The 143,068-nt window shown below is 35.9% G+C and overlaps 11 protein-coding genes, 1 long non-coding RNA gene and 2 pseudogenes across 76 annotated transcripts; 7 read left to right on the forward strand and 7 right to left on the reverse strand.

Moving 5' to 3' along the window:
* Positions 1-12,751: 12,751 nt before the first annotated feature.
* On the forward strand, positions 12,752-14,535 carry LOC147502594 (AAA-ATPase At3g28510 pseudogene; annotated as a pseudogene). Its single transcript, XR_015221745.1, has one exon. The product of XR_015221745.1 is annotated as an AAA-ATPase At3g28510 pseudogene (transcript).
* A 178-nt stretch (positions 14,536-14,713) lies between these two features.
* On the forward strand, positions 14,714-18,632 carry LOC147502595 (protein S-acyltransferase 8-like). Its single transcript, XM_086607367.1, has 5 exons — positions 14,714-15,046; positions 16,363-16,548; positions 17,141-17,443; positions 17,593-17,826; positions 17,969-18,632. Exons 1-5 carry the CDS (start codon positions 15,008-15,010, stop codon positions 18,353-18,355), a joined length of 1,149 nt encoding a protein of 382 aa, XP_086463493.1. The 5' UTR covers positions 14,714-15,007; the 3' UTR covers positions 18,356-18,632.
* A 555-nt stretch (positions 18,633-19,187) lies between these two features.
* Positions 19,188-23,684, forward strand: LOC147502596 (26S proteasome non-ATPase regulatory subunit 12 homolog A-like). The gene is given in 12 exon segments (XM_086607371.1): positions 19,188-19,345; positions 19,428-19,622; positions 19,701-19,808; positions 19,899-20,003; positions 20,132-20,188; positions 20,280-20,476; positions 21,073-21,172; positions 21,245-21,357; positions 21,481-21,634; positions 21,732-21,761; positions 21,763-21,810; positions 23,260-23,684. Coding segments are annotated over 12 exon segments (1,332 nt in total). The 5' UTR covers positions 19,188-19,342; the 3' UTR covers positions 23,482-23,684.
* A 554-nt stretch (positions 23,685-24,238) lies between these two features.
* On the reverse strand, positions 24,239-30,335 carry LOC147502597 (uncharacterized). 3 transcript variants are annotated; one of them, XR_015221752.1, is made up of 7 exons: positions 29,783-30,335; positions 28,980-29,718; positions 28,435-28,562; positions 27,183-27,306; positions 26,983-27,089; positions 24,628-24,685; positions 24,239-24,531 (listed from the first exon to the last, which is right to left on the reverse strand). XR_015221752.1 is itself a non-coding variant. In XM_086607422.1 (5 exons), exons 1-5 carry the CDS (start codon positions 28,552-28,554, stop codon positions 24,458-24,460), a joined length of 483 nt encoding a protein of 160 aa, XP_086463548.1. In that variant the 5' UTR covers positions 28,555-28,562; the 3' UTR covers positions 24,354-24,457. The 3 variants fall into 3 exon arrangements, 1 of the variants encoding a protein (XP_086463548.1); XR_015221753.1 differs by lacking the exon at positions 26,983-27,089 and having other exon boundaries at positions 24,354-24,531; XM_086607422.1 differs by lacking the exons at positions 28,980-29,718; positions 29,783-30,335 and having other exon boundaries at positions 24,354-24,531.
* Positions 30,336-30,937: 602 nt separating this feature from the next.
* On the reverse strand, positions 30,938-58,787 carry LOC147502598 (magnesium transporter MRS2-I-like). Of its 47 annotated transcripts, none has more exons than XM_086607390.1 (38): positions 58,704-58,785; positions 58,260-58,321; positions 57,904-58,179; positions 57,388-57,735; positions 56,447-56,588; positions 56,211-56,355; positions 55,878-56,091; positions 54,196-54,705; positions 53,794-54,090; positions 53,499-53,523; positions 51,927-51,971; positions 51,747-51,787; positions 50,933-51,093; positions 50,685-50,756; positions 48,956-49,005; positions 48,247-48,448; positions 47,972-48,113; positions 47,327-47,796; positions 46,749-46,857; positions 43,942-45,921; positions 43,427-43,863; positions 42,501-42,642; positions 41,928-42,391; positions 40,647-40,762; positions 40,205-40,328; positions 39,691-39,835; positions 36,933-37,104; positions 34,668-34,919; positions 34,551-34,580; positions 33,624-33,777; positions 33,259-33,380; positions 32,898-32,972; positions 32,604-32,828; positions 32,482-32,526; positions 31,707-31,751; positions 31,557-31,586; positions 31,325-31,444; positions 30,938-31,240 (listed from the first exon to the last, which is right to left on the reverse strand). In XM_086607390.1, exons 28-38 carry the CDS (start codon positions 34,908-34,910, stop codon positions 31,154-31,156), a joined length of 1,176 nt encoding a protein of 391 aa, XP_086463516.1. In that variant the 5' UTR covers positions 34,911-34,919; positions 36,933-37,104; positions 39,691-39,835; positions 40,205-40,328; positions 40,647-40,762; positions 41,928-42,391; positions 42,501-42,642; positions 43,427-43,863; positions 43,942-45,921; positions 46,749-46,857; positions 47,327-47,796; positions 47,972-48,113; positions 48,247-48,448; positions 48,956-49,005; positions 50,685-50,756; positions 50,933-51,093; positions 51,747-51,787; positions 51,927-51,971; positions 53,499-53,523; positions 53,794-54,090; positions 54,196-54,705; positions 55,878-56,091; positions 56,211-56,355; positions 56,447-56,588; positions 57,388-57,735; positions 57,904-58,179; positions 58,260-58,321; positions 58,704-58,785; the 3' UTR covers positions 30,938-31,153. The 47 variants fall into 47 exon arrangements, with proteins under 47 accessions (XP_086463516.1, XP_086463510.1, XP_086463507.1 ...); XM_086607384.1 differs by having other exon boundaries at positions 50,933-51,081; positions 52,101-53,523; XM_086607381.1 differs by having other exon boundaries at positions 52,101-53,523.
* Positions 58,788-59,097: 310 nt separating this feature from the next.
* LOC147502599 (ethylene-responsive transcription factor ABR1-like) lies at positions 59,098-61,489 on the reverse strand. The gene is made up of 2 exons (XM_086607421.1): positions 60,929-61,489; positions 59,098-59,892 (listed from the first exon to the last, which is right to left on the reverse strand). Exons 1-2 carry the CDS (start codon positions 61,296-61,298, stop codon positions 59,195-59,197), a joined length of 1,068 nt encoding a protein of 355 aa, XP_086463547.1. The 5' UTR covers positions 61,299-61,489; the 3' UTR covers positions 59,098-59,194.
* Positions 61,490-62,664: 1,175 nt separating this feature from the next.
* Positions 62,665-68,138, reverse strand: RNR1 (ribonucleotide reductase 1). 3 transcript variants are annotated; one of them, XM_086607368.1, is made up of 17 exons: positions 67,458-68,138; positions 67,314-67,375; positions 67,152-67,239; positions 66,478-66,741; positions 66,132-66,372; positions 65,849-65,925; positions 65,578-65,748; positions 65,382-65,474; positions 65,141-65,290; positions 64,948-65,034; positions 64,620-64,784; positions 64,417-64,536; positions 64,012-64,214; positions 63,750-63,899; positions 63,517-63,664; positions 63,235-63,318; positions 62,665-63,041 (listed from the first exon to the last, which is right to left on the reverse strand). In XM_086607368.1, exons 1-17 carry the CDS (start codon positions 67,683-67,685, stop codon positions 62,937-62,939), a joined length of 2,436 nt encoding a protein of 811 aa, XP_086463494.1. In that variant the 5' UTR covers positions 67,686-68,138; the 3' UTR covers positions 62,665-62,936. The 3 variants fall into 3 exon arrangements, with proteins under 3 accessions (XP_086463494.1, XP_086463496.1, XP_086463495.1); XM_086607370.1 differs by lacking the exon at positions 67,458-68,138 and having other exon boundaries at positions 66,478-66,703; positions 67,314-67,370; XM_086607369.1 differs by lacking the exon at positions 67,458-68,138 and having other exon boundaries at positions 66,478-66,721; positions 67,314-67,355.
* Positions 68,139-78,026: 9,888 nt separating this feature from the next.
* Positions 78,027-78,749, forward strand: LOC147502601 (uncharacterized). The gene is made up of 2 exons (XM_086607307.1): positions 78,027-78,606; positions 78,712-78,749. The coding sequence occupies exons 1-2, from the start codon at positions 78,027-78,029 to the stop codon at positions 78,747-78,749; spliced, it is 618 nt and encodes a 205-aa protein (XP_086463433.1).
* An 8,372-nt stretch (positions 78,750-87,121) lies between these two features.
* On the forward strand, positions 87,122-92,988 carry LOC147502602 (uncharacterized). Of its 12 annotated transcripts, none has more exons than XM_086607426.1 (7): positions 87,124-87,278; positions 90,455-90,519; positions 90,627-90,686; positions 91,791-91,830; positions 91,936-92,015; positions 92,258-92,372; positions 92,721-92,988. In XM_086607426.1, exons 3-7 carry the CDS (start codon positions 90,667-90,669, stop codon positions 92,778-92,780), a joined length of 315 nt encoding a protein of 104 aa, XP_086463552.1. In that variant the 5' UTR covers positions 87,124-87,278; positions 90,455-90,519; positions 90,627-90,666; the 3' UTR covers positions 92,781-92,988. The 12 variants fall into 12 exon arrangements, 6 of the variants coding, with proteins under 6 accessions (XP_086463552.1, XP_086463553.1, XP_086463550.1 ...); XM_086607429.1 differs by having other exon boundaries at positions 87,128-87,278; positions 91,791-91,843; XR_015221759.1 differs by lacking the exon at positions 91,791-91,830 and having other exon boundaries at positions 87,122-87,278.
* Positions 92,989-101,707: 8,719 nt separating this feature from the next.
* On the reverse strand, positions 101,708-102,280 carry LOC147502603 (protein FAR1-RELATED SEQUENCE 5 pseudogene; annotated as a pseudogene).
* An 870-nt stretch (positions 102,281-103,150) lies between these two features.
* On the reverse strand, positions 103,151-107,344 carry LOC147502604 (uncharacterized). Its single transcript, XR_015220085.1, has 3 exons — positions 107,227-107,344; positions 107,061-107,127; positions 103,151-103,206 (listed from the first exon to the last, which is right to left on the reverse strand). It is a non-coding gene; the product is annotated as an uncharacterized LOC147502604 (long non-coding RNA).
* Positions 107,345-109,986: 2,642 nt separating this feature from the next.
* LOC147502605 (uncharacterized) lies at positions 109,987-122,334 on the reverse strand. 3 transcript variants are annotated; one of them, XM_086607430.1, is made up of 16 exons: positions 121,449-122,334; positions 120,281-120,406; positions 119,813-119,872; positions 119,044-119,157; positions 118,863-118,950; positions 113,852-113,997; positions 113,608-113,709; positions 112,783-112,854; positions 112,602-112,701; positions 112,447-112,529; positions 111,540-111,617; positions 111,351-111,449; positions 111,221-111,271; positions 111,057-111,113; positions 110,911-110,952; positions 109,987-110,518 (listed from the first exon to the last, which is right to left on the reverse strand). In XM_086607430.1, the coding sequence occupies exons 1-16, from the start codon at positions 121,455-121,457 to the stop codon at positions 110,441-110,443; spliced, it is 1,305 nt and encodes a 434-aa protein (XP_086463556.1). In that variant the 5' UTR covers positions 121,458-122,334; the 3' UTR covers positions 109,987-110,440. The 3 variants fall into 3 exon arrangements, with proteins under 3 accessions (XP_086463556.1, XP_086463558.1, XP_086463557.1); XM_086607432.1 differs by having other exon boundaries at positions 120,487-122,333; XM_086607431.1 differs by lacking the exon at positions 119,813-119,872 and having other exon boundaries at positions 121,449-121,586.
* A 4,362-nt stretch (positions 122,335-126,696) lies between these two features.
* Positions 126,697-127,384, forward strand: LOC147502606 (secreted RxLR effector protein 161-like). Its single transcript, XM_086604571.1, has 2 exons — positions 126,697-126,737; positions 126,796-127,384. Exons 1-2 carry the CDS (start codon positions 126,697-126,699, stop codon positions 127,382-127,384), a joined length of 630 nt encoding a protein of 209 aa, XP_086460697.1.
* Positions 127,385-129,315: 1,931 nt separating this feature from the next.
* LOC147502607 (uncharacterized) lies at positions 129,316-137,701 on the forward strand. The gene is made up of 13 exons (XM_086607433.1): positions 129,316-130,046; positions 131,129-131,207; positions 131,311-131,367; positions 131,888-131,943; positions 132,671-132,902; positions 133,325-133,411; positions 133,555-133,629; positions 133,839-133,922; positions 134,907-134,971; positions 135,054-135,252; positions 135,483-135,571; positions 136,186-136,300; positions 137,465-137,701. The coding sequence occupies exons 1-13, from the start codon at positions 129,466-129,468 to the stop codon at positions 137,507-137,509; spliced, it is 1,764 nt and encodes a 587-aa protein (XP_086463559.1). The 5' UTR covers positions 129,316-129,465; the 3' UTR covers positions 137,510-137,701.
* The last annotated feature ends 5,367 nt before the right edge of the window (positions 137,702-143,068 follow it).

The following is a 143,068-nucleotide window of genomic DNA, read 5'->3' on the forward strand; positions in this document are numbered from 1 at the left end:
TGCAAAAATTCTAGTGTTTTGGGGGCGTGCATGCTCTGAGTATAGGCACAATAAGGGGCGTGCGCGCTCCGTGTAATAGAAGTGCTATGAAGTGAAAGTGAAAAGAAAAGTGAGAGGTGCAAAGTGAGAGGTGTGATGTTAAGTTGAGAGTGAACCCTGTATTTATAGAGGACTATTTTCTAAGTTCCACAAGTTGCCCAAATAGTTAAGGCAACATGATGGAAAAAGAACATTGCTAAATCCAAAATAGAAACAAATCAGATGCATACTCCAAAACCAAACCAATAGCTTTTTGGCTGGAAATAAAATAGCAATCATCTAATCACTACTCCTTGAGGTTGCACCAAACAACACTAGCTAATTCTAGCTACACCAATTTGGTAACATACTCACATAAACCGATCATTATCAAGCAGGCACAATATTTCGAAAAAAATATGTGGATACGAGTAGAGGGATTGCTAAATAAATAAGTCCACCCCCAAACAAGTTGGAAGGGTGGGATTCACGATACAAAACATAACATATGCCGGAATTTAAAACAACTTCAAATTTAACATAACAAATACCAAATTTAATATTAACTACTTAACTTAAACCATTCGAAAACAAAATCTATTAAAATAGGGAAAATAATCTTAACACAACAATAATACACTAAAAACTAGCCACGAGACGAGGATGGACCAGAGTCATCCGTCCTGCGCCGACGACGCTTATGCCTCAAAGATTCATCAGAAGAAGAACCCTCGTGCGGTGGCAAGCGTCGAAGAACTTCGACTTGAAATCTTCATTGCTCCTCCATAAATGCATTCATGGTTTCCCCATGCTCATTATCACGCTGGACGAGGATCTCCATGTTAGCGTGGAGATCCTTATGACTATCCGCTAGCTGCTGAAAATTGTTCTGAAGCTCGGTTTGGTTATGGGTAATGTTACCCTGCCTCATCTGAATCTCCTCATACCGAGTATGGAGAGTGCGCATGCCACAATGAAATAAAGAGGCACGGGATTCATCTGTAGTAGCCCTATCCCAAACTCCGGTATCAAAACATATATGACGTGACGTCCTCATCATCCTTATCCGATACTGTCTCCGCAGCCAAAACCTCAAGCACATTCCACTTCTTCTGAATACACTCCTTATAAATCCATGGATTCGAATGCTCCTTCAATTTAATCTTATCAGTCTTCGGAACACAACCCCATAGCATCATAATCTTGGTAATCAAAGTAGGTAAAGGGGCGGTATGCACACCAACTGATCTAATCTCACTAAGCAAAAAGTCGAGGATACAAAAATCATACCTCTTCTTCTGAAGGATCCAGAGAACGTGTAGGCAATTCGTATTGATGTCACTCACTTTTATGGAGCCAGTAATATTCCTACCAACCCACTGAGCGACATCCAACTGGTTCTTTCTCAGAGACGACTGTTGGACACAATGCGAGCCAACATTGTACTATCCTTCCAAGACGGTCTCAGTCATCAAAGCACCAATCCTACCAAACTGAGATTCCTGCAGTGTGTGAACGAGTGGCCTTTGCCCAATGCCAAGAATCTAGACAACACAGCTGTATCCAACTCCCTCCGACTACCACCCACCTTCACAAAAACTTGACGACCCTCAATCTCCTTCTTTTATAAAAACTATATACCAAATCGGTGTGATAAAAATCATTTGTTGAATACCACAACTTTTGCCACTTCCTCCTAATCATCTCATTACCGTAAAAGGGTGAGAATTGATTAAAATCAAAAACTTGTTCTGGAAGAATTTTGGGTTATGTTGGAGCCATGGAGTTTGGATTTTGAAAATTGGGGTTAATGCAAAGAGAGGTTTAGGGAAAGGATCACTCGATCGAGATTTGAGTGTGTGTTGTGTGGAGGTGAGAGCGCGACACGAGGGCGTGCGCGTTTAAGCTTTTCTGGTTTTGGTTTGTTCTTGAGTTTTGGTTTGATAGAGGCGTGGAGAAAAAAGAAGAAAACGCGTTGGGGTTTAAAGCGTAGGATTTAACTTGTTGGGCCCAAGCCCAAAACAATTATGAAATACCAATTCTGTCCTATGCCGCGTAAAATTAAAACTAAAATTCCCGATTCGTTAACGGTCCGATTTTTGCGAATGAGCTATGAAAACGATCATCAAAGAGAGTACAATCCAATGATCTATAAAAAAAACTCAAATCTAACCATGGCTGACATATAAGAAAATGGAAAACACCTCAAAGTACGTGAATGACATAAGTTATGTGATCAAAAGAAATCTAAATTCATAGATAGTGTCAACCCGAATCAAAATACGACTAAATGACATAAACAACAAAAATAGGAAGTTGAGCGATCAAGAATGGAAATACCAAACACCCCACCCCCAAACAAATTTTTGAAAATAGGGTTTAGAAAATTTGTTTAAACACGTGGGTCTTTTAAAGTCAGATTCCCAAGACTTGCTAGATTACTATTTTTATGGTTTTAATATTTTTTTTATTTTTTATGAGTAAGTTTAATATAAAGGAAAACAATAAATCAATAAAGACATAATTCACACCATAGAGAAACATGACTCAAAAACTGAGAAAACATGCAAGAGTAGAAAATGTGAATTATGTTAAACGTGGACTTAGAATCCGGTACTTACAGCCACACACTCGAAAGGGAGGGCCCGGTTACCTGAATGGTGCACTCACCAATATATAGAAATGAAAGAAAGTACACCAAACATCAAAGGTCAGTCCTCATAGACATGGTCCTGTAAAAGGACATCCTCCACATCTGGGGACATTAACTCGTGAAAATGTTTTAACCGTTGGCCATTAACTTGAAAGGTATTGTTGTCCTTGGGATTTACCAAGGTGATTGCCCCGTAAGGGGTGACTTCAGTAACCAGAAAAGAACCAGACCAACAGGTTTTTAATTTTCCAGGGAAAATATGCAAACGGGAGTTGTAAAGCAAAACCTTTTGACCAACCACAAACTCTTTACGCAAAATTTGTTTATCATGAACACGTTTCATGTTAGCTTTATAATCTTTCGCGAGATCATAAGAATCGCTACGGATTTCTTCAAGCTCATTTAATTGTAATTTGCGCTTGACACCCGCCTCATCCATATTGAAGTTAAGGCTTTTTATAGCCCACATAGCATGGTGCTCCAATTCAACGGGCAAGTGACAAGGTTTTCCAAACACAAGTCTAAAGGGAGACATACCTATAGGAGTTTTAAAAGCTGTCCGATATGCCCATAAGGCATCAGTTAGACGCTTAGACCAATCTTTTCTATCAGGATTTACAGTTGTTTCTAATATTTTTTTAATTTCCCTATTAGAGACTTCTACTTGGCCACTAGTTTGTGGATGATAAGGAGTAGCCACCTTATGGGTAACTCCATACTTCTTCACTAATGAAGCTACAACTCTATTGCAAAAATGAGTGCCGCCATCACTGAAGATGGCCTTAGGGATGCCAAAACGACAGAATATGTATTCCTTAACAAAAAAACACAACTGTCTTATGGTCATTGCTAATGCAAGACATGGCCTCTATTCATTTGGAAACATAGTCCACGGCAACAAGAATATAAATAAAACCGTGGGAAACAGGAAAAGGACCCATGAAATCAATGCCCCGGATATCAAAAATTTCTACCACCATAATGGCATTTAAAGGCATCATATTATGTTTAGTGATACGCTCAAGTTGTTGGCAGCGAACACATGTCTTGCAGTGAACTTGGGCATCTTTGAAAATGGTAGGCCAATAAAAACCACATTGCAGAATTTTAACTGCCGTTTTCATACCACTAAAATGGCCACCACACTCTTTGTCATGGTAGAAGGATAAAATCTTATTATATTCCCACAGAGGGATACAACGACGAATAATTTGATCCGCAATACTTAAAAAGGTAGGGCTCATCCCAGTAGTATAACTTAACTCTGGCAAAAAATTTCTTATGTTCATTTCTTGACCAAACATCATGAAAAATATCAAAAGCTAAATAATTCACAATGTCGACATACCATGGTGCAGAAAAAATTGAATAAAGATGCTCATCAAGAAAAGAATCAGATATGGACTCAGAATCACTATCACTGTCATTAGTTAGTCTAGATAAGTGGTTGGTGTTTCGACCCCCACCTACGTGGTAAACGTCCATTAGTAGGGGTCTCCACTTTATTCGTTTAATCAACAGGGCTAAAGCCCAATTCGCAATATCATGGATCAATGTACATGCCCATTAACTCATGTGTCTAAGGTTGAACCTTAGCCACATGGCTTGCCACTTATGTACATTAATTTATGTCTAGATTCGTTTTCTTATCAATGAGATAATTATCAATTAAGAGTTATGTTCAATTACGATTACTTGAGCTACAAGAAATCTCTACTCTACACATATATATAAATACAAAACTATTTTTCATAAAGAACTACGTTCTTGAGACTTGATCCCACTGATAATTTGGGTACGTAGGCAACCGCAAGGTACAGTCTCATCATTCCTCCGATCACCATCATTTTTCTAATTACTTTTCTACGTTCTTCGTCTTTTTCATCAACACTTGGTGTTTTGATCATATTTGGTCGAAACAGTTGGCAACTACATTTTCGACCCCTCGTTTATCCTTAATTTCTAGGGTAAACTCTTGCAGGAGAAGAATCCATCGGATCAATCTTTGTTTAGCATCCTTCTTGGTGAGAAAGTACCTAAGAGCTGCATGATTGGTGTAAACTAAGGTTTTAAAACCAACCAAATAAGGGCGGAACTTATCTAAAGCATAAACCACAGTTAAAAATTCCTTTTCAGTAGTAGTATAATTACGTTGAGCATCATTTAAAATTTTACTAGCATAATAAATAACAGTGGAATTATCATCTAGTTCCTGGCCTAACACAACACCAACAGCATAATCGCTAGCGTCGCACATAAGCTCGAAAGGTTTAGACCAATCGGGGGGCTGTATAATCGATGCATATGTTAAAGCGGTTTTTAAAGTTTAAAAAGCCTATTTGCAGTCATAATTAAAATCAAATAAGACATCTTTTAAAAGCAGATTAGTTAAAGGCCTAGCTAATTTTGAAAAATCCTTGATAAAACGCCTATAGAACCTTGCATGGCCTAAAAAAGCTCTAATGTCACGGACAGTCCGTGGTATGGGTAGAGACATTATTTTATCTAATTTGGCCTTATCTATTTCTATGTCATCACTAGATACAATATGACCTAGCATTATTCCTTTTTTAACCATAAAATGACATTTCTCCCAATTTAAAACCAGATTCTTCTCCTCACACCATGTCAACACCTTAGAGAGGTTAGACAGGTAGTCACTGAAAGAGTCTCCATAGATAAAAAAATCATCCATGAAAACTTTCATGAAGCGCTCCACCATGTCACTAAAAATATTAAGCATACACCGCTGGAAGGTACCAGGAGCATTACCCATTTAAAAAGCATGGTTTTACCTTTACGCGCAATAATGTGTAACTTCATATTAAAAGACATTGATTGATACTTCTAAGAGGTATTAGGTAATAATATGACTAACATTAATAGTATGAAAGTAATGTTTGTAAATATGTTGTTACCATATAAATAAAACGATAATGAATATTTTGGCTTTGTTTTTTTGTTAAACAATTTCGTAGTTTTAGCATAAAATAATGAGAATTTGAACAAAGCACAAATACTTAAACAATCATAAACTTTGATTATGTGTTATAAGCGATCTCATGAGATAAACTAGTAATAAGAACTAAAATGTCTAGGAGACTATGGTTTTATCATTCCTATTTGCACTAAAACTTATAACATCATGATGTGTCCAAACATTTTGCTTCTAAATACAAAAAACTTATCTCCCTCCCTCTCTCTCAAATGTGCGTGTTTTTTTATTAAGTCATATATAATTTTAAACGAATCGGTTATTATTGGATGCTTCTTATTTTGGCCTAGTGTAAGACATCATGAGAGATATTGAGTACCAAGTAAAGACATGAAATACCAAGTTTTGACAAACAACTCATCACTAGCAAAAAAATTATAATATGGATTGTTGTAAAACTCATCACTAGCAAAAAATTCATTTCATAGCCATTGGATTATTATATATTTTTTTTGGGAGCGGGGCTATATCTTTTTCTTTAAATCCCCATAAAAGAAAATGTCTAATTACTTAACAATTCAAAGTTAAAAATATATGAAATTGAACTCACAATTGGATATTCCGAGCATTTTCCTCTCGAATGACATCCTTTACGTGCGTTCCAATACGTTTGTCCTTTGCCATCGAAAACTCGATCCTTAACCCATTATTTTGAAGTTTTGTAAATCCTTAAACTCCATCCAAATTGGGGTTTTGAACGTTCTATAATCTGACGGGGCTTCAACTCTCCTATGTACCTCAATAGCAGTTGGATTTTTGCATAGGCCGACGAAATTTATTTCGCTTGGTAAGAAGTTGCCACGAGGGATTAAGAGCGTTGTCGTGGAACTGCTCTCAGAAGTTGCTGACCATGCTCTGAAAAATGCCTACAACATAAATCAAGCATTTTGGATTATTTTGCGAGTGAGATTATCACAAAGATGTAACTTTATATTGGGTAGTTATCAAAACAATGCAACTATATGTATGTTATGTGTGTGTTTTATATAACAATATTCAGCAACGCAAGTATGTAGCGTTCATCATTAGAGCCCCAAACTCATGGCCCTCCCAAACATCGATGGATATAAGGGTGCATGTGGGCATTGTGGGGGTGGTCGCACCCCCTGAGATTAGAAAAACTCTACTACAACATAACTAATTGTCTAGAAAAATTTTTCAAGCTATAAGGACTCGCACTACCAATTATTTTAGCAAACTTCAACTACCGCACCTCCAAAATTTTCACAACTATAATGAGAATATAATTAACAAAAAAAATAGTATGAAAAAAGACTAATAAAAAATATTTCAATAAACCAACTTTTTTTTTACTTCTCTTTTTGCCCTTACAAAATTATCATTTATCTTTTATTTTGAGTAAAAAACAACTAAGAGGAACAAATGTGTCTTTGAATGTTTGATGGGTTAATGAAACTAAAACAAATATTCAAAAGCACAAAGCCCAATTGGTCCGTTTTATAATTCTAATCACCCGTAACAAACCCGTAAGCTCTATCTCGTTTCTTTCACTTTCTTCTTAAACAAGTCCGACAGACCTTAACTAAAATAAAAAATAAACAAAAAAAAATAAAATAAAATAAAATAAATAATCATAAAGGTCTTGTCGCGCAATTTGTTTCACGTTTGTCCTAATTATTTGTAAAACTCGTTATCATTATTAATAAATTTTCCACTTAAAAAAAAATAATATAATTTTTTTATTTTTAATGTTAATCTTTTATAGTTTTCTCCACATGATAGTAGGATTATATAGACTTATAACATTATAGGAAGTTAACAATTTGTTGAATTGTTGTAGACTTGCGGACTAGATTATATAGATATATATAGACATATAGCAATATCAACTAATGGTTTAAGTGATTAAGTAGTTAACTTTTCCGTCCATATTAAATTCTTAGTAGTTAAAACAACTCTAGTTGTGTGAATTGAAATAAATACATAATTTTTTTTTTTTAAATTAGTGGGGTGTGCACATAATCTTGCAACCCCTGGCTTATAATCCTGACTCCGTCACTGAACCGAACCATTGATACCCTACTCTCATGAAAGTTTGATACAACACCAAAACAAACAACAAACCATTCAATGTTTGGTTTGGTGTTTTTTTTATTTAATCCTCTACTAAATATGGTTTTTACCAAATTTTCAAAAATTTAATCACTGTGTTCAATTGGTGTCACCATTAAAGGGGCTCTAGTTGCACCGAAACCAAAACTTTATTACTTTGACTGATGTCAGTGTAAAATGAGGTTACGAGGAATATAGTTTAGGAATTTATTCCCCCTGAAATTTCGACATATATTCTTATATCCCGACATTACAAGCTAAAATTGAATGGCATGACGATGATGGCGACACATAAACTGTCGAACTTTACAGAATGTAAGAATATACATAATAGTGAATTAAGCCAGGTCATGCATTCTTTCATAACTAATGAGTTAGAAATTATATTTTGATTTTGAGTTGGAAATTTTACTTTATGTAATCTGTATCACAGAGGCATAGAGCTACATAGCCGGAGAGTCAGAGACAGAACTGTTGGGGATTATACCAATACCAATCGGTTCCCCCACTACACAGATAACTTGTATGAACACAATTCAACTCCGGACAAAATCTCAATATCAACTACAACCTATACTAACATGCCCAACTCGCTAAACAACTATTAACAACAGATAATAATGTAAAGCAGTAAAAGCAAACCACAAAACAAAGATTTACCGTAGTTCGGCCAATGATGCCTACTTCCACAAGAGCCAGTTCTTTATAAAGTGGGAATGAAGATTACAATCTCTCCTTACAGTCTCTCACCTTACTAGATCACTCTTATCTCTTTACAGGGTTGTATCTCTATAAAGGTTATCTCTCAATCTTGATAGCTTTCAAGATTGGGTTTCTCTCTCTTTGTTTTTGTCTGGTTCTTAGTCTTCTAGCTTAGGTTTTCCAAAACCTTGATTTTTGGTTTTTATTTCCAAAAACCAAATTTTCGCGAAGTTATCTTGTAAGCGAACAATAGACACAGGCCCACGAACAATCGCTGGCGCGCTCGAAGCTGGCGCTGGTCGCCTTCCGATCTTGTAACTCGGGTCGCTGGTCGGCTTCACGCATTCTTCGAGCTGGTGGCCTCGACATGTCGCGATGCGAGCCGCCTCGTTTCTCTCCAGCTCTATTTTCTCTCCTCATGTGAGGGATAACTCCAACAATCTCCCCCTCCCGAACAGTGAGGGGGGCTTCCTCCATGCAATTTCCAAATCACGGGGAGGAGTGTGTCGCCATTCCGCAATAGCACAACAAACATCAAACTTACCTTCGGTAAGACTTTGGTCATCATATCCGACCCGTTCTTGTCGGTATGGATCTTCTCGACACAAATTAAATGCTTGTCCTCGAAAGTACTTCTCTAATCCAATGATACCGCGACGTGTATGTGCTTGGATCTAGAATGAAAACTTCGGATTCTTTGCTCAAGTGGATGGCGCCTCGACCGTCACATAGAACTACAAACTGTTTACGCTTTAGCCCTAGTTCGTCGAAAAACCTTTTCATCCATAGCAACTCTTTTTGCAACACTTCTGGCTGCAATATACTCGGCTTCAGTAGTGGAGAGGGCAACACACTTTTGCAACTTTGATTGCCAAAACTCCCCCCGCAAAAGTAACGGATACCCGGAGGTGGACTTCATCGAAGTCAACATCACCGCCATGTCTGTGATCAATGTAGCCTTCAAGTAAGGGCTTACTTCCACCAAAACACAAACACGATTTGGAAGTGCCTTTGAGATATCTCAATATCCACTTAACACCTTCCCAATGCTCTTTACCCGGATTTTGTAAATCGCTTACAACCCCAACGGCGAAAAGCAATATCCGGTCTTGTACACACCATGGCATACATCAAACCGCCCATCGCGGATGCATAAGGAATCTTTTCCATCCGACTCGCTCATGCTCACCCTTAGGAGACATCTCTTTGGTCATGCGAACTGGCCACCAAGCGGACAACCGATTGGCTTCGCTTTTGATCCATGTTGAATCTCTTCAACACCTTTCAATGTAGCTTTCTTGAGAAAGCCACAACTTCCCACTCTTTTCGTCATGAGTGATCCGTGATCCCAAGTATCCGCTTTGCTTGACCCAAATCCTTCATCTCAAAGGACTTACTCAAGTCTTTTTTTCTTTGGGCTTTGATATCTTGTTGATGTTTGGGCCAACTATCAACATATCATCCACATACAACAATAACACTATGAAATCCCCTATCCGAAATCTCTCGAACAAACACACAATGATCGGAAGCGGACTTCTTGTATCCTTGCTTCGCCATAAAGGAATCAAACTTTATGTACCAATCGTCTCGGTGCTTGCTTCAACCCATACAAGCTCTTTATCGGCTTTGCATACTAGGTGCTCCTTTGCTTTTGACCTCAAACCCCTCGGGCCGGGTCCATGTAGACATCTTCTTCAAGGTCTCCATGAAGAAAAGTTATCTTAACATCTAGCTTTCAACCTCTAGGTTCATACTTGCGACCATACCCAATACCACCCGGATAGAAGTCATCTTCACTACAGAGAGAAAATCTCATCAAAGTCAATTTCTTTCCTTTGATCAATCCCCTTCACAACAAGGCGAAGCTTTGTGCCTTGGGTGAGGATTTTTCTCCTCATGCTTGACTTTGTATATCCACTTATTCTTGAGAACTTTTCTCCCTGTGGGTTTCTCAACTAACTCATAAGTGTGATTCTTATGCAAAGAATCCATCTCGTCATGCATGGCCTTCAACCACTTTTCCTTGTATGTACCTTCAAGTGCCTCTTGATAGTACATAGGTTCTCCACCATCCGATAGTAAAGCACGCGACGATGTGGTGGATACCGGGTTGAAGCTTAGTCTCCCCTGTCGGCTTCAAACCTCCTTGCCCCATCTGGCCGGGTGCCTTAGAGGATGCATTTCTTCTTGCTCGGTGGTGGTTCATGCATCTCATCTGCATCTTCTATACCAATAGGTTCTATCCCATCATGAGTAATAGGATTCTCATCACGAAGCTTCAAACTCATGGTTCTCGTGATTCTCAATGCCTTTCGCGACGTTCCACAATAGGAACTTTCGGTTCTCAATCAACAAGATCATTGGTGAAAGCCTCAGAAGTTTTTCACCTTCCTCAAAGTCCGCTATGGTTTGGTCTTCTAAGAACACAACATCTCGACTTCTTTCTAAAAACAATCAAAGTTGATCACAAATCGGATTACCTTCTTGTTAATCGGATCATAGAGTTTGTAACCAAACTTTTCATCTCCATAACCCGAAAAAATGCATCTTTCCTTGGCTTTGTCATCAAGCTCTCTCTCATCCTTCGAATATGCACAAATGCCCGGTGGGACCCAAATACCCTCAAGTATCCATAATCAACATCTCTCGCCAAAACGTAAAAGGCAACTAGAAAACCATCCTTTAATTCTAGTCTTTTCTTCATTCAACAAAGACATGGTAGCCATCTCCATGGTAACAATTCCATCCCGTCGCTCCATGTAGAAACCGCTAATGTCTCCCAACTTTCGGGCCAGAGAGCCTAATAGAAACAAAGCCTCAACTTCGTCTCCCAAATTGATCTTCATCAAATGCATAATCCGATTGATGATATTCTCACTTCACTTCATTAAGATGCTCGGACATTAAAGAATCGCCTTGGTACTTAAAGCCTGCGCAAACTTCTTAACGACTAGCACTTTGTTTCCACCGACGCTTGTTTCTCATAAAAGGTCTTGAGTTTCTTCCACGGTGAAGGCGTCAGAGTCTCTTAGGACACATGGTGAAAGACATCGTCAATCCAATCCATCGCCGAATGTATCCAATCGCTTTTCAAGCAAGCTTTTCCACTCAAACCTCATCAATCTTTTCTCGGTTTTACTCTCTCATTCTCAATGGGAAGTGCCAAGTCCTCGAAAGATAGCAAGTCTTCCATCTTGGCTTTCCGGATGGTGTAGTTCTTCCTATTCGGACTCATCAAATGAAAGTGTTCGCGGAATGGTCCATCTCTACAAGTTATTTAACATCAAATCTTCTCTCGTGAATTTCATGGTCAAACACCTTCCTCGACCAAGATTCGGATAACACCCCTAGGTTATTCTAACCAAGGCTCTGATACCACTTGTTGGGGATTATACCAATACCAATCGGTTCCCCCACTACACAGATAACTTGTATGAACACAATTCAACTCTGGACAAAATCTCAATATCAACTACAACCTATACTAACATGTCCAACTCGCTAAACAACTATTAACAACAGATAATAATGTAAAGCAGTAAAAGCAAACCACAAAACAAAGATTTACCGTGGTTCGGCCAATGATGCCTACTTCCACAAGAGCCAGTTCTTTATAAAGTGGGAAGGAAGATTACAATCTCTCCTTAGAGTCTCTCACCTTACTAGATCACTCTTATCTCTTTACAGGGTTGTATCTCTGTAAAGGTTATCTCTCAATCTTGATAGCTTTCAAGATTGGGTTTCTCTCTCTTTGTTTTTGTCTGGTTCTTAGTCTTCTAGCTTAGGTTTTCCAAAACCTTGATTTTTGGTTTTTATTTCCAAAAACCAAATTTCGCGGCATCGTGAAATGAAGCCCACAATAACAATAGACTCAGGGAGCGGGGCGCTGGCTGGCTTTGGTGGTCGCGCTGGCTTTTGAAGCCGAATGGTCGTCGCTCTTTACTTTGAGTCTTCGGGTCCGCGAGCTTCACGCATCAGAACTCGAGCGCTGGTGCGCTTCTTCGAAAGCGCTGGCGCCTCGACATGTGCGCGATGTCAATTCGTCCGTTTCTCTCCAGCTCTGTTTTCTCTCCTCATGTGAGGGATAACTCCAACAAGAACTGGCAATCTGGCATGGCAATGTTATAGATAGCGTGCTTGTACGCCCGGCACTTTTGTACTATAAAGTATTCTCTGGCAAAAAAAAAATGTAACAAAAACACTCAGTCACACACAATACACATGATGAATTTAAGTGTTTTACAGTTCCACCAATGAAAACACACTGTACTTTGTCACCTTAAAGAAAACATGATATATCTCATACTCCCATCACAGCTCAGTCTCAGTTCCCCACACCAATTTGTATTTGCAAGTCCACAAAACCTTGCTTACATTCTAGTGTTGCAGTAAGAGGATCGAAGTTAACAAGAGGAGATGATGAGCATGTTGTTAGATTGGAAGTCACTCGGTTCCTTGTTTGCGACATTTATGTTCATTCGAACTCTCATTCCTGATGAAGTAATTCTAGCATTCAAGAGGTTCTTTTCCAAACTTCTTTTGGGTTTCCAAGCCAGTAACGAAACAATTACCATTGAAGAATACCTCGACGAGTACTACAAAAACGAAGTCTATGATTCTGTTCTTACTTATCTTAGCTCCAAGTGCTTATCTGCTGCTCATTCTCTCAAGCTTTTCAAGCCTCATAACTCTAAGAAACTTATTTTCTCCATGAATATCGACCAAGACTTTGACGAAATCTTCGACGGGTTCAAAGTTAATTGGTCTTATCACATTGCTAAAAAGAAGGCAAGTAACCGTGGTTTTGTTCGATCCGAAAATTCTCAATACTTTGTTCTTTCTTTCCACTCTAAATACAAGGAGAAAGTGCACTCTTTGTATCTCCCCTATGTCATTAAACAGTCTGCGATCATCAAGTTCAACAACCAAGAGAGGAAACTCTTTACTAACAACATGGGAAATTCTGACCGAACAGCTTGGTCTTCTGTCCCATTTACTCATCCCTCCACTTTTGATACTCTGGCAATTACTCCAGTTCTCAAGGAGGAAATCAAAAGGGACTTGCTGGAGTTTGCGAAACAGAAAGAGTTTTATGTTGGAGTTGGTAGGACTTGGAAAAGGGGGTATCTTCTTTATGGTCCACCCGGCACGGGGAAAACTAGCCTTATTGCTGCCATTGCGAATTTCCTTCATTTCGATATCTATGACTTGGAACTTACGTCGGTGGAGAATAATTCGCAACTTAAGAAACTTCTGCTTTCTACTTCAAGCAAGTCAGTGATTGTTATTGAAGATGTTGATTGCTCACTTGACCTTTCGGATCGAAATAAAAAGACTAGTAAGGTTGATGGTGGCAAGAAAACGCCGATTGGAAGCCAAAAGGGTAATTCAATGAGCAATGTTAGCTTATCAGGTGTGTTGAATTTTGTCGATGGACTTTGGTCTTCTTGTGGTGGTGAGAGGTTGATCATCTTTACCACAAACTACAAGGAGCATCTCGATAAAGCATTACTTCGACCAGGAAGAATGGATAAGCACATTAACCTGTCTTACATTGATATCCATGCTTTCAAGATGCTTGCCAACAATTATCTACATCTTGAAGATCATGACATTATGAAAGACGTTGAAAAAATGTTGCCTATAGCTAAAGTGACTCCAGCTGAGGTAGCTGAAATTTTTATGGGATCTTTGAATGATGTTGAGATGGCAATGAGCAATGTAGTCCAGGAGATCAAGAAGCGGAGCGAGTGATGAGGAGGATGTGCTCTGCTTGGAGCATGTAGATGGTTTTACACTTTTACTTGAGGTGTAGTCCTTGTTACTGTTCAGTAGTGTGTCCCTTGGAATGTGGCAGGGTAACTATTGAAGTGTGCTGTATCATGACAAGCAGACAGGGTATCCATTGGAGTGGTAGGAGCCTTATTTGGGAATAATTGTCTATGGTAATGGAGTGCGATATGTGGTAGGGTAAGATGTAGGCTAGCTTCTCTTTTGTTGGTCAGTTTGTTTCAGTCTATGTTCATCTTCCTGTGAAGAACTTGTATGCTTTATGTCTAACTTATTTATGAGTACTTTAGCTTGTTGTAGACTTGTAGTGTGTTTTCTTATGTAAAACTTACTATGGAAGTACGTAAGTTATGACTTACCACTGATAATTACTTCAGTAACTCTCGATCCAGCGCACTCATGACCCATTCCAGTCCATTAAAAACTGTTACTTGCGGGTGCAAATATACATTACATTAGTAGAACATAGGAAAAGAACATGGGTGCGTTAATAATAATAAATGTTAATATTCTTTGCCTATATCCCCGGAAGTTTTATAGAAAAAGAAAAACATTCTGTAAACTCTCACAATCAATAATACAAACAGTTTTCTTTCACAATCAATTCTCTCAACATAAAAAGAACAAAAAGCAAAACCCATCTCTCCTTTTCTTTTCTGCTTTCAAAATAGAATCTTCATAAAGACAGTTTCCACTTTTTAAACCAAAACATTATTTACACTCGATCTGAACAAGATGAACATTCACAAGTGTAAAGAGTAGTTGTTTATCAAATGGAAAAACGTGTTTACCAAGTATGGAAAGGAAACAATGTGAGTTTATTACTCTTTTACTTTTAACTTCTTGTTTTTTTACTACTTTATTGATTTCCTTACTTGGGCATGTTTTAATTGAGCTTAATTTAGCTACTTTGAAGTGGGGTGGTTGTGTTAATTTATACTGGTTCACATTCTTGATTGATTTAGTCACTTGAGTTTCTTGTTATTGAGCTATTATTTTGTAGTCTTTGTTTTAGATTTGTTCCTTATTTATGAGTAAAATGATGTAGTGAAGTAGCTTTAGAATGGGAAAGAGGGAAACAATTTTGAAGTATTCATAATTGAACTAGATGGTGGCATAGGTGCTGAAATGAGATTGTTGGATACTAATGTAGATATATTGATTTTTTCCAAGGAAAGAGGTTTAGGGAAGGATTTTGTCGGGGAGTCAGTTGTAGATGCATTCGGGAGTTTTGGTGGGACAACTCCCCTGGACCAAATGGCTTCCCTAAGATGAGCATTTACTAGGATGTTGTAGAATATAGGATTATGGATTCTTAAAGTTATTAGAGTCATCCTTAAAATTCAAGGATAAAGATCTAATAAGGATTATTTTCCTATCAATTTGAACAAGAGATGTTATATAAAAAGACGCAAAGTTTTATGACACGGGTAATGATATCCTCTCGGAATTCACAACATTAAGAAAGTTTTCTTTATTCTGTTGCCAGATTTCAATCGTGCCCTTATTGCTAATGATAGATTTATAAAGATGATAGGAAACATGCATTTGAGTATGCCAAGTAGATCTTGCCAAGCTTATGAGTATTTCAACTTGAACATTTCAACTTGAGCTTCCTTGATTGTCCTAGTCTGTTTTGACTTTGATGTGAATTAAGAAAAACTTTTAGTCAACATCTTTAAGATTTTTTTGATGAATGGCCTACTCTAAAGTTGGAGATAACATTCCCATTCTGTATTAGCCTTAAAATCTCTGCATTTATTCTAGTGAAAAGTGTTATTTGGCTGTTCTGGAAAAACTTCTCATCGGCTTGAAATCGCAATCTAGAGTACCATATTTGTCTTCCTCCCATCTAAGAAACTTATTAGTCATCTTCAACTTATAAATGGATACAGTGATGGAAGAAAATGTTCTCCTTGAAACTGCCTCTTTATGTCACAGCAGCCTGATACCGGGTGAATCGGCTTAGTATCACCAATAATCGCCTAATAAGTTATTACCTTTTTTTGAACTATTCCTGTAATCATTTTCTTATGTACAACCTTGTAACATACTTTCTCTTTCATTGTTATTATTATTTGTATTATTTTATTTAGTGTTGTGATTGTGAACATTCTTTCTTATGCAGAAATTCTTATTTGGTGGGAGGCTGATATTTGGACCAGATGCAAGGTCACTGCTCATTAGTATACTACTTATCCTTGTTCCTGTTGTTATCTTTTGTGCTCTCGTCGCGCGGCATCTTCGCCATGAGTTCGAAGCATATTATGCAGGAAATGCTATTTCGGTGCTTGCAGTTGCCTTGACCATCTGGGTGAGTCCACTTAATTAATGCTTGCCATATGCTTCCAAATACTCATGAGCCGGTCTTTGCTGTGTGTTTATTATAGTGTGGGTGAATACTTATTGATCACTGACCAAACATGATTGTCCTTTCATGTGGGCTTTGATTCCGAGACTTGAATTGCATATGCATAATAAACATTCATTTTACATCTATAAAAATACTAGCAGTCATATAATCAATATATCATAGATTCTCACTTTCTGCCAATTCCTACCTAACTATAGACACCAGTGAATCATTTAAATGTTATATGTTAAATTTGCATTCTTAATAGTGTTTACTTTATATCACTGTAAACTTAAATTAAAACCCGAAAAACTTAACTAGTTTTCCAAAATTTTCGTTTTGTGTCGAGTCAACTGGCTAAAAATAAGCTATCTACATATAACTTATACCTAGAGATCTGTTCTTAGTATATTTATATAACCAAATCAGCCTATAATATGGACTGAGTACTTGCCCTTTGTGGATCAGCCAGTGCATTAGTTCTCGTTAATAGTAGAATTTTGATTATTCGGTACTCGTTAACTTTAATTAATAATTTAGTTGGTCTTGGTAGGTACTGGCGCTACTTCTTGTTGCATCAGCCAGGGATCCAGGTATCATTCCACGTGCTTCACATCCACCTGAAGAGTTTTACAATGAGTCCTCAGCATCAGCTGAGGGTGGTGGACGACAGACGCCAAGCGTACCATTTTCTCGAACTAAAGAAGTCGTAGTTAATGGAACAGCTGTGAGGGTCAAGTATTGTGATACATGCATGGTGTACCGTCCTCCTCGATGCTCTCATTGCTCCATCTGTAATAACTGTGTGGAACGATTTGACCACCATTGTCCTTGGGTGGGTCAGTGCATTGGACTGGTATGTTATTTGTCATGCCGTTAGAACTTCTCTTTACTCTTTTTACTTGTGCTTTCTGCTCCTGAAAGTTCCTCTTCTGCTTCTTATACCATATCTGGAATTGCATTATGAATGTAGAACTCTATTGCTGACTATTCTTATTATTGCAGCGCAATTACCGTTACTTCTTTCTGTTTATTTCTTCTTCAACTATTCTCTGCATCTACGTATTTGCAATGTCAGCGTTATACATAAAGATCATAATGGATGATGAGCAAGGCACTGTTTGGAGAGCAATGAAAAAATCTCCTGCTTCAGTAGTAGTGATGGCCTATTGTTTTATCTGTCTTTGGTTCGTTGGTGGTCTGACTGGCTTCCATTTATACCTAATGAGCACAAACCAGGTCAGCATCTTTCTCTTGATTAAGTTTCTTTCCAACTTTGTTCTTATTTGAAAATATAACTGTTTTTGTCAATAACTCAACATATTTCGTTCTTCTTTAGTTTCAGCTTTTTTAAAAATTACTGATCATGTAATTTTTTTAGACCACATATGAGAATTTCCGTTACAGAGTCAACAGCAGGGCTAACATCTATAATCTGGGATGCTTGAACAATCTTATGGAAGTATTCTGCACGAAGATAAAGCCTTCAAGAAACAACTTCCGCGCATTTGCGCCAGAGACTTTACAAAGGCCTCCCATGGTCCTTAACCACGAACCAGAAGTAGACGACACAGGTGGAGAGAAACGTGCCAAGGTAGAAGATGATCTAGAAATTGGTGGAGATATATTAAAGATTTCTCAGCGCCATAACTTTGATAAAGTGAGTGAGGCAATGGATGTACGCAGTAGAGGCAGCAGTGAAACCCACAATGATATCTCAGATCCTAATTTTTCTTTGGGTTCACATCAGCAAGTTCGGGCTCGCTGATACAATTTAATAGTTTGTAGGAGCGATTGAGAATTATGACTGGAAAAGCATTGTTTGAAAAACTACATTTGTGTGTGTGAGTTTATTAAATTCCTTTGTATTACCCTTTATTTGGGTATAGAATTATACAGAGATATAAAATGTGAATTTATTTTGACAAAGTTGTGGAAGTGTGTAATTTTTTAGTAAAAGTATAGGAGAACACTTTACTTTTACCTGGTTGATGTTCAACAGTTTCGGTTTGTGATTATCAATGGTATTAATGTTGTATTCTTTTTTTTTACTTGGTTGTACTTTTTCCTCGACACCTTGGTTGTGTTTGGTTCAAGGAAAATTGAGAAAAAAAAAAGTGTTTTCAAGGAAATTGAAAACTTTTGAATGTTTGGTTCACAATGGAAAATGAAAAATCAGAAAACAATTCTTTAAATGTGTTCAAAAAAAAAAAAAAAAAAAAAAAAAAAAACAAAGTCTATTTAAACAAGTCTTGATCCAATACTCTCAAACTACATTTAACTACAACAAATTTTTCCATTTCCAACCAAACACACAAAATTCAAATTTTTGGAAAATCAAAAAATCTGTTTTATTTTAGAATCAGATTTCAGTGAACCAAACACAACCCTCGTATATCTGATGCACATGACTCTCCCCTTTATTTTACAAGTTTGTAAATCTCCCGTCTTAAAATGTTTATCCCACAATAAATAATGCCAAGAGAAGATTATCGGGGAAAAAAAAAAAAAAAATGCCCAGAGAATAGTTCCTTTTAGGCCAATGTGTTGGGTTGGAAAGTTGGAGCCTTTTAAGCAAAGGCAGACGATGCCACGATGAGGAGGGTCGTAGTCAGTTGGAAAACATTAATTGGGCTTACCTTCGTGGTCCACAAGAAAAGCCCACGTAACTCTTTATTAGTGTTCCTTTTTCTTGTCATCAGCAGCTAGGGTTTTATTCTTCTCTCTCAAATCTACTTTTCAAACTTTGGATTCAATGGTAAGTTCGTTCGTTATAGATCTCGATTTATTTCAAGATTTCGGCTTTCTCATTTTTTACTATTGTTTCTTTGTCTGTGCAGGAAGGAGGGGATAATTTGGATGCACAAATTGAATCTTTATTGAATGTAGAGAAACAAAGTAGACTTGCTGAGAATGTTTCTGCTACTAAGAAAGCTGTCATTGATATCATTCAGCTCTGTTACGGAGCACGTGCTTGGAAAACTCTTAATGAACAGATCCTCATATTGTCCAAACGAAGAGGCCAGCTTAAACAGGTACATTTTTTTTTTCGATTGATTTAATATAATATAAATCTCAAATCTAGTTCCATGTTGTTATTTGGTGTTAAACAGGCTGTTACTGCTATGGTCCAGCAAGCTATGCAATATATAGATGACACGCCTGATATTGAAGCTCGTGTAGAATTAATCAAAACGCTAAACAGTGTATCTGCTGGGAAGGTAAGCGTGAATTAATAAATTGCAAAGCTATTTTCTCTTGTAAGGTTACTAATGAGTTGTGTTGGGCATTTTTTGTTTCTCCTCGTGTAGATTTATGTTGAACTGGAGCGTGCACGATTGATAAAAAAACTGGCGAAGATCAAGGAATCTCAGGGCCTTATTGCTGAGGCTGCTGACTTGATGCAGGAAATTGCTGTAAGTGATTTCACGAGCAATAGGACCTTACAGTGCTTTTCTATTGGGTGTTAGTGAAAATCAGCATTTTCGTATGTTGCTTAGTTGTTGTATAATATAGTAATGACTTTCTTGCATTTGTGTTACAGGTCGAAACATTTGGAGCAATGGCAAAGACAGAAAAAATAGCGTTTATCCTTGAACAAGTATGATAATTTGATTAGGACAAGTATAATTTCAACAGATTAAGTGTTATCCTCTGTATGCACTAACTGACTTGCTGAAACTCAAAACCAGGTTCGTCTTTGTTTAGACCGCCAAGATTATGTGCGTGCTCAAATTCTCTCAAGGAAGATCAGCCCAAGAGTTTTTGACGCTGATACCTCAAAGGAAAAGAAAAAACCCAAGGAAGGCGATAACGTAGTTGAAGAGGCCCCTGCTGATATACCTTCGTTGCTAGAATTGAAGCGCATATACTATGAACTTATGATAAGGTACACAAATCTCTGTTTTTCCCAGGACCTCACTCATACCCTGACAAATACATTGTGTTTGAAAGAGCTTCTGATCTGAATCATACCTGCAGTTTTTGTCTAGTTAATCATTAATAATTTGTTTTAGGAGGAAATAATTTAATGAATATTACCAATTTGCCTGGCATATGAATGAGAATTTTTATTTACTAATATGTTGGGGTTTACAATAGCTTATACTCGTACGGTTAAATGTTCAAATAAAGAAATTTAGTAGGTGCTTTATCTGGAGAATATAGCAAAAACTCGTACATGGTTGCCCTTTGTAGATGAAGTTAAAAGATAGTGTCAATGGTTGTGTACTATACATTTATTAATCCACAAGTTGTTTGTATCCGAAGTGGAAATTTGTATCTATTAAATTACAATTTATGGGTGCATGTCAGTAGGTGTTCCTGTTCATGTAATTTGATATGCAGTTTGAGGTACATCTAAGAGTATGTATTTTGAAAAAAATGCTATATCTAAATTATTTTTTTATTTTTATTTTTTGAAATTCTTCATATCGATACGTATCTCTCTTAATATTATTTTCTCCTAATTCATACATATTGCAGGTACTACTCGCACAACAACGATTACCTTGAAATATGTCGTTGCTACAAGGCGATATATGATATTTCATCTGTGAAGGAAGATCCAACCAAATGGGTACCGGTATGGAATCTCAATAATTAACTATGTCATCAAAGTACTCATGGGCTTTTCTGATGATCCTCTGGTTTGTAGGTTCTTAGGAAGATTTGTTGGTATCTAGTGTTAGCGCCACATGATCCCATGCAATCAAGCCTTCTTAATTCTACTTTGGAAGATAAGAATCTTTCTGAAATCCCCAATTTCGGGTATGTGCTTGGTTGTTTGGATACACACTTGCATGTAGAAAATTTCTTCACTTCACTAAGTTTCTAAGATACGTTATTCATGTTTCTTCTGATGCCTGGTGGTGTTCTCGGATCCAATCTCAGGGAGTTATTGAAACAGCTAGTGACAATGGAGGTGATCCAGTGGACAGCTCTTTGGGAGACATGCCGAAATGAATTTGAAAATGAGAAGAACATGCTTGGAGGCTCCTTGGGTGACAAAGCCGCTGAAGATCTAAGGCAGAGAATTATTGAACATGTAATGATTTCTGTGCGCAAATCTGGGTTTCCTTTATTAATCTTTGTTCTTCTAAAGTTCCAGCGTGACTCACATGCATGGCTCTTTTCTTATTCAGAACATTCTGGTCGTGTCGAAGTATTACGCAGAGGCTTACTCTGCAGAGACTTGCAAAACTCTTGTGCCTTACTATCGAGGTTACCTTTTCCTCCTGTAGTTGAAACTTGATATTCTTGTTTGTAGCCTCGTTATTGATCTGCTCTCCTTTTTTCTATTGTACTTTTGGTAAATTTTGAATAGATATGTAGAAGGGTAGAACAGAGAGTTTTTCTTTTCATGGGGTTGATGAGGAGGGACTCGGGAACATTTGCATTTAGGCAGGATGTTTATATGGTTGTCTTGGTTATCTACAGCCATACTTAAACATCGAACACTTGGAAACGTTTACTACTACACGTTGATTCTAGTATGACGAAACGAACATCGTTAAAAGAAATATTGAAACAATGTGCTATGTTTAAAATACTGCTCAATACTCAATATTTTGGAAATTGGAGAATATATGACAACAGGTAAGGTGATTTTGGTGGGATATTTTTGTTACACTTGAAAATAAGATTACATTTAATAACTTTATCTATGGAAGTAAAGGTGTTGACTGCACTATTTGGCACCCTCCTTACGGTTTTATCGATTATTGTCCTAAAATGCCATGATTATGCCAATTTTGCAACTGATCGATGCAGTAAGAAGCATTTCTAAGATCTTAACTGGCCCCTAGTACCTACTGTCGCCTAGGTTTGACTCTTTAGCTAGTCCCTACACTTTTAACTGCATATAAAGTGAAAATTGTCTAATAAAATGAAAAACAAGAGAAAAGGGGATATATTCAAATGTTTTGGCTACATAATTAATTGAAGTTATGCGTCCTCATTGTAAATTGTACATGAGTTACTAGTGGTTCCTGCATTGATATTTTGTGCATCCAACTTTGTGGTGTGTGTGTTTTGAGACATGCCAAGTCATATTGCTAGGAAGTTAGCAGAGTGGTCTGTTTCTTCTGCAGTTTGTAGCAAATTCTGTTTGTATTGGAGAGTCAATCCTATCACTGGTCTTTAGTGATTACTTAAAATCTTAGGGCGAGTGAAGATTTTATTTTAAGTATTATTTTATGTAAGATAAATTGTGCGATGACTAATGATAAGAAAAGTGCTTCAGTAGTTTGAGATGTCATGTAATCCAGCTTCCCTTCTTAACTTAGCTTAGTTTGAGGTTTCATGTCCTGTTATCCAGCTTCCCTTTTTAACTTGGCTTCCTTGGTTATTTATTTATATTAAGTGCATGTTTATTTTCACCTAAATATGTGCCTACGCAGCATAACTTATTATTGTGCTATCCTGGATATATATAAGATCGTCTATAAAAGTTGGTATATTGACAAAGTTGATTATTTGAGTTCTGTGGGCTATGACGTTTATGACTGGGATTGATTGATGCTCTCAGCCTCTCAGTCTGTCTACACCAAAATTTGATGTTTATATGAGTTCTGTGAGAAATATTTATTATGAATGAATAAGATTGATTGCTGCTCTCACAGTATGTCTTCGCCAAAATTTGATGTATATTCCCGCCTTGTTAACTTTCAGGAAACTGAAAAGCACCTCTCTGACATGGTTGTCTCGAAGTCTTTGGTAGCAAAGGTTGACAGGCCTATGGGTACTGTCTGCTTCCAGACAGCAAAGGACAGCAACGAAGTTCTCAACTCATGGGCGATGAATTTGGAGAGGCTGCTTGATCTTGTCGAGAAGAGTTGCCACCAAATTCACAAAGAAACCATGATTCACAAAGCTGCCCTAAAAGTTCAGTAAAGTTTAGATGTCTGTTATGTTTCAAATAGTAAATTTGAAATCATATACCTGTTGATACATTATATGTGATTGTTGGCTCTTCTATCTTGCCTGACGATCCTGTACGAGTTTGAAAATTTATTCTCTTTTTTTGGATGAACAACGAGTTTGAGAATCGGGGTCTGGTGTTTTAATATAATAGTCTTAAGCATGTCATCACAAAATCAGCAGTCTCTCAAGTGATATGGGTATACCCAGTATCGCACCTGGGCTGTAGCCTGTAGGTCCGTAATCCGTGACTTGATTTTTTTTTTTCGTTTCTTTGTGTGTATTTTTTGTATTGGGATAATGGTGTGTGTTAGACTATGAGAAAATGAGATCTTTACTATTAGAGTACCACCTAGAAAGTAGAAGTAGATAGATGCAAGCCGAATAGGAGTGGTTTTAGATTGGACAATTCTACTCTTTTTAAAATTGGTGCATCGCCAACTTTTTATGGTAATATATCCATGCCAGAAACATCTAATGACACAACTTAATGACTTCAACAGATCTAGCATAACATTGTCAGAGTTTCTTTAACACTAATATGACTTATACTATACATTCATTTACTCGCTCATTTTTTTTGAAGTTACATTTAAGCAACTTGAGAACTAGTAGGCGACTGCAGGCTTAAGTGAGCCAGTGCTTCTAAGTGTTTTTATTTTCTCTTCCTCCTACACTACTAATATTAGTATAATAGGATAAATTAAGCAAGTGAATATGGGCAGCGTGCTTTGATTGGTCTCCAATTTATTCCTTCTACTCAGCAGTGAAATATATACATAAGTGGATATGGGCAGCGTGCTTTGATTGCGTTTAAGTAATTTGTGTCATTATGGACTAAATACTTAAAAGAAGACAATCAGTTGACATCTCTCAAAATAAGGTTTCACAAACCGATTTACATACAACATCAAGTCTATCTATTCCTATTTATTACAAACACTATAAACTAGTTCCTTGGAGGAGAAATGGTCTTAAGTAATGCTCCAATTGTGAAAATCTGAAACACCTCAACACCAACACCTAATGGAAACAAACGAAAATAAGAATTAGGTATTAAAAAAGAAAAGATAATATTGTTGTTTGTATTGAGCGCTAAAAATCAAGAATTGTTCTCACCCAACAACAAGTGGGCATAGAAGAAGATGTCAGCAGTCTTCTGCATCTCTTCAGACACCTGTTCCACAGAAAAAAAGTGTCATGGTTGTAGCAAAATAAAATGCAGGTCCTTGTCTCATTGCAGAAAATGGAAAACAAGTAAGTGTCAGTGGATTCATTCTTGAAAAGCTGATTCAATTGTCTGGTTTAAAGGTTTCTTTACTATAAAGAAACTTTAAAATGAGCTCCTCACATTGACAATGTCCTGGGGAATGTAAACAGTGTGTTTGGTTCCTATATTCTCAGAAGTCAAAAGTCACAAGGATACTGAACTGGAGTATTCTGTCTTATCTCTATCATCTGTCTTAACATTGGTACTCCACTTGGGTTGCATGGTCATGCGAAGAAAAAACTCGACAAACGTGGTTTTGAAGATACAATGACCAAATGATGTAAGAGTGAGCTCCTTGATTAGGGATGGTGACTGGAATGATCTTGTCTACAACTTGCCAGATAGTGAACTCACGGATATGATTCTCAACACACAGATCAATCCATTGTTATCCGAAGATACAGTGGTGTGGACTCCAATTTAATGTGAATATACCATAAAATCAGCCTATATGTGTTTAACGCGGACTAGGGAAAAGGTTAAGTGGTTAGGCTTTTCTGAGGTAAGCTCTCAATCCCTAACCACTACTTCATTGCACGGCAGTTGTTTAGTGCTTGTTTAGCTACACAGACAGACTCATTACAAGGAAGATACTTACTCATTCTAAATGTTGTTTGTGTGAGAGGGACAGAGAAAACTTTCAACACCTATATTTTGATTGCTCATATACAAAAGCAAGATGGACTGAAGTGAAAAAGATGTTGGGACATGCTGCAGTACAGAGTTCTTACAGGGGATGAATTAGTAACTTCAGAAGGAAAAGGTGTGTGCAGTAGTGTATGCAGTTTGGAATGACAAAAATGAAAGAAACAGCGGGAGATTTAAAAACAAAGGACACTCAGCTCAACATGTTACCAGAGACCTGATGAAGGAAGTTTCAGATACACCTAAAACAAGAAGATTGATTAAATCGTTACGCATTCAGACACAACCAAAACCTACTGTGCCATCATGTGCAGCTGAAGAAGACCTCCTAAATGGAACTATCATGATTAAGTAATCAACTCAGAAGAACAATGTGGGCAAGCACCACTGGCTTTGGGGGTTTGCTAAGAGACAGTGAAGGGAAGGTACTAGCTATCAATGTACACAGGAAATAGTATAAGATCTGTTTTGTTACAAGAATTAAATGGAATACAAGCTGGAATGCAGGCAACTAGAGATCTCAATATCAGACACGCTATCATCAACTCTGACTCTATGGGGTAACAATATCATACAGGACCAAGCCAGCAGCTCCATGGTACTTCCAGAATGTATTACAAGCTATTAAGGTACATATGCAGTCATTCTATATATAGAAGTGGAGCACATCTACAGACAGGGTAATAAAGACGCAGATTATAGGGCAAGATCATGTAATATGAATGGAAACAATATCATGTAGATTATATACAGCATAGCCTCCACTGGATGAAAAGTTAAATGTAATAGTGGAAGAGGATACTAGTGGTGTCTTGTATGCAAGGTTTTAACTTACTTTTTAATACAGGTCGGGGTCTGCCTAACCACTAAATGTTTCATATTAAATAACAAAAAAAAATATTATATTTACCTTTGTTACCTGTCTAGCACTTGTATTAGGATATCTCGTCCTGAAGTGTACTCTATCCTTCTCTTTTTTATAAAATACAACACATAGCTACTTTTTCTGATAAGGAAAAAAAAAGTACCATGATATTCTGCATTCGAATGGTTGTTAACTGACAATTGGAGGGACAAACGGAAGTTAACACATCCTAACAGGCATTTGGGGTAGTTCAATTATATAATTAGATCCTGGAGCTGACACTGTAGTACAGCCACATCTCATATGAGCAACTCACCTACGGTATGGTTGCTTAGAAAAGAATTTCTTCGTTTTTCAATGTTTAAAACAGTTGGAATCTGGACCGAGTCTTAAATCTCAATGTTATTATAACTATAGTCATAAGTCTAGTCTTACGGTCTTACCTATAGGCACAACTAAGTCGTTTAGTACCATACTTCTGTACACCATTATCATAACCAAGAAAGCATACCTAGTAAGCTAAATATTTTGTTTTAACAAAAAGTATTTAAAACTTAGAAGTTACAAGCACTAACTAGAACTGTCAATAGCCACACAACGTGCCATTTACTGGCGGGTTGTCATTAGTCAATTTGAACAAGAGGAATTTCAAAAGTCGTCATTTTAATAATCAGAATGAAATTAAGTGACTCACATGGGTCTTCATAGTAATTCTTGCAGTTGAAAAAACAGAGAAACTTCTTGCTATCTCTGAAATTGAGAGATAAAAGCTCAAAAAGCTTACATGGCGGCGCTCCAAAGCTTCCCAAAAAAGATGAAGAGAGAGTATAAAGCTATTGTAACAGAAATCCCAAATAGAAGAAAGAATTGACGATTGAAGAACATAACAACTACCTATTTTTCCAAATGCAATGCCCCCAAGCGCAAACACAAACACAAAGTACGTGAAAACCCTGTTATATGGCCCATTAGGTGCAAACAAGGACGCTCCTATGAGTCCAATGCTATGCAGAAAAGCCTGCACTTAACAATGATTTAACAACATGATCAACTTCAGTTTAAGAAAAAAGAAGAAGAGAAAGAATGGTACATAAATTAGGAGCAAAATATAAAATCAATAAGTACGGCAGGCTTACGTAAACCCACTGTTTCTGCGTGGGTAGCAGGCAAGCACAAACCTGAAGGGCATACTACAAACATTTTAAATATCTCATAAGTTATAACCTACTCACATCTTTAAACACACTCTAGGTTAGGCTTCTCCTTCCAACTGCCACCAGAAATAGCAATTACAACATCACAGAGCAGTGACACTGACAGTTGGAAAGATCCTAAAAATCAAACTGATAACGAGTCTTACACCAAAAAAAACTGTCATTAGTAAGCAGAGTTTTGTCCATTAGCATTTGTGTGTGAATCATGGCATCCTTAAATCTTACACAATCCGTTATCTGGTTTCTAGATTAAATAAGTAGAGTTGCTCCTTGAAAGCTTAGGCTATTGCTACCTACGCTAGAAATATAGTAGAAATCAAATCGATAACAAGTTTTACACCAAAAACTAGTCCAGTGGTAACCAGAGCCTTTTCCATTGGCATTTTTTAAGTGTAAACCATGGCATCCTTTAATATTATGGCATCAGTTATTAGTTATAAACCCGAAGTAAATCAGATTTCCTTTTCTAGATTAAAAAAGTGGAGTTGCTAAATGTAATTGTGGGCTCTTGCTACCTCAGCTGAGAAGCAACTTCAGAACAACCTTTATATGAAATGTTCAACTTTCCCCTTCCAAACATGTTTTTAATCACCATTTGAACTCATGGTGTTGTCTAACAGAATGCATGACTACAAGTCCTATACGAAAAAACCATATAACTTCATGTTCATATGAAAACTAAGACTATCCCATTTGAGTCTGAATCATGGCATTCTTTTTTCTACACTAAAATCATTCGACTTGCTAATAATTGTAATCATGGGCTCTTGCTACCTCAGCTTTGAAGCAAACTATAGAGCAATGCAATGTGTATCTAAAACATAAGATATAACTGTCCCATCCATAGAATATTTTCTAATTTATATATGATCAATTAAACTATGGCATTGTCTAAAATAAGATGTATATATACTAAAAAAGAAGCTACATACCTGCATTGCAAAAATGATGTGAAGGCGAACTGTCAATTTTGATATCTTGTAAGAGTCTTCTTCTTTTGTCTCAGTGGGCACTTCAACTTTGATATCTTCTAAGTGTTGTTGTTGCTTCATTTTTCCTCCTACAAAGAACAAGAACCACTCAAACTTTTTATTTATTGGTCAGTTCAACTTTTGGGCAGCTAAATAGGATTTTCGGGCAGCTACTCCACCAATCAATCAACAGTTGATCAGCAAACAGTTGACAAATTTATTCTCAACAGTCAACACTGAATGAGTGAAGCCCAAAATTACATTTGTCTTATGATTTCCATCTCCCCAGTAGTAGTATACTAGTATCCCATGGGGCGTGTAGACATAATAAATACATCCATTCGTTTAAATACGTTTCTAATTTAATTTTGAAATCTTACTTTGCTCATAAATCAACTAGTTTTAAAACGACATATGCTTCTCTTGATATTTTTAATCTTCAAATGATCTACTTTAAATTAAATATATATAATGCAAAATACGACAAATTTGGAGCATCATCTCACCAACTTTCAATAAATATTTTATGGACTAAATCTTATTCACCATGGCTACCATGGAATTGAATCTTGCTGTGTACTGTACAATGTCTCAAACTCAACTCCGAGGCATAATAGCTCCGCATGACACTCATACTTTGCTTTATGTAATGTAAGTTTAACTAGCGGGCAGCAGTAATTCATTGTAATGAAAGAAGAAAAATAGATCATCCTTCACTGACATTTCTGATTAATACGATAATCCCAGACTGAAACATGCAAATGGTAACTCAAATGAACTTATTCTTAAGACTCTCTCACCCATAAAACTAAATCGTCCTACTACATATAAAACAAATAGAAAAAATCACTTAGAAAACCTAGTCCTATTACATAAATAGATATAGGATGACCATTACACCCCCTAGAGCAGTCATGAAATAAGATGCAATTGGAAGCCTGACAGTTGAATTTGGAGTCATTGCTCCGCCCCAGTCACCAGCAGCACCCGGACCACCTGCTTCACCGCTTCCTTCCTGTGGAGAAGGAGCAATATTTGGAATGCCTACTTCAGGATGCACCATCACGCGAATAATCACTTTCTGACCAGATTCACAGTGTCCTGGTTTCCCGCTAACGAAGTAGAAGAAGCCATATCGGTCAAATTGGAATACATTGTCGAGCTTTAACAGCGGGTTGCTCAGGTTGCAGTTTCCGTAGTTGCTATGGTCTACTAACAGCACCGAGTCGTTTTCGTACTTGAAAACTGAAAACAAAAAATGAATTACAACAAGTTTATAAATAATGACGAGAGAGTGAGAGGAACTTACGAACAGTATCTCCAACATGAAACCTGTGATTCTGCGCCCATTCACTGTATATTTCAACCTCATTTGCAGCGGGTTTGCTCCAGTTAACTTGAAACTGATGAGCAGATACATAAGTGGTAGAAGTAGAGATCAGGAGAAGGGAAGAGATGAAGAAAGTAATGTAGAGCTTGGAGGTTATAAGAGAAGAAGCCATTGCTTTAATGTAGAGCGAGAGAGAGCAAAAGCTTAATAAAATGAGGGGAGGGGTGTTTGAGTTTATATAAAGAGCCAAAAGTGAAAGGGCGGGAAGGAAGTTAAGTTAGTTACACTGGTTTAGTCATGTTGAGAATGAGGAGAAAGTGGGGGGTGTGTGCCTTTAGTTACACACGATTCTCCTGTTATTTAGGCTGTAAAGGAGAGTGGCAGAGTGCGTCTAGAAACTAGACTTGATGGAGCGACACCAGATAAGAGAAACTAGACTCAAAATATGCAGGCTACAAATCTAGGCATATAAAAACATCCATGTGGCTACTTTTTTTATTGGCCTTACAGCAAAAGTTCGGATTAATGTTATATCTTAATGCTAAAATTTCTAAGGTTAAAAACAAACAAAAAAAAAGTTAGAACTATACTTAGTTTAGCTGATTTCACAGAAGTTTTATCTAAAAAAAACAAAGCCTTTTACAAGCCAGTGGGAGTGGGAGTGGAGGAGGTATGAAATTATGGGTGCTGAAAGAATTTCTTGCCCACAGTTGTTTTAATTCCAAGCTCCAAGGAAAATTGTGACAATCTCAACTTCAGTCCTCGATGAAATTCACATTATAGTTGCGAATTGGTTTAATTGGCATTACAACCACTCAGTCACTCAGTCCACGTTGCTTTAGCAAATTATAATGAGTATACCAATTTAGACACAAAAGAAAACAAAGGAACACTTAGTAAATACCTTTGCTCTAGTTCTAACTTCTGACACGCACAACAGTCGTAAAGTACATCCCCACCATTTGGCCAGTTTGGCAAGTTGAGATTAAGAACCATCAGAGCATATGAATCTGGGAGCCTTAACTTGGCCCATCTACAGTTTTCAATTTTTGATGTACTCTGCGAGGGCACAAGGCCAATGGATGACATCAAAATAGCACTGAGATTTTCTGAGTTTCCCAGTCTTTATCGAAGTTCATATAATTGGGTTTGGATTTGCATCAACATAAATGTTTGTAATCTCAGTTTTACAATTGTTAAATTCTCTTCGTTCAAACACAGGACAGTATTCTTGAAGAAGGAATGTTTCCCATAAAAATACTACATAACATATGCTATAAGCCTATAACATAATTGACGGAAAACCTTCTACTTCAACTCCTTCAGACTGACCAACTTCTTTATAATGTATCAAGAACCAATGAGACCTTTGCGACGGGCACTGAAAATGATCAGTATATATATAGCGGCACACACTATACTTGTGACAATGACCACCTGCAAAGCACACGGCAAAGATAATGCAAATGTGCCGAATATGTTTATATGATAAAATCTAGTTTTTGAAGAAAACACTCATACCCATTTAAACATGTATCCATGGTTTTCGTTCCATGGATATTTGATGCTCATGCCGAATATTCCAGCCACAAGAGAATAGATGGAGAGACAGACAGTACCAGAACTTAAGAAGAACTCCAACTGTGGTGAGGAAAAGAAGACATACATATATCACTGAGCATATAGGATTTTAATAACCAATAACAAATGGAGAAAAGCCAGGGTGAAAAAGAATGGATGAGAGAAACATTGCCTTAATTAATTGATTTCGATGATTGTCCAGCTGCAGGAAAGGAAGCATGAGAATTTAAAACACAGACAACATTTAAAGATAAATCTCAATCAAATGTGGTACACCCCCACCCCCACCCCCACCCCCTCCAACACACACACACACACTTACCAGAATATTGATGTAATCCTCAGTATCATCAATATATTCACGTAACTGAGACCAAAAATATAATTCTGAATCAATAAGCAATTGTAATAACTACAAAGTATAAAGTACTGACAAGCAAAAGTGAAAGAAGCAAGTGTTGCTTAACTAGTAAGACTTACAGAACCAGCAAGTAGGCAAACAGAAGTATATTCTAATGGTCAAATGAATCTCAAAGTTGATTACCGAAAAAAAAAATGAAACTCAAAGAACATTTGGACTAAAAGTATTAGTCGTACTCATGAAATCCTACAAAATAACCCTATATTTAAGGGTTTATGAAAGAACGTAAACACACACACACACACACACACAAACACGATCACAGTGCCATTCATAAAACAAGAAGAATTGTGCAAGAACAGATCGATGAATAGATATGCACACACTTTTTTTTTTTAAAATTTACTTTGTATATATAGTAATGATGCAACACACTACAAAGCAGATATTGAACATGAGAACTTCTTCCATCATTTATGTAAACTATTCGTATAAAGAGTTTCATTATCCAGGATAGAGAAGTGTTCACCCAGTTGTTTGGGAGTGAGGTTCCATTTCTTTTTCCCTATCGGTTCCACTAACATGTAAATGCATGAAAGAGCCACATTGCCAGCGGCAGTGATGCATCGCCACAATGCACATTCAACAAGGCTTTCATAATTAACGAAAGTAACAATAGATCGGAAGTCACAACTCAATATTAGGAATACAATTAATGCAATTCAAAAATATATACCGTGGACAATTTGTTCGATGTACTTTCGATTTGAATGTAGTATACCTGCAAAAAATTCAAAACGGGGTTTAAGTTATAGTCCTGATCGTGTTTACATAATTAGCAACTCACAGTTAAAAGACCTCAAGTAACATTTCGATCTCCTCAACATCATTCACATCTCCATGAACTGTTATTGCGCTTACTCTACTAGCTCTGCATATTTTTGATGCTACAGTAGGTGATGCAGGAAACAAGTTGAGTGGACCAGAGCCAGTCAGGGTTGATGCCCCGGCTAACTTTCTTGACAAGGAAAGTTCAAGCATGTCATCTTCATCATCAAGAAGATTTTCAAGCTCATCCCTGATCTGTTAATAGACAATGGATAAGATACATCGTAAGATCTTCATATTCTGTCCATAGCACAAGTTACATACCTTTTGAACACGAGCAATCAATCTTGTCATTGCATTCTTTAACTTGCGAATCCGGTCCAAGTTGTGGCTACTAATCTGCAATTTGATAATTAACACTAGTTAATCATTTATGATATTGTCCTAAAACAAATTTAAAGTTATTTCCAACACAGAGCGGGCATTTAAAGACACATTGGGGAGAGAGAAAGGAACTGACTAAAAAACCATAGCCAAGAGGAAGCTGCTCTTTTGGCAGCACCTTGTGTTAGCCACGTATCTTCATCACTCAAAGTGCATTTAGGTGGTAACAACCGAAAGAGTACCTTTTATCTAGAACATTATATTAAAACAAAAATAAAAAGATAAGGCAGTGTCCACCTACCTTGGACGTAAGTTCAAGTAAAGCTGGGTATGCCGCAGTTTCCAACTCAGTCGTACGTGCATCTAGAAAACTACAAACTGCTTCCAAGGCTACTTCAAGTGCTCGAAATTCAAACGGGCTGTCTAAATATAAACATTTGCATTCTCAGGAGTCAAGACATCATCAGTACCAGAGCTAACTCACAACAATAAACTAAAAAAAAGAGCAAGCATGTGTGCACCTATTGCACCAATCAAAAAGGCAAACTGTATGCAATAAAGTTATAGGTTCACAAAAAGGTTTAAGAGAAAAAACGAAGACTTTCCATCAGAAATCTGTTACGGGGCCAAAAGACAGGACTAGAAAACATTCAGAAAGGTAATTACCATCTTCTTCACCCGATTCGATATCATTTCGCCCATTTTGTTGTTCATTCATGTCTCCTCGGCCTGGGCCATTGGACTTAACAGGTGTTAATCGCCTTCGAAGTTCCTCGACAATAGGAATAACATTATCATCCAGCGGATCTCGAAGTAATACCTACCCAAAAGGTAAATGAATAGGTTGAAGAATAAGAAGACACTAGCAGAAACTGAATGCATTGGTCTTCATCTTGTCGACAATTGTCAAAAATGTAAAACTAGATAAATAAACTACTCTATACGTAAAAATAAACAGCCCAAATAAATAGACCACCTTGGTACTTGTGATTAGTTTTTTGAGCATGTGACAGTGGGATGAGATGCAAATGGTCAAGGCTACAATGGACACCACTGAAAAAAATTACATTGCAGTAGATCATTAATACTCCTTACCACATTATAGAACTCACCAATTATTTCATGTATTAAAGTAAAGAAAGCATACAGATAAATGATTAATTTTCTTGAGCTAATTATAAATGGATGATACTGCATTTTCTTTAAGCTTTTCCATGTGAAACAAATTATAAAATGGCTATTGAAAGATCGAGGATCTTATACACCACTTCACTTGGATAGTGTACAAACAAATCCCTGGTATATATGCTTCATATCCTTGCCATAAACATGAATTTGTCTATTCCTATTAAAGTATTCCATACTATGCCTTCTGAATACGTTGCTATTTAATGGTCAATTTTAAAATAATGGACAACCATTATCACCAATTTTCTCCATCTCCCTAATTAGGTTTAGATGGCCAATTTGACAATTTCAGCCTCACAATTTTTCCTCCTCAAGAAGTCTATAAGGTTTTTACTCTGAAAAGGGGGGTTAGCTCTAAATTACTTCCAAAGAAACAAGAAAAACATAATTAAAAGAGGTAGTTACCTCTTCTGCTGTGATTATTGCTTTGATATGCTGAAACACATTTGAGCAAAAACAAGATCAGAACACCTTCAACAAAACTGAATAGGATTGGAAGAAAAGAGGAGGGGGGGCACTCACTTCCAAATTGAGAACAATGGCTTTCTCTCTGCGCAGTATAGTAGAAGGATACATTAGGAGTGGATCGAGGATACGAAAATCTCTGGCATGAATCTGAACACGGTTCATGATAGCATGCTTGTCCACATCCACAATGTTTCCTTCTCCAGTAGAATCTATCAAAATCCAACTTCTGGAAATTGATACTTTTTTCATCAAGGTTGCATGACTATTTACAGGGACAATATATCCTTCTCCACTCATCTCTTCCTTCTACTATTACAAAATCACAAAAACATGACAGGAGACAAAATATATAAACGTTTGTGCTACTTGTCAATTAAGAATACATACTCCAGTATATGTCAGTTACTTTTCATAAATTAAAAAAAATAATAATAATAATAACACACAGATAAAATGTTAACTTTTTTGTTGAAAGTTGGCAAGTTAAAGCCATAGGAATTAATAAGGATAGAAATTTAATTAATGGTTCTGGGACTACTATTGGAAAGGTTGGCCATGCACTTGATATTGCAGACAAGTGTTTTTTTCTCCTGAAAATTATCTTTATTAAAATTATCAACTTTTACACAAAGGAGGGAAAGCGCCTTACAGATTGTGTTGCTAGTCCTTTCTGAAGAGCGAATACAATCTTTCTACATACATTCAGTGGAACCAACATTCATTTTATATTAGAACAAATGATTCTAGTGGTTATTTTATCAGTATTTGTGATCCTTCTATTTCATTGATCAATTTAAAAAAATAATTTCCAGAAAGCAGCAGAAAAAACGCCAACGAAATTTAACTACTTACTGTCATAATTTAATATTATTAGTAATAGTACGGGATTTGGTTAGTATTATGACATGTTTAATGTCATTAAATATAGCTTTCATTGGTAACAAATATGCAAATATCATATTAACAAATATAAAATCATCTTAGAAATATTATCTATGCACACAATTAATTACATTCCATTTCTTGAAATATATTTTATTGTTGCCCTTTTTTCTTTTCATTCAGATTAAGTAATTTTAGGAATTCAGGTCCTGTTAATATCTCCATTAGTTTAATGTCCCAATAATCCTTGTGTTCTCTTCTCCCTAGTGGCAATGCAATAAACAATGCTAAATATTATAATTTAGGATCTCAAATTGATATACTTGAGTTCCTGCTTTTGGGGAGATTACTTAGCTATTGTGTCCTTCGCTTTATATAAATTAGTGGGGGTCGTCGACCAGCGAAAGTTACTTAACTTCAGGTCATCTAACACCATAGGTTGCTAGGCAAAATGTTGAAATGTTCATCTAATCATGTGGAGGAGAAGAATTATGACCAAAGTAGTGTCACTTATCCTAGATTTGAGACTCATATTTTTAGTCACAAACTACTCTGCAACATTCCACGGTGAATGGCACAGTGCACTGGTCATCTTATTCCAATGATTTCCTAGTCATGATGTAGTAGCAGATTAGTATCTCATCATGGTCATGAGTCTGTTTCCTAGTTTTAACAGTAGAACGTAACATGTTCTGTCTCTTCGGATTGAGCTGACATCCGTTGCGGTCGTTCATTCTATTCAAAGAATCCCCGTTCCAGAACTGTACATGAGATTTTCACCTCATACAGCTCCTCCTTCCTGTATAATGATAATAATCCATGGAATTAAAATGAAATATTCTCATTGTAAACTGAGAGGGGCTAGCATTTTTACAATAAATCTCTAGCCAACCCTCCTGCAAGAGGTTTTTTCTTAGCCTCAACTCACTTTCACCCTTCTATCTAAGTAGTTTACATTTTCAACTGGTTTCTTTACTTTTTCATTTTAAGAACTTCTAGTCTTCAACCCTTCCTTTAATATGTTTAGTAGTGGGCATACCGAAGCCTTGCTTCAGAATAAATATGATCATGGGGCCACTCCACTCATCCCCATTTCCAAAGAGAAATTTATTTATCATACATCAAATAAAAGTTTTATATAAACAAAAAGAGTCAAAAATAATGGTATAACAATAACAACAACAATAATAATAATAATGATAATATTGTTTATTGAAAAAAAAAAGAAAAAAAAAATCACGATGATAATAATGATTACAATACTAAGAGTTGCAATAATAATACTAATACTAATAATAAAGATTATAGTAATAAATAATAATTATTATTATTATAATCTAGTGTAAAAAGGGCCAGTTTTACTCATTTATTTATTATTATGATGTTGTCTTAATGCAGATAACAATAACTTGATTTCTGTATTTTAACGGCTCTCACCTCTGGTTACTATCAAGTATCAACTAATTGATAGATTTAATGAAGATGCAGTCACGCAGATGATTCCGTTTCTGTATTTCAACAGTTTTTACCACTTGTTTTCTTCATATGATTGGATGGCACCTTTTCCCCCTCCAGTCTGAAATCCATACAATACGCCTAGCTTAGCAACCTGCAAAACCAGAGGAGACAACTCAAGCAACATAACTTATAAAGTTATAAGGAGTTTGTCTGGATACGCAAATCAGTTGGTACAATATACAGTCCCAAATCCTAAAAATCTGCCCTTTGAAGTACATTGAGATAAAAACCCATCAATATGAAACAAAGAAGCCATACCTTAGGCAAAACAAAAACATAGACAAGCAAAGCAAAACAGACAAACTCTTCTAAATTGAGTGAATATTGCAATACTGAACCGGGGTTCTATACTAATCTAATGAAGAGGCCATCCCAGTTAGACAAGAAGTGGGTGAGAATTGTCGGAGAAATTGGCTGAAACACCATAATAAACAAATGTGCTTCAGTGTTTTCGTCATATATCAGATGCTGAACGTAACTCAATACTAAACTCGAGTTACTTGGAACTTATATCAGATGCCTTATAATTTTGTTGTATTACACCAGATCTAATATCTGAATCAGCAATATGGACATTTCAGTTAATTTTCAGATGTGCCTTCAGTAATGGCATGCATTTCACCCCTTTTGTTCTATTACCATTCATGTCAATTTTCATTTTCCTACGTAACTTTCAAGCCTTCAGGTCACACCAATGCACTTCTGGAATAAATGATCATTTCTCCCAAATTACATTCATATTTCTCAAAATTACCGTAGTCACATTTCAGAATCCTATTATCTGTACCAAAATATACAAAAGCAACTTAACCAAATCCCTTCTAGTGCTCTTGTCTGCAAATGTCCAGGCACATACCGCCAAACATAAAATATCTGAGGATCAGAAGTTCTGAGGTCTGAAGAAGTTGCCAATACACATTTTCAGGAATTCAAAAGGAGAATTCATTGACCCCCACTGCTTGTGTGCCCTTTGTAACAAGTCCTTTTCCAGCATTCCCAGAAAGACATAGTTCATAAAAAGGAATTCTGAATAAACGAATAGCAAAAGTATCCAAAAACAAGAAGGTAGGTTTCAACATTCAAAGAATAAAAAATGCCAACATAAAATAAGAGCAACTGTGGGTGGGGAATTTGTGGAAAGTCCTTATATTTAGAAAACTCAAAACAAAAAGATAAAAATCAAATCACAACAAAAAAGTTGCAAACAACATATAGAAATTTTAATAAATTGTGAAACACAAAAAACTTAAGTATAAAGAAAAAAGGGAACACATATTGCCTTCGTGGGGAGACTAACACATTGGTGGGTAAAGCTCATGTGAGCAAATGGCCACAATCACAAGGTCGGAAGAAATGGCCATCACACAAAGTTCGAGAAATCACACAGACAATTCAGTAATTCCCATCCTTTCTCAGTTCTCATCTGTTCCTCGGTGCCTTTCCTCTTTCTCAAGCCAAGTTCTAAATATTCCCCCACCATGTGTAGGCCCTTAATACAAGTCCTCACCTTATCACCTTAGACATGTGATTAATAGCAAGGAAGATAAAAAAAACCAATACCAAAAGTATCTAAATAAAAATGTAGTTTTCAAAACAGAATGTAAAAAAAAATTGGGTGAACATATGAAAACTCCAGAAAATTAATAAAACTCAAATTGAAAAGATAAAACGTAAACAAATTAGGCAGGTGAAAGAACACTTAAAACTATATGTGAGGTCATGCTGAACTCAAATGCCGACAAAGTAATGGTAACCTTACTTCTTTAGGAACCTGCTGGCACAAGCCACAAGTACATCTGAGGAAATGGCCAAATTCACAAGGTCTGAAGAAGTGGCCATGGTCCAATGTCTGGAATTACAGAGATCATGACACATTGATACCTTCCTCCTCGTGTCCTTATACCCTCTTGATTCTTAAGTGAGTTTCCCTTCTTCAAGCAGTGTTCTAAATCCTCCCCCACACCACAATTGTGAGACTCTTATACCAGTGATTAATAATAAGTCCATACACTGTTCTGAAAAAGGACGGTAATCACGTTAACCATCTAAAAAAATGAAAACAGGAATAGCAAAGAAAGCATGTTGAACTTTGGAATATGCCAGACGATAAAGAAAACTCAATGCAACACATAGGAAATCAGATCAAGTAAACATGTAAAACTCAGAAACTCCAACAAACTATGAAAACTCGAAAAGTCACATTTGACATTGGTAAACAAAACAACTAAATATGTAAAACTCAAAACCACGAAACTGAATGTAAAATTACAAAGAAGATAACTGAAACGGGTAATGGGCCAAAAAAAAACATCGGAGTGGAATTATCCAGAAAAAATATGTAGGGGGTATCACATATACAAAAAAATGAATTGATGTAAACCTAGAAGAACATATATATAGAATATAACAAGTACAAGACCTGCGTAATTATAATTACGTCCACAGAAACTAGACTGATACATCAGTGTGATCGCAAGCCCTGCAAAGCAGTTGCACTAATATATTTTCCAAGAGTTTGAACATAAATTTACCTGTTGTATCAATTAGGTGGATTAAAGTGGCAGCTATACTTATATAATTAACCAGCTCTCAGGTTTACAATACCACTGTTTTAAACCAGAACTAAGATGTTTATTAACTCCAAGAGTTGAGCAATATCAATAAGCATTTTATATACCTCAAATAGTTAGTCACTGAGGATACCCCTCATCTTCGCATTTATATCAAATTCCCAATCCATTTGGCTGGACACAGCCAGAACTCTGCAATCATGGGCATTGGCGATATACCTCGGGTTGAACTGGTGGCATTTTCAACCATATCTGCAGTTTTATAATAATTATTTTACTAATTATTTTACACAACTTACCAAATTCATGTAAACACATAAATTCCAACCCATATTATCCCGTATATCAATAGAAGTTCTCCAAACAGTTGCTGCCATCCATAAAAAGTAGAAGAGCTGACTTGAGGGCTATAGAATGTGGAGATCGTGTTTCTTAGTATTTTAGTAGGCTTGCGCTAATTTGGTCATACAAAAATAAGAAAGGCTAAAAAACATAATGCAACAAAACAGGAAAGGGTTTCATGTGTGATTGATATAGTTTTTATTTTATTTTATTTTGATTGGCAAGCCTGTTTTAAATGAAATCAGTAACTCTTTGATATAGTTTGGGAAAGCATCATACCGATAACGGGCTTCAGGTAACCTCATATTTCCTGTAGTGGGAGTAGATCTCTTCAATACATTCAACAACTGCAAGAGTCTATATCTATAACGGGCTTCGCCGATATATCCTTCACATTGACCTCCTGCAAGAAATACAACACATTACAACATGGTGTGAACAAATAACCTCTATCATGGGAGCTTGAACATCATCAAGTAGGCAATTGAACAAGTTCGGAGTCCAACCAAGATCTGAGTATCTGACACAAGAACATTGCATGCAAGGGTCTAGTGCAAGATGTCTGCAGCACAATACTTCTGCAGACAAAGTAAATCCGCAAAGTAGGCAATGGAAGTATGTAAAAACCTCTTATGCCTACCTCTCTCTACCGCCTATTCGATGAACGGGATCGATATGCCCGACGACCTACCCGACTCTAAAAACAAGAAGTGATTCCTACCTTCCCCTCCTTCATCTTCTATCCCTGCTCACTGGAAAGCATGCATTCCCCCCGTTCCAATTGCTGGAATGAGTGGAGCATTTACACCCTCCTTAGTCTTCTATGGTTGATACACCCTGATGAATGCAGCCAAAATCCGCAAAAATAAAATCCACGACAAGATACTACTTGATAAAGAAGAACAAACAAGGTCATAATAACTAAGACTAAAAGCTAGCGACTCGACTAACGTATCATACGTAAAAGAGCATGTAGTAACTCGTAAGAGTAAGAAAACCATCACGAAAACCAAGGAAAACCAAAATATAGGTACATTTGAAGAAAATGATGTGCGTAAATGAATTTGGGTGCGTTAGATAGCAGGGAAAGAATTTTTTTAAAAAAAACTTTTAACGTTAAAACAAACAACACAAATTTTTGAAAACTAAAAGATTCTGTAAAAACCAACACGTATGAGTGTGAGATAGCTATATTCACTACCATTGCGGCCTAGAATCTATAATATTATACAGGTCATTAGATAAACAATCCAAACGGAGGTAAAATAATCACCGTTAATTGCCATGAAGCAATCATTCGGAGTCTAAGAAACTTCTGCTATTATAGGTAATAGGAGCATCGCACTAAAATAAGCAAGGTCCAATACATAACACAAAACCCAGAATGTGTTATATTTCACATGCCACGTGAAATTCTTCCATGCCCCTCCCTCTAATGAAATTTTTCTCCCACAAATTTTCATGAGGGTGGAGGATATATTGAATAAAATTCACCACCACATGAAATTTAGCAGACTACAAAATGAGAATCAGCCACTAATATTCTTTTTGAAGTTAAAGTGAGCAACAATTTTTGTATTTTGAAAAGGAGAATTTTGTGTTGAAAACCATGAGAAACCCTTCAACCAACAACAACAACAGAGTAAAAAGTTTTAAAATCAACTATATAAAAAGAAGTGAACAATTTTTGCGTTAAATGGAAACAGAAGCAGAAATTGTTTTTGCAAACCAAAAAACTGTACTAAACTATTGATTTTTCTATCGTGTGAGTGTCTCTATTATATATTTGAACGTAAAAACTAATCCTAGAAAACTTCTGGGGTTCTTCTAAATATTTCAATCAAAACAAATTATTATATATAATACTTCAAACCCTAAAAACTTTTTACACAAAAATTTGGCTACTTAGTTCGGAATAAGAGATCCCCCTTAAAAAACCCACCATATGGACTTAATTGGTATCTTTAAGAACTTATGAAAAAGAAACATATGAGGATGGTACCTCATAAGAGAGTTCTTCAGAGGGGAAGGTTGCTTTGACTGACTTGCTAGCGAGCCTCCTCAAAAGCAGAGCAAAAACCAAAACACTGATCAGGAAGGATCGTCCAAGCACATTTAATTGGAAGAAAAACCCAAGTTAACAGATTGTTCTCCTATAACATTGTAATTGGCAGATTAATCGGTATAGCCTTTTGCAACTGAATACATTATTGTCCCCAGAAATTCAACATTGACAATAAATTAAAATGTAATTTAAGGAAGCATCAAATAGTACAATAAGAATAACTGGCTAAGAAAATCAAGGTGTAACAAGTTCACTGTTGCGATCCCCCTACGTTGACTGCTTCACAAACCCAGCTTCAAGACCACAGTCAGATTGGATTTAGTCCTGCTGCTTGGCATATGCCTAGATGAGAATGAGACCAAAAGGTTCTACTAGAGCTAGATTATTGACGACTCCCTAAACTGGACATGAAAGCATACCTATGAGCAACAGTTAAAAACAAGAGCTAAAGGTAGCAAAACATAGATCCATTAGAAGGATTACCAAGTATTGTAACTGTAAATATCATACCTTAATCATCAGACTCGTCAAATAACATAATATTCGACTTCTTGTCATGTTTGGGCAATGGGCATGCCACCTCAACCATAAAATTCATTTTTGTCAACGAGGTTGAGAACTGCCTCATCTCTTCTATCTCTCTACTAAGGGTCTGTAAAGCAAATAGTTATCAATGACCACTTCAGCCAACCAGGAAAAGGGGATAAATACATATATTTGGACCTCTTTATTATAAAACGGGATATAGGTCAACGAATGTGTTTAAAGGAAGAAAGCTGCTAATATAATATTTTTGTGCAATGCAAGAAAGACACCTACTAAATTTCCAAGGCACCTATCACAAAAATCTTGCCTGTTTTGAAAACCATGAGACACCAAAACAGATATATATGTTACTATGCTAAAACAAACAAACTCAAGTTCAGAAAAATAAAAATTTCAGTAGAATGTAAAACGGGTGATTTTAACAATGTTTAGGCAAACTATTGAAGAAAAACTAATTTGGGTATGTAAGACTGCAGGGAAGAACTATTGTGAATAATCGCAAATTTTTATGTGGTAGTACACTCATCTTTATATTTCACCTGCCACGTGAAATTCCTCCATGCCCCTCTCTCTATTGAAATTTTTCTCCAACAAAATTTCATGAGTGGAGGACATATTGAATAATTCACTACCACATGAAATTTAGCAGACAACAAACTGAGAAGCAACCATTAATATTTTCCCTAACACACCCTTCCTTTTTAAAAGTAAAAGCAAGCAGTATTTTTTGTATTTCAAAAACAGGAACATTTCGAGATGGATTGTGTAAAACAAAGCAAAACAATTTCGAAATCAAGTGTGAAACGAAAAACAAATTCAAAAAATCCTAAGTAATAGTGAAATTATGTAAGTGTTGATTTAAGATTGAAGACTGAGTTGCATGTGCATACCACCATTTGAGGCATGTTACGACCAAGACAACCGACCCCGACTCTACTAAACCTAAGCTTTTTCTCCAGCTTTACAATTTTTAGCCTGCAGGGATGTTCAGTGAACTGAAAAGGGACCAACAGATATAAAAACACAGCAAAGGACTCTCTGGAGTTTTGTGTTCAATCTCCCTTGTCCTAACAAACCAAATCAACTTGGAACTTCGACGAAACTATGTCATATCAAACCAGAAATGCTGAAGACAGGTGATTCCTAATTTAGTCAGGTATTCTTTATAATTAATCTTCACCAAAACCACCATCTTCTCCATCTCCACAGTCGTCATCATACATGCGTCTTTGCTCCGGTTCACCTACAGGATTCCCATACTTCACTTGCAATGTCTTTCACTTGCAATGTCTTTAGGTTATTATCACTGAAAATTGAAGCATAGGGCCTGCAACATATTTCTTTTATGATGGCTTTGTTTAAATGTGTTTGGTAAAAAGACGGTAGGAAAGATGAAAATAATTACCTTGAAGAGACAACTCTGTTGGTCCGCCCTCTGCAAAAGGTTGGCCCACTGCTTATCTCGCTTCAATGTAAAAGCAGAACCCACAACCTGAAACCTGAAAGCAGAAGGCCATTCAAGATCCACCATACATCAATTGGAGGAAGAAGCACTCCAAACTTGCCATAAAAAATATCATCTGTAGTATCTACTATCCAAGACATTCATCTGCCGGAAATCTGCCACAAACCCGATGCCTTTATCTTTGCATGCTCCAACACAATAAAAGATTGCAACATCTTCCTCCTGGCCTATTAAGAAAAGTAACTGCATAATAACAATATCATAATACTTGACCGAAAATAAAACCATGAGTGCCAATTATACAAACCAATTGCTCCTCAATCTCTTCTCAAATGCTAGTCACCAGCAACATCAAACAAAACCCTCCAGCTTCAGTTCTCCCTATCATTTTGTATGTTAAAGTGATATCTTCTCTATAAATCCTTCCTTGCTTTTTTAATATATGCTCGAACAAGAATTTTATACGAAAAAATAGAAAACAGTTTTAAAATTTTGGGTGTTAGATTGCAAGGGAAAATTTTCGCAAGTCCCACTTTGTAGTTGTGAAGAGTTTCATAAGGTAGTAAGTTCCCTCTTAATTTTTCACTTTACGCGAGAAATTTCTCCAGGCCCCTCCCTCTACTAAGCATCCCACAAAATTTGTAGAGGGTGAAGAATATATTCGCAAAATACTTGCTACCAAATGAAATATCTCGAACACAAAAGTGAGACGTAGATGCTAGTATTCTCCCATACTAACAATCACGCCTTTCATTCTGGAACAAAAAGAATTAACAATTTTTAAAAATTCTGTTTTAAAAAAACAATGTGTTGCCCTTCTTCCCCCATTCCCCAAAAATCATCAAATACATGTTAGTATGTTAAAACAAAGAACTCTAGTTTTGAAACAAACAATGTTTTGGTAAATTGTTGAAGAAAAATGAACTTGGGTAAGTTAGATTGCAGGGGAGAACTTTTGTGAACAATCCCCACTTTGTAGTAAGCAAATTTTTCTCGCTGGAAAGCATGCATTCCCCCCGTTCCAATTCCTGGAATGAGTGGAGCATTTACACCCTCCTTAGTCTTCTATGGTTGATACACCCTGACGAATGCAGCCAAAATCCGCAAAAATAAAACCCACGACAAGATACTACTTGATAAAGAAGAACAAGGTCATAATAACTATGACTAAAAGCTAGCGACTCGACTAACGTATCATATGTAAAAGAGCATGTAGTAACTCCTAAGAGTAAGAAAACCATCACAAAAACCAAGGAAAACCAAAATATAGGTACATTTGAAGAAAATGATGTGTGTAAATGAATTTGGGTGCATTAGATAGCTGGGAAGAATTTTTTTAAAAAAACTTTTAACGTTAAAACAAACAACACAAATTTTTGAAAACTAAAAGATTCAGTAAAAACCAACACGTATGAGTGTGAGATAGCTATATTGTTTATTCACTACCATTGCGGCCTAGAATCTATAATATTATACAGGTCATTAGATAAACAATCCAAAAGGAGGTAAAATAATCACCGTTAATTGCCATGAAGCAATCATTCGGAGTCTAAGAAACTTCTGCTATTATAGATAATAGGAGCATCACGCTAAAATAAGCATGGTCCAATACAGAACACAAAACCCAGAATAAAGCATATACCAGTATCAGTGCTACAATAAACCAGTGTCTAATAAGCTCCCAAAATTGATAAATATTTACCGTTTGCTCAAGTAATATCGATGCTTTTAATCCAAAAAGAAAAAACCACAACAAGTCACAAGATAACACTTGACAAAGAAGAAAAAACAAGGTGCCAAAAAAATATAATAAATAAGGATACAATGAAAGAGTACCAAAGACAGACTCGCCGCATAACTTATCATTTGCAAACCAAAAGGGCATGCAGCAACTTCATGTTCCAATTGTGCTCCTTGCCTCTGTAGTATCACGGTATAACCTCAGTCAATAAAAGTGGATAACATCAGGGTGTGATAGGACAAACACAGTCAATTGCAGCTAACTAGAACAGTGGGATAAAGAGAATAAACAGAAAATAAAAGAGCTAGAAGAGTACGAAATGCATTTTATTATTTTATTAGATTGCAAGGGAGCAAGCTCCACATTGTCGTTAAGAAAATATAAGAAAAAAAAAACAGTTTTAAAATTTTGGGAGTGTTACATTGCAAGGGAAAATTCTGGCGAGTAAGTCCCACTTTGTAGCTATAAAGTTTTCACAAGGAAGTAAGTTCCCTCTTTATTTTTCACTTTACATGTGAAATTTCTCCATGCCCCTCCATCTACTACTAAGCATCCCACAAAATTTGTAGAGGGTGGAGAATATATTTGGAAAATACTTCCTACCAAATGAAAAAACTCAAATGCAAAAGTGACATAGTAGTCTCCCATATTAAACAATACACCCTAAATAAAAAAAACAAAACAAATTTTGAAAATTCTGTTTTGAAAACAAACATGAAATACATGTTAGTATGTTAAAACAAACAATTTTTTGTTAAACTAAACGAAGTTGGGTATGTTAGATTGCAAGGGAGAACTATTGTCAACAATCCCCACATTGTAGTAAGCAAATTTCAATGTGGTACATGAAACTCCTCCTCCATGCCCCTCCCTCTATTATCGAAATTTTGCTTTAACAAACAATTCAAATATTTTAAAAAAAAAGTAAATCCTAATTTTTAGTAAAATAACATATATATCCGTATGTGATATAATATTATTTAATCAAGACAAGTGTAGGTTTTACCATATGTGCGAGCTCTCAGAGAGCATTGCTCTTCCCAGAAGCCTGAATAAACCTGTCACATTTTTCTTAGAGTCGGGACAGAAGTGCCTAAATTGAGAAGATCCAGTGTCTGCGTAGCATGTTTACCAAAACCATTAAAATTAACTCATTTTTTCTATAACCAATGAGGATCAGAACTAATTAATTAATTTAGTAAGCATATAAATATAAATATTTGCACCTCTTTACATGATAAGATATTATAAAACCAAAAAACGTGTTTGACATCAGTTATGCTATGCCACAACTAGACACGATAGGTTAATGAACGTGTTCAAAGAAAGACAGCTACTAATATAAGATTATTGTGCAATCCAAGAAAGACACATACTAAATTTCCAACACCACCTATCACAAAAATCGTCTTTTAAGGGTGTAGGTCGAAGTAAGCACCTTAAAGAAGTATTTTATTAGCATTTATCACTCTTGATCGTTTCTACAATCACATTCAGATGTACCAATAATAAACTTAGAAATGAATAAGTGTAGTAAAACGGAATGTGAAATTTTAAGTTGAAGAGTGAATTGCATGAACATACCACTATTTGAGGCATGTTACAACCAAGGCAGCTTCCTCTCCAGCTTTACATCAAACCAAATCATAGAAACCAATTGCCCTGTCTCTCTTCTCGAAAGCTAGTCACCAGCAACATCAAACTAAACTCCTCAGCTTATCGAACCAAAGATGGTCAGTTCTCCCTACTAGTTTGTATGTTAAAGTGATATCCTCTCTAATAAGCCATCCGTGCATTGATAGCTGCTCAAACTTGCTGGCAATCCTGCTAGCAATTAAAATATCCAGGGAACCAGACACGTAAGCTTCCATCTCTCCAGCATCTGCATAGTGTCCGTAAACCACATATGCCGATGTTGGTGTTCCCCTTCCACTTGGTCCCCTATAAGCCTTGTCGTGTTTACAACCACAAAAATCAGGTATGTGAGGCGACAAGACTCTTTCAGTATGCATCAGCAATGCAGATTGGTGAAATGTTTGTAATCCATTAATCACCTATTGCAACTCAAGTGAAAAGATTAGCATGTCACATGGGTTCACTTGGAGAATTAAAAAGAAAGGGCAGGTGTAAAATTTTCACATCGAGATATAACTGACAACTCCACTGAGCAGTAAGAAACTCCAATAGTTATTTACAAGGTAACATAACATGTAATTATGTATAAATTACCTATCATGAAGACCACATGGGAGCATGAAGACTATCACGTATGGATTGGAGCAAGTAAGGAGTTTAACCAACATCTATTAGCTGACTCAAGCACATCGCATGCAAGGGTATGACCCAGAGATGTCTGCAACCCAACAATTACCTAAATTGTATAACCAACAGTCAAAATCCACAAGGAAAACTCCACCGCAAGATACCACTTGACAAAGAAGAACAAACAAGGTCATAAAAACACAATAAGGATAAAATAACCAGTCCCAAAAATATCAACTCACCTAAACTATCATATGTGAGCACCAAAGGGCATGTAGTAGTTCCAATTTCCAATTTTGTTCCTTGATGTTACAGTATCAACTGCAGTACTGTGTTGTCAAGTTTGATCTCCGATGGGAGTCTTTGACGGGGACTAGTTAGTATTTTCGGTTTCGTGTCACCTTTTTCTTGTACTTGCAGTGAAGCATATCTCATCCAAACAAACTTTCCTCCAGCACAACATAGTGAAAAACATTAGGATGTAATGAGACATACACTGCTAACTGAAAATTGCTTCAACTCCCTCCTTCCACAATACCCACAAAGATAATAAAATGTAAATCAAACAAAACTAGGTTTTTAATAAAATAAAATAATAGGAAGTATGGAAAGTATTATAAAACATGTACATTTGGAAACGAAAACCATGTGTGTAAATTAATAATTTCGGCTGTGTTAGACTGCAGGGGAGAATTTTTGTGAGTTAGTCTCACTTTGTACAAGTAAATTCCCACCTTGCTTTTCACTTGCCCTGTGAAATTAGAAATTCTCCATACCCCTCCCTCTATCAAAACTTTCTCCTATAAATTTTGTAGAGGGTGAAGAATATACTTTAAAAAATTTGTACTGCCACATGAAATTGCTTGAATACAATGTGACATAGCCAATTACTATTCTCCCCAAGTCCACAGACCATTAAATACACACTTAATTTTAAAATAAAACATATACCAGTCATTGTTTCCTTTGGGTGAAGATACCAGAGGTCTGGGGCTCGAACCCTGCCAGCATCAAAGAGTTATTGATCTCATTCAAAACAGGCTTTCCAATCAAACAAAAAAAAATGTTTCTAAAACCGCAATATTGAAAGAACTTTGTTCAATTTAAAAACCAATTTTGTAAAACGAAACAGAGATAAAAACCCTTAATTATGTTTAGAAAATCCTAGAAAACATTTTGTTTTGAAAAAAAAAAACAATATTATTCAGTTGAGTGACAACAGTCACAACATGATTCAATTGTGTGTGTGAAACTGTGAATTTGTGATAGTGTTTCACACTCCTCAGTTCAGCTATCTCACATTGTGTAGATGAAATAAATAAATTTTTACAATAAAAATAAAAATAACTACCAATCTTTATTTATTTTTTCTAAAAAAAAAATAAGTTTTGTTTCTGAAACCAATTTTGTAAAACAAAAACTCCTAATTTTGGTTTTGTTTCTGAAAAGGTTTTGTTTTGAAAACCATGAAAATAAGTAACACTTTATTTGTATTTCAAAAAATAGAGGAGAATTTTGTGTAAAGAAACATGAGAAACCAGGAAAACAAAAAAGTTTTGAAAGGATTGTGTAAACGAAGTAAGCCCTAGAACAGATTTGAAAACAAAAAGTTTTGCTCCCACAAAAATCTTAAATTTTAGGAACAGTATGAGATCTACTACTTTTCAATCGAGACAAGTGCAGGTTTTACCATTTTCATTGAGTCAGGGCAAGGACCTTGGGCAACAGAAAGCTGGGGAGCCTAAATTAAGAACCTCCCACCACCCAGAGTGCCTCCGTGCCTTATCTCTTCTACTCTTCTAGAATGTTAATCACCACTCACCAGCAACATCAAACCCATGTACGCTAAGGTTATGTTTATTAATAGTAATAAAAGAATTAATAAACACGTGTTGTTTGGAAATTTTAAAACAAAAAATCTGGGTGTGTTCAGGGGAGAATTTTTGTAAGCCACACTTTGTACAAGTAAATTAGAAATTCTCCATGCCCCTCCCACTATCAAATTTACTTTGAATATTTTTTTACTGCCACCACATGAAAATTGCTAGACATACATAGCCAATTACTATTCTCCCCAAGTCCACATACCAGTCTTTGTTTCCTTTGAAAAAAAGAAGGAAAGTTTTGTTTCTGAAAGAGATTTTAAAATCAATTTTGGGAAACGAAACCCCTAATTATGTTTAAAAGAATTTGGGTATGTTAGATTCCAGGAGAATTTTTGTGAACAACCCCATTTTGAAGTAAGCAATTATTTTTAGGTGGTAATACAATCCATCTTAATATTTCACCTGTCCCGTAAAATTCCTCCACGCCCATCCTTTTAATAAAATTTCTTCCACAAAATTTCTTGAGGATGGAGAATATATTCGAATAAATTTGACTACGACATGAAGTTTCGTAGACGACAAAGTGAGAAGCAGCAGCAATACACAATCAAACACAACCTTCTTTTTAAAGTAAAAATAAGTACCTGTTTTTTGTAATTCAGAAAAAGGGAAATTTTTAGGTGTACCATGAGAAACCCTTAAACCCACAAACAAAATTGTTTTAAAATCACGAGAACAATAGAAAGATTTAAGAAAATAAATAAATAAAGGGGGATTGTGTAAAACAATTTTGAAATCAAATTGTAAAACAAAACAGACAGAAAAATTTTCAATATTAGACGATGCAAAGGTACCTTAATCATCAGAATCGTCAAATATCTCAGGCAATAAGACTGCTTGTCATGTTTGGGCACCAGGCATGACACCTAAACCATGAAATTCATTTTGGTCAATGAGGTTGAGAACTGCCTCATCTCCTCTATCTCGTTATGCAAAACCAAATAGTTATTGATGACCACATCAGCCAACCGGGAAAGGAAAAAGAAACATATATACCAGCATGAAATCTAGTATTTTCAATCGAGACAAGTGCAGGTTTTACCATATTTGCAAGCTCTCTGAAAGCATTGCTCTTCCCAAAAAGCCTTGAATAAACTGCATTTTTCTTAGAGTCGAAGCAGAACCTTTGTCACAAGATAGTTGGGCAGGAGCCAGAGTGCCTAACTTGAGAACCTCCACCATCGACGGCGCCTATAGAGCGTGCTTAAGAAAACAATTAAAATTAAGTAATTAACTCATTTTTTTCTATAACCAACGGGGATGACTCACTAATGTAGTAAGTTTAAAATAAATATATTTATTTCTCTTTACATAAGATAGTATAAAACCGAAAACGTGTTTGACATCTGTTATGGTATGGCCGCAATTAGACATAATAGGTTGACTAATGTTTTTCAAGAAAACAGCTCCTAGAATAAGACTTTTGTGCAACCCATGACACCGACTAAATTTTCGAAAAACCTATCACAAAAAGCTTGTCTTTTTAGGGGGGCAGGTTGGGTAAGCTCCTCACAAAACTTGTAATGCTTCCTACCAAATGAAATTTCTCGAATACAGGGTGAGATTAAGTAGTTGCTCTTGCCCCATACTAGCAACACACCATTCAATTTAAAATAAATAATAATAAATTTAAAAAAATTTATTTTCAAAAACATGAGAAACCCTCCCGGCCTCCCCCATTCCCCAAAAACCCTGATATCTATTTTAATATGCTAAAAGAAACAACACTACTTTTAAACAAGTAAATAATTCATTGAATGTAAAACGTACGAGTGTGAGATAACCATGGCAGCCTAGAATCTATATTGTTATAAAGGTCATTAGGCCAACAATTCAAAAGGAGGCAAAATAATCACCTATGATTCCCATGACGCAGACTTCTGAATCAAAGCAACTTCTGTTGTAATAGTAGCATTGTGCAAAAAGAAGCATAGTCCAAATGTCCAATACAGAGCACAAAACCCACGATAAAGAATACCAGCATCAATTTTAAAGTAAACCAGAGTAAAATAAGCTCCCAAATCGAAAAAATTTACCGATTGCTCATGTAACATTGACGATCTTCGCACAACACCTAATCGCTGCAGGCAAAATCCAAAAAGAAAAAACCACCTCAAGACAACACTTGACAAAAAAGAACAAACACGGTGTCAAGAACAATATGAACTAAGGATACATTAAATAGTATCGAAGATATAAAATCGCTTAACTTATCATGTGCAATCCAAACGGGGAAGTAGAAACTTCATGTCCCAATTGTGCTCTACGCCTTCATAGTACCACAGGATAGATATAACCTCAATAAAAGTTGTTAACATCAGGGTGTGATAGGACAAACACTGTCAAGTTAAAATTGCTTAAGGTTCATTTTGTATGGTATGCTGACAACTGAAAGATTGGGGAAAAATAAGCATTTTATAGATTCCAAGGGGAACTTTTCGCAAGTAACCCCGCTTTGTAGTTATAACATTTTAGCAAGGTAGTAAATTCCTTCTTTACTTTTCACTTTGCACGTGAAATTTCTCCATGGCCCTCCCTCTGCTACGCGTCCCACAAAATTGGTAGAGGGTTCAGAATATATTAGCAAAATAATTCGTACAAAAAGAAAAATCTAAAATACAAAAGTGAGACGTAGTTGCTAATATTCTCATAGACTAAAAATCACACCCCTAAATAAATAACAATTTTTTAAAATTCATCCCCAGCCCCTAAAAACCATGAAATATATGTTAATATGTTAAAACAAACAAACTCTACTTGTGAAACAAACAATTTTTAGGCAAACTATTGAAGAAAAACGAACTTGGGTATGTTAGATTGTAGGGGAGAACCTTTGTGAACAATCGCCACTCTATAGTAAGAAAATTCTTATGAGGTAGTACATTCCGTCTTTATATTTCATCACCTGCCACGTGAAATTCCTCCATGCCCCTTCCTCCATTGAATTTTTTTTCCCACAAAATTTCATGAGAGTGGAGGATACATTGAATAAAAATCATTACCACATAAATTTTAGCAGACAACAAAGTGAGAAGCAGCCATTACTATTCTCCCCATACAATCAAACAGATCCTTTCTTTTTTAAAGAAAAACAAGCAACAGTTTTTTGTAAGGAAAATTTTGTGCTGAAAACCTCGAAGTAAAACAATTTTGAATTATTGATAACAGTTTAAAACAAACAACTCTAATTTTGGGGAAAAAAAAATTCAAACAGTTGAATTTAATATGCATGCATCAATGTGACAACATGTATGAATGAATGTAAGATAACACGATTTAGTTGTGGGGTAAGTGTTTGTGTTTCTACTACTTGAACAAAAACTTCTAGGGTTTTGGTAAAACAATTCAAAGTAAGGACCACTGGAATTTTTTTGAGCGTAACCAAATCTCGGTGCTCATCAAAATAAAATTAGGAACTGATACCGTACTGTATTTCAAGTTTGCGCTAAATCCAGTAAGATTACTCGGAAATAAATACACAGATAAGAATATTAGAATTCAGTGTTTCGAAAAGTTTACCAAAACTCCAACGACGATATTCCACTCTTCAAAGTTTTTAAGTTTCGAGGACGGCATAGAGATTTCTTCATCAAATACAGTAAACATACCTGACTAAGTAGTGTTGAAAATTGCCTGCAGGAGAAAGAGAGAGAGAATCAATTTGAAATCAATTATGTAAAAGAAAACAGAAACAAAAACATCCTAGTAACCCCTAGAAATGGTTTGGAAAAAAAAAATGAATGCATGAATGACGGAATCTGTTACACGATTTGGCGGTGAATTAAATAAACTAGTATCAAAATTGATAATGATCTAGATTGCTCACAATCTGCGGTTCAGTAGTCTCCTAATTATTGTTATTGAGTGAACTCTAGATAAAGAATTGAGAGAAAGAGAATGTACCTCATCTCTTCCTGCTTCTGTTTTGAGGCTATTAAAAATTGAGATTGTCATTATCCACTCATGTCGAACCAGAAATGTTGCAGGCAGGTGATTCCTCATTTACTCAGGTATTCCTTATAATTAATCCTCACCAATGCCACAATTTTCTCCATCTCTACAGTCATCATCATCCACTCGTCCTTGCTCAGGTTCACCTACAGGATTCCTATACATAGCTGCATTATCTTCAATCTCTTCTAGATGGTTCTCCACTGCGTCAATGATGGTCTCATTCTTCACTTGCAATGTCTTTTCTCACTGAAAAATGAAGTATAGGGACTTCAAACCTGTATTAGATTCATTTATGATGCCATTGTTAAAAGTATTTGGTAAAAAGATGGTAGGAAAGGTGAAAAAAATAACCTTGATGAGACAACTCTGTTGTTCCGCACTCTTAATAAGGTTGGCCCAATGCTTATCTCGCTTCAGTGAAGAAGCAGAACCCACCACCTGAAGGCCATTCAAGATCTACCGTACATCAATTGGAGGAAGAAGCACTCCGAACTCACCATAGACAAAATCATCTGTAGTAGCTACTATCCAGGACAGAAGACCTTGCTCTTGTAATCCCAACATTCATCTGCTGAAATCTACCACAAACCCGATGCATTTATCTTTGCTTGCTCTTACACAAGAAAAGATGGCAAAATCTTCCTCCCGGACCTATTGAGAAAACTAGCTATATAATAGCAATATTATACTTGACCAAAGATGAGTGCCATTTATACAAACCAATTGCCCCTCTATCTCTTCTCGAATGCTAGTCACCAGCAACAACGAACAAAACTCTCCAGCTTCAGTTCTCCCTATCATCTTGTATGTTAAAGTGGCATCTTCTCTAAAAAGCCTTCCTTGCTTTCATAGATACTCGAACTAACAAAGAAACGCATTTTAAACAAACAAATGAAAAACAGTTTTATAATTTTGGGTGTTAGATTGCAAGGGAAAATTTTCACTAGTAAGTCCCACTGTAGTTGTAAGATTGTCATAAGGTAGTAAGCTCCCTCTTTGTTTCTCACTTTACACGTGAAATTTCTCCATGCCCCTCCCTCTATAAAGCATCCCACAAAATTTGTAGAGGGTGGAGAATATATTTGCAAAATACTTCCTACCAAATGATATATGTAGAATACAAAAGTGAGACGTAGTTGCTAATATTCTCCCATACCAACAATCACACCCTTCATTTTGGAACAAAAATAATTAACAACTTTTGGGGATTCTGTTTTGAAAACCATGTGAAGCCCTTCTTCCCCCATTCCCCAAAAATCAAGGAATATATGTTAAAACAAAAAACTCTAATTTTGAAACAAACAATTTTTTGGTAAAGTACTATTGAAGAATACGAACTTGGGTATGTTAGATTACAGGAGAGAACTTTTGCGAACAATCCCCACTTTGTAGGAACCAAATTCTTATGTGGTAGTACATTCCATCTTTATATTTCACAAGCCACATGAAATTCTTCCATTCCCCTCCCTCTAATGAAATTTTTCTCCCACAAAATTTCATGAGGGTGGAGGATACATTGAATAAAATTCAGCACCACATGAAATTTAGCAAACCACAAAATGAGAATCAGCCACTAATATTCTTTTTGAAGTTAAAGTGAGCAACAATTTTTGTATTTTGAAAAGGAGAATTTTGTGTTGAAAACCATGAGAAACCCTTCAACCAACAACAACAACAAAGTAAAAAGTTTTAAAATCAATTATATAAAAAGAAGTGAACAATTTTTGCGTTAAATGGAAACAGAAGCATAAATTGTTTTTGCAAACCAAAAATCTGTACTAAACTATTGATTTTTCTATTGTGTGTGTCTCTATTATATATTTGAACGAAAAAACTAATCCTAGGAAACTTCTGGGGTTCTTCTAAATATTTCAAACAAAACAAATTATTATAAGTAATACTTCAAACCCGAAAAACTTTTACACAAAAAATTTGGCTACTTAGTTGAATAAGAGATCCCCTTAAAAACCCACCATATGGACTTAATTAGTATCTTTAAGAACTTAAGAAAAAGAACCATATGAGGATGGTACCTCAGAAGAGAGTTCTTCAGAGGGTAAGGTTGCTTTGACTGACTTGCTAGCGAGCCTCCTCAAAAGCAGAGCAAAAACCAAAGCACTGATCAGGAAGGATCGTCCAAGCACATTTAATTGGAAGAAAAACCCAATTTAACAGATTGTTCTCCTATAACCTTGTAATTGGCAGATTAATCGGTATAGGCTTTTGCAAGTGAACACATTATTGTCCCTAGAAATTCAACATTGAAAATAGATTAAAATGTATTTTAAGGAAGCATCAAATAGTACAATAAGAATAACTGGCTAAGAAAATGAAGGTGTAACAAGTTCACTGTTGCTATCCCCTACGTTGACTGCTTCACAAACCCAGCTCCAAGACCACAGAGATTGGATTTAGTCCTGCTGCTTGGCATATGCCTAGATGAAAATGAGACCAAAAGGTTCTACTAGAGCTAGATTATTGACGACTCCCTAACTGGACATGAAAGCATACCTGTGAGCAACAATTAAAAACAAGAGCTAAAGGTAGCAAAACATAGATCCATTAGAAGGATTACCAAGTATTGTAACTGTAAATATCATACCTTAATCATCAGACTCGTCAAATAACACAATATTCGACTTCTTGTCATGTTTGGGCAATGGGCATGCCACCTCAACCATAAAATTCATTTTTGTCAACGAGGTTGAGAACTGCCTCGTCTCTTCTATCTCTCTACTAAGGGTCTGTAAAGCAAATAGTTATCACCGACCACTTCAGCCAACCAGGAAAAGGGGATAAATACATATATTTGGACCTCTTTATTATAAAACGTGATATAGGTCAACAAATGTGTTTAAAGGAAGAAAGCTACTAATATAATATTTTTGTGCAATGCAAGAAAAACACCTACTAAATTTCCAAGGCACCTATCACAAAAATCTTGCCTGTTTTGAAAACCATGAGACACCAAAACAGATATATATGTTACTATGCTAAAACAAACAAACTCAAGTTTTGAAATATAAAAATTTCAGTAGAATGTAAAACGGGTGATTTTAAAAATGTTAAAACAAACAATGTTTAGGCAAACTATTGAAGAAAAACTAATTTGGGTATGTAAGACTGCAGGGAAGAACTATTGTGAATAATCGCAAATTTTTATGTGGTAATACACTCATCTTTATATTTCACCTGCCACGTGAAATTCCTCCATGCCCCTCCCTTTATTGAAATTTTTCTCCAACAAAATTTCATGAGTGGAGAACATATTGAATAATTCACTACCACATGAAATTTAGGATACAACAAACTGAGAAGCAACCATTAATATTTTCCCTAACACACCCTTCCTTTTTAAAAGTAAAAGCAAGCAGTATTTTTTGTATTTCAAAAACAGGAACATTTCGAGATGGATTGTGTAAAACGAAGCAAAACGATTTCGAAATCAAGTGTGAAACGAAAAACAAATTCAAAAAATCCCAAGTAATAGTGAAATTATGTAAGTGTTGATTTAAGATTGAAGACTGAGTTGCATGTGCATACCACCATTTGAGGCATGTTACAACCAAGACAACCGACCCCGACTCTACTCAACCTAAGCTTTTTCTCCAGCTTTACAATTTTTAGCCTGCAGGGATGTTCAGTGAACTGAAAAGGGACCAACAGATATAAAAACACAGCAAAGGACTCTCTGGAGTTTCGTGTTCAATCTCCCTTGTCCTAAAAAACCAAATCAACTTGGAACTTTGACGAAACTATGTCATATCAAACCAGAAATGCTGAAGACAGGTGATTCCTAATTTAGTTAGGTATTCTTTATAATTAATCTTCACCAAAACCACCATCTTCTCCATCTCCACAGTCGTCATCATCCATGCGTCTCCGGTTCACCTACAGGATTCCCATACATAGCTGTCAATCAAGGTCTCATATTTCACTTGCAATGTCTTTAGGTTATTATCACTGAAAATTGAAGCATAGGGCCTGCAACATATTTCTTTTATGATGGCTTTGTTTAAATGTGTTTGGTAAAAAGACGGTAGGAAAGATGATAATTACCTTGAAGAGACAACTCCGTTGGTCCACCCTCTGCAAAAGGTTGGCCCACTGCTTATCTCAGTTCAATGTAAAAGCAGAACCCACAACCTGAAACCTGAAAGCAGAAGGCCATTCAAGATCCACCATACATCAATTGGAGGAAGAAGCACTCCAAACTTGCCATAAAAAAGATCATCTGTAGTATCCACTATCCAAGACATTCATCTGCCACAAACCCGATGCCTTTATCTTTGCATGCTCCAACACAATAAAAGATTGCAACATCTTTCTCCTGACCTATTAAGAAAAGTAACTGCATAATAACAATATCATAATACTTGACCGAAAATAAAACCATGAGTGCCAATTATACAAACCAATTGCTCCTCAATCTCTTCTCGAATGCTAGTAACCAGCAACCCTCCAGCTTCAGTTCTCCCTATCATTTTGTATGTTAAAGTGATATCTTCTCTATAAATCCTTGCTTGCTTTAATATATGCTCGAACAAGAATTTTATACGAAAAAATAGAAAACAATTTTAAAATTTTGGCGAGTAAGTCCCACTTTGTACTTGTAAAAATATTTCATCTCTTTATGTGAAATTTCTCCATGCCCCTCCCCTCTAACAAAATTTGTAGAGGGTGGAGAATATATTTGGAAAAAACAATGTGTTAATATGTTAAAAGAACAATTTTTCGGTAAACTAAACAAAGGTGGGTAAGGGACAACTATTGTCAACAATCCCCACATTGTAGTAAGCAAAAACGAGACTGTTGAATCACGAATACGGGACAAGTGGTTGAGACAAACAAAACTTTACCTCAACTGAGAGCCATCGTCTCCTTTTCATCACTCGACCACACTACAAACAAACATGCTCTGGGATATATATAGACATACGGTTCAAGGTTTGCTTACTTCTCTGCTTAATATATTATATATTAAAATAAAAGTTATAATGACGTGGACTGCTTAACTATTATACTGCTAAATTAAAATAGAAAGTACCTACCGTTTATAAGCTAGAACCGGACTACCGAATCAACTCTCAACCCATATTTTAGAACAATCCAGGAAATTAGTCCAACACTCCGGAATGTATGAAATGTCCGATATATTCGAACTAGATTTCTTTTTACTCTAGGTGGATTTGTTATTAGTGGAGATTGAGAGTCACACGGAGAGGGAGAGAGATAAATGCTAAAGATGTGTAATTCTGTTTAGACACTAAAATTGATTATTTCATTATATTTCATAAACCAAGAAACAATAAAAACAACAGAAAATATAAAAGAAACAAATTAATATAAATCAACCAGACGAACAAGGATAGTGACCAAAATCCGACCGTGAAGTCCCTGGTGGAAAACCTGACACACTACCACTTTGATCAAAATTTTCTGGTGGGAACAAATAACATGCATTCTGATTTTCTGAAAGACCTGGAAACAGAGAAAATGAAGGAGAAGTGGAAGGAGAAGCCATTGAAGATGAAGAACAAAAGATTTGATGTAATGGACTAGGGGGGTGTGTATGAAAATCACTATAACCCTGTGTATACTCCATATAATTTCTCATAGCATTAACATCAGGCCTTTGAAGCTGCTGTTGATTAAAAGATGGAGGTTGAAAGAACAAAGAAGCTGGTGAATGGGTTCTTAGAGAATCGGGAATGGAGATTTGGGTTGGTTGTGAAATAGGTACAGATGGTTGGAGTTGAACATTTTCAGGAAAGTTGAGTTTTGCTCTGCTGCCTCTGAATCTAAGAGCAGCTTCATCATATGCTCTTGCTGCTGCTTCAGCTGTATCAAATGTACCTAACCATACTCTTGCAGCTTTGTGAGGGTCTCTTATTTCTGCTGCCCATTTGCCCCATGGTCTTTGCCTCACTCCTCTGTATTTTCTCCTTCTCTCTCCTCCTCCTAAGGAACGATTCTCTTCATGAGAAAGAGTTTGAGTTGCTGAAGTGGCGCTTATTGTAGCTGTTGTAGCAGTAAGCCTACTTTGGTCTGTATTGTAAAAAAACAATAAATTAGATTATAAAAAGAAAAAAAAAATACTGTTCTGAAAATACAAAATGTCAATTCTGCTAAGGTTCATATAAAGAAACAACAATAGTCTTTGGTGCAGGATAATATACAAACTATAAAATCATCATGGCGCATTAGTCCCACTAAACAATAAGTACATTGCTCACAACTAAACAAGAACTTGACCCTGAGTGAAAATGGTGCAAACCCGCAAATTATAGTATATAGCAAGTAACTCCAAATCTCCTTCAAAATTCTTAATTCTATGTTCCGAATATATTTGTGAGAAGAATGAATGTTTGCCTCCCTAGAATCCAATGGTAACAAGTAACATCTCCTATACGAACCTTACCAACTATATACTTCCTCTCTGAACTTCTTAAATAGGTACTTAACTGTCTGTAACTATTTTTTGAGTTCGCCAGTTTTGTAAAGTTACTCACCTATCTTTTTCACATAATTAAACAGACTTGCTAAAAGTTAACCAGGGATTAGGTTGGTCCTTCAATACGTCCAAAGTTTAAATTTGGCTCTATATATGTGAAGTTTTTTAGACACTAAAAGCCCTTTAATTCACATCAAACATGGTATGTAACCATGATCCAGAATTTAAGGATATATGAGATATGTTCACTCTAACCAAGTTTGTTTTTAAGCGGAGGGAGGGTGAAGTGGACAAAGTGCTTAAGCACCTGCACCTCCCTGCTGCATATGGTACAGTATATATATATATATACCCAAAAAAAACCTTCAGAAGAAATGGTGTGTGCTTGAAAGGAGAAAAATATTAATGGATCAATATTCATTCTACAAAACACTATTTTGTCATACAATCCATGACTTGTTGTGAGATATACATATAATAACCTATATGGCCATATGGAAGAAAGAAATGCAGAAGCAGATATTTTCGTTTTACAGAGCAAAGCATATAACAAAAATCCCATTATAACATAAATCACTTAAAAATGGAATTTGCTAAAGATTTATTTTGTTAGTTCTAAATTAAACATACCTGCTATGCTACTTGATGATGACTGCCCTCCTTGTGATGAATGCCTAATCTCACCACTATATCCTCTGCTACTGTAATTACTCCTCATAATCGCATCACCACTGCTCTCCTCATCTCCACGACCTCTCTTCTGTCTACCACCACCCCACCAAGTAGAAGAAGCCATAGCTTCATCACTAGTACCAGAAACCACATGAGAAAGAGCTGATACCATAGCTGACATTTCTCTTTTTCTACTATAACCAGGAATCATCATTCCAATCATGTCCTCATTTTCTTCTTGATCTACCTCTTCATTTACATCTTGTAATGGATTAGTTTGTCCTTCATACTCACTAGTCTCTCCTGAGTTCGCCACCTTTATAAACATGCAAGCTTAACCAAACTTATGAAAGAAGTATAAAACTTTAAACTAAAGAACAAGAACACGTATACTTATATATAATGTCATGAAAATGCACACGTGCTGCAAAGCCAATGCAACTTTAGATAATAATGACTTTGTTTTGTTGCTTTATTTGTGGCTCATGTGGTATTTGACTTTTTATTTTTCTTTGTGTAGAGTTAATCCTTTAATGAAGGAGACAGAGGTATAATCAGATTAGATTTGAAGACAGGCACCGACCTTGTTTTACGTTCACTTGAGCCTTTGACTACCTATCTTGTTCATACGTTCACTTGAGCCAAGTCGGTGCGTTTGTCAAATGTTGGAGTGAGTTTGGACTTTGTACTGAAATACTGAGTCAATCAAATGAAACAATGCCGACACTCAAAGAGGCTCTGTGGTTCTTATTTAGGGGCTTACCGCTTACTAAAGTTGGGCTTCTACGTATATTGTATTCTTGTCTAACTTGTCATATGGTTCTGTCTCACTCTGTGGTATAGTGGTATGTGTGTGAAACTGTGTACCTTTGGTTCTCCATACCAAATTTTCTTGATTTAATTTGACCATCGGTTTTAACTTTCAAGGCAATCCCTTCACAGCAAAAGGTGTCAATGTGCTCATTCCATTAGGCAAATTCATAGAAAATACCTTTAACAATAAAATGACCGGTTACTCTATTAATTTATTTATTTGCTCACAACAATCAAAACACGTTTGTCCTGTGAAACACCATCGCATGTGGAGGAATGAACATCATTTTATATGCTAAGTAATAAATAACTAAATACTATACTATTCTTGACGGTCAAACCTACGCTTTAGGCTTTGGCACGTCTGAGCCCATTCAAGCCATGTTTGAAATAGTTTAATTAAATGGGCTATTTACTGAGCTGTATGATTTAGCCCAAGTCATGCCCAGACCATTTTAAAGAAATAGTGAGCCGACTTAGTTCCACAAATATACACACGTTTTAATTGTTTTTGGAAATCACATTGTTTTTGGAAATAATTCCCCACTAGGATATATATATATATATTCCAAATTTGGTATGTAACCTAATCTTTATGTCGGTTCCAACTTCCAAAATAGTATAATCCAGATATATCAGCAAGCACGAGTGCAACCACAGACAACAAATTCTCATGTGCTCCTGAAAAGGAAGGCGTAGGGTCCGGAACTGTGAGACACTATGCAGTGAAGGTGACAATGAAAGTGGAGATGTGTTTGATTGCAGCAGAGAATTTTCACTGATGAATCTCACTTCGTAGTATAGTTGTTTTCAAGAGTACCAGTGAAAATTTCATCCTACAATCACTTAGTTACCCTCATAAAAAAATAACTAGTTGCATATAGGAACATAATGACAACTTCTCTTATAAATGCAATTAAAATAAAAGTGCAACATTCACTCCTTATCACTTTACATAACTATACACAGACATGGTCAAAGCAATGTGAGTTTCAAGCTTTCACTAGAGAACATCCCCACTTATCCTCATCTCATTGTTATCTCCACTGCAAAATCACTAGAATGTGAAGTGACCACTAGAATTTGTTAATTCACACCTCTTACGCTACTGATAATTGCAATTTCCATTATATGTTTCTGATACTCACTGAAATCAACTTCCACATGCCATACACTCTTCTCGGTTTTCCAAAGAACAGACAACTTGCGCCATTTTGGTACTAATATCATCGTCAACTGGCATTCCTTTGGTCTTTTCCTGTATTGTGTTAATAAATAGGAATAATTTAATGTCAACAACATACAATACACTAACAATTCAAGGAACACAGTATAGACGAAAATGAACAATATAACAGAATACTTTTAGCAAAAACATATAACAGCCCATAGAATCACCTAAAAAAATGCTGGTAAAGATTGAACTATCAAAAAGAACAACAAAAACACACCTTCACAGCAGATGTATCAACAGTGAACTTGATTGCATCAGCTGCAGCACGTGACCGCAGATAATACATCCCAGTTTTCAAACCCTAAGACAACAATATATAAAGTCAAATTAATACATGAGTGTTGACACCAGGAATAAAAGCATACCAAAAGACAGCCATTAAACAGCTCTTGACAACCATTTTCTTGAAATTATAGGAATAGATGGATCATGGATGCCTTTTTGGAATCTATACAGAGATTCAACTGTTTCACTCTAAATAAAATGTGAACTTTCATACCTTGGACCAAGCATAAAAATGCAAAGATGTGAGTTTCCCAAAATTAGGCTGATCCATGTGAATATTAAGACTTTGGCTCTGATCTATGTAGCATCCACGATCAACCGCCATATCAACCAAGGACCTCTGTTTAATTTCCCAGACAGTCCTAAAAGTACAAAAGCGATATATAATTAGCATGTAGATAGGATCCAATTTTGCAGTCTATCAACAAGGATTCATTATAATTATACCTGTAAATGGCTTTCAGGTCATCGGGAATCTCTGGGACTGTAAGAACCGATCCATTTTCATAAATTATCTTGTTTTTCAGTGCAGGAGACCACAAACCCATCTCAACTAAGTCATGAAGAAGGTGTTTGTTCACCACAACAAATTCACCACTGTAATAAATAAATAAAATGGGGATAAGGTTGCATAGTACATACTTTTTAAAATCTTAAAAATAATCATAAAAAAATACATATTATTATCATAACAATGATAATAGTCTACCTTAAAACTCTACGGCTGTATATATTAGAGGTATACGGCTCAAAACACTCATTGTTGCCAAGTATTTGGCTGGTTGAAGCAGTGGGCATAGGTGCTACTAGAAGAGAATTTCTCACTCCATTCTTGCTGATCAGTGACTTGAGAGCTGACCAATCCCACCTATCTGATGGTACTACACCCCACATGTCTGGTTGAAGAATCCCCTATAGTCCAAAAATTATAAAATCCTTATTACATGCACAACAAATGATTTATTAATAAGATCCAAGATATAGGCTGCAAAAAGATTAACAGTCAACTCAAACCACACCTTTTATCCTTATTCAAATGAGAGGGGAATGTGTATTCTTCCTCCCAAAGGAAACAGAAATGCACACAAGAAGTTACAACCCTCTAGTCACATACCTTGCTCACAGGGCACCCTTGGTACGTCTCATAAGGACCTTCTTTTGCAGCCAACTCAGAAGAAGCTTTAAGAGCATGATAATAAATAGTCTCAAATATGTCTTTGTTTAGCTGTTGTGCCTGGACAGGTTCAAGAAAAACACAATTAGAACCATTTGGGGAAAAAACAATAAAAAACAGCAAGCTCTAGGGAATCCCCAAACCTCAGGTGAATCGAAAGGCATGCCAAGCAGAATGAAAGCATCAGCAAGACCCTGAACTCCTAGCCCAATTGGCCTGTGACGTAGATTTGATGTCTTTGCGGTGTCAACAGGATAATAGTTAACATCAATTATCTTATTGAGGTTTGTAGTAACTAAGGCAGTAACCTGTTAATGCAGAACAGCAGCATAATTTAGAACTTGATGATGATATGACATAGATTAATAACAAAACTATAAAATATATGTATGGTTAACTACTCATGTTACTGCTCGGTATCTTGTATAAGACCATTAAACAATGTACACTAAAAAACATTTAGAGACAAACCTCTGCAAGCTTGTCAAAATCAAAATAGCGGTTTTTAGAACCACTGCTTCCAACCAACTTAGATGGGTGAGACTCAATTGGAACATCCTACAACAAAAATACCAAGTCAGCATGGCAAACAAAATGAAAATATACTTGAAATGGTCACGCCACTTGTGTAGATACTTGTAATGCATCTAAGTATCTAACCAACCTTCTCCCGAACATATCGTGGAAGAGCAATGGAAGCCAAATTGCAGACTGCAGTTTCAGTGGGACTTGTGTATTCAATAATCTCAGTACACAGATTTGAAGATTTAATAGTACCCAAATTCTGCTGATTGCTTTTTCTATTGCAAGCATCCTGAAGAAACAAATGAAAATAAGTCAATTGGAACAATGACCAAAAACCTCAATGGACAAAAAAGCACCTGCAGAGCCATCAATGAGATTACCTTAAAAAGCATATACGGTGTTCCAGTTTCTATCTGAGCCTTCAGAATCTCAAACCAGAGGTTCTGTGCAGACACGACTTTCTTTGCCTTTCCCTGCATGCAAAAGTCACATCATACATAAAACAAAAGACCAAATTTCAGAAATCATAACCAGTCAACCATACAGCAAGAACTGAAAATAGTATGTTTAACTTACAGCTCTCTCATACTGCGTGTACAAGTTCTCAAACTCCTCACCCCAACAATCAGCCAAACCTGGAGCCTCATTAGGACAAAACAAAGACCACTGTCCATTTCCTTGGACTCTCTGCATAAACAAGTCAGGAATCCATAGAGCATAAAATAAATCCCGAGCTCGCTGTTCTTCCTGCAAAGATGCAATTAACAGTTGGATTAATACCCACCAAAAATTAATAAAAAATTAATACTTTTTTGAGATATGAACTGAAGTAGCACCAATATTCTACCTTTCCATGATTCTTCCTAAGGTCAAGAAACTCAAAAACATCAGCATGCCATGGCTCCAAATACACAGCAAATGCACCTAAATGAATCACAAGCAAAATATAAAAGAAAAGGAACTGTCAAAACTTATTCAGAAAACAATTGAATGTACAGCAAATGCACCTAAATGTATCACATATAATGTATAGCAAACATCCACATGCATATACTTGACAATTCATGAATTCATAAAAGGCACAATAAGACATAGTCTAAGCAGGATAGAATAGGGTATGTGACATTCACCTTTCCTCTTGCCACCTCCTTGATCAACATAGCGGGCAGTGTCATTAAACACCCTTAGCATTGGAACAATGCCATTGGATGTTCCATTTGTGCCACGAATATAACTACTTGTAGCACGAATGTTATGAACAGAAACACCAATCCCTCCAGCAGATTTGCTGATGACTGCACACTCCTTCAAAGTATCATATATCCCTTCAATGCTATCATCTTTCATGCAAACTAAGAAGCAACTGCTCAGCTACCCAATACAAACAATTCACCCAGTTAGAACACATTAAAAGAGAGACCTCAGATTGAAGAGAATTTTTTTTTAAAAAAAAAATGTATACACAAGAGGACATACTTGGGGCCTAGGCGTCCCCGCATTAAAAAGTGTGGGAGAAGCATGGGTGAACCAACGCTGGGACATCAAATGGTATGTTTTCAAAACAGATTCGATGTCATCCTTGTGGATACCAACTGAAACCCTCATCAACATGTGCTGTGGTCTTTCCACAACCTTCCCCTCCATCTTCAATAGATAGGATCTCTCAAGGGTCTTGAAACCAAAGTAATCATAATCAAAGTCTCTGTCATAAATGATTTCACTGTCCAGTAATTCAGCATTCTGGAAAAAAGAGAACAAATTAAATCATTACAAAAGATTAATTAAATTGTAACAAGAGATCGTGTCCATGTTTTACATTTTACTCTCAAACCTATCTCCACACAAGTACACAACCAACTCAACATCCTAAACTCTGTAACTCTCAGTAGCACAACTCAATCAATAATGGATCAGCCAATAATTGCCAATATAGAACACATACTAAAATTAATTGGCTTAGTACTTTCTGAACAAATATAGATCAGATTGTTTGAACTTCCAATTAATAACAATCCAAAAGGGCAAAAGCCTCAGCAATTAACAAACCATGAAGCAGAAACAGATCTACTATGTCATACTAATTTACTCATAAATCAAACATGATATTCATTCACTAATAAAATTGGAGAGTGAAACTGAAAGACAATTACCTTCATAATAATCTCATAAACATCATCAGCCACAAGCGGAGCTTTCTGCCCAGATCTCTTATTGAAATGATAATACATATCTTTAATCCTGCAGTAACAATCCAAATCAACCAATGTCCAAATCACAACAATAAAATTAACAAATTGGCAAAAAGGGGTTACGTCTCCGAGAATGATTTCTTCGTATTCTTATGCAAATTAGAAACCACAATCCTCGCCGCAAGCTAAATCACCAAAAAAAAACCAAAATTAATAAATAAATGTTAATTAATTACCCAAAATAAAATATCTAAAAAATAAAATTACCGAAGCGTAATCGGGGTGATTTGCAGTCATAGCAGCAGCAGTTTCAGCAGCAAGTTCATCGAGTTGACTAGTAGTAACACCTTTATAAACCCCAGCACAAACTTTCTGAGCAACGAGTACAGGATCACAATGTTCAATACTTAACCCATAACTTAATTTCTTCAACCTAGCAGTAATCTTATCAAAATGAACCGTTTCATGCCTCCCATCTCTCTTCACCACATACATTTTTTTTTTTTTAATCTCACTGGGGAATTTCGTCAAACAGGTTGGGAAGGTAAAAATAATAAATGAATGAGAGAAAAGAGGAAAGGGATAATTGTTGATAGGTTTGAGGGGGGTTTAAATAATGTGATGAGAGAGAGAGAGAGAGAGAGAGGAAGTTTGAAATTTAGATTTTAGGGTTTTCCCTCTAAATTTTTTTGAGTTTCGCGCCAAATTGAATAAAGTAAGTAAAGTAGTAATGAAGTTTACAGGAGAAGCTTTGTTTTTTTGGGTTGGGAGTTGGGACCACGGAACGGCTGGTCACAATTTATTTGTTGTTTGTTTTTTAAATGGCAAGTCGGCAAGTTTGGTACTTTGGTGTGAGCGTGAATGCCGGTTTTGATTGCTAGTACTTGTCATGCATATCCAAACTCCAAAGTACATGGTGCCGCACAAACATCATCTTCTCGACATGTTTATGAGATCTCTATGGCTATATGGTTTTAACATGCCATTACAGCATTAGAGCAAGTCCAAACCACAAAAAGCGTGTCCGGATGGAGCTGTTATACGATTATGAGCTCTAAATTTGGATGGTGTGATAAACTCAACTAAATTTGAACAAAATCCCTCACAAGTCTAGCATTAAGACTCTCACAATTTTTCTATGTAATCTATATCTATATCTTAATATTAAAGCTCCCACACGGGATATTTTTCGAACCCTATTAAAATTCTACATCATCATCTCCTATTAAAATGAGAATTTCTCTTATATTGATTTTTTTTTTTTAAGCATTTCTAATTAAAATAGAAATCATTCTCCTATTAAAACGGAAATTCTTCATCTATTACAAAAAAGAAATTCTAGCATTTCAGATTAAAACGTGAATTATTCTCTTATTAAAATGGTATCTCTCCCCCAGTTAAAAAATGAGTTTTTAAAACTTAATTAAAATAATTTGTTGATAAATTAAAACGAGTTAACGACGAAAACATAAATCACAATATAGTTGCGATTGTTGAGCAAGTTTTTAAAAGAGTCGGTGCGTATGCACGGGTCTCCTTTCTAGTCTTAATATTAAAGCTTCCACAAATGGTATTTTTCGAGCTCTATTAAAATTTCACGTCATTTCCTGTTAAAACGATAATTTCTCTTCTATTTGAAAAATAGTAATTTATCTTCTATTATAACGAGAATTCTTCTCATATTAAAACAAATTCTAACACTTTTAATTAAAGCTGTAATTCTTCTCCTATTAAAATGAGAATTCCTACCCTATTGAAAATTAAACGAAAATCTATCGTATATAATTAAAACGAGAATTATTCTCCTATTAAAACATAATCTCTTAGCGACTAAAACGGTAGTCTCAATTTTCTCCCACAAGAGGTATTTTTGAGCTTTATTAAAATCTCACGTCATCTCCTATTATAACGATAATTTTTCTCCTATTAAAACAAATTATAACACTTCTAATTAAAGTGAAAATCATTCTCCTATTAAAATGAAAATTCATCCCATATTGAAAAGAGAAAAATCTAATATATCTAATTAAAACGGAAATTATTCTCCTATTAAAATAGGATCTCTCTCCCAATTGAAATAATGGGTTTTTAAAATTTAATTAAAACTTTATTTAAAACAATTTGTTAGAAAATTAAAACGGATTAGCGAGTAAAACGGTAGTACCAATTTTCTAAAAGCAATCTAAATGTTTTCAAAAGAACCGGTGTGTATGCACGAGCCTACAATATAGTCTTAATATTAAAGCTCCTACAAGGGGTATTTTTCGAGCTATATTAAAATTTAACGTAATCTCCTATTAAAATGAACATTTCTCTCCTATTTGAAAAACGATAATTTTTTTTTTTTTTACAACGGGAATTCATCTCATATTATAACAGGAATTTCTCTCTTATTAAAACAAATTATAACACTTCTAATTAAAGTGGGAATCATTTTCCTATTAAAATCCAAATATCTCCCAAATTGAAAAGAGAAAATCTAGCATATCTAATTAAAATGGGAATTAGTCTTCTATTAAAACAAAGTTTCTCTCCCAATTGAAAAAACGGGTTTTTTAAATTTAATTAAAACTTTATTTAAAATAATTAGTTATAAAATTAAAACTGGTTAGCGACTAAAACGGTAGTCCCAATTTTCTAAAAAAAAACTGAATGTTTTCAAAATAGCCGGTGCGTATGCACGGGTCTACAAGCTACTAAGCTAGTTTTAATATTAAAGCTCCCACAAGGGGTATTTTTCGAGCTTTATTAAAATTCAACGTTATCAACTTAATAGTTAACTTAAAACAAGAAACTCTTTTTCTATTAAAATCCAACTTCAAACGGGTTTTAAGACTTGAGGATCTCTCTCCCAATTGAAAAAATGGGTTTTTAAAACTTAATTAAAACCTCATTTAAAATAATTTGTTAGAAAATTAAAACGGGTTAGCGACTAAAATGGTAGTCCCAATTTTCTAAAAAAAAACTAAATATTTTCAAGAGAGCCGGTGCGTATGCTCGAGCCTACAAGATGGTCTTAATATTAAACCTCCTACAAGGAGTATTTTTCTAACTCTTCTAAAATTTCACCTCATCAACTCCTATTAAAACGGGAATTCCTCTTCTATTGAAAAGAGAAATTTTAGCACTTCTAATTAAAACGATAATTTTTCTCCTATTATAATTGAAATTCCTCCCCTATAGAAAAAGAAAAATCTAACACTTCTAATTAAAACGGAAAGCATTATCATATTAAAAACAGGAATCACATTTTTAAATTAAAACGGGATCTCTCTCCCAATTAAAAAACGGGTTTTTTAAACTTAATTAAACCACTTTGTTAGGAAATTAAAACAGGTTAGCGACAAAAACATGAATCACAATTTGTTAAAAATTTTATATATGTATAGTTATGATTATTGAGCAAATTTTTAAAAGAGCCGGTGCATATGCATGGGTATACTTTATAGTCTTATTTATATTTTGTTAAAAACTATATAATTGTATAAATAGCAAAATGAATATTATGTTTTACATAAATTAATGTTTTGTGTAGACTCCTCCAACGTTACATGAAAAATCTAATTTAAAATAACAAATTGTTTCATTGTCGGGATATGAATCTGGGACACTTCTCTATGTATAAACAATAATAAAATATAAATCATAGTGATGTAATATGATCTTTGGTATATGGTAGTGAAGTTTTTAATCAACTTTAACTAATCAAACACAAGTAATTCTACAACCTACAACACTACATCATATTTTTGGTCTCATATATATTTTTTATTGATTAATGGAATACATCCACATATAAAACTTAAAACCGAAACTTTTGAATTTTATTAAAATTATTAATTAAGTATATTATATTAACCAAAGTTAAAATTGAAAATATTTATTATTTAAACGTGATAATTATTTTATCGCGTATCAATTTAGCAATATTATACTGTAAATAAATAGTTTAAAAAAGTAATCAAACCCGGCAATCTGGCCTGACCCTCAATTCTCTAAAGAGAGGGCTGAAGTGAGGGTTAAATTAAAGCTTAACAATTTTAGCATCGGCTCTCATGGGCCCGCCCCTCACTACATGAGAGGCCCGCCCCCACCCGACCCTCAAGTCATACCGGCTTAATGGTTTGAGGATTGGGCCAGCCTGGCCTGCCCCTTTTTACACCCATATATATAGCAGCTTCTATAATTTAAGTGAATGACAAATAGTGCGTGATTTGTGCTATAAGTTCCCATTTAAGTGTACATACTAAGGGCATCTCCAATGGGGTGTAAAATTACACCTCCACATAGGCTCCATATAGGTGCCACTAGGATTTTATACCTCCACTCTACTCTAATATATTCAATCAAAAATATACACACCGGGTAGTTTCCAATGGCAAAAATTAACAAAAGTGTATTCTAAAATACAGACATTGGTTTTAGTGACGTTTGAGAGAATAGTAGATTAATGCGTTACTTATAGTGACGTCTCGATGTTTTGACATTTCTTTAAGTCACATCGCTCATATTACATAAGGTACATTACTTTAAGTAACGTTTATCTCCTTTAAAAAAAACAGAAGAAAAAAATAAAAACAAAGACATTCTAGTAATAGACTGACACTCCTTCATCTCAACTCCATTTTTATCTTCCAATGCCTCCTCACAAACGTATTTTTGGTGGTAGAGAGTTTGTGATGAAGAATCAACAATATCAAGTGTACAAAACTTGGGGCAAGAAGATGAATTTGTCACCCAAACACCGGATGAAAACACTATATTTGAACCCATTGTACGTTTTTCCGAAATTTACCAATCCACAACAACATCCACCACTAATTCAAAGTCCATAAACCCATGTATCTAACAGAGTGCTTGAAAATCATGTAAGGTTTATTGTTTTTCATTATCAATTTGATGTTTTGGTGTTTATAAATAGTTTGATTAAATGTTTTGTAAGAAACCATTGTATGTTTGGTTATTTTACTAAAAACTTGTATATTTAGTAAAACTAAAGGTGGACGTTATTTAGAAATAGTTTGATTAAATAACCGATGGCATGTAATGGGTGTAATGGGCAGATGGTGTGTTTTTGGTTTTGTTTTAATGGTCGTCCTACTTCTCATTCGAAATTAGTCGTTCCTTATAGACTAAAGTGAGTCATTTTCTTCATGGTGATGGTTAAAGCAATTTGGATATTCATAGAGAATTTTTACCCACTTTCCTGTTACCTGCACAAGTCTAAGAAGCCAAATACAAATTTTAATCCACCAATGAGTTCTTTTCAAACTTGTACTTCTTCCTATAACCAAATACAATGCGATATCATTTATTTATTTGATAAATTGATATCATTTATTTTGATCCTCATATACTGTTTTGATTAATGAACATTGTTTTTATGTAAATGACTAATTACATGGTGTAACTGAATGGTTAATTCGTTGTTCTTGGGAATCAGTTCAAATTTTTTGAAAAGCTCTCCGTAGTAGAAAGGAGCCGGGGTTTATAAGAATTTGTGATGCCATATTGGCGACTCCGTTTGGTGGTATCATTAACATTCTATATTTGCAAAATGACAAGGCGCTAATGTACGCCTTGATTTAGCGTTGGTGGGATACCGTACATAGCTTCCACTTTCCTTAGGGAGAGGTCACCATCACCCCGTTAGACTTCACCATGCTTGCGGGGTTGAGTATAGGGAGAGGAAAACTCTTACAATCTAACCGCAGTTATGAGACTTTTGAAACGGCGCACTAGCTATTTCCTGGAAAATAATTTGAAGATGATGATTCGTTTAAGGCGTTGAGGTTGAGTCCAACTAATTGGACATGCATTGGGATACAATGTAGATGGTTTGAAAATAGGTATGTGAATTACATTTTGGAGCAACCTAAAGGGTGGGAGCCAGGGGCTGATCACGAGAAATAGTACATACTTGCTTTTTTGTTTTATATGGTTGGTAAAGCATTTTTCAAAATAGGGACAAGTTCCATTCGCCTCTCCCTAGTTACGGATCTTTTGGATAGGTCGGCCATGAATGATATTGACTTTGGTGGTGTTATTTATGCATATCTGTTTAGAGGCATGGATGAGGTTGTACGTACTAAATCCAGTCGTGGGCAAATAGTGGGATTTTGTATTATCTTGCAGATAATCAAATCTTAAATTTTTATTTTACTTTGTAAAGTAGTCGAATCAAAATATTCATCTTGCATGCTATGTATATTTGTAATACAGACGAATGAATGCTAACCATTATTTTATTTTTTACTATAGTATTGGTGGTTTGAGTATGCGCATACTTTTAACCCCATTCAAGATTCATTGTACAACGCGGATGAAATTCCAAATATAAAGGCCTGGGGAAAATATAGAATTGAGAAACACTATGGAATGGTAAGACATAATATTGATTTGTCTCGTCAGCAGATTGAGATGGCTACTACTAACAAGATTGTATGGACACCATGGAGTACGACATGCATAATGGTGAGAGAACGTGATCCATTTTCTAAGGATGGTTTGATGCAAAACTATTAGGATATTTGTCGCCATGCCTTGGACTTGAGTAAGAAGAGGGTGGTTTTTGTTGCGCTCGGCCCTTTAAAGACATGGTACCTTAGGGATCGAGCTTGGCGCCAACTATGGAATTGGATGTTTGTTTAGTAGCTAATGTATTGAAAAACATGAATATTATAGCAACTGTGAGAGGTACTACTTTTAGCAGGTAGTTTCCATCTAGTTTTGAAATATCTTTATTGCTTTCTTGTTACATTGACTTGTATGCTTTTCTCTTACATAAATGTTATTTGTAATGTTCTCTGTAGATTACAGAAACATAAATGTTATTGATTCTCTGTAGATTATAACCAGTGGCGAATATAGAAGTGCTCAACATCGAGCTGTCACTAATGCCCAATAGGCACGATTGTCAATGGCAACGTTCCACAACCCTGCAACCCAGCTTGCTAGTGAGGATTGTCCAGCTCGATATCAAGAGGTTTCTTATGGGGACTATGTTTAGTCATGGTATTCTAAGGGGCCATAAGGCAAAAGAAATCTTGACGCCCTTCTTATTGGGGAACATGAGAAAGTCGTGGTGGAATAGAAGCAGTCATTGTGATAACTTTTGTGTATATGCTTGTGTCCTCAGTATGGACATATTTCTTGACTTTGGCCTCTTGTCTAGTAATATTTAAGTGTTCTAAAGATGTGATGTGTAAGAACAAAAATAAGAGAGGAGTGTCTGCTTATATGATATGTTGATTATTCAAATGAAATTCTGCCGATTTTTTTTAGGTGCTTATATATAATAAGCTAAATATTCAAAACAAACTCTACCGAATTTTTTTTTAGGTGCTTTATATGATATGTGCTCATATTCAAATGAAACTTTGCCAAATTGTTTTTAGATGTTCAATTGAGATCAACCAATCAAAGTAAGATTAAGGAGATAAATCATATGCTAAAATTTATTATAATTAAAGTAAACCATAGTCCAACACATTAATAACAAATACTAGAATAAGTAATATTACATCTCAGCTTAAACTACCCCTCATTTGTTCAATTGCCTTTTTTCCACTTTTTGTAAATCTCGGCTTGTTTTGCTTCAAAATATTCACGCCGAAAATCCGAAAGAACGGAAAGATCCATAGCCATAATTTTAGCTTATTCCATTCTTTCCATAGCTTCAATTTTTTTGTTCTTCAACTCTCGTTCAAGATCCTTAGATTGAAGTTGTGTTTCCAATAGTTTGTCTTCTCTTTTCATCCTCACTTCAACACGGTTAACAAACCCCTCCACCACTTTTGCCGCTTCAGTAGCTCTTCTTTTCCTCTCTTTTTGCTTCTTCACGCCATAAGATCATTAGTCGTCATAGTAGACGCATTAACAGCTTCATGCCTTCATCTAAGCAAATTGGAGTTTGCGAATCATTAACATTCGTTGATCCCTCACCATGAATTTTCTTCGAATAAGCTTTTGGTTTTGTCTTTGTTTCCATTGACCTATGCCATTTGGGAGTGTCTTTTAAGATAAGATAACAATGGTCATAATAAGCAAAAGCACTTCCTTCTTTTTCTTGGTAAAACACCCTTCCTCGTGCCATCTTACAAAAAAAAAAAAAAAAAGAAAAATTAAAAGAAAAAACATCATTAAGTGATCATCTAAAAAAAATTGTAAATACAAATTTTGACTAGCCATATCTTGAACAGTAGTTCCACTACGACGATTGTTCTCCACTTGTGCCATATAACCAACAAATTTGCTCACACTCTTGTTAATCATTTGCCAACGCACTTTGATTGATTCTAAGGTACGTGGAGTGCCGGGATTGCGCAATTTGAACTCATTTGTTATTCATTGAGTTGCCAATAATTACCCAAAGTTTGACCCATACCTACAATCCCATCTTCTCCAATTGTTATCCAATTTTCACAAAGTTTGACATCTTCATCAATGGTGAAATTCGATAGGTGGTTTTTTTTTCCCATTGGTGAAATTCGATAGTAATTTCGTCTTGATGTTAAGAATCCATTGACAAGAAAAAATAATAATGAATCTTAAGAGTATGAGTGTGAAGTATAATGAAAAATAATGGATATAAAATTGATGTATAGTGATTTAAGAGGTTGAAATTCGTGATTTTAAGAGATGAAACCGAGAAAAAATGGTTTTTGCCTGTTACACCTCGGAACATCACTTTAAGTGACGTATGTGTTTGAATATATATGGGACGTTACTTTAAGTGACGTATGAGTTACAACGGATCAAACGTTACTTTAAGTGGCGTCCGTAATTTTATTTGTTTAGACGTTAGTTAAAGTGACGTCTGAGATGTTTATCAACTAATAGCCGGATGGGGAATTCCCCACTCCCCCTATCGACTAATAGTTTATTACCCGCACTTTACACCACCCCTCCCCACATTAGAAAGAGATTTTTGACATTTGAGGTGTAAACTTTACACTTTGTACAATTTCCACCCCAATTGGAGATACTCTAATCGACAAACCTACAAAATTGTGTCGTTTGTAATCTTTGTATCGATTTAGTACTTTGAAATTTAAACTTGCATTCCCTAATTATACCAATGGTAATATAAGTGTTAAAATAGTGATGTGGCACCTAGTTGGCAAGCTATTTTGAAACCCTACATTGGACATGCTCTTAGTTATGCTCATTGGCTTTGCTTTAAATGACCTCAAAAGTAATAGTGTGCCATTGACGTTCAATGGTAGCTTTTAACAACATCGGTGAATACACGTCAACGGTCACACACAATTAGACTGTCTCATAAGAAAAAATGGCATCACGTGTTGTAAGGAAATTATATTTTCTTTCATTCTCCTAAATATGGTCATTATAGGAAATCCAATATTTTAGGATATATGCTAAATATCAGTTTCTATTTTGCATAATTGTGCAATATCCTCTGTCTTGATGAACAACTGAAATTAAAGAAATCCTAATTGGTAGAATCGGTCCTCTCTCCACCTATAAGTAAAAGCTTTTGTTCATCACAAAAACTACTTCACAAAATTCAACACATTAAAATTTGTAGGCAAAGAGGGATAAACAGATTTATTCTCTGGCGATTAAAGCATTCAATCAATAACAACATCAGACAGCATGATCGGCAAACTCTCTGCATCAGGATGTCTGGAGGTAACATTTATATTGTTTTTTTTTATTAATCCTACATGTGATTATTATGTAGTTCACGATCTTAGGATTCATGTTAAAAAATATCTAACGTGTGGTATCAGAGCTAGGTTTTAGAACACGTGATAGTCCATTAGTTAGGATTACTTTGGATCGCCATAATCGGCATATGTAGATCCGTTTCTAACTCTGTTTTGCAACAATTTATCGATCCAACTATTATGGTATGCATAAATGGTTTATATTTAATTTATTATGCAATTTTAATTAATGCACGACTGTTTGATCGTGATAAATCAATGCAATAGTTTAATGATAATATCGTGATAACAGTAAGTAACAAAGCATGTTCTTTATCCAGTAGCACATGCATATTAAAGTATTCCGTTTTGATGATGAACATATATTTTGCAAAGTTGAAAGTCTGTTCGTACCTATTGATTAAGGAAGGAGATGACATGACGTCATCACCTATTAAGATGGGCTTTAAGTTTATTTATTTCGGGCTTAACGTTTTATAAAAGTTACTGGTCACATTATCAAAAAAAAAAATTATGTTTGTGAATACGATAAAATTTTCGTCCCCAAGATGCGGTTAGGTTTCACCACAGTGACCCTAACTATTAAACACTGGATTTTGGCCCTAGTAGTACCATCATGATGTTTACACTACATATTGTTCAAACGCACGAATCTTTTAATCGCCCACAAACGGATTATATTCATGCGTCCAAACAATAATTAAGGAGTGTTTTGTTCGCATGTAGACCAAGGATATCCACAAATCTTAATTAGGAGAAACATCACTCAATTTTTTTCACCTTGAATATGACGACCTTAGATGGTATAATGTGTAGAAAATTATGGTGACTACCCACAGGAGCACCTAAATTTTATGTCGTATATAATACACGTGTTGTTTTAATTAAAAGCCTTATTGTATCTCTATTTGCAGTTATCATACCTACCAAACTAAATTCGCATGCTACCTCTGTCACTAAGCTCAATGGAACCAACTTCTTATAATGGAAAGAGCAAGTTGAGTTCACATTGGGGGTACTTGAATTGGATATGGCTCTTCTTAATGATAAGCCACCTCCACTTATTGCTGAAAGTACCGCTGAGGAAAAGAATCTCATTAATACTTGGGAGATGTCTGACAGACTAAGCATTATATTTTTGCGAATGACTATTGCTACCAACATCAAAACATCCCTTCCTAAATCTGAGAATGCTAAAGACTACATGCAGTCCATTCAAGATAGGTTTAAGACTGCAGACAAATCCCTTGCTGGGAAACTAATGGCAGATCTTACAACCATGAAGTTTGATGGCACTCGCTCAATGCATGAGCATGTCATTGAGATGACCAACCTTGCAGCAAAACTAAATAATTTGGGACTATCAGTGGATGAGGCTTTTCTCGTCCAATTTATCCTGAATAGTTTACCTCCTCAGTACGGACCTTTTCAAATTCATTACAACACTATTACAGACAAGTGGACAATGAATGAATTGGCTAACAAACTAGTTCAAGAGGAGGCCATGTTGAATCAACAAGGTATTAAAGTAGCTCATCTCGTTCACGGAGCTGGACACAAAGCTAGGAGAAAGCATAATTCAGGCCATAAAAGGGCACCACCCATATCTAATGACGCTAGTCAAAACCCCAAGAAGACAAAAAAGGAATACGTATACAAATTTTGCAAGAAACATGGACACTTTCAGGCAGACTGCACTAAACGCAGAGAATGGTTCGAAAGGTAACCCCATAGGTTTCATAAGTTATTTCGAATCAAATCTTACTTATGCTTCTTTTGATACTCGGTAGATTTACACCGGTGCTAATGTTCGTGTTTCCAACTCAATACAGGGATTCCTTACGATCCAAACCACAAACCCAAGTGAGAACTTTCTCTTCATGGGAAACAAGGACAAAGCTCCAATTGAAGCTATTGGAACCTTTCGTCTTGTTTTAGATAGCGGTTATCAGTTAGACTTATGTCAAACTCTTTATGTTATGTCTATTTCCCGTAATTTGGTTTTAGTAAGTGCACTTGATAAAGTTGGTTATTCGTTTGAAGTAGGAAATGGTATTTTCAGCTTATTCAAAAATTCTAGTCGAATTGAATCTGGAATTTTGATTGAAGGTCTATACAAGTTTCATCTTGATAATAAAATCGTTGAAACCCATCTTACCTTGCATTATAAGGAAACAAAACGAGAGTCATCTTCAAATGACTCTTATTTCTTGTGGCATAAAAGACTGGGTCACTTATCTAGTGAAAGAATCAAACGATTAGTAAAAGATGGTATCCTTCCGAAGCTAAATTTTACTAATATTAAAGTATGCGTGGATTGTATTAAAGGAAAAACAACAAAACACACAAAGAAAGGAGCCACAATAAGTACCCAGCTTCTTGAAATAATTCATACAGATATTTGCGGACCTTTTGACGTTCCAACCTTTGGGAGAGAAAAGTATTTCATTACCTTTATTACTGATTACTCACATTACTGTTATATATATTTGTTGCATGACAAATCTCAGTCTGTAGATGTTGTACAAGTGTTTATTACTAAAGTCGAACGGCAACTAGACATAAAAGTGAAAATCATAAGGTCTGATAGAGGTGGTGAGTTTTATGGAAGGTTTGACAAAACGTACAGGACAACATCTTGGACCTTTTGCAAAGCTATTCCAAAAGCTTAAAATTGTTGCCCAATACACAATGCCTAGTTCCCCATGGTAGAATGGTGTAGCTGAAAGGCGAAATCATACATATATGGAAATGGTTAGATCCATGATGAGTCATGCTAACTTACCTATATCCTTGTGGATGGATGCTCTACGCATGTCACGCCCCGAGACCCAACACACATCCCGAGGACGTGGAATGAATCTCGAGGCCGACACCTATCCCGATTCTACCGAAATTTCGGCAGAGTTTTCTTTGTTTGATCGACGTTCGTAAACCCTAAAAACCTGTCATAACCTGTCATAAACCTGTCATAACCCTGAACACTTCATAATACCCTTCCAACCACCATATATATACAAAATCTTCACCCTATACACCACTGTGATACCCATATACATATCCAAAAGGTTTAAGATTAACTACACTCCAATACATCAAATAAATACATCAAAATGAGCTAGCTCTCAATATATCTGAGAAAAGAAGGAACTAGACTATCTCTATACAACCAAAAGTATGAACTTGACTCTGTCCTCGTCAAGCATACTGAAATCCTCCCAAATCCCCATAACCCCATCGCTAGGGTTAGGAAAAGCCTCCTCCTCGCGAACTGGTTCGATCGAAATGTTAAGTAGGATGAGCAAACAACTATGCCGGTAGAAAACGCATTATAACCAATACATATTCTACTTATAGAAATCATTTGAAACATGCAGGTTTCTATAATAGTATTCAAATATCGTGACTATGTATATATACATCACTAACTAGCATAAATCATATCGGCATGCTTCTTTAATATTCAAATATATCTTTCACAACCATCATACAACTATTGTGGCACGATCCTATTAGAATGGTGAGGGGTGCGGTACTTTTTCCATTGATCCGCAGGCAATCTCGGTTCAAGACTTCCCGGTGTGAACCATGCACCGTTGTTTTCGATTTTACCTAAGGGAGTCGAAATGTCGTTGTTGTGTTCAGTTACACACAAAATCCCCAAAGCTTTTAGGGCTCGGGTGGGCCCCCGTGACCCGACCCCATACGGGCTGTCACCTAACTTACGGTGGTCAACCGTTCGACGATCGCAGCAGACCGCTTTCGGGATCGACACATCCGAGTGGACTAAACTCTCACTCCTCGCGTCTAAACCTCATCGAGGTAGCATGTAACCCCACTCAAGCTAATCACCATACTGTGACACGCATTACAAGCATGGTTATCTAGAAAAGTAGAAAAGAATTCCCGGACTACATCGGTGATGCATCCCTTTAAAGGTGGCCCACCACCTCGAAGGTGTACACCACGGTTGGAATCTAGAGCTTAACTGCCGTCTCGAAATGCGACAACGGTTCCTTCTTTATAGAATTCGCGGTTCCTTTTCTAAATCTCCTCGTGATAAACATAGTAATATATATATATATATATATACTAGTATTACCGATTATTTTCAAATACTCTAGTTACATATCTAGTTTTTCTTTTAAACTGTTGATTATATAGGTGTGAGTTCTGGATTTCCGAAATCGAAGCGAGAACAACCTATGACTCCCAAACGGGCGGTCATAGTAAATAACAACCGATGATTCCCAAGCGGCGAATCATCGTAAATAATATACGACTATCCGGGACCAATCCGAACCTCGTACCTAGTTACAAACAACGGGTAATCCTTACCGATTACAAAATCCATCTCTCGCTCCTCCCGAGACAAAGACAAGACGCGAACCTTTCCCAAAACCAGTTTTTCACTTTTAACCGAAAACAATCCCTCGCTACCCGATTTTACAGAAAACCCATTTCACACGAAAGCTATCTATATATATAGTTTATAGCGAGGAAATACAATGCAAAAACATGAATATCATATATACATGCATGGTTGATACACAAACTATCTATTTCCAATTTAAGCAATTCAAATCATGCATGAAAATAAGCGGACTATATATATTGGGATGTAGGTTCCTACCTTAGCAAGCTCCGTTCTCCTCAATCCCACTTAACCGAATCAAGCTCTTTAACCGAATCAACTCGAATTCAATCCTATACAAACATATAAATATACGTCGGTTATTAGAATTGATCGAACAACGATGAATTCTTAACTTAGTATAAGCCGAGAAGAAATCTCAACGTTAAGAATTGGGGTTCGGGTATTTTTTTTTCCTATAACTACTGTCAACAGAGACTCTGGGCCATTTCGCATGTTATTCGACAGATCTCTACGGCTATTTCGGCCATGGCAGGCCCTCATATCTACGCCAATCCTATCCCATCCCAATTCCAATTCCAAATTTTAACTACAACCCATTCTACACCTCTCAATTAACATTAATTCTATTAATAAAATCGGTGGGTGTTCTTATCCCTCGATCACTACTCAATCAACTCTTATACAGTTATAAATCGACATAAATTCATTGAAATTGTAATGAATAACCAAATTCTTACCAAGTCGACAATAAAATGGTTTCCTAGCTCGCCGCTCCACCAAAATTGCGCTCTCCTTCTCCAAACCGAACTCTTGCCGACATTAAACCCATCCCATTTCAGTTATACTTCCTCAATACAACCAACTACGCACAAATCGAAGTTCAAATGATTTACTTTAAGTTTAAATTCACTAACCTTTCATTGAAAACACGACGACTCCAAGGATTTTCGGTGATTTCGTTAAGCCATTCCTCTCCCAATAGCTCTCTTTGGTCGAATTATACTGACCCCCATTCAATATCTCTCATCAAATACAACCTCAAGCTATTGAATTGAATCTAAATAATTATTTGAAACGAAAATAAAACTCACCTTCCGCAGGTGTTTACGGCAAAATCCGAATTTTGTGAGTCTCCACACTTGAATTCACTTGTTTAGTGAGTGGTTGTTCAATTCGTGGGTTTGAATTGATTGGGAGAGGAATTCACTCACTGTCGCCGCGATTCCACTTCGGTTTCGCTTGGTTACGCTCGAATTTCACTAGCTTCTCCAGCTGCTACTGCCGAAACACCACACCACCGTTTAATATTTTCAGTAACACATCAATTCCATTGCAATGAGTTTAAACTATCGATTGAAGCAAATTAACTCACCTGGCAGCGGCGGCAGCGGCGGTACGATGCAAATCCAATAATTTTTTTGAATTCCCACGCTTGGTTGAGTGTTGTTAAGGTTTGGGCGTGAGGAATTGAGCTCGAATCGATGGAAATTTGGGCGATTTCGGGTTTCTCTCTCTTAGGTTTTTGAGAGATGCGAATTGGGGAAGAAGAAGTGGGTTTCGCGATTTCGCTTGTTTTCCTGTTTCGCGATTTCTGTTTTTCTATTTTGGGCCGCGATATATTTGGCCCAAGCCCAATATATCCTACTTAGATTAAACGTCCTACTTAGACTCCTAACCACTAACGAATTTGACGTCGCGCCGTAATTATTTTTCCGGCCCATCCCGCTAAATTTAATCTCCTATATTCTATCTCACCGCAGGCTACACCAATAACCCGCTCATGCGTGTAGGCTGTTAACTCGTACCTTCAAGACGCTAGAAACCGCTAACCGCATTTTGTCAAATTTTTTGATATGGTCGCTTACCTAACGCGGACTTATGAGTCGGAGTTAAGTTCGAGTAAGTTACGTAGGGGTGAAAAATAAACCCGACGACCAATTTACAGAACGGCCCTAGAGTTGATATGAAATTTACAAAAATACCCTTAATAATAATTCAGGACTTTACAACGCACATCTATTTATATCTTGAACAGGGTTCCCAGTAAGGTAGTTCCAAAAACACCTTTTGAACTATGGAAAAGATGGAAACCTAGTTTAAGACATCTCCAAGTATGGGGTTGTCCAGTTGAGGCTAGAATATACAATCCACATGAAAAGAAATTGGACTTTAAGACGATTAGTGGTTACTTTATAGGTTACCCATAAAAGTTCAAAGGATTTAGGTTCTACTGTCCTAACCATAGTATGAGAATTGTTGAAACCAATAATGCCAAATTCTTTGAGAATGGCGAAATTAGTGGGAATAATAAAACTTAAGATGTGATCATTAAGGAAATAAGGGTAGTTATTATTTTTCCCTCTATTCCGAAAGATGTTGGAAACCCTCCCGTTGTTGAACCTTTTCACAATGAGGAAAACCCAATAAATGATCAATAACTCCATAATGATATTATTGCCAATCCAACACATGGATGAAGCACCAGAGGAACTAGCATTAAGAAGGTCTCAAAGAGAAGAGATCCGCTATTTCCAATGATTACATGCTTTACCAAGTTGAATATGAAGAATGGACAATTAAAGACCCAGTTTCTTATTCACAAGCCATTAAAGATGTTAATTCTAGTAAATGGATTGATGCCATGAAAGATGAACTGAAATCTATGGATGAAAATAAAGTATGGAAAGTTGTTCAATTGTCTCCAAAACACAAACCGGTTGGTAGTAAATGGGTCTTCAAAACCAAACGCGACTGTAAAGGCAATATTGAACGATATAAAGCTAGACTTGTTGCCAAAGGTTTCAATCATAAAGAGGGCATTGATTATACTGAGACATTTTCCCCTATGTCCAGGAAGGATTCTCTTAGAATCATTATGGAATTAGTAGCTCACTATGACCTCGAGTTACATCAAATGGATGTGAAAACCGCCTTTCTTAATGGAAACTTAGACGAAGAAGTCTACATGAGTCAACCTGAAGGCTTCAAAATTGAAGGTCATGAAGACATGGTTTGCAAACTTAAGAAATCAATATATGGATTGAAACAAGTTTTGAGGCAGTGGTATCTAAAGTTTCACGAAATCATTACTCAATTCGATTTCAAAGAAAACATAGTTGACCCTTGCATATATCTCAATATCAGTGGGAGTAAGTTTATATTTTTGGTTATGTATGTTGATGACATATTATTGGCTAGTAGCGACCTTGGTTTATTACATGCTACAAAGGATTATCTCTTTGAGAACTTTGAAATGAAAGATATGGGTGAGACTTCTTATATGATAGGAATAGAAATATTCCGTGACAGGTCATTTGGTATTTTGGAATTGTCTCAGAAAGCATATATTGACAAAGTTCTAGAGCGATTTGGCATGATGACACGTTCTTTTATCCCTGTTCCACTGCATAAAGGAGACAAGCTTGATCTTGAGAAGTGTCCACAGAACCCTTTGGAACGTAAAGAAATGGGAAAATATCCTTATGCTTCTCTTGTAGGGAGTTTGATGTATGCACAGGTCTGTACTAGACCTGACATTAGTCATGTTGTTGGCATGCTGGGTAGATTTCGGAGTAACCCAGGAATTGCTCATTGGAAAGCTGCAAAGAAAGTGTTGAGATACCTAAAGTGAATAAGAAATTATATGCTCACATACAAAAAATCAAATCACCTACAGGTGATTGGTTATTCATATTCAGATTTTGCTGGATGTCCTGACACTAGACTTTGCACTATTGCCTATGTGTATCTCTTATGTGGAGGTGCAATATCATGGAAAAGCCAAAAACCTGAGTTGCTTTACACGTCCACCATGATGGCTGAATACGTGGCATGTTATGAGGCTACAATTCAGAGAACATGGTTGCGCAATTTTGTCTCTCAATTTGACGCTTTGAGTTTCATCTCTAAGCCATTGACACTCTATTGTGACAATGAAGCTGCAACCTTCTTCTCCAAGCATGACATGATATCTAAGGGAACCAAACACATGGACCTTAAATATCTATCATTGAAGCAAGATGTTAAATTAAAGAAAATTGTCATTGAGTCTATACGTACATATTACATGGTCGCAAACATATTCACGAAAGGACTACCTCCAAAGACATTTCAGGGACATATTGAAAGCATGGGTCTTGAAGATAGTTCTTAATTATCATTTTATGCTTTTATTTTTGTACTTGTATTTGATATTTATTGAGCTCTTAAAGCAATTATACATCTGTTATTTCTGTTTTCCATTGTGCACACATTTACGTTTGGACGAATGATATCAGAAATAGTCTTTAAACAAAGACATTATGAGACCATTTCGTAAATCTCCTATTACGGTCTAACTATGAAAGTTGTAAATGACGTAGTACATGGAAGTAAGCATGTTACAAAATAATGTGTGCACGCCATGACTCCCATTGACAACCGAATTAGCCACGACACTTATGATAACCGACTAAAGAAGTGTTTAGCATATAATGCGCGCCTTATGACTCCTAAAATGAAATCACTGATGGATATTCCCATCAACGAAGTGGGAGACTGTAAGGAAATTATATTTTCTTTTCTTCTCCTAAATATGGTCATTATAGGAAATCCAATAGTTTAAGATATATGCTAAATATCGGTTTCTATCTCGCACAATATTGTGCAATATCCTCTGCCTTGATGGACGGCTGAAATTAAGGAAATCCTAATTGGTATAATCGGTCCTCTCTCTACATATAAGTAAAAACTTTTGTTCATCACAAAAACTACTTCACAAAATTCAACATATTAAGATTTGTAGGCAAGGAGAGAGAAATGGATTTATTCTCTGGCGATTAAAACATTCAATCAATAACAACATCGCATGCCAGGATCGCAAGCTCTCGCATCGGGGATGTCTGGAGGTAACATTTGCATTGTTTTGTTTTATTAATCATACATATGATTATTATGTAGTTCACGATCTTACACTACTAAAAAAAAGACATATTATGACGCTTGTTTTTTATATATCGTCAAGATAGGTGTCTTGGTGAAATTTTTATGACGACTGTTGCACCATTATGTCGTGTATGATACAAGTGTCAAGAAAATATGATAATTTTATGACGGTTGTTGTAATATTGTGTCGTGTATGACACAGCTGTCAAGAAAATATAATATTTTTATGACAGCTGCTGCGACATTGTGACGGGTATGGAACCAGTGTCATAAAAATATGATGATTTTATGGCAGATCTTCTAAAACAGTCAAGTTAGCCACTATGTTAAACCGTCAACACCTTTCACAATTTTTTGGCGCATCGTTGTTAGACCATTTTGGCGTTCAACTAAATCGTCAAGAGCTTAACCAAAAAAAAAAAAAAACAAAGTTCAAAATTAGTAACTCGATTTGCACTTCTGCAGTGGTAAACCGTCAATAGCAAGGCCCAATTTTTTCCGGATATTATGATATATCGGAGGGGCCAAAAAAAAAAAAATCGGATATATCGATATGTCGGATTGATATATCGTTTTTGCCTATTTTTGTGATAATATTCAAAAAAATAAAAAAATCGGAATATATCAAAAATATCGCTGATATATAATGATATATATCAGAATATATCAGTCAACAGTCAACAAAATTGGTCAAAAGTCAAACTGTCCAACCAAGTCAAATGATATATATCGAATATGTCAAAATATATCGGAATATATTACAGATATATACCTTTATATATATCGGTTTAAAAAATATTAAATTTTCGGAGCCGATATTTCGGATTTTTCGATGTCGGATTGTTGAAAAAACGATATATATCGGCGATTTTTCGATAAATCGACCCATATTTTCGGCCTTGGTCAATAGACTTTTGGGGAGAGAATGAAAAATAAAACTTATCGAAAAAAAAAGAGATAATGAAAATGAAAATCTCTCGAAATATTGGAAACCTAGTAGAGTTAACAATGGAGGAAATCACAGTTACACCACTGTGTTCCGATATCCTTCAAAACCTAGCATCTTTTGTGCATATCCTTGGAGAAAAATTAAAGGTGCCTCCTTTTCTCCCAAATTATAATTTTTATTTGTTGTTGTTATTGATTTTTATCAGATTTAAATGGAAGCCATAAGAGTCTTTGGATCAGTCAAGGTAATGCATATAACTCTCAATTTTAACTAGATTTTTGCTTCAAGTGGTGTGGGGTTACATCTTGCATTTTGGATTTGAATTCGTTCGCATTAAATTATTACAATGCCTCCTATCTATCTTTCTGAAATTGGGTGAATTTTTTTTGGTGTTTTGTTCCTGCTAGTCCTACTTAAGGAAATGTTACATGATTTTCTTCTTTCATTGGGATAATTTCCTTACACGAGAAGAGTTTACAGAGTTGGCTTGAGATTATGAACCAAAAGTATGTATTAAACATATCGAAATTATCTTTTGCACTTAATTAATCGTAGACCATGAACTTACTTAACGCCCTTTCGAGGTACCTCACTACATTCGCCAATTAGGATCCAAACGTGGCTTTTTCGGGCCTATTTTGAACCGAGGAAATGAACTTACGCAGGCGAGACAGATAAGAAAATAATGTATTTCCCTGGAGCCAGGTAAGTTAAGTAAGGACATTGCCGGGGGATTTTACTCAAAATTGAACTGGGTGTAGGGTCAATCCCTTCTGTCCTTCCTCCAGAAATAACTGCGGTTAGGCCTGAAAGCCTTCATGGGAGAGTCGTGAACAGGCAAAAGAAGTTCTGATCACATATGCTCCTTTAATTCCCATCTCTCAAGCTAAAGAAAAGGAACTAAGGTAAGGCCTTGGACTGCTTGTTCGTAAGTCAGAGACAACAGCAAATTCAATGGCAGCAGATGCATCAATAGCAGCGGACTCCGAGGCTTCTCTTCCGGTGGTTCAAACTTCAGAAGTTCTTTGTCAATAAGATCTTGCACCAGGTTTATCAGATTGTAACATCTATCAGTCCAGTGCCCTGCTCCTCCTATGTGATACTCACGCCTGGTATTAGGATTATGATTCCTGGGAGGTGGATCTGATACTGGTCTGGGAGGTATGGGTGTAGCCAACTTGGCTTCCAGCAGCTGCGGAAGCAATTGTGATAATGATAGAGGAAGAAGGCAAACTGCTTTTGATTCCTTGCAAGCCTTGGATTCTCTGTCCAAGCCCTCCAAAGGTGCCTTCACGCACCTAAAACGAATGCTTTTTCCTTTTTAGAAGTAGGGGGGAGTGCCTGCAATTTCATTTGATGCCCTTCTTGAGGCACGAGTGATGTAAACAACCTCTTGTCTTCTTTCGTTCCTGGTTGAACTACCATCCGAAGGGGCAAGGTGTTTTTCCCTCCATTGCTGTGTGCCGCTTCTGAGCTGCCAGTTAGCAACTACCTCCGGAGGACCTGCTTAAACCCCACCACGATCAGAGAGCTTACAAGCCATAGATCTCAGACGAATCTTACTATAGCAACTCTCACCCCTGTAGAATCTAGTTCACCACTATTCCAAATTAGGCTCCATCAATGAATGACTTTACCCTAACATTGCTATTCTTCTTATTCTATATTAGTCTCTATCCTTTGAATTAAGCTTCCGTTAATCGCCTTTTCAAGCGCATTTAATACTGTGATTAGTTCACAGACCTTGTCTACATATGTATCAATGACTAAATTCGTGCGATAAGGGAGATTGGGAGAGGCTAGGGTGGGGCGTACATGCTGTATGCCGAACGAAGCGGCAAAGAAGGAAGCTATTTACAAGATTGAACCCAAAAGAACGGCTTTTGAAAACAATTGGCTCGACCAAGGACCATATATATAAAGAATTTGGCTTCTGTAACCTTGGATGAATATCCGCTTTCCTCACACGCAGTGAGACTCAATCCTAATTGGCTTCTTAACAGATGGGATAAATGCATAGGTTTAATGCCCTTTCGAGGTACCTCACTACATTCGCCAATTAGGATCCAAACATGGCTTTTTCGGGACTATTTTGAACCGAGGAAACGAAATTACGCAGGCGAGACAGATATTGAATTATGAGAGAACTCAGCCTCATCTCATCTGATTCAGATAATGAAAGAACGCCCTGACCATTAAATCTAGGTCTGGACCAATCCAAAAAGAAGGCTCAGCTCATCCAGCTTATATGGAGTTGATTCATCTTCTAATGCCCGAAGAGAAGGTGGTAGTCTTTAAGAAGGACCCAGAGATTCTCTTAAGTGAGAGCCCCTGCTTAAGTCAAAGGGTCTTCGTGCACTTGAGCTTCTGTTCAAGGCGCATAGGGGGAAGATAGGCGTAGAAGGGCTGGCAATGATCTATTAGTAAGAACGTCTGCCTGCTGCGATTGAGGAATGAATCGATCATTTGACTACTAATCTTCCGCGGGTAGACAAGCTCCGGTACTCTGGGGGATAGGTTGATTGACCTGGTTAGATCAAAGAGATAGGCTAATTGGTCTTTTTCCAAGGGATCGAGAGAGTGAAGATCGGAAAGCGAAGCCAATGGGGGCAATGAAACTTGTGGTGGCTACCATGGCCATGGAAGTACCGACCTGAGGGACTTACTTTGAAAGGTCTCTTCTCGCACTTATCCAAGGACAACTTCTTTGCTCAAAGACTTCTTGCTTGTCTTCCCCGGTCTTTTGACAATGGGAATGAAGTCCAAAACACTCTTTCTAACAGACTCGTTAGCGGCTGACTCTTCCTTCTTATTGCATGAATCCCAAACCCGCCACCTCATGTGCCAAAGTCAAACGGTTGTTCTTCCTTCCGGGTTCAGTTTGCTTATTTCATACAGGAGATATTGCTCTCTTCTTTCTTCATAGGGTTCTCTCCTCTGGCTGTGCTCGAGTTTCTTTCGCTCCTTGGCAGTCCTAGGTGGAACTGCTTTCCCATCATAGTTGTCCTTGTTGGCCTAGTAGTTCCTTAGTCTTGCAACTCAACTCTTCTGCGCATGGTAAAGAAAGTAGCTTAACCCCGGCCAGTTGAGCCCATTCTCTTAGGCGTAGGCTTCCCTTCTGGCCTAGTAGGAATTCTTCTTGCTACTCTATCAAGATGGTTAATGCCACTTACCAGAAGGTGTATCTTTATGGTGCCATTGGCTTGTTTAATCCTTAGAAATCATTAGGATGAATAGTTATGTAGCTAAAGTAGGTACTCAACACTAGCAATCCATGGTGATGTTTTCTTTAGATGCTAATATTTATTTGCTTTAATTTTAGGCTGTTTACACAGACTTCGTATTGTTCGGCGCATGTTAGTAGCTGAACCAGCTATTCAGTTTTGTGTGTGTTCTCTTAAACTAATTAAACTTTAGGTTGTGTTTGTTCTTTTCTGTTTTTGAAATATATTTTGGTGCTAAGACTTACTGTACTTTATGCTTTGCTAAAACAGGTTTGAAATAATGCAATAGTTATATGAAGATTTGATTTGGATGCACTATCACCAAGACAGGTTTGAAATAATTCGATATAGTTATATGAAGATTTGATTTGGATGCACTATCACTAAAACAGGTTTGAAATAATGCGATATAGTTATATGAAGATTTGATTTGGATGCACTATCACTAAAACAGGTTTAGAATAATGTGACATAGTTATATGAAGGTTGGATGCACGCTATCACTTTTTGCAGCGTGCTAGGTTAATTATGTTCTTGTAGTTTGCGTCAGATTGATGATTCTAGGAAGCCACGTAGGTAACGACTTTGTGCTAATTCTGGTCCTTCCAATTAAAATGTTTTATGAGTAAGAGGTTCTTTGTAATGAACTTTGGTGAATTTTTTGCTGTTTTCTTCCAATTAGTACTACTGCCAAATTATATTGCTTAATTTCATCATTTGAAATTATAGAGTCGGCATTACTCAATCTTTAAGTGATTGTTTTTTAAGAAAAACAATTCTGAACTAATTAGCTTAGCCACCATCACCATTTTCTATTTCTGAAGTGTAAGACAAATTATGATAGGTTTTTTCATGTGTCAGTTATTAGTATCATTTAAAGTACCTAGCTTGTTCATTTTTTTATGAGGGATTGAAGTCTTTGATACAGTTTAATTAGTTTAGTGAAGCTAACACTCATACACTCATTTACTCATTCTTATAGACGTCATATATGATACGATCACACAATCTAGTCCACTTGCTAAATGTATATGTTTAAGTTGCAAAAGCTTAGATGATTATTTGTTCTACTTTGGTTTTACACTTAGTATGCAAAATATCTAGGTGGTATTACTGACAAGGTGACCAGTTTGGCCTTGATCATAGGTACTTATGTTGAGTCCCTTACTCATGGATAGTGCAACATGATAGACGAGAGGCTTGGTGGCATTATCTTATTGACCAGGGTCTTTAGTCATATCTATAATACTTGTTGCTGGAATGGTTGTAGTGTAAACAATACAAGTGGAAGGGAGTCTTCTTTAGAACATAAAAATGGATGCATTGATGGTGACATATATGACTATTATGATCTCATTAACATTATATATTTCAGTATATATATGTATTTGTATACTCAAACATGTGCTGTTTTTTTCTATCATGTTTTCAAAGTGGGTTGGGGGATATAAGATGTTTGATGTTAGTCCTGAAGGTGTTGTACCATGGTTTAGTTACTCAAACCCTTGTTCTTACGACACTCATTTCTGAATCAGCGTGGTGGTGGTATAACCTCTTTTTTCTATATATTGTTCTCTAGAAAGAAGAGGAGCAAGCGAGCTCGGCCAAGGTCCAACGAGCAGCAACAAATTATCACTCTCTCAATCTATCATGCATCAGGTACTAATTAAACACGTATACAGTTTTGTTATATCAAAGGGGTTTATGAAAGTGAGTATGGACTGTCTAATTAAATTTAATATAGAAATTGATCTTTCAAAGACTTGGACTTCTTGTGTGTTTGTGAGATGTGGAAGACATAATTATACATACTAATTTAACTACTATCTAGGAAAACTAGTAGGAAAACATTATGATAATCAGGTGTATGATGTTGCTCATAGACTTCTTATATGGAGTAGGGAAAATGTATGGATTCAAGCTCAAACTTTGTTTGATGAAGTGAAACGCATGGACGCTTCAACATCATTTGCATTTCACAATGTGCTAACTGACATGCTATGGCATTTTGGTCAGGTAAGCTACCTCTCTTGCATGTTCAAGCAATTGACTTAAAAGTGCACATAATACCATATGAGTTGGTCTCCAACTCGGTTACAAAGTGTCCAACATAAAAGTCATTGTCTTGTGACCAATAGCTAGGGTTTATACATTTGAGTAGATTGATTAGTTAGTTGCATACTTGCTGCCCCATAAGCTGATCCTGGTAATAGTTGGAAACACTCTTTAGCACCTAGTCTTGCTACTGTAAGTGTTTCGTAATTCCATTTAGTGTTATCACTTTCGTCGAAGTAACGTTTTTTTTTCCTTTCGTCGTTTTCTTCGAATGATACTCTTATTTATTTGCGACTTTGATTTTTGCAGGTTAAGTTTGGACAAGGCTCGATAAATGAAAACTCAAACCATGCAAACTGTTCTTGTTGAAACATATTTTGTAGATATTTTTGGTTAAATGTATGTAATGTTTTGAGATGGTGGAATGTAAAGGATTCTGTTTTGTGAATGGATCACGATCTGGTTAGTTTGTTACATTCGTGATCATGTTGAGTTGGTTTCAGTGGAGTTTGATTATATACATGCTAAATGATTTATTTAATTTTTTAGGATATAAAATAATTTTTTTTCCATAAAATGTATATTGTTATGACAGCTTTGCCAAAACCGTCACAAATTTAACAGGTTTTTTGACAGTTTTTGTTGAAAATTATGACAGTTGTACTAAATTTAATGACGGTTATTAGGATATAGTTAATATTTTATTGCCAATTACAACGGTTTTAGCCCTATTTTTGACATAAATCTTTGAAGTACAAAACGTTTTTACGAAAACCGTCATAAGTTTAATGACGGTTTTTGTAAACTTTTATGACGGATTCTGTAATGACGGTTGTTTCTTTAATGAAAATATGTCATTAAACCTGTTTCATGACAGTTTTTAGCCGTCATTACAAGTCATTTTTTTTAGTAGTGTTAGGATTCATGTTAAGAAATATCTAACACTTGTTTGTCCCACCCGACGTATGTTTGTATAGTTTATAGTGGGAATTTATAGTTTATTAAATTCATCGATAAGTTTATTTATCGTTAAAAATAGATTATGTGATAAAAATATCTATCACAATCCGTACTACTTATAATCCGTATTATTGCCTAACTACTGCTCAAACTAGAGTTAAACCAACTTTCAAAAGTTCAACACCTTTTCCCAAATACACAATATTGTGAAACTTATATCTTTATATATATAGTTCACAATTTTTGACAAACGCACGTCTTGACACGTTAATCATATATATATATTGATATTTCATTTATAAGTACACACGAGTATTTGTATTGTAATTCTTCACACCCACTATAAATTAGACCGAGGTTTTATGTTTATGTTGTTTTTTTTAAATGAAAAAGAGAAAAAAAAAAATTAATAGATTATAATGATTTGTCCTCTCGTATTTAAAGTGGAAGCAACGCGGTCCACTAAATACCAATAAAATGCTATATTTAACGGGTTGATATTTTGCATCTTGAAAGAATGATACAATGTGTAACCCTCTTGTGATGGAAGGTCTTAAAGTTAAGGGGGTGTTTGGATTCTATTTATTTATTGCCAAAAAGTGTTTATTAGTGAAAAAACATTTTTTGAAAAAATAAATGTGTTTGGTTTCTATTTAAAAAAAAAAAAGTAGTTTTAAAACTTGTTTTATGATAATTAGGTAAAACTTGTTTTTTAAGTTAAAAAACTATTTTTCTTTGTTGGAAACACTTTTGGTGCTAAAGGCAAATGAACTCCAAACATAGTGTGAAATCTGATTTGATAAAATAACTTTTAAGAAAAGTCACAACCAAACATGTTTATTAAAAAACTGTTTTTAGAATAAATACTTTTTCATAAAAGTGTTTTTTAAGAAAAAATAATTTTTTGAAAAAATGAGAACCAAACACCCACTAAATTTAATTGACAAAATGAACGTGATTACTTTTATGGAATGTGCATAAACCAATGTCTTTTTAAATGTTCGTTACATTGGCTGGTCTGTGGATTCGAAACCCTCGGTTTTACAGCAATTGTGTGTTAGAAATAGTCTGTTACAAACGCAACGTTGGTGGATGTTTACACCATTAGTTCATTTCCAGTAAGGGGACTAGGCACATTTTTCAACTTCTATGTACAATTTCGGTTCTCAGTCCCACGCTATATGACTATATCATCTCTCTGTCACCCACCAATCGAGAACCTTTCTGTTCTTGAAAATTTTAAAAAGTAGACAGATAGGAATGCTACAAGAAGGAGCACAGTAATGATATTAGAATAGAAACATCTCCTATGACCTGACCTTTGTGGGGAAAAGAAAAGTCTGGAATTCAAAACAGGGTAGATATTTGATGTACTGGATTAAATCTTCACACATATGCGTGGTTGGAACATTGTGAGGTCAGCTTTTAGTCTGTGCACAAACATGAGGGCAATATCAAGGAGAAAAGTAGGAAGTGGAGTGAATAATGCGCGATAGCTGCTGTTTAAGCAAGGTAGCTTATGGAAACAGAATTGTGTGGCTATACTTATTATTGTTTTTCTTTGAACGCGTGGTTCATCACTTCATCCTCTAAGAGAGAGTAGATGCAAATGTTCAGATTGAAGATCTTTGCAAGACGTCCCATGTATCTCGAGAATCTAGCGTGGGCGCATTAGCCCTACCACAGTTCGGTCCCGGGGCCTGAAATAGGTCCTTTCTCTCTCCTCTTTCAGCATGTTCCATCTAGTTGTCTAGATTGGTCCAAACAAGCAATATTCACCGTTGATATCAGACGTGGGTCAAGACAGGAGCTTGACATAAGAAGAAGGCCTCCTTCATGTAGTTGACCCTGAAAACCACATCTGTCTTATCCTCCCACTTGATTGCCGTGTAACTGCGCAGGGCATGGGGAGCATCAACTAGCCATTGATCCTGTTGTTGAACCTGTTTGTGATCGGGACCTATCACAATAGAAAAAGAAATATCTTTTTTTCTATTGTGAAATCTCTGTAGGGACGTAGAGCCACTAAGAGCTGGAAGACTGGGCCGGGCATAATTAAGCATAGCCTGAGTGCTCGAATTTCATGAGTATATTCAGTCATTTTGTTTACCTAATGTGAAAACTCTAATGAAGAGAAAGTGGGAGTGTGGATTATTCCATGGTTTTGGGCTAGCTTATATGAATTGAAGCTGAATTGGAATTTCATTTATATATTTGGGATGTTATGATCTTCTTTATAGTGGAAACTATGGTTTATCTTTGTGTTTCAGTGTTCTTGATGTGATTTTCTATCAAATCTGTGCAATGATTTTAATTACTGAAGGATTTATATCACCAGATACCATGTTTAGATCGACATATCCTTGCATCAATGATTGCAATGCTACCAAATTTTTTAACTTTTCTTCTTGTAGGTAAATGATCCACCAGTTAGGAACTCACAAGAAGCTTTCATGATGGAGATGCGGGCAGCCAGAATGGTAAGTTTGTTTCTTTACTCTCTAATACTTTGGTTCTTTTCACCATTCTTGTTTGTACACATAAGGATATCTCATCCTTTTTTATTTTATTTTAATATATACACCTTTACCGAGCAAATATATATATATATATATATATATATATATATATATATATATATATATATATATATATATATATATATATATATATGGGTTAGGATAGATACAGCCACAGTACAGTAGCCACATTGTGGACAATGACCGATCCACACCTTTCATCTCCCCATCAACCCAACCGATCCTACGGACAGCGAAATTCCGAAATTTTGAAAAACGAAATTCGGAAAAACCAAAAATTTGCGAAATTTTGAAAACAAAAATTTTGAAACCAAAATTTTGAAATGTTTACCTTCTTCTCCAAAAAAAAAAAAATGTGACAATCTCCTCCAATTTGATTGTGACAATCATTGTGACAATCGATTGTGATAAACAATCGAAATAGGATTCAAATAAAAAATCGAATGTTTACCTTCTTCTCCAAAAAATCGGTGTTTACTTAATCAATCTCCAAAAAAATGGTGGACACGACTACACTCTCGAAAACAATTAAGGTTTGTGTTTACATTCTCTCTTTTAATCTTATCTCCAAAAACCTTAATTGTTTCAATCGAAAACTACTTCGACGCGAACTACTTCCGGACGCGGGTATGATGTGAAATTTAATATTGCATCTTCATACTGGAGTAAATGGCAGAATCACTTGATTCAACTTGAACAACGAGGACCCATTCCGTCTTATCCATGGGAGTGTGTTAGTAGATACATGAGTTGGTACGAAAACAATAGTCATATGAGAATGATAAACCCTGATCATCTTAGTCACTACTCCCTACAGAATCTTCCATATCATAATCTGGTGAGTTAATATCTTACAACGTTAATTTTTGTTTTGTTTTGTTTTGGTATTTTATAAATGTAAATGTATAAATGTAAATGTAGTTTTTCGTTTTAATTTTGATGACAGACTCGTCGTCGATGAAATTTCTCGCTTGCTCAATCAAGGCCCCGCAATTGGGTGGATCAAGCGATTCCAGACGATATGCACGAACGAGTTCATGGAGGCATACAATTTGACCGGTGCAAGTTCATTGGCGGACGATATCGTGAATGAGCATCTTATACTAGGTATGTTAAGTTTGGTTAGTTTAGGGTTTAGTGGTTAGCATAGATTTAGGTATGTTGAGTCCAAACTCAACATAGGGTTTAGTTTACCTCCTTTTATCTTGTGTTGGGATGAGTGTTGGAAATGGAAATAGTGAACATGAGGAAGCAAGTGGAGAGGTTAGTTTTGCGGGAATAAAGCACACACACATGTTGACTTTGAAACCGGAAAGCTTTAAGGATTGTGCTAGTGTATATGATTAGGACAACAAGGCAAGTTTAGATATACCTTCATGATCCACCAAAGACGGGATAGTCCCTAACATGGGGTTTAGGAAGTCCCTAAGGATACTTACACAAAGTATGATTCCCAATTCACTAATACAAGTATCCGGTTATCTAAAGGTAAATTGCTCGACTATCGGTCCAAGCGATGGATTTCACCTTCTACCCAATCGAATCGACAACAAAAGCCCCACCGCCACGCATGTAAGCCTTAGTTTGTCTACTCTAAACTGTTATGCAAATGGCATGTTTACTCAATTTTCTTCGAGAATTGAAGTTGCTTCTTTCCCATTACTCTTTGATTAAAGAGTGGATGCTACTAAAAATTTCAAATATTACCCACATAATTCACCTTCTCATGTAAACTTGATATCTGTTGTAATTGTGATCCCCTGGAATCATTGATCGACCCATGAAACTAAAAAGTTTGTCTCTTTCAAACTGTTATACTAATGGCAATTCAACTCAATTTTCTTGGTGAATTTCAAGATACTTAACCCTACTAAATTTATTTGATGAAAGGATACTTAACTTTACAAATATTAGACACACACACTTCATCAGGATGGAAATTTGTCCAATTTGCCTTGATCATTACGAACTTATCTTATAGGCTGTTAATAGAAGCTTGTTGGCTCTTCTTGGATCAAGCATTCTGGTGAATCTTGGATTTGGAGACCTTAATAGAATAGATATTACGCTTTTAATGATTGCAAAAGGTCTATTGCATAGTTAATTATATTTGGCTTTATCTGAAACATTTGTAATCTGCCTTACAATGTTCATCCTTATAAGACTTGTAGTGTTCCTCTTGGTGCGGGGTTCGATAATGGTTCGCAAAGAATGTTGAAGAAGTTGAAGTTAAGAAAGTGAGGATACGGGTTCGGACTTCAGAGTGCCCTCTCTTTAGGCAATAAAAGCGGTGGTCTATTATATATCCGCTTATTCTTTGAAAGTTATGTCCACTTTTTGGAGAGATTGCGGACTTTTAAGTCTTGGAGAACTGTAGTGTCATTTTTTTGGGATGTCAAAGTATTTTAGCATGCGTAACAAACATGTTAACCCGAAATTCTGTTCACGAAACATGTTTACAAGAACTTATCTGTTCACATTTTAGATTTTGATAACATAGATTTTGAAAACTTATTAGTACTTTCAGAGGGTGTATGGTTATTATTCAGGTGGTCAGGATTGATTACACAAACAAACACTATTCTTTTGCCTGACCTGATTGATTACACTTTTATTTTTTTGTTTGTGTTATGTGCAAATGTTGTGTTGTGTATTATTGCCTCTATAAGTCTATGGATTCATCATAGCACGAAAGTATATGGACTTGCAAAGGGGCCTGAAACTTGACCCGAGCCTGATCTAATAATTTTTTTCATTTCATTTTGTTGGTCTCCTCAGATAAACGCGCATTGCTTCATTTGAATTTATTGCTTAGCCCACGACAATATCCTGCTTCATTGCGTTTGCTAGAAAAGTGGCCAGACTATAACCCCATGGTTTTCACAAAAAAAGTAATAAAACTCGAGATGATTCCTAAAAACTGAAACGAAATGCTCGACGACTTAAAATTCCAGACACTTGTAGCGTTTCTGATTCTTCTAACTATTTCTTCATTCCCTCTTTCAAACACCGAATCATCAAAACAGACAACACCATTTTTTACTCAGTCTGTTTGGGACTAAGGCCAAACGGTGTGGCCACACCGTTTGGGACTAAGGTAAAAACGGTGTGGCCACCGTTGGGACTAAGGACAAGCGGTGTAGCCACATCGTTTTGGTACTAAAAGGCCAAACGGTGTGGCCACACCGCTTGGGACTAAGGACAAACAGAGACAACAACATTTTTAACCCGGGTTCAAATCCCAAACGGTGTGGCCACACCGTTTGGGATTCATGACAAACGGTGTGGCCACACCGTTTGGGACTAGGACAAACGGTGTGGCCACATCGTTTTTTGTACTTAAGGCCAAACGGTGTGGCCACACCATTTGGGACTAAGGACAAACAGACAACAACAACATTTTTAACCCAGTTCAAATCCCAAACGGTGTGGCCACACCGTTTGGGACTAAGGACAAACGGTGTGGCCACATCGTTTTGTACTAAGGCCAAACGGTGTGGCCACACCGTTTGGGACTAAGGACAAACAGACAACAACATTTTTTAACCCAGTTCAAATCCCAAACGGTGTGGCCACACCGTTTGGGACTAAGGACAAACGGTGTGGCCACACCGTTTGGGACTAAGGACAACCAGACAACACCATTTTTTAACCCAGTTCAAATCCCAAACGGTGTGGCCACACCGTTTGGGACTAAGGACAAACGGTGTGGCCACACCAAGGGATTAAAAGGCCAAACGGTGTGGCCACACCGTTTTGGGACTAAGGACAACCGTGACAACACCATTTTTAACCCGGTTCAAATCCCAAACGGTGTGGCACACCGTTTGGGACTAAGGACAAACGGTGTGGCCACACCGTTTGGGACTAAGGACAAACGGTGTGGCCACATCGTTTTGTACTAAGGCCAAACGGTGTGGCTACATCGTTTTGTACTAAGGCCAAACGGTGTGGCCACACCGTTTGGGACTAAGGACAAACAGACAACACCATTTTTTACCCAGTTCAAATCCCAAACGGTCGAGTAAGTCCAAACGGTGTGGTCACACCGTTCAAGAGGCAAAAAACACAGACACCACCATTTTATCCAAGTTCAAATCCCAAACGGCATGGCCACACCGTTTGGGACCTAGTCAAATGGTGTGGCCACACCGTTTTGGTGTGCAATACGACTACCTAGCCAGTCGTTTTAGCCTCGAATTTTGTCTCGGTCCGGTCAATCACTGTACACATCAATAATTACTACATGCATAATTACGTTTAAATCAACTGTTATACTAAAACTCAAGTTCATATAATTTACACAAACCCGACATGTAAAACTTCCGAAAAGGTAATCAAGTTCGACATATAATCAAGTTCATATAATTTACTAAACTTCTGATTGGTTCCAAAATGAATAAATAGTTTACTAAAACTATGATAACTAAAACTCTGACAATTCACCCAAATAACTAAAACCCAAATAAAACTCAAATCACTAAAACTTCTTCACAATTCGAACTCGACAAAGACCCCACCAAATAAAGTTGGTGACATGAATGGCGTAGATATTCGTGTCCTCAAACAGCCCCACCACCGCTCCTTGCTAGGTTCCATACGAGCAGGATAAAACTGGATAAAGGGAAATGTTATCATTTGTGCCCTCGTCTTCGTTCTCCTCCCCATCCTCGTCTTCGTTCTCCTCATCATCGTCGTCTCTGTCCTCTAACTCTACATCCAATACTGTAAATCAAAAAGAATGGAAAACGTTAAGTTTTAAAGGCAATTGTGTAAGATAGGATACTACGAATTAAGCTTAAGGAAACAATATTATACTTACTTGGGCCCTTCTTTTTGTTTGGATTTTCAGGACAATTTAAATGCTGTCATGGTTAACACCAACTTTGTTACAACATGTACATCTCCTCTCTGTCTTTGCTTTGGCTTTTGCGCATGCTTGTTCAAGACCCCCTTTTATTCTACCACTGTCCTTAGTTTTCTTATAAATCTTCACGACTTTTTTTCTTCCTTTTGTTTGAGAGATGTTAGGATTCAAAAGTAAAACTTGGGATAGGTCAAGTGGCGATCTTTGAACTATCGGCAATAGTGCATGAATTAACAACCTAAAACACCAGGGTCAACTTCCTTCTGTTTCTTGAGCTCCACTGACAGTTCTTGCAGTCTTTGTAGCATTAATTGGTAAGCTGAATCAGTTTTCGCAGCTTCATAAACCGACTGATTAGCAACCATTTGAAGTCGAGTAATTCTCAGTACCTCAGAGTTCTCATGGCCACTTACGGTCCACGGTCATACTCAGCTCTATACTTATTTGCCCCTTTCATCCACCTCTTAAGAATAAAGAGCTCGGGAATCTCAATATCACGACTCTGAAATACCTTTATGAGGTGTCCACAAGGTATCCCCAGAAATTCAAAAGTTTTGCATTCACAATTACCTTCTTTTGTCGCTGGGTTGAACTTCACCTTCCATTCACGCATTTCGTCACCGTGAACTTCGCGACTTATAAGTGTAGGTTCATGTTGTCCGTCGATTACCTTTTTCATCATCATGCGGGACATACTTTCGGCCAAATTTAACTTTCGAATTCTTGCTTGAATCTATCATAAGCATTCCTTGTGTATACACTTGTCGCGACTCTTCAAGAGAAATGAATTACGCCTATAATCCGATTCGAAGTGTTGATAATATAATCCTCTTTTTCTCTTTCAACAATCCTCATCAAACACTTATCATTCTTCACTACAAACTCTCTAAGAGTTGTCGTAGATGTGAAAAAGTTCTTGTAAACGTAATTCATGCTTTTAGCGCCGGTAGTCGAAGTCTTAGGCATAAAAGTATCAAGTGATAAACTGGAGCCCATTTGTGTCGAATCTTGTACATCTCTTGAAGCCATTCATTCTCCTCCAACTTAAAACTAGACATCAATTCTGCCCACCTCCTTTCAAACACATCAGGAATAAATATTTGCCGAATACAGTGTTTGAATTCTTTTTTGAATTTTGACTTCCGATAATAATAATTTGGAAGTTTTTCAGGGAACTTCTTCATAATATGCCATAGGCAGAATCTGTGTAAAGTATTAGGGAATACCGTACCAATAGCTAGAGTCATAGCTCTATCTTGATCTGTGATAATTGCAGATGGGGCACGTCCGCCCATAGCTCCAAGCCAAGTCTCAAAAACCCACTGAAAAGAATCTTCTGTTTCATCCAAAAGTAGTGCACAACCAAATTGGATTGATTGCATATGGTGGTTAACTCCGATGTAAATGGGGGCGAATGGCATTTCATATACATTCTTCCGATATGTGGTATCAAAGAAAACCACGTCACCAAAATATTGAAGCGGTATAATGCGACCGACCATCTACCCGGAAAAAATTAATGGCCCTTGCTTCATGATCCATCTCAGTATTGCATAAAAGAAATTAGGATCCTCTATACTTTTTTTTCTTGAAAAATGAAGCACCGCGGTAGCATCACCTCTCACCGGTTTCTTGTATTCTTTTGAGGGGCCCAAATGGTTCCAACAATCCCTATCATCAAAACCAATTTGTACTCCGTCAAGTATATCAACAACTTTATTCACAGGTACACCACCATCGCGAAATGAGTCAATCAACACCTTAGCTGCAGCAGGGCATATTTCTATTAACAGGCATACGCATTCTTTTTGCCGGACTAACCAGGTTGTGATTGTGCTCGCTACTAAATTTCATCACTTTCCAGATTCCACTATTTTGCTTTGTCACCCTCATTGAAGCAAGGCACCCACATTTAACTGTATTTGTGTTTCTTTTTCTCACTTCTTTCTCGGTTCCATCCACATTCTTATTTTTGCCTCCTCGATCTCTATAAACCCCAAATCGCGAGCAAGTCATTTGACAACTACTAACTTCATCCGAGCGAAACTGATTTTTGAGCTTGAATTCTTGGACTAAATCCAAGCGATTTTCCGTAAGCTATATAGAATTGTTTTTTTGCTGCCTCAAGAGTTTCAAAACACATTCCCAAACATGGTGGCTTCACAATTTCCACTTCCACTTCAAACTCACGGAGGTTGAACAGAGGAAGAAAATGCCAGAAGGTGCCGCGAGAAGGTGCATAAAAGAAAGACGATGTACTGCAAATAAATGTGTCCACGTCAAAAATAAAACAAATAAACTAACACGATTTTACAATAATACTGTATTGAATTAGTTGGTAGAAATCGAAAATAAAATTGAAACATTAGCTCACTGAACCGTATTCTTCCTTCTCTCCGACTTCATCAATCAATATTGAGTCGTCCATCTACTGATAACAAAAAATGTCAAAATTGTGGAAACAAGGGCATTGTGAACAAAGTATAGTAGCAACTACAACTCAAACAAATTGTTGTCCATTTAAGCAAGTCACAAGTGTAAATGTATAATAAGGCTAGTCGAGAAAATGCATAAGGAAATTCAAAATAGAGAAATTAATGAGAAATAGAGAAATAAGGAAATTCTCGATGTAATGTTTTGTTTATTTCGTGTTTTTTGCTTTGCAAAATTTTGTTTTTCTGAAATTTCGTTTTGGGATTTGGCGTGGATCTGTTTTTTTTCCTCTCTTGAGCGGTGCGGCCACACCGTTTTTCACTAGGTCCCCAAGCGGTGTGGCCATGCCGTTTGGGATTTGAGCTTGATAAAAATGGTGGTCTGTTTTTCCCTCTTGAACGGTGTGATCATACCGTTTGGATTTAGTCCCAAACGGTGTGGCCATGTCGTTTGGGATTTGAGCAATGACAAACTAAAATGCGCAAGTTGTCGGAGTGTAAAACTAGTACAGACTTGTGTTATGTTATGTTAGCTTGTGCTTTTTTCAGTCGGTGTTCTCATTGTCTTTTTTCTATTCTACTTGCGGTTTTTTTTGTATGTTTCTGTGAAATACCAATACTCTGACAGCTTGTACTTGTTCTCTGACAGCTTGTAGGAACTTGTTTATCTTTATGTTTATGACAGCAAAACTATTTAAGTTGTAGGAACTGTGACAGCTTTTATTTAGTTTTTATTTTCTGACAGAAACTATTAGAACAAACTACCAATCAAACTTATTCATTGTTATTAGAACAAACTACCAATCAAATTTATTCATTGTTACATCAACACAAGATTCTCAGAGCAAATAAATCGAGTCATAGTTACGATAGATAAGCACAAGTTCACCACAAGTTCATAACCCGAGTCATAGTTACATCGAGTCATAACCACAAGTTCACCACAAGTTGTTACCAAGATAAGCAAAATGGATTAACCAAAGAAGTTCACAAAATGAATTAACCAGCATAATTACATTCACCACAAGTTCACAAAAAGCGCAATACAAAGAACTTGAAATCAACCCACGACTCATCTAATTTTACAATGAAACTCGAATTCTTTCGACAAACCATCGTCGTCAATTTCAAGTGTAATTTTGACTTTTTTATCTTTTTTTGAAGACGAGGAAGAGGTGACTGTGGAAGAGCTTGAACTCGCTGCCAACTCAATGTTGCTCCTTAACCAAGCTAACAAAGTATCCAACCATTCAAAATCCTTCCCACACTCGGTGCAATTCAAGAATTTTCTGCCTTCATTTTCCGTTTTCTTCATTGTTGTATTAACCTTTCTGAACCCCGCGCAATTCAACTGTCTGCATCCTAGATTCTCTAGAGGTACTAATGACGATGCTCTCGCGTCTTCCAACCATTGGAAGTCTCCGCAAGCGCGACAGGTCAAAATTTTTTTCCCAAGAGATTGGATTTGGCTCGACTGTTTCAGGATCCTACTTCCACGACATTTTCGAATGCAACAAGGCGTAGACAACCAACAACATTTCTCTGATGAATGAGTGTTATCACCACACCTATTGCCGCGAGTTCTTTCCATCTACAAGAATAACAAAATCCAAACAAACAAACATCCATTTAGCTACACTTGTCTAACAAACCAATAAAAAGAAAACTACGACCTATTTGAACTAGGACACAAGGACCGCGACTAATTAAAAATAAAACTATTTCTATTCTTTAGTTACACAACTAACTCTTGGGTTCAAGACCTTAAAAGTGTCTCTTACAGATAAATAACTATGGAAGTGGCCATATGTCATATACAAAGTGTCCATGTTACTTAGCAAAAATCCAAAATTTGATTTTTGTCATCACTCCGAAGCTGAAGATATCTCTTCTTGGACACCTCTGATTGTATAACTATCCAAATCACCTTTTCCTTTGCAACTTCATCTCTAAAACGTATTTAAGAATTAGCCTCACGCCTTCACATTAGATATTCTAACTTCAACTTCCCAATTTTGTATCAACAGCTCCTTTTTTCATATAGACTTTAAAGAAGTAAAGTACGAGGTACTAAGTAAAACTTCACAGTAAAAGGCTTCCATTAGCCTATAGTAAAAGTACATAGTCAAAAGAAGGAAAACCAACCACATAAAAGTATCTTCCCTGCGGTAACCTTTACACAAGCGAGGGGTCAAGTCTATTACCCTAGTCCAATGGGTCAAGACTCATGAAAGTATTTTGACACGAGTTTGGTGAACATTTGGGCTTTAAACCTAGTGTTAGAGGAGGCCTCATGGAAATATGGCTTAGAAGACTTAAGATAAAATCAATGCAATCGATGTCATATGTAGGTACTTTGTACAAATTCCATCTCTTACAATGATTGTTAAGGTGAACTAAAGAGAAGAGGGTATTCCACACTCTTTTCATGGCAAATGAAACGAAAAGAGATAAAGAGAGGCCTCTGGTTTCTGCAAGAGAATCAAATGTCTTTCAAAACCAAAACATCGCAAGCTTCAAACACATTTCCACGTAAGTCCCCGATCCGACTAAATACAAAAGAAAGCCCATGCACAACCATAAAAGTAAGTTCTTCCCTACTTCACTTGTCCAACAAACCAATAAAAAGTTGAGTTTTCCAATTTTATATAGAAAGTCAGGCTAAACTGAGAGATCCAAGAACAACTTAAAACCTAACTGCACAATGCAGATGCATCTAAAAGCTTGTTGTAGGCTCTCAAGGCGCATTTGGAGACAAAGAGGAAAAAGTATACATATTTCGAGGGTGGCTCCTAACTCACTTCATTTCAAATGAGCCAATTCATTAACTTAACCCGAACATCGTGAGTTCAAAACTCTGACAGAGTAGTTCAAAACTCTGAAAGAGTTCACCGAACTCTGACAGAGTTCAAAACTTTGAACTCTGACAGAGTTCAAAACTCTGAACTCTGGAAGAGTTCACCGAACTCTAACAGAGTTCAAAACTCTGATAGAGTTCACCGTTCATAACTTCATTGCTTGATTTAATGATTTATTTATTTTGAATCATTCATCTCTTATAACGAGTTCAAAACTTTGAACTCTTTTCGGAGTTCGGTGAACTCGGCGAGTTCACCGAACTCGGCAGAGTTCACCGAACTCTAACAGAGTTCAAAACTCGAACTCGAAAGAGTTCAAAACTAACAGAGTTCACGAACTCGACGAGTTCAAAACTCTGAACTTCGAAAGAGTTCAAAACTCAACTCGAAAGAGTTCACGAAACTCGACGAGTTCAAAACTCGAACTCGAAAGAGTTCAAACTCTGATAGAGTTCACCGAACTCTGACAGAGTTCACCGAACTCTAACAGAGTTCAAAACTCCGAACTCTGAAAGAGTTCAAAACTCTAACAGAGTTCACCGAACTCTGACAGAGTTCAAAACTCTGAACTCAGAAAGAGTTCAAAACTCTGAACTCTGAAAGAGTTCACCGAACTCTGACAGAGTTCAAAACTCTAAACTCTGAAAGAGTTCAAAACTCTGACAGAGTTCAAAACTCTGAACTCTGAAAGAGTTCAAAACTCTGATAGAGTTCACCGAACTCTGACAGAGTTCACCGAACTCTGACAGAGTTCACCGTTCATAACTTCATTGCTTGATTTAATGATTTATTTATTTTGAATCATTCATCTCTTATAAATCCAATCAAGTAAACAAACAAAATATCTTCAATTAATAATTCAATCCCACTTAAATGTTTATAAAGCAAACAAATATCAAACAAACCCATAGCAACGCCAATTAGTTCCATAAAAAAGAAGCAAAATCCCAATTTATGAACAACAAAATCTTGTTTGAATGGAAGAAACAAACCTGTGAAAATAAAGGTTGCTCCGACTTAAACCAAGCTTGAAACGAAGATTGATTCGTCAATGAACACCTTAATTCAACACAACAATGGTTAATTAGCACATTGTTTTCGATTGAAACAATTAAGGTTTTTGGAGATAAGATTAAAAGAGAGAATGTAAACACAAACCTTAATTGTTTTCGGAGAGTGTAGCTGTGTCCACTGATTTTTTTTGGAGATTGATTCGTAAACACTGGTTTTTTTGGAGAAGAAGGTAAACATTCGATTTTTTATTTGAATCCTATTTGATTGTTTATCACAATTGATTGTCACAATGATTGTCACAATGAAATTGGAGGAGATTGTCACAATTGATTTTTTTTTGGAGAAGAAGGTAAACATTTCAAAATTTTGGTTTCAAAATTTTTGTTTTCAAAATTTCATAAATTTTGGTTTTTTTCTCGAAATTTCGTTTTCAAAATTTCGGAATTTACGTTGTCCGTAGGATCGGTTGGGTTGATGGGGAGATGAAAGGTGTGGATCGGTTGTGTCCACAATGTGGCTACGATACACTGTGGTCTGTATCCTAACCCTATATATATATATATATATATATATATATATATATATATATATATATATATATATATATATATATATATATATATAGTTTGTAAGTTTGGGCCATAGAAATTAAAATATCGATTGAAATATTTATGGAAAAAGAAGCAATTACTGAATGTACTATTATACTATGAGACGGTATAAGTTAAAGTACTTGAATGCGCCCAAACATGTGGGCCCTCAAATGATATTTTTGTGTTACATAGTTTGGATAAGCAAATCATGGAAGGAAGACATTGACACGGATACGTGTGTTTGTATCCGACACGGATAAGAAGTGTCTAACACGGCAAAATATAAAAAACTGAGGCATATCACATACCTAGGAAGCACGGATACCGATATGCGACACGGATACGCGGACATGGCATTTTTCAAAAATATAGGACACGGATACGTCATAGACACGTTTGAATAATATATATATATATATATATATATATATAATTGAGCATTTTTCACCAAATTCAAATTAAAATGGCAATTCTACTTCATAAAATGACCAAATCAAACACATTAAGCAACAACTTATATGTATAACTTGAATTCACTTCATCTTTCTTCTCTTGCATCTCTTCTTAACTTGAATTTTATTTCACTTGGTTTTTTTGTTGAAGTTCCAAAAAAATTTCTTGTATGTATGAGATTACTGTCCCCGTGTGTCCCCCGCGTGTCAGAAATTAAAAAATTAATTATAAAATCGGATACTCCAAATCGCGTATCGGGTCGTATCCGTGTCGGACACGTATCAGACCATTAGGGATGTATCGGTGCTTCATAGTCACATACAATATGTGTCCGACGCGGACATGTCGATACTTATCCCACACAGATTATTTTAAAAAACATGGCGTGGCCATGTAACATAGGTAAGGTTCCAAAAAGGATGAGACCTCAGCTTTAACATACTCATCTGAACATGTTCTCCCCCCCCCCCACACAGACACACACACACACACACACACACAAAAGGAATTTCGTTGAACTGCTCAAACTATTACAGAAATTAGTTATATTTCGTGAACTACTACATTGTCCTAGGTAAAACAATATGTTATACTAGTTAAAATGGATATTAAATGCAATCTTTTATAATTATATATTTCATGACTCAAGAGTACAAGCTGTGTTATACTGGTTAAACGAAAATTAAGTTCAATGTTTTATGTTCTAATTCTTGCCTCTTATAAGATGTGGCCCAGTGATTTTTGACATTTTTTTGGTTTGTTTTTTGCCTCTTATAAGAGGCATTCTACTATAAATGTCTTATAAGAGGCTTCAATTCTATAAGTACCAAAATTAGATCTACTTCAATTCTATAAGTCTTATAACTTGAAAAATGACTCAAACACCCCCGTCCATATACCTCTAATCTCATTTATCTCTTCTTTCCTTTTCATTATCTTCTTCTCCAAATAACTCCATTGCTCTATCCACCACCGGCTACCACCACCACCACCACCAAACTATTAAAACCACCACCACCACTGCTGCCACTACCACCACCACCACCACCACCACTGCCGCCACTACCACCACCATCATTACCACCACCACCATCATCACCTCCACCACCACTATCACCGTACTAGACTATCACCACCACCACCACCGTGCTATTAAAACCACCACCACCACCATTACTACCATCGTGCTATTAAGACCAATATCATCACCTCCACTACCACTACCATCACCACCACTACCACCGTACTATTAAGACTATCACCACCACCACCACCACCGTGCTATTAAGATATCTACCACTTTCTACTACTACTACTACCACTACCACCCCGGTGTTATTAAGACCAATATCATCACTTCCACTACCACCCGGCGTCTTTATTAAGACCACTACCACCACTGCCAATTAAAGTAGTTTCCTAAAATCGATATTATAATTATCAAAATTGATTTGAAATCGAAAATCAAACTATATCTTTGTTTCAAATTAATCTATTCATGTTAAATGTGATGTAAAGTAGGGTTATATTTGTCAAATAACCATCTATAAGATGTTATGTATTTGTTTTCTCTATTTTTACAAGTGCTTATAAGAGGAACTTAAAATGAAAAACAAACCACTTTATAAGACCATCTTATAAGACCCTCTTATAACACATGGTCTTATAAGACCCTCTTATAACTTAACCCAAAAAAACAAATAGGAAGACTATATAACTTCTTTTATTTCTGGTTGATTTTAGTTTGGGTTTGTTAATATCGAAAAAAAAAAAAAAAAAAAAAAAAAAGTTTTGGGTTTGTTTGATCTTGAGTTGCACAATGTAGATCTTTGTCATTTTTCTTCTGATTACCATTCCAAAAGACAAAAAAAAATGACTGCATATATCATAGGTATTATACACTGAATTCTAACGCAAGATAAATCCAGTGAGTTAACTAAACCTTCTCTAAATTTCAAGCCTGAAAACGAGAAGTCTGCTACTTAATACCGCCCATAGGTTAATTTGATAATGGAATATCTTCTCTGTTTTTTTTCCCCAGATTATGTCCTTCAGAAAGCGAATGTGTATACAAAGAGAGATGATTTCCTTTTTTATTTATTTTTTTCTTTTGCACAATTTCATAAATCTGCAAAGAGACCACATGCTTGCACTCCACATTTTCCACACTTGCTTTTTGCACTTTGCAATCAGTTGCAACGAAGGTGTTCGCCACTTCATGGATCATGCACCAGTAGTTCAGTACCCACCAAAATTTTCTCATACTGGCATCTTTCCCTATGCAAAAATGGTACATTCCATTTTTACCTGCATCATACACTTTCGTCCTTGCGAGAAGTAGCTAGTGCTCCAATGCTTGATCCAGCAATGTATTCACCTGACCAAGCATTCTGCATATAAATTAAGTACTAAATTAAAATAATTTCTATAATTTAAAAGTGTGATTCTCTAGTGAGAATCAACTAGGTAGCATATTTAACGAAGAAGTGGTTGTGAAAAACAGTTACATCGTCAGGATTGGAAGTTAACAAGGATATGGAAAGGTCCCATGATGGCAACTATAACCCAAATAGGAAAAGTCTATCAATGCCATTTAGTGCAAGGAATGGAAACCCATTTTCGGAGAAGGCACGCCCAGAAAGTGAACGAAGTACAAATGCAGGAAAACTGAAAGATTTCATAAATTTGATCGGAGTAGATATTTTTCGGGATTACTAGCGGTACCAAGTTAACAGAGTTCAAAGCCGTTCCGAGTATCAATAGAGTTCCTTTCATTTCTTACCTGAAAGTTGAACCCACCGGTTATTCCATCAACATTGAGTACCTACAAAGAATACAACTTTGGTGTCATTTATAGTCGTTTAATAGTTTCAAGGAAAAAAGTTACAAGGAAGGCTACTGAAGCCACAACGCGGAATGATAACCAACCTCTCCTGCAAAGAATAGACGTGGTTGTATCTTGCTTTCCATGGTATTCAGCGAGATCTTCACACACATAAGAAGTAAATAAAATCATAAAAGAAAGATAAAGCGGGAAGAAAAAAGAAAAGGTGAGCCAAAAGAGATAGATATGCATAGGAAAGTATACCAACCTCACTCAGTGGAACACCTCCAGCAGTAACAAATTCATCTTTAAATTGACCCTTCAATGTAAACCAAGTATAAATATTTCAGAGTACATGGCAAGGAGCAAAGGAGGTAAAAAGCAAATACAAAAGCTACCTTCCCTGTTATTCTGAATGAACACTGCTTCAGCAAAGAAGAAACAGAAATAAGGGAGTTCTTTGGAATGGATGCCCACAATGTATCTCCATCTATACCCTGTATAATAATCGTGAGATAAGTTATATCCTGACCATAAAAACTTATTTTTCACCGAACTCATGTGAGTTTTCTAAGACCAAGTGATACCTCTTGCTCCAAAACATATTTCCAAAATCTCTTCACCAGACCAAATTTAGGTGGACATGTGTTGAGCACTTTTTGTTTCTGCAGAAAACGTAGAATGATCAATCCAGATCGCAATGGGATTAACTTAACTGTATAACAATTAACCAATCCCTTGTGCCATCAAGTTCTCTAAACAAATGTAACCATAGAAGCGTGAGTGGTAGAACAGAATAAGATTCAAAGTGGAGTGTGCATTAAAATTTCCAAAAGCAGGATGATACAAGATCCAAGAACGGCAACTGATTGATTTAAAAATGGAAAACAAAAACCCCAAGTGAATTACAGTTAAATCCATTTATAAATAACATAGTTAACCGGCAGACCTGTATTTTATTCCTCTTAACCTTCTAGCTATATAGCCAATATCTCTTTCCTGCTTTGCTTAATGTAACAACTTTCCAATTTAACTAATACAATGCAAAAAACATTAAAACCACGACAAAAAAGTTAATAGAGGGAGCCTAGACTAATGAGTACTATGTGAGTTGGGATGATATGACCTTCTTTCTCAATTAGTCAAGGCGTAATTCTACTTGGAGACGGCCTTGTAAGGGTATCGGCTTTTTTGGCTTTTTGAGCATCTTCTTAGGTGACCTAAATAACTTACTGAAACATCTACTCAATTCTTGTTCCTTTCATGCATGAACTTTTACAATGTTTGGTCTCTTTTCAGTGATTCCCTACAAGTGTTGTTGGATCAGCATGTGGTTAGCCATTTTGGGTTTTACGTCCAGTATTGTGTTGGCTGATGTATCTAGACACAATCCTTATCCACAATGGAGACAGAAATCCTAACACTAAATTTGACCTATACCAAGGAAAATGTACATGCATAAAACCATTGTAAAATTTGAGAACAGAGTTATACCACAAATTGATCCTTGTGTTGAAGAAGCATGGACTTGCCATCTTCAATGTGAAGATCGGGTAAGAAATCTACCAAGAGTGTTCCTGCATTTAAAGGCTTATCAAGTTAAGACAGTATTAACACATCAAAACAAGAAGAATAAATAAAATTCTTGCCTTGGTAATTTGAAGTGAATAAAACACGTGCTCCCCATGCAGATAATCGGAGGATCACTGGCCCACTAAGTCCCCAGTGGGTGACCAACATGGGCCCAACCTAAAACCCCGAGAGTATTTGTCAGTGGTCACAAGTTGTACATTCTCTATTACAAGTAAAATATCTGACATAAAAGCATACCTGCGTAAACTCTGGAATACTCCTTCGGACATTCTCTACGTTCAATTTTGCTTTAACCTTTGGAAATGTAATCTGGGCATAGGAAACAATTAAATGGGCATTATGGTAATTACTAGTATTACATAGCATGAAATTCTTAGTATATACAAACATCACCCATAATTCAACTTAAATGCATCTGACAGACTCATTTGTAATACAGTAAAATTATGTCCTTATTGGATAACGGGCAAATGAAGTAGAATCAGCTCTTCATTAGTGATTTGTAATAATTATACGGCTACTCATATTTATGTGTAACGACCCACTACAGTCTAAAGCCACGTGTTAATCTTGTCCCTACTTGGCCACTAAAGGCTCAAGCTCCATTATGAGTATGGGCGTAGGATTTTCTTCAATATGCTTCGACACATTATAATAAATCCAGGATCCATGACAGCTTAGTATCTGCCATCCGTCCTCGGCTCAGTACCAAATTTGTAACAACCCACAAAGCCACATGTCAATACTGTTCCCACTTAGCTACCCAAAGCGCACTGTGGCTACGGGGGTGGGACATTCCTCAAAAAGCTTCGACTCTAGTAAGTGATTACAAGTTTAAACCCAGGATGAAGGACAACTTCCAACCCGGAGTGCGAGTGTGGACCTAAAACTATGGGGTATCACATCACGTTACCTTTCCTCATCTATAATTAGTGAACCTTGTAAAAACTTGATCGTGGAAAGAAATATCAAATATATGATAACCAATCTTCAAAAATATTTTTTTTTTTAAAAAAGGAGAAATTTACATCGAAAGTTTTAATGAATCTTGGAAAGAAGTACCCCAGATAATTCTGCTAGATGCTTGTCCTCAATCTTGAAAGTGAACAAGCTTGGCATAGGATCTATGACTGAATGACCTAGTTGCATTGCGAGAATATGGCCCTGTCATCATAATAATATCCACGAATAGAACATTACTCCAAAAAGTAATTGACATTAAAAGAATCGTCACAGTGAATACAAAATTCTAGCACTCCAACCTCCACAGTATCAGGGAAAAGGCATACTAGACGAGTTTTCCAACCTGTCGGTTACTTCCACTGGCAACCAATACATAATTTGCTTCAACATTTTCAACCAGGTCAATCGTGCGCTTCTCAATTTTGATAAGAAATTTCCCGCTGTTGGTAGTAGATACATTAGTGACAACTTTTCCCGTCTGCAGTGAAACTATATGAAGAATCTACAATTTAGCTTATGTTGTTTAACACACCAGCACATTGAAGGAATTTCAACAGGAAAGGTATATGGACTAAATAACATAGTAATTTATTGAGTGAAGACAAGATTCCCTATGAGGACCTTGTAGGTCTCCTTGGCATTGATAGATTATTATTTTTTATTTTTTATTGTATTTTTTATTTTTTGAATGGTGAAATAAGAATTTCATTAAGAACAAAGAAAAAGTAGATCGGCTGTGCAGTTTAAGCGCAGATTAAAAGGCGTGCTACTTGAGTTATACGATTAGCAAGAAATAACCAGGTATGAGTGGGATCGAGAATTAGCCCGGATTGTGCTAAATCGGTCTTGAAAAACCAGCGCTTAATAGATCAAAAAGCACAATATATGTATAAAGTTACATACTGAAAAAGCCACAATAGAGAAAACCCAACTTAAACCAACTTTCCCCATGATAGAGAAACCCTAGTGGTGTAGTCTTCAACACAAAAACAACAAACTAGCTATCCCACACAATAGGCTAGATCCTTTCCCAATTACAATTCCAATTAACTTACTAGCATATCCCAAATTACACATGAAATCTTGATACATAAACCCTTTGAAGATAGGATTAGCACATTCCCCATCGAATAGTTCCTCTTTGATCTCCTCTGCGACCTTGACGAGATCTTGTTCTTGTATATCAAAGATCCTAGCATTTCTCTCCTTCCACAAAATCCAAATACTAGCTCTTGGAAGATGATCCGCTATCAAACCTCGCCTTATTAGAGAGTGGTAGGGCTAACTTGATACGTAAGGTTTCTCTAATATTAACTGGTCTAATCCATGCTTTGCTAATTAAGGAGAAGAACACCTCCCAAATTGCATGCAAGAGGGACAAGTGATAAGTAGGTGGTCCACATTTTCTTCCACTTGTTTATATAAAGAACACACATTCCGAAGTTCCATGCCCCTTGTGTTTGTGATATCAATGGTCTTGATCCCCCCAAGTAGACAAGCCAACAAAAGAAAGCAACTTCAATTGGAACCAAAGCCACCCAAATCTTCTTGTACGGAAAATCTTGAATGATCTCCGCACCTTGTAAAGTTACTAAGGAGTGTTCCTTAGCCAAGACTTGACAAAACAATTGTACCTAAAACACCTCATTGCTTTTCCAAACTCATCTCCTTCTATCGACCTCCTTTGAAAGACCCCTTCTTGATGGATAGTCAACATAAGAGATCCATAGCTTTCAATCTCCAAATCATTTAACCCCCTCTTTAATGCGACATTCCATACCACCCCTTGACTCCCTCTCTTGATATAATCCGAAATCTGTGCCTTTTTATTAGAAGCCAACATATACATATCACTAAACTTCACCTTAAGTGGCATATCCCCCACCTACATATCCTCCCAAAAGGAAATAGAGTCGCCGGTACCGAGTTTAAATTTTTACACCTTTGGCAACATCATCCCACCCGCTAACAATGCCCCTCCAAAGTGTCATCCCATATGGGTTTCTACGGGTTTCTAGGTTCCTTCGCAAGAAACCTATTACACCCCTCTCCATACTTTGCTACCACAACCTTCCGCCTAAAGTTATCATTTTCCTCATATCTCCACAACCATTTTGCCATCAATGCTATATTCATTAGCAATATATTTTTACACCCGAATCCCCCCTTCTATTTGGAGACAAAGCCTTTCCCATTTAACCAAATGATCAAATCACAAATTCATAATAACAATCTAGATAAATATGAGAAGATGATATATAATTACAAGCCATACTTCATTTTAAGAAAATGAAGAAATTAAAATGGGTGCAGGAATTATATTCAGCCCCTAAAATATCATAAAACTCAACTTTCAAGTAGGAAGGAAATTTGTTGCATCTTTGTAGTTATACATACTTGAAAATGTGAACCCATGTGATGTATAAATACTCATACATGTGAATTGAAACCAACGTTATCATGTAATATGCCAAATATATGGAATTACGAATGCCAAATATGCCAAATATACGGAATTACAAATAACCAAACGCCCTATGCTTTTCGACAACAATGAATATGAGTTATGTGATTCTATCTCACTCTTTAATAAGTAGATACACATTTTTCTTTGGTTGGTAAAAGTTGTATTCATCGATTAATTCAAGTAGGCAGAGAAAGCCTACAAATACAAGAGGAAGAAAACATAAAGAACCAACCAAAACTACACAACAACCAACAAGTCATCCCAAATCTGAAAACAGGAGACATTTTTTGTCATTTATCGGTAAAATCAGTATATATATAATGAAAAAAATACACAGAGGACGAGATATCCTACACATACAAGAAACATAAGTGATGACTAAAAAACAGAAAGGAACATTCCATAGGGGACACGCCTCCAAACCTACCATACCATCAAGAAAAGGAAAAACAAAAACAAAGAAAGGTCGCTCCTCCCAAAACTCAAGATCTGAACATGAATGGCTCCCATTTACACACAAAATGCTCAAAAGGGGTGCCTTGAGACTCTTCAAAACATGAGGCATTGCCATCTTGCCACGAAAACTCAAACTGAACGCTCCTAAACGCCTTCAAGAACTTAAACCATTGGAAAAGGAAATAAAGTGACCACCTCCTTAGATGCTGTCCTTCACAATGTCGCCTATACCTCTGTCCTTCACAATGTCGCCTATACCTCTCGATCCACATACCCCACAAGATAGTTTATAGTAACAAACTCCAAAGCTAATTACCAGATGAGGTGAAAAAGCGAAGACCAAACTCTGAAACAGATAAATCCCCCGATCACGACACACCCAAGAAACATGAGACTCTAAGAAAAAAATCCACCAATACTCCCAACACAAAGGACACCCCAACAAGACATGATGCACAGATTCTCCAGCCCTCCTAAACAACTAACAGTAGTCAACAATAACTTTCTCGCGCTTCTAACATGGTCAGTGGTAAGAATACACTCCAAAGAGGCAGACCACACAAAAAAAGAAATCCTGGAGGGAACTTTGGTTCCCCATATGAAAGGAGCAAAGAAGAAACAAACAGGAGAACAAGACTGGGGAGTATGCAGACAGAACTAGTACTCATTACTCAATGAAAAAGACGATATGCAAAAGATAAAACATTAATGTAATAAAAGAAGATTACATTAACACTTGAATCATTAGCCACTAGCTAATTTTTCAAGAACAAAACCCCACCCGATCATCCCTATTACACCCTAATTACTGATTACAAAAGAAAGGAAAAAAGAGAGGAAATTATCATTATTAAGATTAATAACAAAGAAAACTAAACAAAACAGAAGACAAGAGGCTGCAAGCAACAAGACACAAAAGCAGTTGCTATGCAAAACCAATTTACAAAACCCCAACACAAATCCTACACCAGACTACTAACCCACCAGTCAGCCAGTTCACTTAGTTGTCGTCCAAGAAATAACAAAGACCTGGCAGACAAAACACCTTTCTTACCAGAGAACCATACTCTCTTATCCAAATTACGACAACAATAGGTAACTAATCAAGCCTAGCCATAAAGGGAGCTAAAATGCTAACTTCCCAGTCATTCAAAGCTCTGCGCATACCAAGATACACAATCCTCATTCCTAACCATGCAATCCATGATGGGTTTACCTTTGAAGCCAGACATGCAGAACAACAAAGGGAAACAAGTAGCAAGGGAGTCACCATTTAACCATCTGTCCTCCCAGAAAAGAATCCTATCACCACTCCCAAGTTTGTACTGAACCTCTCTCAAGAAAAGAGGGAGAACTCTATGAATGTCTTTCCAAACCCCACACGCAAAAGGACTGGAGACAGACCAACTTTCACACCCAAAATGGCCCAAGCGAGAGACAATCAATCCTTCACAAACTCTGGAACTCCTCACCAAATCTCCACAACCACGTGTCCAACAGGGCTTCATTAAAGAGGAACATGTCACACAGACTTTCCCACCCAATAAGTACATAGTACATGATTATCATTTTAATTTATATTTTGATTAGTAAAATACTGTTTTATTGATATATATCTAAACAATGATACAATAGGATGAAATATCCTACACTACAATAGCATAAAAATCGATGGTGAGAAAGAAAAAAAACATAAAACAGGCTAGTCCAATTAACTCATAATGGAGTACCATCTAAGATTATCATGTGTACTTTCTTTATAATTTAGAACCAAAATACACCTTTTGTAGATTACTACATACTCCGTTTTTGGGAAAAAGAGATGGATGATTACTGGGCTATTCTTGTTGTGATGGCAGATTTTGGTATAAAAAATGAAAATCCAAATCAATAAAACAACATACACCAACAGGAAAAGTATAATCAACCAATCATTCTGAATCATGAATCATGCTAGTGAATTCAGAGAAGTGGGAAAACCTTTGCTATTTATGTAGATGCGATTAGGAAGAAGCTCAGTTTTTAACTTGAAATGGCTGGTCCTGATGCATAGAGGGCTACATTGTATATAAGAATTCAAGTTCTTATATTGTTGATTTGGTGCTCACATCTGCCTCTCACCCCAACATCCAAGATGTTATAGAGATGCTTGCTGTTAATAAATATTGTGAATAAATCACATTTCCTTGCCTTTGTAGGTTTGAACTTAAATTGCAATATTTCAATAAAACCGCATTTCATCATAGAAAAAGTAAAAGAGGTGATACATATATAGTCATGAAATTTAATACTGCTACGACTCAGAAAAATACTAGAAAACACACTATTCTCAGAAAGGTAATCCAAGAGTTTAACCACTGGTATTCATCATTAAAAATTAATTAGCATTAGGTGTTCAAATAGACATGATTCTTTATGTTGAAAAGTGTACCTCCTGAACTCTTTGCTTCAAGCATAAGACAGTCAATTATAGAAGACAAACTGTTGCTTACAGGAAATACTCTTCCATCGTCCTCAGTCTGAAGAGAGAATGACAATCATGACTGATCATTATCTAAACCATCGAAGAAAAAAAAAACAGGACAAGATAAGCATGGAAATCAAAAATCAACCTTGAGTGGCACCTCATGATCAGAAAACCAAGACATTGTATCCATTGGGCCATGCATACTAAAGAACGATCCTCGCAATTCCTTATAACCCTGAGGGTAATTGTCTGCCAGGACCTACATTAATCATGGATATAACATTTCAAGTCAATAGTCAACTTTTTAGTTTATAAAACTCTTACATTGGACCAATCGATATAAACACTCTAGTGCAATGAAAATATCAACACACTAGTAAAATATAATGCATAACGCCATAACCTTGTTTTAATAGCATAATGTGCTAAAGTATGAGTAACTATCAAGATAGACAAGTTGAGAATCAAATATGCCGAGAAGAATCGGCTTTGTGTACAATCCAATTGTTCTGTTTTTTATGTACAAACTAGTTCAACATCTCTCTCCTGTGGTTGTGTGTACAATAATCAGAATCAAATTAAATTGCATTTGCGACTATTTTTAATACTAGGTAACATCGACTCTTCATATTTCGATTATTTTATTTTCATAATAGTCTGAACAGCTTAGCATAGAGTATTAACACAACTGTGTCGCCGTGTTAACAGAAAATATAAATTAATTTAAGATTCAGCAAAAGCATACAATTTTCCTCATATGCAGTCTAACTATGGAAAGCATCTACCAGTGTTCATAATTTCAGACACAAATTGACAGACTCACACAAAATGTTTATAACTCAGACAGACTAACTCTAGTTCCTACACTGCATTTCCTCTGGAAAAAAGGCAATTGAAAATCAGATATTCCTCACCGTTTCTTCCATATAATGCCCGTTGGTCACATTGCATCGGCCACCTCCAGAAATTTTAACCTAGCAGTCATATCAAAATTAAAAATGAGAACAATCAGAGAAAATACTAAAAATGATTCCGCCAAAGAGTGGGTCTTACTCCCAACTGTTGAGTTGTAACACCTTCAAGATGCCAAATCTGTAATGTTTATTACTACTAAACTATTAACTTTTAAAGCTCTTCCAAGAGTGGGTATCTATCACACTCTCAGTTCCCCAAGTCTCAAATCATAACTCCACAAAGATACTACATTTGCAATGTTTTCGCCATTTCAACTAACGGGTACAAATATTAATCTCACAGCCCAAGTCATAACCTCATGCAGATGCCAAGTTCGTTGCATAAAACTGTACAAAACTTGACATATTTATAATAATTTTTCCATTAGAAGAAAAGGGTACTTTACAAAATGTGAATAAATAGTTTACCTTGGACAAAAACTTCCCTTTCTCAATAACAAGAACACTCAAATGAGGTGCAACTGTTTTAGCTCTTATTGCTCCATACACTCCAGCTGCTCCACCTCCTATCACTACTAACAACTCTTCATTTCCCTACAAAACACAGTCATTCTTTAATCAAAACATAGAAATAGATAGTTAAAGAGTGTATGTGTGTATATATGAAAGTGTACATGTTGTGCTTTGTGCTTTGGGGAAGTTTTGGGTTGTAGTAAATCTTCTTGTTGTATTCAGTAAAGGCAAAGAAAGTGCCCCAAAGCGAAGGGAGTGAAAGAAATCGCTTCATATCATCTTTACTGCAATCTCTTTCGTCTGTAAAAACTAAAATGACTCCTGGCCTCGAACCATTAAAAGTTGCAAGCCCATCGGTTAGTCTTCAAATTTCTATACATGGGCCGGGCGAAAATAGGAATTGGATGCCGCGTAGGACACGGAGTCCAAGGGAGTTATGAAACCGAGTAGAACTCGTAATCCAAACTCTGTTCGGCAAGAGATTTTCGTGAAACTTATAAATAGACGACACATATTACTGCTCGAGTCACCTTCTTTGTTAGTTTGTTATACTTTTTAATCTTCTTAAAAAAGATGGAGAGGACTGAAATATGTACTTTTCTTAAGAACGTTTTTAAGGATATGGTAGGTAATGGTAACGGCAATGCCGTCAAAGGTCGCACTCTTCTCATCATTGCTGTTCATGCAGTCCTTTTGGAGTTCGGGTTCGTTTGTGTTGATCGTTTGTCACAGAGGAAGATAGATACCCAGCCAAAAAAAAAGAAGAGGAAGATAGACAAATTTCATCTTCCAGAAGGTGGGACGCCGAGATCTGGACATTGGCGATATACTGTTCCTGATCTTATAGGTGTTGGCAGTGAAGTGTTGGAAACAGTTGAATTCAGGTTTCAAACTTGGGGAAAGTTCATGAATGTGATTGGGTCTCTAAGCAAGAACCCTCCATTCAGGTTGTGTTTGGATAAATTTTGTTTTGTTCCATCCTTAGAGTTTGTGTGTAAGTCGATGACAAATGGTTCTTCTAAATCTTTCCATGAAAGTAAAGTTCTCGAATTTTGGAGAATTGTAAAAGATAAACTTGCATTGCCTCTTTTAACAGATCTATGTGAGAAAACTGGACTTATACCTCCGCCATGCTTCATGCGCCTTCCAGCCGAACTCAAACTGAAAATATTGGAATTCCTTCCAAGTGCTAATGATTTCGGAATGGTTGGTTGTGTTTCTTCTGAGCTGATGTATCTGTCATCATACGATGACATGTGGAAGCCAAAGTACGAGGAGGAGCTTGCATTACTGTCTTCATATGCGCTTTTACAGTGGGATATTTATTTTGAAGCACCGGAGTTTTGTTGGAAAGATAAGTTTCATATGTGTAGGACTCTTCTTAACTCTTGTTAAGAGTGAGAGATGAGGACAAAAGGGGGATTGGCTGTTTTGAGCCCCTCTCTTCTTCTTTGTTATCTTTTTATGGTTTGTTGTTGAATCTATAAGATAATAACTTTTGTAAAATTGAAATATGATTTGTAAAATGTAAACCCTAATCAAATTTTACAAATTAGATTTTAATTTTGTAAAATTTTGTTAGGAACAGCATAAGCAACATTCATTACATGCACTACTCGTAAAAAATGAGTTGGTGTCAGCTTTTGTATACGTGTATGACAAAGTTAGGGTTTACATAAACAAGTTCAATAAGAATGATTATAGCTGTTGGCGGTGAAGTGTTGGAAACAGTTGAATTCAGGTTTCAAACTTGGGGAAAGTTAGTGAATGTGATTGGATGTGTAGGCAAGAACCCTGCATTCAGGTTGTGTTTGGATAAATTTTGCTTTGTTCCATCGTTAGAGTTTGTGTGTAAATCGATGACAAATGGTTCTTCTAAATCTTTTCATGAAAGTAAAGTTCTCGAATTTTGGAGAATTGTAAAAGATGAACTTGCATTGCCTCTTTTAACCGATCTATGTGAGAAAATTTGACTTAAACCTCCGCCATACTTCATGTGCCTTCCAGCTGAGCTCAAACTGAAAAATATTGGAATTCCTTCCAAGTGCTAATGATGTCGCCATGGTTGGTTGTGTTTCTTCTGAGCTAAGGTCTCTCTCATCAGACAATGACCTGTGGAAGCAAAGGTATGAGGAGGAGCTTCCATTGGTGCCTCCACTGGCGCTTTTACATTGGAATTTTTATTTTAAAGCACCGGAGTTTTGTTGGAAAGATAAGTTTCATATATGTAGGACTCTTCTTAACTCTTGTTAAGAGTGAGAGATGAGGACAAAAGGGGGATTGGCTGTTTTGAGCCCCTCTCTTCTTCTTTGTTATCTTTTTATGGTTTGTTGTTGAATCTATAAGATAATAACTTTTGTAAAATTGAAATATGATTTGTAAAATGTAAACCCTAATCAAATTTTACAAATTAGATTTTAATTTTGTAAAATTTTGTTAGGAACATCACAAGCAACATTCATTACATGCACTATTTGTAAAAAATGAGCTGGTGTCAGCTTTTGTATACGTGTATAACAAAGTTAGGGTTTACATAAACAAGTTCAATAAGAATGATTAATTATAATCAAACATTTTATAAATCAGATTTCAATTTTGCAATCTTGATTGGTTGTGTTGATCAGTTGTAAACTTATAAGACACATCTAGGTTGAACCCTAAACTCACTAAGTTGTAGACATATTCGAGTAAATGGTCGGTTAATCATTTGTTTCTATCAATTATTGTTCAATTAAGTATGGGGTATTATAAATTTTAATAAGTTTTAATCACTTTCACAAATGTGAATCAACAAATCGTTTAGGGTTTAGGGTTAATAAATTTCATACTAGAGTCTCATGTAAATTGTTCTATCTAGCTATCTTAATTTCAAATTTTACTCAAAATTTCATAATTAAAATTCAAAATGTCTACAAATGTCTGGACGGCATGGCTGGGTCGTGCATTGTATGCCCAAGCGATCTGCACTTGTCATTAAGGCCAGATCTGTCTGGTAAAATATATTGCAACAGCATGGCTGGGTCGTTTAGGTGTATACCTAAACGATCTGGTGAGGTCATTCAGTTCTCTAGGGTGATGCGGAGAGGTCGTGAGGATACCTCAGGTGATGCAGAGGTCGATTAGTCCTAAAATCTCGGGGCAACGATCTTATGAGATCGTTTGGGATGCTTTTGTGCGACTTAGCTGGGTTGTCTAGACCAAAATCCAAACAAATTTTTTTATTTCATTTTGTTCTTTCCATATCCAAACTAAATTCATATACACACATAACTTCAAATTCATATTCATAAAACCATATTCAAATTCAAATTCATATTCATATTCAAACGCATATAACCAAATTCCAAAATCAAATTCATACACAAATGATTCGAACTTAAAATTCCAAATTCATAAACTTCAAATTCCATATATTCGTATACATCAAATTTCCACCAAAACCAAAACCATGAAATTATACAATAAAGCTTAATCCATACACGAAACCCTAATCCATATACAAAATCCTAATCGATATACCAAAAAAATAACTTCATATCCATTAAACACGACGGTAATACCCACCAATAAACTTGCACCGGGTCAAGTTTTCTACATTGCGAGACTCGGTCTTTGATTCCTTGGGAATGGCAGACCGACCAAATTGCAGACCTCTCTCTAGCATGAGAGTAGTTTCATCGAGGACGTTGCTCTGTAAAAAAAAATGCAAAAGTAATTTAGTATGAGGAGCCATTTAGTATTAACAATTTTAAAAGAGTGGAACTACAATTATCAAATGATAAAACTCACCAGCTAAGTACTGGAACTAGGAAGTATCTGTGGGGAGAAATGTATAGGAAGCTGGGGATTTATCATTCGAATGTGAGTATTCTTTTCATACCATTCCATATAGCCCCACAAACTGATAAACGATAAAAATTGAATAGTTCTACCTACTTAAATAAACGATGAAATTCAAACGCAAGTAAAACTAAACCTTATTACCTATGCTCGATTGCTTATCAAAAATATCTATACTTTCAAATCTATCGAAATAAAGTGGAGTAAAGGATTCGTTCCACTCCTAGTTCTCTAGCATTCAAATTTTCTACAATTGACGAGTCTATTCAAAATCTAATGAGAAATCTTGGTGGGAATTACACTACGATGTGAATTCAAATAACAAGATCTTAATAATGAAATGAATGAGAATGCTAAGGTTTGAATCTAGAATAAGAATTAAAGGGAATTGAATCCACCTTAACTCGACTTAATCAACTAATAAAATTTCGTCGTGATCCAATTTGCAATACTTGTGATATCAAAATGGTAATTTAATCCCTAATTATACATGACATCTCTACCAATTAATAACTAACATGTGAGAGGTCATCCACCCATTCTAATGGCTTAATCAAGCGACTTCTTCTAGAGTAGAATAAACTCTCACGATGATTCTAAGTTAATAAGGATCAAGCTTCATCACGGCTTCTTCAACCCCTCTAATGGAGGTTTAGCCTTGATTCATCAAGCTATCATTTCCCATTGATTAACACTAGACATAATATAAAGATTTAAACTTTACTAATTTTAACTAAACAATACTTCAAATCTAATTAATAACTAAGAATTGAATAACAACAAGAATTGAAATTAGATCTACAAATTTAAATGACAAAATTGAAATGATCAAGAAATACTATTTTATTTATCTAATCAATGAAGAACAATCATTCAAATAACTAATCTAAAAACAATGTATGAAACTAATTAATTAACTAATTGAAATTCAAATCTAGATCTACAAGCTATTCTAATGGCTACTTTCTATTCTAAACTATCTAACTATATTTTCTTAAGAGCTAAGTCTTGTTTTTATCTAAAGGAGGAGACCAGATCCACAATTTCGTGCATCGGCTGAGGAGCCATGCTTTGGGCCAGAAAATCGAGCACAAAGCCTACTTTTTCAATCCACGAGCTCGTTTTCAAAGTGGCTTTGACTTTAGGAGACTTTTCATCCACTTCTGCTCTTCTGATTGGGTCAAGGCTTGAACAATTGGAAAGCTCTTTCGAGCCGGTCGTTTTTGTCGTAAGGTAGGCTCAAACCGGTGGTCCGAGTCCAAAGATATGGTCTTGAAGTTCTCACGACTTGTGCACTATTTACGCCTGTGTTGACTTTTCAGCTTTTGACCGGGATTTACAAAGGTTTTGTCTCCTTGAATCTTGGCCTTTAATCACATAACTTCTTAGTAACCAACCTTTGCTCCTTTATCTGCCAAAGTGGCACATTTTCGCGACATAATTGACTTCAATGCCTGAAATACATAAAAACATGTAATCAGCATTAACTCTTATTTATTACTCGCATAATTGGTCTAAAAGTATGATTGTTAAGGGGTTAAAACTATAGTTTTGGGCTCTTATCAAACCACCCCCAAACAGCATTTTGCTTGTCCTCAAGCAAATATGAGAAATTATAATAAGTGACCAAAAATGGAGTTCTAACTACTCTCTACCGTTGAAAAAGTCGCGATTGCATTGACCATATACAACAAGGTCTTAAACCACTAGGAATTTCCTAGTGGACGAGTTATAGCATCGTGAGAGTTTTCCAGTGAAGGTACTCATAAACTTTATCTATACTACAACGACTAAGAAATAAAACTATTGTTTCCTTATTCATGCTCCCAATTATCTATACATCTCACTAACAATGCATACAGAATAATCAAGTCAAAACCTAAGCTTAATATATGCATAATAATCAATCGTCTACAATAAACATATATACAATGAGTAATACTATGAAATGCACTAGCAGGTCCGTTTCTGAAAACTCAGAATAGCGTTCTTAAGTAGGTCCTCACATAAATGTCAAGACAAAAACCACTCTGAGATATATGCAAGGCTTCAAAATTGAAGGTCAGGAAGACATGGTTTGCAAACTTAAGAAATCAATATATGGATTGAAACAAGTTTCGAGGCAGTGGTATCTAAAGTTTCATGAAATCATTACTCAATTCGATTTCAAAGAAAACATAGTTGACTCTTGCATATATCTCAATATCAGTGGGAGTAAGTTTATATTTTTGGTTCTGTATGTTGATGACATATTATTGGCTAGTAGCGACCTTGGTTTATTACATGCTACAAAGGATTATCTCTTTGAGAACTTTGAAATGAAAGATATGGGTGAGACTTCTTATATGATAGGAATATAAATATTCCGTGACAGGTCATTTGGTACTTTGGGATTGTCTCATAAAGCATATATTGACAAAGTTCTAGAGCGATTTGGCATGATGACACGTTCTTTTATCTCTGTTCCACTGCATAAAGGAGACAAGCTTGATCTTGAGAAGTGTCCATAGAACCTTTTGGAACGTAAAGAAATGGGAAAATATCCTTATGCTTCTCTTGTAGGGAGTTTGATGTATGCACAGTGTCAGATTAGGGCGACATTAGTCATCTTTGTTGACATCTTTGGGTAGATTTCAGAGTAACCCAGGAATTGCTCATTGGAAAGCTGCAAAGAAAGTGTTGAGATACCTCAAGGGAATAAGAAATTATATGCTCACATACAAAAAATCAAATCACCTACAGGTGATTGGTTATTCAGATTCAGATTTTGCTGGATGTCCTGACACTAGACTTTGCACTCTTGCCTATGTGTATCTTTTATGTGGAGGTGCAATATCATGGAAAAGCCAAAAATCTGAGTTGCTTTACACGTCCACCATGATGGCTGAATACGTGGCATGTTATGAGGCTACAATTCAGATAACATGGTTGCGCAGTTTTGTCTCTCAATTTGACGCTTTGAGTTTCATCTATAAGCCATTGACACTCTATTGTGACAATGAAGCTGCAACCTTCTTCTCCAAGCATGACACGATATCTAAGGGAACCAAACACATGGACCTTAAATATCTATCACTGAAGCAAGATGTTAAATTAAAGAAAATTGTCATTGAGTCTATACGTACAGATTACATGGTCGCAAACATATTCACGAAAGGACTACCTCCAAAGACATTTCAGGGACATACTGAAAGCATGGGTCTTGAAGATAGTTCTTAATTATCATTTTCTGCTTTTATTTTTGTACTTGTATTTGATATTTATTGAGCTCTTAAATCAATTATACATCTGTTATTTATGTTTTCCATTGTGCACACATTTACGTTTGGACGAATGATATCAGAAATAGTCTTTAAACAAAGACATTATGAGACCATTACGTAAATCTCCTATTACGGTCTAACTATGAAAGTTGTAAATGACGTAGTACATGGAAGTGAGCATGTTACAAAATAATGTGTGCACGCCATGACTCCCATTGACAACCGAATTAGCCACGACACTTATGATAACCGACTAAAGAAGTGTTTAGCATATAATCTTGGCCTTTATGATTCCTAAAATGAAATCACTGATGGATCTTCCCATCAACGAAGTGGGAGACTGTAAGGAAATTATATTTTCTTTTCTTCCCCTAAATATGGTCATTATAGGAAATCCAATAGTTTAAGATATATGCTAAATATCGGTTTCTATCTCGCACAATATTGTGCAATATCCTCTGCCTTGATGGACGACTGAAATTAAGGAAATCCTAATTGGTAGAATCGGTCCTCTCTCTACCTATAAGTAAAAACTTTTGTTCATCACAAAAACTTCTTCACAAAATTCAACATATTAAGATTTGTAGGCAAGGAGAGAGAAATAGATTTATTCTCTGGCGATTAAAACATTCAATCAATAACAACATCAGACAGCAGGATCGGCAAGCTCTCTGCATCAGGATGTATGGAGGTAACATTTGCATTGTTTTGTTTTATTAATCCTACATATGATTATTATGTAGTTCACGAACTTAGGATTCATGTTAAGAAATATCTAACACGTGTTTGTCCCACCCGACGTATGTTTGTATAGTTTATAGTGGGAATTTATAGTTTATTAAATTCATTGATAAGTTTATTTATCGTTAAAAATAGATTATGTGATAAAAATATCTATCACAATCCGTACTACTTATAATCCGTATTCTTGCCTAACTACTGCTCAAACTAGAGTTAAACCAACTTTCAAAAGTTCAACACCTTTTCCCAAATACACAATATTGTGAAACTTATATCTTTATATATATAGTTCACAATTTTTGACAAACACACGTCTTGACGTGTTAATCATATATATATATATATATATTGACATTTCATCTCTAAGTACACACAAGAGTATTTGTATTGTAATTCTTCACGCCCACTAAATTAGACCGAGTTTTTATGTTTATGTTGTTTTTTTTAAATGGAAAAGAGAAAAAAAAAATTAATAGATTATAATGATCTGTCCTCTTGTATTTATAGTGGAAGCAACGTGGTCCATTAAATACCAATAAAATGCTATAGTTAACGGGTCGATATTTCGCATCTTGAAAGAATGATACAATGTGTAACCTTCTTGTGATGCATGGTCTTGAAGTTAAGGCTCCTGCTGCCCAACTGGAAAGGGGTTGAATTTCCAACTGGAAGGGGTTGAATTTGAAGGCGGAATGGCTTGTTATGCTTTAATAACAAGGAGCAAAAACCAAAATGGGTAGAAAACCTTAGTCAAACCCTAACTTGGGCGGCCTTGTAGTCAATTTATTCTTCTTGTATCCATCATTCTCATTTCAATTTATTGTCCATTATTCTTCTTGTATTCATCATTCTCATTTCGATTGAATTGGATGAATTCCATGTTTCTGTAGCAGGGTTTACACAAATCGAAATAGTGATTGACGGAATGTTTGATAACGGAACGTTGAATACTTGTATTATTAAAAATATCAATGAAAAAAATTGAAGTAGTAAGGTGCAAAGTTAAATGATTTTTGTGGGAATAATCGAGCGCACAAACAATGTTGATACCGTTGTTACTCTTGACTTCCGCTAGACCGGGCTAAAATTCGATGGGCTTGCACATGGTGGCCCAAATAGATGTTGACGAAATCGAGTCAACTCTCTATCGAAAAAACAAAAGCCGGTCCCGTAGTAAAAATTGTTTCCTTGGCTAAAAAAATTAGGGGAAATCTCGTCGCGCACAAGTCTAGGGTTTATCAAATTGAAAATTTTATTTTTAAGAAGCTTCCTCAAGGTTTCAATTAATCGAGAGAGATGGATTTCGATGAGTATGCATATTTAGAGAAAGCAGTAGAAGAAGAAGGACCCGAGAAACGAAACGGGTCATCTTCGAAAGGAGACGACAAGAGTCGTAGTAGTAGAAGTTCTAGAAGAAGAGGAGGGGAAGAAGAAGAGGATGATACTAGAATTAAGAAATCTAGACTAGTAGATGGAGATAATGTAGGAGAGAGAAGAGAGTCTTCTCGTTCCGAACGAAGGACCGATAAGGAACGGTATAGAAGTAGTAGAGGAGATGTCGATAGAGACTATGAGAGGGAGAAGGAACGTGGTGGGCGAGAGAAAGATAAGGAGCGGTCTAGAGAGAAAGATAGGGAGAGAGGGAGGGATAAAGATAAGGAGAGTGAAAGAGAGAAGGAGAAGGAGAAGGAGAAGGAGAAGGAGAAGGAGAAGGAGAGAGAGAGGGATAGGTCGAGGAGGAGTAGTAGTCATTCGAGGAGACATCGTAGTGAGAGTGAAAGGGATGTTGATCCGGAAATGCTTAGAGCGAAGAGCAGAGATAGAGAATTGAAAGAAAGGGAAAGGGAAAGAGAGCGTGAAATGGAGAGGGAGAGCAGGTACTGTTTTGAGTTATTGAATTTGTTTTTTACTTTGGTGGATATGTTTATGATTTCATTTATAGGAAATTATACATATGCCATTGTTGATAGTCATGTAAGATACTATGTTTCTAACAAACATGGTAAGCATACATTTTTGAGGATTAGTTGAAAAAATTGGCTTGATTGTTATAACTTTAAGCTTGCCATGTTCTGCAATGGCTATGACTGTACATTGCGTCTGGCATACTGCTTCAGTAAATCATTACGCTGCTCCATTAGTAATACACGCACAGAGTTTAAATAGAAAAATAAAAATCAAGAGGCATGAATGATGCCTTTATTTGTTTTTGATTTTTCATTGAAATTTCCAAATGACTTTGTTTTTTAATACTTTCTTTTAACTTAGTAGAAAACAAATTATGAATGATACCAAATGGGAACAAACAACCCTTGTGACAAGTTGAACTTTCTATTGTTACTCTGAAATTCTGTAAGAGATACTTGGATTTGGGATGTCTGAGTTCAAATAGTTGAATAATGTTTGACAATGTTATTATCAAATTTAGCAAGTCTCGCTTTAGAAAAAAAACTCTTACTTGCCTGTGCAATGGATGGAAGGACTAAATGGCGTGCATGTGAAGAAATGGTTGTCCACATCATCTTGTTTGAACATCCGTCATGCACAAACAGTTAAGATTGCGTGTTTTAATGTGTACCCTTTGACTTCTCAGCTATACTATTTCATGATTTTGTTCACAGTTTGTGTAGTTCTGCTTCACCACACATGATCTCAAGAGTTTCCATATTTTTTTCTTAAGGTAATTTGGTGGGAGAACACATCTAGATCTCCACTCTGTTTTCATGGAATACATTCTCCTTTTTGGGTGATTGGACACAGATGAAAGAATAGGTTGTTACAAGTCACATTTTTTTATATAATAATAATATAAAAAGATATGTTGGTGTCCATGTAATCTTATATACAACTTCAGGGCTTTTTTGCCTCATGTGTGCTTGTGTTACGAAATGTGTTATTCTTGTTATTATAGTATGGAGAACTTTCCATTCTTTATAGTTACAGCTATTTTTGTTCATAGGAGGTTTAAAGATAAGAAAGAAGTAGCAGAGCCAGAAGCTGATCCAGAAAGAGATCAACGGACTGTTTTTGCTTACCAGGTATTAAGGATCCCTTTCTCCTTAGTTGTGCTTGTTCTTTCTGCCATGCTTTTATATATTACACTACTAATCACATTTCATTCATTGCATGTGGTGGTTACAGATGCCTTTGAAAGCTACGGAGTTTGATGTTTATGATTTCTTCTCGAAGGCAGGCAAGGTTAGATGAGTAGTACATGTGTATGTCATATCTCTTATATGACCTACAATTAATGATATAGTTTCTGTTTCCATGGTTTTTTTAAGTACTTTTTTTACTTCATTTAATCATAGGTATGATATTTTCGAATTTAATATATGTTTATCATGCATCATATCTTTCTGCGCATCGTGTCCTTTTAAGTTGTTCATTGCTTCCTTAATGTTCAGACTATTGACGCTCTTCATGCATGAGACACCGTTCAAACAATATGAATTCATGTCAATGAGGTACATTTGCTTCTTATTGCAGTCAATCTCCCCTTGCCTCCAACGAGGCGTAATATAATGACTTAGTTGTGGCTCAACATACTATATGTATGGGGGAGTCTGAAAATGTACGTATGAGTTAACTGATAATGTAGATTGCCAGCTGTGGGTGGTACATTCTGTAGTGAGTATGTCAAGTACCACCTCAAATTTTCTGTACTTGTTTCGTTTTTTGACAAACATTGCCTGAAATGTTAATTCCTAGTTTTCAGGTGAGGGATGTTCGGTTGATAATGGATCGAAATTCAAGGCGGTCAAAGGGAGTTGGGTATGCACATCTGCTTGTTTGTCAGTAATATATATTTTGTTTAATTTTAAGGAATGGACTTGTCTAATTCATTCTTGCTGCACACTGAAGGTATATGCTTTGTTTCTACATGTGAGTACTATGTTGTGGATTCTTTCTAAGAATTTTTTGAATTGCATAAGCCTTTTTTTTTTGCTCATTCTTTACCTAAAAGTAGGTCCAAGCCTCGTCTGATGACATTCCTTCAGGGACACCAGCCTAATTCATCATCTTAGATGCATTCTCACTTTCGTGGAAGAATTTGGTTGGGTTTTGATACAATAGCTACAGTATAGCTTGTTGAGATGGATTATTAATCCTCAATTAGGTTCAAAGCGGAGTTGCTGAAAGATCAATTTACTCTTATCATGTCAAAGATGACCCTTTGACATGATCTCAGATAATCAGTTATAGCATTATAATGATGAACACTTCTCGGTTTAGGTTGGGGAAAGTTGCTGAATATATCTGCATATCTCTTCCATAGTTCTGTAACACAAGTGAATTAAGAACTGAGGAAATAAAGATGGAGTTCCTCATTTTATAGTTTTGCCTTATTAGGGAAACTTTTTTTTTCTGCTCAAGGTGTCACATTAACATAATTCACATGTAGAGTTTAGTTTCTTGTGATTAGTGTTTTCAATGCCTTCAAATTGTGCTCTATTTTTGTAGATTTTTATCTTATGGTATGTATCTGTGATATTTGCAGGTACGTGGAATTTTATGACGCCATGTCGGTACCAATGGCAATAGCTCTCTCTGGTCACCATCTTCATGGTCAACCTGTGATGGTCAAACCTTCTGAGGCTGAAAAGAATCTTGTTCAGTCTACTGCTGTTGGTGGGGGAGCTGGTATTTTGCAAGGTCCGTATGGAGCAGTTGCCAGAAAGCTCTACGTTGGGAACTTGCACTTTAACATGACAGAAGACCAGCTTAGACAGGTGAGGCTAATATGTTTTTTACTGTCAGTTGCTAACAAACTTGCATCACTCAGTCTAATTGTGTGTGAGAGTGAGTATAATGTTATGGGTAATGTGGAGTTACTGAGTTAGGAGCATTGTGTTATGGATTTGTTTATCTCCAATAAATTTTATCAAAGCGAGCTACAACTTGGCTCATAATAGAAAGATAGGAAGCACAAGAAGTACCAATACTATCTTGATAGGAGTTTAGGTCCATGAATGAACCACAAGGTCTTAGAATTACCTTCAACAGGGAAAAACCTTTTAGGGGTCAAAAATGAAAAGAAAAATTTAAGGAAAATAAAATTAAAAATGAAGCACAATAATATACTACTTTCCTGATAGTTTACACTATATACTACTTTCTTGTGCGTGTCTAACCTCTTGTGCTGACTATCTAGGTTTTTGAACCTTTTGGTCCCGTGGAGCTTGTGCAACTTCCCCTTGATGTTGAGACAGGACTGTGCAAGGGTTTTGGGTTTGTTCAGGTAATTATGAGTTAATTTCCAAGTTTATAGTTTAGTAACTAATGCAGTAAAAGTTGATTTTAGTAAGTTTTTAAAACTCCCAGTAGGTCACCTCGTGCTACTAGTAAGTTTCTCTTTTATTGACTTAACTGCTTGGTTCTCAGTTTGCTCAGCTTGAACATGCAAAGGCCGCTCAAGGCTTGAATGGGAAATTAGAGATTGCTGGTCGGGTAATTAAGGTATCGTGTGCCTCTGCATGTGTTTGTTCCTTTCATACTTTTTCTCGATATACTCCTGTTGTCCTGCTTTATATCTTAATGATGTCAGTGTTCTTTCCGATTGCATCAATATTTCCCGATTGTATCAATATTTATGTTATTGTGGCTTGTCTTTTTTCATTCAATGCGCTGATAAGTGTTTTCACATTGGACTGCACATAAATTTTCAGGTTTCAGCTGTTACTGATCATCTCGGAGTTCAAAATGTTGGGGCAAATGCAGCTGACTTTGATGACGATGATGGCGGTGGTTTGGTGAGTCAAAGTATACCCATAGGTTTTCTCTTTAGCATGGTTGTAATCATTTACTTTATGGTGAAGTCAAGGCAAGTCCTGTATGTGGTAACCTTCAGCCTTACTTATATATATTAGGCTCCCCAAAATTATATATATAGGTGTAGCAATATACATAGGAGTAGTATTTACCACACTTCTTATTCCTCACATTATACAACACACTCTACAAGATGAATTATGGGTTAATATTTTGTGGATATGATGTACCAACCATGGAGAACATCTCTGCCAGCATTCAGCTGATTTGGACATTTTTGGCATTTGCCACGAGAGGGTTGCAAATTTGAAAATTATATATGTTTTCCCTCAATTCTTTAAGAAGTGGCAAAAAAGGTTGACTTTTCATCAAGTATAGGCATAGTTAGGTGTTTTAGGTTCATCCAAAACGTATGTGCTGCACATACTGTGATATGTTTTCGGTTATTTCGGAAGGAGGGGAAGACACTTTGAGGAATTAGTTTAGCTGGAGCAATGTTAATTATTGTAGCTAAGTCTTGGAGGTGCATGGGACTTTCATTTCCCTTTTTTTTGGGTGCACGCCTCTGTTTGTTTCATGGGCAGGGCAGCAAATTGTAAGTGGGCCATACAGATAATGCAAATGGTAAGTGGCTGGTGGCACCAAGGTTGCCATTCCATTTGGGATGTCTTGGGTCATAGAGAGTTGCCAGTCCTCTTTCATTCATGTTGTATTGTTGTTATTATTAATGGGGCATGTTTTGAAAATGTTACTAGCTTTGACTTGACTGTTTCTTTGTAACACTAATACTGGATTGTGGATTGGCAGCACACATTCATGGTAAAATTAAGTGATCAAAGCTCTGTAAATTGACTCCCGACCAAAAAAAGAAAACCTCTTTCAGTTTCACCAAATTCTAGGGCCGTCGATGTTTGGATGTTACTGTATGAATTTCTTAACCAAATCCGGTTTTTGTTTTTTGGCAGTCTTTAAATGCTCAATCCAGAGCAATGCTTATGCAAAAACTGGATCGCTCTGGTATTGCCACTAGGTTCGCATCTGTTACTTGTCTATTTTACATTTCTGAACAAATTTGTTGGGTCAGCTGAGCCATCTACTTGTGCCTGTTGCAGTATTGTAGGGTCTCTTGGAGTACCTATGCTTAATGGAGCGGCTTCAAATCAACAACCTGTTCCCCTGCCTATGAATTTACCAGGTGCTGTTCCTGTTCCAGGTCCTCCAGCTCTATTCCTAGCTTCCCCAGCCGTTGAACCTGTTGGAAACCCAAGCATATGCTTACTGTTGAAGAATATGTTTGATCCTAAAGAAGAGGTTTGTATTTGTCTAGGTTACATTGACATAGGTAGGTGTGTCAGTATCAAACACGGCAAAATATCAAAATTCGAGGTAAATTACATACAATGTGTCCGACACGGACACGTGGATACGTATCCGACACAGATTTTTTTCAAAATATGGTGTGTCCATGTAACTTAGGTATTTGTTGTTTTATATGGTTTACTCTATCTGTTTAAATGCTGAGCCTTAATTGTTCCCTTCAGATGGATGATGATTTTGATCTCGATATCGAGGCGGAAGTTCGGGAGGAGTGTTCCAAGTATGGATCCGTGAAGCATATCTTTGTGGACAAGTAAGTCTCACTAGTATCAACTGTAGTCTCATAGGACTAGAATCTATGCATGTGATACTCTTTGTAGTTTTGATATAGTACTACGGGGTGGTGGGCTTACTAGCTATTGTTAATGTTACAAGCTTTTGAAACCTTGGGGAAAGGACCGTCGCCAGAAAGTTGTCAAACTTCTTTGATCAGTGTATCCCTGTTATTATTGTTACTATTATCATTGTAAATTTGAACCAGTAAAAGATAGTATATGTTGAAGTGGACCTATTCCGAAACTTGAAACTTCAGTCCATCTGCAAATGGCAAGAGAAAGGGAATACAAAGTAGAATGAGGTTCAGTTGCGATGTAGGTAGTTTCACGAGGTTCAATTGTCAGTAAAGAAGTGGTATACAAGAAAAATGTTATAGCAATACAAAAGATATCTTAAACTAAATAAATTTCTACTCCCATGCTGAAAACAATTCCTTGGAGGTAAACTCTCTACTCCATGAGAAAGTTGATTGTGGATGGTCAACTTGAGCTGCTCAATGTCTGGAACCTAATAATCAATTAAGAGAAATAAAATCGATAAAAAAAATGTCTGGAACCTGACCCATCATTCGTCTTGATTTACTTTTTGCAGGAACAGTGATGGTTATGTTTATTTAAGATTTGAGACGGTCGCAGCAGCATCTGGTGCTCAACGCGCTATGCATATGCGATGGTTTGCCCAGAAGATGATCTCGGCTGTGTTTATGGTATTGCACATTCACCCCTTGCTTTGAGATTTATAATTCCCCATACATATTTTTCAATCCAGAATATTGCGTGAGGATACTGTTGGATTGTTTCCCTTAGATATTTCAATATCATAATATAATGATAATCTATATAACAAAGAAGGGTGGTGCTGGACATCCAACTCCACCCCTTAACCTTTGGATCTAGCTTATGATGTGGCGAATCTAAGAGCTTTTGAGGTGTGGGTCGTTTAATAGTGTGGAACAAGAGTGTTGTATTATTATTAAAGTCAACAAATGCGGCTGGGCTTTTAGTGGGCTTCGGTTGGACATTTTTTGTTGGGCTTCTACTGGGCTTCGATTGAAGTTTTTTTTGTCGGGTTTTGGTTGGGTTTTTTAGTGCTGTACGGCACGGGTAATGTACTAGTATCTATACAACAAAGAAAGGGGGAGTGGGACGACACATTCCACCTCATAAGGTGATATTTGGTCGTGCCAACCCCTCACCATAGCCATTAGATTGTTTTCCTTAGGTGAGTTTAAAAGTTTTTCTCACCTCACCCACTCCACACAAAAAAAAAGCATGGACTGTTTTTGGGCTGAACTTTTATAGGTTGTTGGGCTCTAGAAAAAGGGAGATGTACGTCGGGGGCGCCAAAGGCGTGGGAATCTGTGATGTATCGAGGGGATCTCGTGTCTTAGGCCTCGAAAGCGTGCGTATCTGTGATGTATAGGGGGGCAGATGCGCATCGGGGTACCGAAGGCATGCGTATCTGTGTTGTACAGTGGCTGTTGGGATCTGAAAACATGAGTATGGGCTTATTTAAAAAAAAAATGGGGGGAGGGGGCGGATGCGTGTCGGGGGTGCCGAAGGCTCTCGGCATGCGTGACAATGCCCGATACATGGATCTTGGCGTTAGAGGGGTGCTGAAGGCATATCTATGCCGTCTGTGCGGGGGGCAAATACTAGTGTGACAACAAACTAAAATGGGTTGCTTTTATATTAATTCATTTTGATCCTACTGATCTTCATCCATCATGTATTCTCGTTACCCACGCTAGTGAAAAATATGAATGACAATTTGCAAATTGTTGCAATATATGAACCTAAGAAGGCATGTTTTGGATATTTTGTAGTTATGTTTTTAGTTTTATAACTAAATCATACGCTTTCTCCTGCAGCAACCCCACGAGTATGAAGCAAAAGTTGGCTCTAGCGCTAAATGAAGGAGCGGCTGTTAGAATTTTTGAAATGTGGTTTTGGATTTCTAAAATTTCCGATTGACCCAAATTAGGTTTGATATGGTATAAGAATGTGTAAAATTACATGTATGAATACCTGGATTGCATTGTTCGTCCAACGTCCAACCATATTCAAACAGTTCTTTGATAATTCAATGTTTTAGATGGTTTGTCATTTATTTGTTTGATCGTGAAAACCACTCTTTCGTATTTACCCTCCTAGAAAACCAAGAAAAGCCTTCACAAATCTATTAACCCTCTGAATAGTTTAGTTAAAATAAAAAATTGTAATTTGCAATTTATAGAATTTTGCATAGATGACTTGTGTTACTCGTTTATATCAAGGGTGTGATTGTCAATATAGTTGGCCAAACCTTGGAAGATGATATATCACTATATCAGTGGGCCGGAGAAACCAAGATATGTTTGTGTTTTGTATATGTTTTGTATTGTTTTTTAAACAGGATATGAAGAGTTTTCAATTTGCGGGTGCGACGTCACATTTACTTTTTGGGGGGCAAGCTAGATAGATAGCCAGATAGGTCGTTCATTTTTTCAAAAGCTTAGTGGGTGTTTGGTTCTCATTTTTTTCAAAAAATTATTTTTTCTTAAAAAACATTTTTATGAAAAAGTATTTATTTTAAAAACAGTTTTTCAATAAACATGTTTGGTTGTGATTTTTCTTAAAAGCTATTTTATCAAATCAGATTTCATACTACATTTCTCGATATATTTTGACATGTCATTGCATAAGATAAATATTTAAAAAGTTCTAAAATGTAGGGAGTTCATTTTGCGCTTTAAAGACCCAAAGTGTTTCTTCTTGAAAAATAGTTTTTTAACTTGAAAAACAATTTTACCTAATTATCATAAAACAAGTTTTTGGGACAAAAAAGTGTTTTTTGGATGAAAAACTATTATTTTTTAAAAATAGAAACCAAACACATTTATTTTTTCAAAAAATATTTTTTCACTAATAAACACTTTTTGACAATAAATAAATAAGATCCAAACATTTTTGGATGAGATCGATAGTTAGCATGATTTTTTTGGATTCTAATTGTGTAAGGATAATTATGCTTTCTAAGTGGGAGGTTTTTCTAAATTTTATTAATCAGTGAGGGAAATAGGGAATTATTATATATAATTTAAGTGATATTATAGAGGTTTTTTAAAATTATTGGGGTTTGTTCTAATTATTGTGAGGGAGGTGTTTTTAAATTGAGTAAATAGAGAGATCACCAATTGTGTGCCTTGATAGTGGAGAGGGGATTTTGAAAACCGGCCATCATATAGTGTAGAGAGAACTTAAGTGACATCTGTGTGTTAAATGTTTTGTAGGGCTGGTCATCGAAATGAAGTCGAGTCGAGCTTTAGCGAAGTTCGAAGTGAAAGCACGTGTGTCTCGAGTCGAAGCTCAAATTCTTTCGAGCAGAAGCTCGAAAGTTAGCTCATCAAGTATCCGAGTAGCTCGAGAACGGATCTTAACAGGTTTTAGAACTATATGTCGAACTCCATTACAAGTTTTCAATATTTATTTGATTTGTTTTGTTCATAAGTTTGAATTTAACATATTCTAGATACAAGTGAGCAAAAATAGATATATAATACTTACTAAATATCAAAATAATATCAGAGACAATCTCACGATATACGAGAGTGTGATTACAATTCAATCTGAAATAACAATAAACCTCTATCTAACAAGTATTATAAGGTGAACACATTATTGTTGCAATCAATATGTGATAAACTATTAAAATTCAATACACTATTATAACAATTATCCGTGTTTTAACAAAATTATCTAAAATATGAGTAGTTTCGAAAGTAGCTCATGAGCTACTTGATTTCGAAACTCGAAATGTAAGCGTGCTCATATTTGACTCATATTTTAAAATGAGCGAAGCTTGAGCCGAACCCAAAACGAAGTCGAGCACCGAGTTGCTCACGAGCATCGAGCCCTCAAGCCCGATGACCGACCCTAATGTTTTGGAGCTTTTGGAGTCTTTATTAGTGGGTTTACGGCTACCATGAATAAAGGGTTAAACACTAGATTTTGGACCGGGCATAAGCGGATCTATTAAATATTTTGTGTGCTGAAAAAGCTTTACAAAATGTCTCACAAATTTTGAATCGGGAATATATTTTTATTAAAAATAAATCCAAAATCGTTAATGAGCGTGATTATGGTGCATAAGTACTTGGAAACTAAGGGATCAAATTGAGATAGCATATTCACTTTGTGGTTTAGGATATTAATCCGTAATTTTTTAAAATAGAATTATCTTAAACTTCGATCTAAGCTTGTATAATAGTTTTCTTAGATTTATAGTGATTTAGCCAAATTTTGAATCGAGAATATATTTTTATTGAAAATAAAACAGGGAAATATGTTAATGGAGGTGATTATGGTGTATAAGTACTTGGAAACTAAGGGGATTAAATTGAGATAACTTTTTTCACTTTATGGTTTAGAATATTAATCCATAATTTTCAAATAGAATTATCTTTAAACTTAATCTAGCTTGTATAATAGTTTTATTAGATTTATGGTGATTTAAATTGTAAATCATCACCATTAAACTTAATGTACTAATGTGTACAAATCACTAAAACAGATTGATTATTTCCATATCATCAAAATACACTACTCTCATTTAAAAAAGATTTATCACATGAGCGTGTCCTATGAGGCGGGTGTCATTATATGAAATTATTCTAAAAAATATTAGCAACCTGGCATAACTAAAAAAAAAATGAAAATTATATTAATTACTCATTTAAATTTCTTGCACCATTCTTTATAAAAGGAAGCACCAAACCTTGATAAAACTCCATAGACTTCTTTTTATTGTTAGGTTTAATAATATAAGTTTGATTAAAGTTTTGTGAGAATGTCTAATGTGGCCAAAATAATATTGAAGTGCTTGAATAGCAAGACATTCCCAATCACAATAAAAAAAATTATAATAAATCTTATTTGAAATGCAAAACTATATTTGTCGAGACATTTATTCTCTCTACATATAATACAAATATGTTTTAGGGTTATTAGTTTAATGCATTTGCATCAAGTTTTTGATTTTCCATTAATTATATATTCTTTGAGATTAGTTTAATGTAGTCACGTTGCATCCAGGTTTTCTAATTTTTCATTAATTATTCTTAAAGGCTAGTCTAACGGTTAAATCAAGTTTTCAATTTTATGTTAATTATTATTTGAGGTTAGTTGATTGCAATTGTATCCACTTTATGATTTCAGTTAGTTATTCATTAAGGTTAATTCATCTGATTGCATCCAATTTTAGATGTTTAATTAATTAGTCTTTGAGATTAGTTCATTGTATTTGCATCCATGTTCCAATCTCCGATTAATTACTCTTTGAGGTTAGTTTAATACATCCGTATCCGATTTCTGATTTCCTATTAATTGTTTTTCTAGGTTAGTTCGATAGTTTACAATTTCTATACAGTTTACATATATGTAAAGGTGATTCGGTTTTTATAAATTCACTTTTCGTTTTGGGTTCCTAATTACTGTCGTAATTATTCATGTGAGAAGGCTAAAAAGTAGACATTTATGCTTTGAAGTCGATCATGATCGCAGCTTACATCGACTTCCGATTTCTAGTTAACTATTTTTGAGGTTATTTCCAATGCATTTTGCATCCAATTTTTTTTTTTGATTTTCCGTTAGTTAATATCTGATTTTAGTTTAATGCAATTGCATCAGTTTTTTGGTTTTCCGTTAATTATTCTTTGGGGTTAGTTCAATGCAGTTGCATCCGATTTCGATTTTATGTTAATTGTTTTTTGAGATTAGTTCAATGCATTTGCATCAAGTTTCCAATTTCAGTTAATTATTTTTTGAGGTTAGTTCAATGCGATTACATCAAATTTATAATTTCCATTAATTATTCATTTAGGTTGGATTCGGTCGCGGTTTCATCCATTTTTTCAATGTTTCGTTAATTAGTCTTTGGGGATTACTTCATTGCATTTGGATCCAGGTTTCCAATTTACCGTTAATAACTCTTTAAAGGTTAGTTCAATGCATGCATTTGCATCTAGTTTCGATTATTTATGCTTTGAGGTTAGTTCGATACAATTATATCCGGTTTTCGATTTCCGTTAACTATTCTTTGAGTTATTTCAATGTATTTGCATTTAGTTTCCAATTTCCCACCAATTATTCTATGAGGTTAGTTCAATGCGGTTGCATTCAGTTTTTATTTTTTGTTTATTATTTTTTGAGTTAAGTTCAATGCATTTGCATCAAGTTTTAGTTTCCCATTAATTATTATTTGAGGTTTGTTTGATGTATTTGCATACCATTTCGATTTTTAGTTTAAATATTTTTCAAAGATTTGCATCAATTTCTAATTTCCCGTTAATTATTCTCAATGTCGTTAGTTTAATGCAATTTGTATAAAGTTTCTAATTTCCGTTAATTACTCTTTGAGCTTCGGTTATGTATTTGAATCAGGTTTCGATTTCCTTATAATTATCTAATGTGGTGTATAATAGCAAGTTCTTTGATCCATCTGTAGTGTCATTGCAAACATGACATAAAAGTAAATTATGCTTAATTTACTATGTGGGATCATCGAAGATTATTTAGTTTTCGATTCTGATTAATTATATATTCTTTAAATTATGCATGACTCACTATGTGGAATCGATCTTCAAAGATTATCTGAGCGGGTGTTGTTATATTAATTATTCTGAAAAAATATTTGCAAATATGTAGAACTATTATATATTAATATTATATTGATCACTAAACCAAATTTCTTATAGCGGAAAACCTCACTCTCCATTAAAAAAACTTACATTTGATAAAATCCTTCAACTTTATTTTGTTGTTTTAATAATAGAAGTTTGATTGATGTTTGTGAGATTGCCCTAATAACATGACATAAAAAAGTAAATTATGCTTAATTTACTATGTGGGATCATCGAAGATTATTCGATTTTTCGATTTCAGTTAATTATTCTTTAAATTATGCATGACTCACTATGTGGAATCGATCTTCAAAGATTATCTGAGCGAGGGTGTTGTTATATTAATTATTCTGAAAAATATTTGCAAATATACAAAACTATTATATATTAATATTATATTGATCCATTAAAACCAAATTTTTATAGCGTGAAAACCTCCTCTCCATTAAAAAAAACTTACATTTGATAAAATCCTTCTTCATTTTGTTGTTTAATAATAGAAGTTTGATTGATGTTTTGTGAGATTGCCTAATAAAGTGAAGTTCATATATATTGAAGCTACTTGAATCTGAAAAGAGATAAGATAAACACCATTTTAAATACAAAACTATATTTATCGAGACATTCCCACAACATATAACCCAACTATGTTTTGAGGTTAGTTCAATGCATTTGCATCAGTTTTGATTTTTACATTATTTATATTTTGAGGTTAGTTTAATGCGGTTGCATCAATTTCAATTCTTATTTATTTATTTTTTGAGATGAATTCAATGCCGTTGCATCTAGTTTCTGATTTATCATTTTTTTTTTTTT

This window comes from Coptis chinensis, chromosome 4 (genome assembly GCF_015680905.1).
Source record: "Coptis chinensis isolate HL-2020 chromosome 4, ASM1568090v1, whole genome shotgun sequence".
In the NCBI taxonomy this organism is placed as follows: domain Eukaryota; kingdom Viridiplantae; phylum Streptophyta; class Magnoliopsida; order Ranunculales; family Ranunculaceae; genus Coptis; species Coptis chinensis.

Excerpts from the sequence above, each read along its gene's own strand:
- LOC147502602 (XM_086607424.1), top strand. The coding sequence starts at position 87,144 with ATGAAAATGAAAATCTCTCGAAATATTGGAAACCTAGTAGAGTTAACA. Across the intron at positions 87,279-91,935 it reads TCCTTGGAGAAAAATTAAAG|AAAGAAGAGGAGCAAGCGAG; the intron begins GTGCCTCCTTTT and ends ATTGTTCTCTAG. Across the intron at positions 92,373-92,720 it reads TGCTATGGCATTTTGGTCAG|GTTAAGTTTGGACAAGGCTC; the intron begins GTAAGCTACCTC and ends TGATTTTTGCAG.
- LOC147502605 (XM_086607430.1), bottom strand. Across the intron at positions 118,951-119,043 it reads ATCATGAGGTGCCACTCAAG|ACTGAGGACGATGGAAGAGT; the intron begins GTTGATTTTTGA and ends TTCTCTCTTCAG. Across the intron at positions 113,998-118,862 it reads TGAAGCAAAGAGTTCAGGAG|TTTCACTGCAGACGGGAAAA; the intron begins GTACACTTTTCA and ends TTCTTCATATAG.
- LOC147502606 (XM_086604571.1), top strand. The coding sequence starts at position 126,697 with ATGGGAAAATATCCTTATGCTTCTCTTGTAGGGAGTTTGAT. Across the intron at positions 126,738-126,795 it reads TCTCTTGTAGGGAGTTTGAT|ATTTCAGAGTAACCCAGGAA; the intron begins GTATGCACAGTG and ends ATCTTTGGGTAG.
- LOC147502607 (XM_086607433.1), top strand. The coding sequence starts at position 129,466 with ATGGATTTCGATGAGTATGCATATTTAGAGAAAGCAGTAGAAGAAGAA. Across the intron at positions 133,630-133,838 it reads TTGCTGGTCGGGTAATTAAG|GTTTCAGCTGTTACTGATCA; the intron begins GTATCGTGTGCC and ends ATAAATTTTCAG. Across the intron at positions 134,972-135,053 it reads CGCTCTGGTATTGCCACTAG|TATTGTAGGGTCTCTTGGAG; the intron begins GTTCGCATCTGT and ends TGCCTGTTGCAG.
- LOC147502597 (XM_086607422.1), bottom strand. The coding sequence starts at position 28,554 with ATGAAGCAACAACAACACTTAGAAGATATCAAAGTTGAAGTGCCCACT. Across the intron at positions 27,307-28,434 it reads ACATCATTTTTGCAATGCAG|GCTTTTCTGCATAGCATTGG; the intron begins GTATGTAGCTTC and ends TGTTAAGTGCAG. Across the intron at positions 24,532-24,627 it reads CTATGCCCACTTGTTGTTGG|GTGTTGGTGTTGAGGTGTTT; the intron begins GTGAGAACAATT and ends TGTTTCCATTAG.
- LOC147502599 (XM_086607421.1), bottom strand. The coding sequence starts at position 61,298 with ATGTTTATAAAGGTGGCGAACTCAGGAGAGACTAGTGAGTATGAAGGA. Across the intron at positions 59,893-60,928 it reads ATCATCAAGTAGCATAGCAG|ACCAAAGTAGGCTTACTGCT; the intron begins GTATGTTTAATT and ends TTTACAATACAG.
- LOC147502601 (XM_086607307.1), top strand. The coding sequence starts at position 78,027 with ATGACTATTGCTACCAACATCAAAACATCCCTTCCTAAATCTGAGAAT. Across the intron at positions 78,607-78,711 it reads CAGAGAATGGTTCGAAAGGT|CAGGGATTCCTTACGATCCA; the intron begins AACCCCATAGGT and ends TCCAACTCAATA.
- LOC147502595 (XM_086607367.1), top strand. The coding sequence starts at position 15,008 with ATGGAAAAACGTGTTTACCAAGTATGGAAAGGAAACAAT. Across the intron at positions 17,444-17,592 it reads TGGGTCAGTGCATTGGACTG|CGCAATTACCGTTACTTCTT; the intron begins GTATGTTATTTG and ends TTATTATTGCAG. Across the intron at positions 17,827-17,968 it reads ACCTAATGAGCACAAACCAG|ACCACATATGAGAATTTCCG; the intron begins GTCAGCATCTTT and ends TAATTTTTTTAG.
- RNR1 (XM_086607368.1), bottom strand. The coding sequence starts at position 67,685 with ATGTATGTGGTGAAGAGAGATGGGAGGCATGAAACGGTTCATTTTGAT. Across the intron at positions 67,240-67,313 it reads AAGAAATCATTCTCGGAGAC|GATTAAAGATATGTATTATC; the intron begins GTAACCCCTTTT and ends TTGTTACTGCAG. Across the intron at positions 64,537-64,619 it reads TGCCTTTCGATTCACCTGAG|GCACAACAGCTAAACAAAGA; the intron begins GTTTGGGGATTC and ends GAACCTGTCCAG.
- LOC147502598 (XM_086607396.1), bottom strand. The coding sequence starts at position 34,910 with ATGAGTGGAGAAGGATATATTGTCCCTGTAAATAGTCATGCAACCTTG. Across the intron at positions 33,778-34,550 it reads CAATAATCACAGCAGAAGAG|GTATTACTTCGAGATCCGCT; the intron begins GTAACTACCTCT and ends CCTTTTGGGTAG. Across the intron at positions 32,527-32,603 it reads AGATCGAAATGTTACTTGAG|GTATACTACATTCAAATCGA; the intron begins GTCTTTTAACTG and ends AATTTTTTGCAG.